The following is a 144179-nucleotide window of genomic DNA, read 5'->3' as shown; positions in this document are numbered from 1 at the left end:
CGAGCCCCCAAAATCGGGGGTATGGGTTAGTGGCATGGCCGGGTTTCTCAGGCTTGAGAAGATTAAGTTCACCCTGAGAGGATCGACATTAGGGTTTGTCCAGAGGTGGCAGCTGTTTATCGACTTCTTTGGAGAAAACTAAGTTGTCAGCAGATATGATAAGGGGAGGGGGGAATAGGGAGGGTGGGGGTGTGGTGGTAGAGGGAGATAGTTGAGACGGAATCAGTGAGTGGAGGAAGGGGACTGGGGAACTGTGTATGTAAGCCATGTTGGCTGGGTTTGGTTGTTGGTGGGGGGGGGGGGGGGGGGGGGAGGTGTTACTTACTGTGTTTTGTTTGCTTTTTGAAATTGCTGTTAAAAATTACAAATGCCTTAATAAAATGTTTTTTTAAAAATATATAAGCCTACTTGTGACAATAAAGATTGTTATAAAAATCAGTTAAATTTAGTTCCTACATGTTCTCTGTACTCTTTATTTTTATTTTTCCAGATGATAGATTTTCCTTTCTCCATTGTTTATGGATGGGCATTATGTGTTTTACTCTTTTCGGGACATCCGGTGGTGGCCATGGAGTGAGTGGTCGCACATTTGGTGGCTCCCACTTGAGGTGGATTTGTTTGGTTCTTCGCCACCCGAATGGGTGTTTGAGGGCAAAAGGTTCATGCATGCCCAGGGAATGTAATTCTTTTCTGCGAGGACCGAGGAGTGTCAGGAGGATGAGAGCACAGTTGGAGCATAAATGTTTTCGTGTTATGGCACAGGTGAAGATGGCAGAGGGCAAAGGGGGCAGTATTGCCCTACCAGTGGTCAACAGAGCAGCTGGTGGAGTTCCTAAATGGCAAATTCCAGCCGTAGAAAAAGAAGCCCCTTTATGCCCCGAATTGGGATGATGTGTAATTTATGAGGTGGTTGTTAGGGAGAATCCCGGTACTGGACACGCATAGGCTGGTTATAGGGGACGACTTCAATAAGGTCCAAGATCCGAGGTTGACCGGTTGAGTCCTCAGTCATCCAGGGTGTCTGCGGTGGCTAGGCAGTTGAGGGGGTCCATGGATCGCATGGGTGGGAGGGTGGGGCGGACCCGTGGAGGTTTACGAGGCCGGGGTGAAGGAGTTCTTGTACTTATCACATGTGCATCGGGTGTGCTCCTGTATCGATTTCTTTTTGATGCGTAAGGCGCTGCTGGTGGGGGTGGGATTACTCGGCGATTGTCGTTTCTGTCGCACCGGGTAGATTTGCGGGTGGTTCTGGGGGAGGCCAAATGGAAGATAGATATGGGCGGATTACGGGCCATGTGAACGGGTGAGGGCTGCCATGCGGGGTTATATGGAGCTGAATGACATGGGGCAGGTCACGGCCTTCACGCTGCTGGTGGTAGTTAAGGTGAATTGACTTAAGGTGGTAGTTAGAGGTGAATTTATTTCGATCTGGGGACATAGGGAGATGGTGGAGTGAGAGGAGAGCCCACGGCGCTGGAGGAGATACCAAGAGTGGATAGGAGGTACACCGTGGCACCTGAGGAGAGTTTGTTGAAGGAGAGACAGAGGCTCCAGATGGAGTTTGGATAAGTGCCCATGTGGGAAGGCAGTAGGGCAGTTGCAGAGGGCCAGAGGGGCAGTGAACGAGTGCGGGGAAAAGGCAAGTAGGATTCTGGCCCACCAGGTGAGGAAGCAGGCAGCGGCAAGGGAGATTAGTAGGGTAAAGCATAAGAGGAGTGAGATGGTGGCGGACCCAGAGGGGGTGAATGGGGTATTTGAGGCCTTCTATAGGAGGCTGTACGAATCGGAGCCCCCACCTCGGGGTGAGGGGATGAGACAGTTCCTGCAAGGGTTGGAGTTCCCCAGAGTGGAGGAGGAGAGGGTGCAACCAGACGGGTTCCCAATAGAGTTTTATAAGAAGTTGGTGTGGAGCTGGAGCCGCTGCTAATGAGGATGTACAAGAAATGAGGGATAGGGGAAGCTCCTCCACATTGTCGCAGGCTTCCATTGCCATGATCTTGAAGAAGGATAAGCACCTGAAGGAGTGTGGGTGGTACTGCCTGATATCGCTGCTTAATGTCGATGCAAAGTTGGTGGCAAAGTGCTGGCATAGCGAATAGAGGACTGTGTGCTGGGGGTGATAGGGAAGGACCAGACAGGATTTGTGAAGGGCCGGCAGTTATCGGCAGGCCGCTTAATGTTATTGTGATGCTATCGGAAGGGCAGGAGGTAGAAGTAGTAGTGGCAATGGATGCAGAGAAGGCCTTTGACCAGGTGGAGTGGGTGTATCTGTTGGAGGTGCAGGGCCTGTGGATTGGGTTCGGCTGTTGTACAGGGTGCCGATGGTGAGTGTTCGGAAGAACAGGACGAGTTTAGGGTACTTAAGACTACATCGGGGGATGGGAAGGAGTGGCCACTCTCCCTGTTGCTCTTCACCTTGGCGACAGAGCCGTTGGAAATGGCACTTAGGGCATCGAAGGGTTGGAAAGGTATTAAGCCCAGGGGTGCTGATACATAGTCTCGCTATATGTGGATGATTGGTTGTTCTATATCTCGGACCCGGTGGGCAGCATTAAAAGGATCATGGAGATTCTGAGAGGATTTGGCCGGCTTTTGGGGTACAAATTGAAAATGGGGAAGAGTGAGGTGTTCCCAAATAATTCTAGAACGTTGCAGAGGAAGTTAGGGGATTGCCCTTCCTTGTGGTGGGGGAGAGTTTTCGGTATCTATAAATCCAGATTGCGTGGAGCTGGGCCCAGCTACACAAATTGAACTTGGCATGGCTGGTGGAGAGAATGAAGGTGGATTTCAAGAGGTGAGATGTGTTGCCGCTGTCCTCATTAGCTGAGTATGTGCAGAGGGTTAAAATGATGGTGCTGTCCAGGTTCTTGTTCGTGTTCCAGAACATCCCCATCTTTGTTCCCAAGTCCTTTTTCAGGAAGGTGAATGGGATAGTTTTGGTGTTTGTGTGGGCTGATGAGGAGGGTCTTCCTGGATATGGGGTTGGGTGGGGTGCTGGCATTGCCGAATTTGATGAGTGGCGAACATCGCAATGGAGAGGAAATGGGCAGCAGAGGAGGAATCGGTGCGGGGGCAGATGGAGGCGATGTCGTGTAGGGAAATGAGTTTGAGGGCACTGTTGTTGCTGCCCCTTCCGTCCTCGCTGGTCAGGTCATCCAGGAGCCCAATGGTGGTTTTGGCATTGTGGCTGTGGTGCTAGTGTAGGCAGCATTTTAGGTTGGAGGGCATGTGGCTATCACAGGTTTGTGCCGGTGGGGTTGTATGCGAGATTCCGGGGGTGGCAGCAGGTGGGGAGAGAGTACTTTAGGGCCTTGTTCATAGGGGGCAAGTTTGCAGGTTTGGAGGATTTGGAGAAAACGTATGAGTTGCCAAATGGGAGTGGCTTTCAGTACCTGCAGGTGGGAGATTTTGTGAGGAGAGGGATGCCGTCCTTCTCAGAGTTGCCGCCTCCAGTGCTGCAGGACAAGCTGTTGGCTGTTGTCTGAGGGTGCTATAGTCGAGGGAAGGGTGCCGGATATCTATGGTGAATTGATGGAGAGGGAGGGCACCCCGGTGGAGGAGATTAAACACAAATGGGAGAAGGCGTTGGGTGGGGAGGTGTGGGCCGGGACGTGGTAAGAAGCCCTGTAGAGGATTAATGAGTCCTCATTGTGTGTGAAGTTAAGCCTCATCCAGTTTAAGGTGGTGCATAGGGCCCACATGACGGTTGCGAGGATGAGCCAGTTCTTTGCAGTGGTGGAGCATAGGTGTGGGCGGGGTGCAGGGGGGCCCGTGAATCACGTCCAGATGCATTGTATGTGTCCAAAGCTGAGGGGGTTTTGGCAGGGGTTCTCGGATGTCATGCCCGAGATTCTGGATGTGTAGGAGGTCCTGCGTCTGGAGGTGGCGATATTCGGTGTCTCAGAAATCCAGGAGTCTAGGTGCGGAGTTAGGCCGATGTATTGGCCTTCACCTCCCTGATAACCCAGAGACATATTTTGTTGTGTTGGAGGGACTCGGAGCTGTTGAAGGTGGGGGAATGGGTCAGTGACCTGGCAGAATTCCTACGGTTGGAGAAGATCAAGTTCGCTTTGTGGGGGTCGGAGCAGGGGTTCACCCAGAGGTGGAAACTGTTCATTGAATTCCTCAAGGTGGATTGAGGGGCCAGCAGTGGTGGGAGGGGGGAGCGGTTTGGGGGCGGGGGGGAGGAATAAGGGGGTAAAATTAGAAAGGCGGGGTGCTGTGCGGTGTTACTATTGGGGGAGGTTGGATATTTGTGATTTCTGTTTATGTTGATGTTCCTGTCTTCTAATATTTTCATGTATATATGTAAAAAGCCTTGAATAAAAATATTTTTTAAAAACACTCTTCTGTTAAAAAAAATTCCGATCTCTCATTTGCTGACGATCTTCATCTTAAGTACTCAGGTTGTTGACACATTGAATAGTGCAAATAAGTTATTCTTAATTTATCTTACCTAAGTTCCTCATAATTTGGAACTCTATTATCAGATCTTTTCTTAAACGTTATTGTTCTTACGAAAAGATTCATTTCTCTAGTCTATCCTCACAACTCAATCTTCTGATCCTTGGTAACATCTTATCGAATCTTTGCTGAATACTTTCCATTTCCTTGACACATTTCCTAAAGTAAAGTGTACAAAAAAGAGCATTGTGTTCTAAATGTCATCTAACTAATAATTTGTGCAGGTTGAGAATTACCTGTTTGGTTTTATACTGTGTGCCTTATTGAAACAGCCTTGAATCCCATATCGTTTTTAAAAGCATCATCAACTTGACATCCCACTTTTAAAAGATTGCACATCTGAACCCTTCATTCTCTGCTTGGCTACTTCTGTATATGCACTGGTTAGATGGTAGAAGACAGAGATAATGGGGTAAATAGACAGACAGTTCTATACGTACAGACAATAAATTATTTTTCATTGCCATAGCAACCAAGGCAGGATGCTAGCCACAATAATTGCAACAATCTCCCCTTAATATCAGTAATCATGTCAGAGACATTCAATTACTGTTCCTGGATGTCTAATCTTTTCCCTACATACATCAACCATCACACTTATATGCACCAATCTTCGTGTCAAATTTGCCACAAGGTGTCGATAGCTCCAGTCGCAAGATCATAAGACATTGTGGAAAGTCATTCTGTCCATCCTAATCCAGTAAACCAGAAAGATCCTACACTGCACACCTCCCAGCATCTGGAGATTTCTTAAAATATCCGTGGGCCTTTCCCCTCATTACTCTAACTCCATTCTAAGTTTTGATCATTCTTTGTGAAAAGGTTAAATTCATGATGCAAGTACTAAATTGTCTTTATACTTGTTTGAACTGTGATGACTTGTCTTATTGCCACAATTTGATTTGTTATATATTAGAGTATTTACAGGACATATTTACAGGACAGACACAAGCCATTTGGCCCATCAGATCTATGCTCCGCATAAGCCTCCCCAAGCCATTCCTTATCGAACATCATCATTATATGTTGGTATTTGTTCCTCCCTCATCAAATCACATCTGTGCTGTGCATCACCGCTATTCATTGAGGTAATGAGTTCCACCGATCGGCAGGCCGACCTCTTGGCTGGGGGCCTCCTTTCTTCCGCACCAGCCCCTGTAGTCCTGCGCCATGTTGCGTGGGGGCCGGCGCGTTGAAGGAAGCCATTGCGCATGCGCGCGTTGTCGCTGGTGCCACTGCGATCCCGCGGCGCCCAGTTGGTGCCGGGATCAGCAGCTGGAGTGGCGTGAACCGCTCCAGTGCCATGTTGGCCCCCTGTAGGGGCCAGAATTGCTGATCCCGAGGCCGTGTTGATGCCTTCGAGAAACGCGAAGGCATTTCCAACGTGTCAACACTTCGCCTCAGGATCACAGGATCCCACCCAAGATTCCTAATCAAATTAAAAGTATGGAGCCTGCAAACTGTCAGTGCAGCTTTTTGTATTTGTCTGTGATCGTGCTCACTTTAACAAAAAAGGAGCCGTTCAATGTACTGACTCCAATTCTCAACCTCTTTGTCCAATGGGTCTAATTCTCCAATGATAGGCATTTCCACTCACGATTTAAGTTATTCCATCTCTTGCTGGAGCTTCTCTACTTTCTCAATGTTCCCCTCTCAATTCATGATGACTGTCCGCCATGATCGAAAGCTTTTTCATCGTTGCTGGTGTGGACATACACTGTAAGCTTCCAGTAGTTAACAGATATGTTGATAGATGAAGGCTAAAGACAGTTAAGTAACATGTGCAGAACACTATACAACAGATCTTAACCCTTTGGTTCCCTGGTCTATACTGTCTGTGGTCTTGTGCCCAGGGCCCCGTGCACATTCCCTGTTGGTCGGGGTTTGCACGCTCCCGTGCGATTCGCCCCTAGCCAATCATGTGGTCTGTGGAGCCTGCCTCCTTAAGGCGACCACGCTACTACATAAGTTAATTAATTTTTTCCTTTATTTCCGTACTGTCTTCCTCTGTAAAAATTAGAGGCACTTTTACAGATAATAGTTAATTCAGACTCTGATTTATGATTTCTGGTCTCCCATGTGGCGGGCCTGTGGTTTCTTGAATGGATTTGATTATTGAAAGTAGAAGTGAGGGTCTTGTAAAGTGAAGGATTTACAGCAGATTGCGAAGTTTCTTATCATTGAATATCCAGGAGGTTGATTCCCAGGTGAACTTTGAAACTAGAACAGGTTAAGTGCTTTGGCGGCTTGATGACTTGGAGTTAGTTACAGAGTCAGTTCTCAAACTGGCTGATGACTGATGGGTCTGCTGGCTTTGCTTGGTCCTGAGTTAATAAGGGTGCCTTCCCTGAATCCAGCTTCAATTACAGACCCACAGGGTTAATACCTCTGAAGCCTATACAGTCTGGCTTGAATGGGACGGCCATTGTGACACAGTTGGAAGTCGATAGTGGCCATTGAGTTTTGATCATCATTTTTGTCCAGTATAAAACATGGAAACAGGGGGCTAGATTCTTCAAAAATGGGGCTATGTCCCCACACCAGCATAAAAACGTTGGTGTTTTACTCCAGACTTTCCTGAAAAAAATATAGAGCAATTCACCTACCTGCAGGGGGGCTAGCAGGGATCCGAGGAGCTTCACGGAACTTTGGCTACAGTTACGGGCCCCCGCACTTCTGGTTCCGAGTCCGCATATGCGCACGGTCGCGCTGTGCACCATGGCGGACTCGGACCGCAGACTATCACCGAGAAAGAAGGTCCACCCGATTGGCCCCGCGCCACCTCATCCAACCCGCCTGATCGCTGCCCCAGCTGCCCATATGCCCCCCCCCCCCCCCCCCCCCCCGAGTGAATGATCCCACCGCCCCACACCAGTGCGGCCACAGACTGAGTCCCGACCGGCCAGAAGTGGTTAGAACAACACCGTCGGGAAATCAGCCGGTCGGGATTGGAGTATCGCTGGGAGGACCTCTGACAATGGCCCCCCAGCCACGTGGCGTGATTCGTGGGCGAACGATTCTCCGGGGACCACCGATTCTCCACCTCCGTGCCAAACGCGATTTTGGCACAGGGCTGCGGAGAATCCAGCCCAGGGAGTCTGGAAACACCAGGTGTTGGCCCATTCTTAAACAATGAGACCCATGAATTCCACAATGGTTGTGAGGTATCATCACAAATGCCAATATTTAATTAGATATTTGCCAGAGACTTGATACTGCCTACCACATCAGGAATACTGTGAACATTTGGTTCCCTTATCTCAGGAAAGATATACTGGCATTGCAGGCAGTCCAGAGGAGATGCACTAGGTTGATCCTGGATAGGGAGGAATCTTCTGATGATGAGAGGTTGGGTAGGTTGGGCCTGTACTCTTTGGAGGTTAGAAGAATGAGAAGCCACCTTATTAGGATACATAGGAATCTCTGGGGGTGTGACAGGGTAGATGATGAGAGGTTGTTTCCCCTTGTGGGAGAGTTTAGGGCCAGCAGGCATAATCTCTGAGTAAGGGGTCTCCCATTTAAGACAGAGATGAAGAAGAATTTCTTCTCCCAGAGAGTAGAGAATCTGGGGAATTCTTTACCATAAAGGGCTACAGAGGCTGGGTCCTAAGTATGTTCCAGGCTCAGATGGACAATTTTTTAATCAGTAAGGGAATCAAGGATTATGGAGACAAGGCGGGAAAGTGGAATTGAGGATTATCAAATCAGACCCGTCATGATCTCACTGAATGGTGGAGCAGAGTCGATGGGCCAAATTGTCTGCTTCTGCTCTGACACCAGATGGTCTTGTGGTCTTATAGTCCAAAAACCGTAAGTCACATAATTTCTGGCAGCCATCTGAGAAACTTATTTGCATCCAATTTTTAAAAATATTGACTGAAAGTTCAATGTGACGTGACTGGGCTTGGCACAGAGCAAGTTAATGCTCAATATTTCTGTCATTTCACTGCCATTACACGTGAGTTTATAATATGTATCTATCAGAGGCACTTTCCCTATCCTGATTTATAGCTTTTCATTTATGTGTCCTTTATACTTTGTTGTCTTATTTTTTTTAGTGTGTGCCATTTCTTCAGTTTAAATGTTGCCCTAATTATATTATTCACCCTTGGTATGCTTTGCTACTTTGTGCATTTTAGGCGGACACATTTCATCTTGATCCCATTAATCTCTGTTTCAAATGTTTCCCATTGTTGTTCTGTTTCTTTGTCAGTAAAATGATCCAGGTTACTTCTCCAGTTCCATTCTTCTTGTCTGAGCAAGGGGATTGCGATGTGTCATTAACCCGCACCTGTTCATTGTGATGCAGACAGCACACAAAGGTCATGCCCCTGCTGATTTAAATGAGAGTACTGTGCCGCCGAGTGCTAAATGTGCTGTTGAGTATCTGCTTTCCAGCAAGAGATTCATAATTGTTTGAGGCTGGCATCACTTGAAACCAGCCCGTGCTGCTTACAATCAGCCTGCACCTCTTTTTAAAGAATCTTTCAGGGGATTTGGACATCACTGACCTTGTCAGAATGTGTTGCCCATTCCTAATTGCCCTTGGACTGTTTGGTTTGCTCGGCCATTTCAGAGGGTTGTTAAGAGTTGTAGTAGCGCGGCCCCATTAAAGGAGCAGGCTCCACAGACCATGTGACCGGTTTGGGCTTGGGAGCGCATGAACACCAGCCAAGACAAGAGTCAACCACATTGCTGTGGATCTGCACTCACATGTAGGCCAGACCAGGTAAGGATGGCAGATTTCCTTCTTTAAAGGACATTAGTGAATCAGATGGATTTTTACAACAATTGACAATGGTTCCGTGGTCTCCATTACTGAAACAAGCTTTTCAATTTCGGATTATTAATTAAATTTAAATTCCACCAGCTAATGTGGTGGGTTTTGAACCCATGTCCCCCAGAACATCAAAATACAGTGGTGCTGGAAATCTAAACTAAAAACGGAAAATGCTGTAAAAGCTCAACAGGTCTGGCATCATTTGTGGAGAGAAAGAAAAAGAGTTAACGTTTCGGGTCCTTGTGACGCGGACATGAAATGTTAACTCTGCTCTTCTCTCTCCACAGATACTACCAGACCTGGTGTGTTTTTGCAGCTTTTTCTGTTCTCATTATCCTCCAGCGGCTTGGATCAGAATTTTGACTAGTGGACAAGGCAAGTATGTGTCTGGAATTTGTAATTTGAGCCTGCAATTGTCAAGCAGGCTTCGGAGCTCAGATTGCTGCTGTGATTGAACAGCAAAACTGAGGAAGGTGCAAATCATGTGAGAACAGTGATACGGCAGAGTGCATAAAGTGAAACTTTGTGAAGATCCACTGTTATCTAATATCCTGCAATTGTAATTATAGTTGTCCTTGGCAGATAAAATAAAAGATGCCACACTATAATTAGTGGGTTAGTTATTTCTTTGGAAATTTAATTTTTTTCACCTTCTGTATGTGATAAAAAAAACTCTTTAATTCAGAATGAAGTGACAAAGGTTAGGGATACAATTTTAACACAGCATATTCACTAAAATCGGAAATGGAAAACACGAAACACAATGGCCTCTTGATTTCAGAGGTGCTAATGTGGCAGGGATGTAGTAAGGATGTGCAGTTAATAAACCAATGAGCGTCTGCAGTATTGCACGTATGCAGGGTACAGGTATGTGCAGCATCCATGTGTTTGTGGGGTGTGCATGTGTATGTGGATGTCCCTGTGCTTACAGTATGTATTTTTGTGATGTGCATTTGCGTATGGTGTGTGCAAGTGTAGAGGGTCCAGTTATATGTGGGTCTGGGTACGTAGGGTGCCAGTATGTTTGTACATGAGCATGAAGAGGACTTATTTGCAGGGCTATGGGGGAAAGAAATGTTCTGGGACTAAACCTTGGACCACTGTGTCTACTGTAAACACAAGATGGTCACCGACATCTATCTGCGCATGTGCACTTGTCCACACTTGCGCAGAAACCTCACTCAGGGTTTCAGCTGAGATGAAACATTACCTATGTATTTCGTATTCTTATTGATATTTTTAAAAATTGGTTCAGGTTTTTGCTGTTCCTAACTTAGGTATATTGAATCATGCAGGTTTTAGAACATCGAGAAAAATCAGATGCAAAGTGTTATGGCCAGGGTTTAGAGAACTCCAAAGTGCATCATGGAGTTCACCTGACCCACAACTTTTAATAGATTGTGGTATGGGGAGCACTCGGCCCATTCTACAGGTGTGGTACAGCAGAAACGGAAAAGTATTTTTAAAATATTTTTTATTTTTTATAAGTGGAGCTTCTAGTCAAGAGGAAGAAGGAAGCTTGCTTAAGGTTGAGGAAGCAAGGATCTGACTCGGCTCTAGAGGGTTACAAGGTAGCCAGGAAGGAACTCGAAAATGGACTGAGGAGAGCTAGAAGGGGGCATTAAAAAGCCCTGGCGGGAAGGATTAGGGAAAACCCCAAGGCGTTCTACACTTATGTGAGAAATGAGAGGATGATCAGAGTGAGAGTAGTGCCGATCAGGGATAGTGGAGGGAACTTGTGCCTAGAGTCTGAAGAGATGGGGGAGGCCCTAAATGAATACTTTGCTTCAGTCGGGCCTCACGGTAGCATGGTGGTTAGCATCAATGCTTCACAGCTCCAGGGTCCCAGGTTCGATTCCCGGCTGGGTCACTGTCTGTGTGGAGTCTGCACGTCCTCCCCGTGTGTGCGTGGGTTTCCTCCGGGTGCTCCGGTTTCCTCCCACAGTCCAAAGATGTGCGGGTTAGGTGGATTGGCCATGCTAAATTGCCCGTAGTGTAAGGTTAATGGGGGGATTGTTGGGTATACGGGTTACGTGGGTTTAAGTGGGGTGATCATTGCTCGGCACAACATCGAGGGCCGAAGGGCCTGTTCTGTGCTGTACTGTTCTATGTTCTATGTATTCACTAGAGAGAGGGACCTTGCTGCCCATGAGAACAGTATGAACCAGGTTAATAGACTCGAACAGGTTGATATTAAGAAGGAGGATGATCTGGAAATTTTGAAAAGCATCAGGATAGATAAGTCCTCTGGGCCTGACGAGATACACCCAAGGTTACTACGGGAAGCGAGGGAGGAGATTGCTGCGCCGTTGGTGATGATCTTTGTGTCCTCACTCTCCACTGGAGTAGTATCTGATGATTGGAGGGAGGCGAATGTTGTTCCACTATTCAAGAAAGGGAGTAGGGAAATCCCTGGGAATTACAGACCCATCAGTCTTACATCTGTGGTGAGCAAAATATTGGAAAGGATTCTGAGAGATAGGATTCATGATTATTTAGAAAAACATAGTTTGATTAAAAATAGTCAGCATGGCTTTGTGAGAGGCAGGTCATGCCTCACAAACTCATTGAATTCTTTGAGGATGTGATGAGACACATTGATGAAGGTCGGGCAGTGGATGTGGTGTATATAGATTTCAGTAAGGCATTTGATAAGGTTTCCCATGGTAGGCTCATTCAAAAGGTTAATGAGCATGGGGTACAGGGAAATTTGGCTGTCTGGATACAGAATTGGCTGGCCAAAAGAAGACAGCTAGTGGAGGTGGATGGAAAGTATTCTGCCTAGAGGTCGGTGACTAGTGGTGTCCCGCAAAGATATGTCCTGGGGCCTCTGCTCTTTGTGGTTTTTATAAATGACTTGGATGAGGAAGTGGAATGGTGGGTTAGTCAGTTTGCCGATGACACGAAGGTTGGTGGCATTGTAGATAGCGTTGAGGGTTGTTGCAGGTTACAACAGGACATTGACAGGATTCAGAGCTGGGCTGAGAAGTGGCAGATAGAGTTCAACCTCGAAAAATCTGAAGTGATTCATTTTGGAAGGTCGAATTTGAATGCTGAATGCAGGGTTAAAGGTAGGATTCTTGGAAATGTGGAGGAACGGAGGGATCTTGTGGTCCACGTACATAGATCCCTCAAAGTTGCCACCCAGGTTGAGAGAGTTGTTAAGAAGGCGTATGGTGTGTTGGCTTTCATGAAAGGGGGATTGAGTTTAAGAGCAGCGAGGTTTTGCTGCAGCTTTATAAATCTCTAGTTAGACCACGCTTGGAATATTGTGTCCAGTTCTGGTCGCTTCATTATGGGAAGGATGTGGATGCTTTGGCGAGGGTACAGAGGAGATTTACCAGGATGCTGCCTGGACTGGAGAACATGTCCTATGAAGAAAGGTTAAGGGAGCCAGGGCTTTTCTCACTGGAGCGAAGAAGGCAGAGAGGTGACTTGATAGAGGTGTACAAGGTGATAAGAGGCATGGATAGAGTGGATAGCCAGAGACTTTTCCCCAGGTTGGAAATGGCTGTCACAAGGGGACATAATTTTAAGGTGATTGGAGGAAGGTATAGGGGAGATGTCAGAGGTAGGTTCTTTACACAGAGAGTGGTGGGTGTGTGGAATGCACTGCCAGCAGAGGTGGTGAAGTCAGAGCCATTAGGGACATTTAAGCAACTCTTAGACAGGCACACGGACAGCAGTACATTGAAGGGCTGTAGGTTAGGTTGATTTTAGATTAGGATAAATGGTCGGCACAACATCATGGGCTGAAGGACCTGTACTGTGCTGTATTGTTCTATGTTGTATGTTCTAAAGCAAAACAATGTTTATTCTATGAACTCAAGTTAACCTTTTTAAAACATACAGTGAACATCTTAGCAACCATTAATTCAAATACAACCCCCAAAGAATACAACCCTAAGTAATGCTTAATAACTTCCCAAACAACATCCAGAAGACAAACACCTTTTAACAGAAGCACATTAGGTTTACACTCAGGGGGCAGCACAGTGGCTCAGTGGGTTAGCCCTGTAGCCTCACGGCACCGAGGTCCCAGGTTCGATCCCGGCTCTGGGTCACTGTCCGTGTGGAGTTTGCACATTCTCCCTGTGTTTGCGTGGGTTTCGCCCCCACAACCCAAAGATGTGCAGGCTAGTTGGATTGGCCATGCTAAATTGCCCCTTAATTGGAAAAAATGAATTGGGTACTCTAAAAAAAATGTTTTAAGGTTTACATTCAGGACTGAGAACATTTATAATTCTGAATTCACCAAATGATCAAGAGATAGTCTTTTGATAGCAGAGAGAACAGCAGTACACCTGCTTGGTCTGGCTTCAGCTCCAACACTGAAAATGAAACTAAAACACACCCTGCAGCAAACAGCCTAAAATGAAAGTAAAAACCTGACAGACAGCCCAGCTCCACCCACACTCTGACATCACTGATAAACACCCATTTCTTAAAGGGACATTTCTTAACACCCATTTCTTAAAGGTACTCTCACATGACACCTGCCCCCAAGAAAATAAAATAAATCATCAACTTCAAGATGGTTTCATTTTTCACCTTTTCACTATTCTTCAAGAAATGCACACAGTAAATATACTTTTTCATTTCAAAAAACAACACCCGCAAACAGGTATAATAATATAGTCCATTTTGTTTTCATTCTTCTTCCTCCAACTGAAATCCGTCTCGATTGACAGTCTCTTTGAATAAGAAGGTCTCTGCACGATCCGTCTATTTCTCTACGCCTTGGCATTTCTCTTTAAAGTCAGATGCTTTAGTTCAATCTGATCACAGAGTCCCTTGTAATTTTCCAACACATGAGCATTGGTTATCACAGCTTTTAGGCCGTCAAATGCCAGTTGAAACTCCGCTGTCCACTGGAACTTGTTACGCTTCTTGAGCAAGGCCGTCAGTGGAGCAATCACGCTAAAAAAAATGTCATCAATGTTCGAACAAATCCAGTCATGCCAAGAAATCGCATTATTTCCCTTTGTCTTGAGGGTATTGAAACCTCCTCAATAACTGTTGGTTTCATATTCCATGTGACCATTCGACCCTGTCCAATTGTATGGCCAAGGAAAGTGACTTGGGCTTTTCCAAATTCACTATTGGCTAGGTTTATCACCAAACCCGCCTCCTGAAGTCGATTGAATAACTCTATCAGATGTTTTAAACGTTCTTTCCATTTCTGGCTGAAAATTACCAAATCGTCAATGTATACCGCACAATTGGGTAATCCTGAAATGATTTTGTTAGTTAACCGTTGAAATGTGGCTGGGGCGTTTTACATACCAAATGACATATCTTTGAATTGCTATATACCATCTGGAGTCACAAAAGCTGATATCTCCTTCGCCCTTTCGGATAAAGGTACCTGCCAGTAACCTTTAAGTAAATCCAGTTTGGAAATAAAAACTGATTGTCCCACTTTCTCAATGCCCTCCTCCAAATGTGAGATAGGATAAGAGTCTGCTCTTGTAACTGCATTAACCTTTCTATAGTCAACATACAACCATTGGGTACCGTCTGGTTTAGGTACCATCACTATGGGTGTGCTCCATTGACTGCAACCCACTTAAATTATGCCATTTTTAAGCATACTCTCAATCTCTTTGCTAACCTGTGCCAATTTTAAAGGGTTAAGTCTGTCTGGATGTTGTCAGATTGGAACAGCATTCCCCACATCTACATCATGTACAGCCATTTCAGTACTTCCCAAATTATCTCTACAAACTTGCCCATGTGATATCAATAACTCTTTCAGGTCAGTTTGTTTTTCCTCTGGAAAGTAACTCAACAATTTATCCCAATTTTTAAGAACATCCTCGTTTTCCAATTTAATTTGAGGTATGTCAAATTCACAGTCATCTGGATTTGGTTCGTCACTTTGAGTTAGAATCATTGAAACCTCCTCCTTTTTCTCTCCTACCCTTTCAAAGTACCTTTTAAGCATATTCACATGACACACTCGGTGAGTTTTCCTTCTATCCGGCATTTTTATCACATAATTCACCTCACTTAATTTCCTTTCAATCTGATAAGGTCCACAAAACCTTGCTTCTAAAGGTTCAATTACCACTGGTAATAACAATAAAACGTTATCTCCACAGGCAAAACTACGAACTTTGGATTTCTTGTCCGCTACCCGTTTCGTCACATTTTGTTCAACATTTAAATGTTGTCTAGCCAATTCGCCTGCTCTATTTAATCATTCCCTAAAATTTGACACGTAATCCAATCATGTAATTTCCGATTTCTCACTCACCAATTTTTCCTTAATCTTACCTCATGACCTAAAATTAGTTCAAATGGACTAAATTTGGTTGACTCATGAGGTGCATCCCTAATTACAAACAGTATGAATGAAATTCCTTTATCCCAATCCTCTGGATAATCTTGACAATAAGCCCTCAACATTGTCTTTAATGTCTGATGCCACCTTTCTAACACTCCCTGCGATTCTGGATGGTACGCAGTTGATTTAAATTGTTTTATTCCGAACCTATCCATAACTTCTTTGAATAGCCTTGAGGTAAAATTTGATCCTTGATCCTGTTGCTCATTTTGGGTGAGTGTGCTTAACACTCCCTTTGGCTCTGTTTCAAATTCTATGCTCTGGAGTCGCCAGGTGCCATATAGACACCGTCACAAGTTCAAGGTGAAGTTCAAGGCAATAAAGTTGTACACCAATTAGTAATGTTGCACGTTTTACTTGAGTGTATTACGTGTTTTATTGGAGTGTATTAACACGCCTCCGTTTAAAGGCCGTGTGCTTAACACTACTACAGCTCTGTGTATGTAATTCTGCTCGGAGTTGCCAGATGCCGTATTTAGACACCTCACAAGTATATCAAGGTCAGGTTCAAAGTAATAAATCTGTACACCGATTAGTAAGTTCAAACGATTGATATTTATTATAACCAATATAATAAATACACATGCATACGCTAAAGAGACTAAGTTACTTCTAAACTAAACGACTAAAATACTTATCTAAAACAGGAACAGGCAAGGTCAGGGAGCGAGGCCTTCGTCCCGTTCTTGGTCTGCAACTCTCAAAGTGTTAAGGTCGTCAGGGTCTAGCAAGTCTGGCTCACGTAGCGATCGTTGTGGTGAAACTTACAGTTCGATGGCTGGTGGCTCAACGGCTGGTGATGGAACTGGAGTCGGGATGCGATGTATCAGCAAGCGATGAAGACAGCAGAGAGCCGGAGCCAAGACAACAGCAAGCCGGAGCAACAACAGACCGGACCATGTGCGGGGTCTACTTTTATAGGTCCCCCCAAAGTCCGTGCCTCTTCGGGGCGGTCTCTACCTGCTGTATACCGATTGGGTCTTCTCCCAATCGATATTTTCCAAACCCCCCAATCTGAGGGTCGCTTCTCGATGGGTGGGGCGGTCTCTATGGTGCTTTGTGATGGATACTTATGGTGCCGTTTCGTCTGGGCGTCCACTCAAAGTATCCATTCAAACCTAAATGTTTCTATTGTGTGGGCCTAGATCTGGATCACCTCATTACTATGCAAATCGTTGTTGCCATTTACACCTTTAGCTGAGATTCTGCACCTGGCCATAAACTGGTTTCTGTACGTGCAGAATGCTAATTAGCCTTCTGCAAACTGCTTGTCCTTGCTAAGACTGTTTTCTCCCTGCAGCCTTAGCAGTTCTCCATTTTGTAGCCCAGTGTCCATCTTAGGTGGCTACATTCCCTCCTTGTGATCCTCACAATAAAATTGTGAAAGATCACCTATGCACGTTGCTTCGAGTGCTTCTGGGTGCCCTCTTTGGGTTCCCTGACCTCAGCAAGTTCCTGGGCGTCTACTCTGTCTTTGACTATGGGAAGAAAATTTTTTTATCTGACATTTCTACTTGGCGCTATGTCAAAGGGGACATGCATTACCAAAACCGGGAACCTCTACCTATCACAACTATTATCCTTATCCTTAAACATTTTATTACAGTCTAAAAACCTTATCCATTCACACCACATTACATATCACTTCCTGACTCGGCAGTCGAGTTCAGGACAATATAATACATGGGTATCCTTTATTAACATAGTGCTTTATTCATTGAGGGGCTGGGGGGATTGGTGGAAACCGAAAATAGGGGATTGAACTCCGTAGATGGTTGAGGGGCAGGAACGGGAGGCTCTCCTTCTCCATTTCCTCAACCTGAGGGTCTGTACAATTACGCAGAGGATTGCAATCACTAGCAGTGATTCAATCACGTGTGACATGGAGTACCATGTCATAACTTTTGTGCACCAGGTCTGAACTTCGCTGATCAGAGCTGAGCACGGGGGAGTTGGTGTGAGGGAAACATTGACGGCGGGGTTTATGGAGGAAACGTGACTCGCTTCCACACATAGAAATACAACATTTAACAGTAATAGGCAGGCTTCCATCTTGGTCTTCTCTTCGTTCTCTTTCTCTTCCTCCTGTATGGCCGATCCTTGCTGTGAACCCTCTTTCGTCCTTCGAAAGCTATGGGATCAAGCACAGTATCTGTCAATACACAGTTTAATATCCATACTTGTTAGTGTATCTGTCCTCTAATTCCAATTGACCCATTAAAATGACTGGCCAAGTCACACCCTGTGACTCCCCTCATTTTTTTTTTTTCAAAAGCGAATTTTAGGAACAGAATACACCGAACAACTTTCCTCCTGCGAGCCGTCTCGCAGGCTTTGCTAATTTACCATCCGAATGTTCCTGGATGTAAATAGCATGTGGGATGGCGGCCTAAGGGCTACCTAACGAAAAATGAAAACAAATTTGAAACAAAAGGTCGAATGGGTTGCGTATGGGCCGCTACGGGTAAGATTTGAATGGAATCCCCGGGTAAGACGTGCTGTGCCGTACCCGAGCTTGGCTGACCAAAGTGGGTTCTCAGACAGGGCGGGTCCTCAGTGCCATTTGTCCACTGCCTGAGTAACCTGGAATAAACGGGCAAGAATGTGTTTACCGTGGGTTTGCAGCCTCTATTCACCAAATAGAGGGGCACCTAAAAAAAAGGGAGGAGCCAAGATGCTCCAACATCTAAAAACAGTGAACTGAAGTTCTCAGAGGTATCTGCAGATAAACTAGTGTGCGTGTAAGGCGGTCACAAGCCTTACAGCTGAAAAAATCTCCAATCAAACCATTGGGTTGGGAACCGAAGTTCTCAAAGGTTTCGGCGGACAAGCTAAAGTGCGTGCAAGGTGGTCACAACCTTTTTGGCTGAAAAGAAGGTGTCCAACCCCCAACTGAACCAATAACGTTAAATACAAACAAACATAAACTCACAAACAAAACATACGTGCAGGTTCCATCAGAAAGGATATCGCTTCCCTCAAGCGGTTCCTATTTTACATCATCTGGACACCTCACTTTTTCTCTGCCTCTGTGAACAGGGTCACAAAGGGGTTGCCGTATCGGGATTCAGACACCGTGTCGTCCTGCTCTCCCGGATCCCACACCCTTGTGTGGATCAGGCATGCAATTTTGTAATTATGTGACCGGGGGTCACTTTCATCGTTGCGGACAAGTCTGTATGAATTGTCCCTGTGCCAAAGTGTTGGGTCTCAACTTGAATGGGCATTGTCGGGGTAGTGGGGGTCGGGTGGTGGGTCTGGATATTTGATATAGGTGACTTCCATGGGGTCACTGGAGTCGGGGTCATAGTCGCTGCAGTGTGGGCTGTAGGGTTGTGTGCTGTGGCTGTCCTCAAAGTCAGTGTCAGTATCGCTGTCTCTGCTGCGGCAACTTGTGGGCGTTTCGGGGCGTGGTCTGTTGTGGTCAGTGGGCGGAGTCGTGGGCGAGTCCGATGATGAACTGGTCTGTGAGGGGGATGGTGGAAACGTGTCTCTAGTGGGCGGGGCGAGGTGTTCTGCTGCGTCTAGCAGGACATGGTGTGCATGGTTAGACTGTGTTCCAGATGCCTTTAGCTGGTTAATATGGAACCACGCGGTCTTTCCATTGGGGTATTTTATCCTGTAAACTGAGGGGCTAATTTTGTCCGAAATTGAATACGGGCCGGAATATTTTGGTGCCAAAAAACTGCTGGGGTTATATACAGATAGCATTACCTGTTGCCCAACCTGGAATTCTGTGGGGTGTACGGTCTTATTAAAGCAGGCTGTGCGTTGTCTGCGCCGTTTCCCTAGTTGAACTGAGGCTGCGATCTGTGCAGACCTCACAGTCTCAACTAGGTCTTTAACAGCTTTCTCATGGGTGAGGGCCGTCACTTCGGGGCTAGTCATGTCCAGTCCTAAAAGGAATTCTGTACCTTTCATAGGGCGTCCGGTCATGAGTGTGTGTGGGGTGAAACCTGTAGATGTGGAAACCGTATTTCGGATAAACATGAGTGCAAATGGGAGTACTGAATCCCATGTAGAATTGTTCTCTTGAACCATTTTCCTAAGGGTCGATTTTAGTGTCCGATTCATGCGCTCTACAATCCCGCTGGACTGTGGGTGATACGCAATATGAAAATTTTGTTTGATGCCGAATATGGTCAGGACGTTCTTCATGACACGTCCTGTGAAGTGAGATCCCTGGTCCGAATCTATACTTCTAGGTAAACCCCATCTCGTGAAGATGTGGTGGGTCAGGATCTTTGCAGCTGTCTTAGCTGTATTTGTTCTTGAGGGGAATGCCTCTACCCATTTGGTAAAGGTATCAATTACCACCAGCACGTATTTATAGCCATTCCTACAAGGGGGCAATGGTCCTATAAAGTCGATCTGGAGGTTTGTCCAGGGGCCATTGACTGGTCGAGTATGCCGAAGCTGTGCCTTTTTGGAATACCTCTCCGGGTTATTCTGGGCGCAAATAAGGCAATTCTCAATGTAATGGGTTACATCGGTCCTTAGGTTAGGCCACCAACAGAGCTGCCTGAGGTGCCTCATGGTCGTGTCGATTCCTTGATGTCCGTGTCCGTCATGGAACAAGGCAATCATTTGGTTTCTGTCCTGCTGCGGGACCACATAAAGCTGGTCCTTGATGATCACACCCTCATGTGTGGTCAGAGCGTGTCTAAACTTATCATACTGAGGCACAAAGTTGCCTTTAAAAATCTCCCTGAGATCCTCATCCTGTTTCTGTGCTTCTGCTAAATCCTTAATGTCAGTCTGTGAGACTTGAACTGCGCTCACAGGGGCGCTAGCTGGTGCGCTAGCTGGGGGTGTCCACAAGTGTCCTCGCCTGGAACCTGCTTTAGCCAGTGCGTCGGCTTTTACATTCCCAGGGGGGATGACCTATGGTGGCTTCTAACTTTTATAATGCCAAAGGTCCTATCCTTCGCTTTGTCTAGAATGTGGCGGAGTAAAGGGGCTGATGGAAGGGGTTTCCCGTCTGCGGAGACAAAACCCTCGTGTCCTCCACAGGGGTAGAAAATCTGTCAGACTGTTGCAGACATATAGACTGTCCGAATATATGTCCGCCGGGCTGGGGAAAGAATCGGGGTGGTCCACTATATAAGCTATGGCCGCGAGCTCTGCTGCCTGCGCGCCTAAGTGACCTGGCAATTTTAAAGCTATTTCTTCAGTGCGCGACCCTGCGCGTCCTCGACATAGATGCCGCATCCAGTGATACGCTCACCATCTAAAACCGTGGATGAACCGTCCACGTATATCCTTAGTGGGCCACACGTGTCTGTGTGTTGGGTGCTTTGTCTTGGGTTCCCTATCTTCCTGGGGGGTGTCTTCGCTATGAAGGGCCCTGTGTTGTGTAGGGGTGCTACAATTTCACATTCATGGGGCTGTCCTGGGTATTGGAGGTTGTCGGCTAATAATGTGTGTGTCCGGGTCCGTTTTACCGTAATGTCGCGTCCTTGTAAAAGTAGTGTCCACCTAGCTGCCCTAATCTGGCTAACTGAACCGTCCTTCAGTCGACCGTCTAGGAGTAACTGTGTGGGGGTGTGCTCGGTCAAAATGGTGATGGGGTTGAGTCCGGTGATGTAGGAGAAGTATTGCACTGCCCAGAAAACTGCTAGGAGGTGCCTCTCGCAGGCTGAAAATCCCTGTTCTACTGGGTCTAAAAGTCGGGAGGCATAAGCCACTGGTCTTAGCTGCTCGCGCCGTTCCTGAAGTAACACGGCCGAGAGGGTGAGATCTGTGCTCGCTACCTCTGTTGCATAGGGGGAAAGTTGGTCTGGGACTTGTAGCGCGGGTGCTGCGCTAAGGGCATTCTTTAACTCCTCCACAGCCTCTGTATGCTGCGGAAGCCATTCCCAGGGGGCTCCTTTCTTAAGGAGGTCTGAGAGTGGGGCTGCCTTTGTCACGAATCCGTCGATGTGGTTCCGGCAATAACCAACCAGTCCTAAGAACGACCGGAGGGCTGAAACATTCTGGGGAAGGGGCAATTTGACAATCGAATCAATTCTTTTGAATACGATCTTGCGTTTGCCGTGCGTGATGACTGTACCCAAATACATCACTTTATTTTCCAAAATCTGGGCCTTTCTTGGGTTAACTTTACATCCAATCTCGGTTAAAAGTTCCAGGAGCTCGGCCAGAAGCGTAATGTGCTCTGCCTTTGTGTCCGTCTGCAGTAGTAGGTCGTCCACATACTGTACCAGACATTCGGGGCGGGAAAAGTTTTCTAAACCATTCGCCAGCTGTCGGTGGAAAATGGAGGGGGAATTGTGGAATCCTTGTGGGAGGCATGTCCACGTATACTGTTGTGCTTTGAAAGTGAAGGCAAATTTGTACTGGCACGCCTTTGCCAATGGCATTGACCAGAAGCCATTGCTAATGTCCAATACCGTGAAGAATTTGGAGTTGAGTCCCTGTTTGAGCATGGTCTCGGGACTTGTTGCTACCGTGGGGGCTACTGCTGGGGTTACTTTGTTGAGCTCCCGATAATCAATGGTCAGACGCCATGATCCGTCGGGCTTTCTCACAGGCCAAATAGGGGCATTATTGGTGGAGGCTACTGTTCTAAGTACCCCTTGCTCCAATAAGCTATCTATTACCTTCTCTATTCCTCCCTCTGCTTCTAGGGGAAATCTGTATTGTTTCTGTGGTCGGGGGTCAGGTCCGGTAACGTGAATTTGTCCAGTCATTCTGCCACAGTCGTGCCGGTGACTGGCAAATGCTGTCCTGTGTTTATTTAATACTGCCTTTACTTGTCTGTCCGTGTTTAGTGCAGTCAGGTCAAATGAATAGTCGCCTACTGTGCTAATCCGATTAGCGTACTCTCCTACTGTGAGAGTAGCGGGTGCTCTGTCTGATCTTGCCATTCGCCAGACACACTGGTTAACGGGTCGAATGACAGGCTATGGGCATTCATAAAATCTATCCCCAGTATGTGTTCTGCTGAACGGGGAAGATTCACTAAAGCAACTGGGTGTCTGGTGGAAATGTTCCCTAGCTGGATTGCTACGGGTGCTGTAATGTGTCCCTGCTGCGAGTGACCTGTAAAACCGCTGAGTGTGATGGTGGAGGTGGTCGGCCACATGTCTGCCTGTGCCGTGGTGGTGGAATTAATCGTGGTGTGGGACCCTCCTGTGTCCCAAAGTAGCTCTATGGGCTTCCCTCTAACCTTAGCTGTGACTACCGGTCTTCCGGATTGATCCCAAAGAGTGTCACAGACCCAAGTGGGGGAGCCCGAACACCATCAGTCCATCCCGTCCACATTGGTCTGTCCTGACTGTATCCCTATGCTATGGATCGGTTTTGCTTTGTGTCTATTCAGAGTGCCTGTCTGCTGGCCTCTCTGTGATCTTTGGGGTGCATTGCATTCCTTAGCCCAATGTCCTAACTGGCCACAGTTGTAGCATTCAAGCGACTTCTGTAGAGGGCTGTTCTTCCCTTCATTTACCCATGCGGGGTTTTGGTGCGCTCTCACTGCCTGAATGTCCGCTGCAGCCTGAGCTTCTTCTGGGGACTTTACTTTGCCTCTGCCCTGAACTGATTGCTCCCAAGCGCGGGACAATCTTTTCAGGACCCATTTCTCATTATGGGCCTCTTCTGAGGGGTCATAACTGTTGCAAGCACTCTGTCCTGCATCTGTTGCATGGGAAATTATGGTGCGCGTCCATTTAACCATGTTTTCACGGTTCAAATGGGCTCTATTTAAATCGCCGAAAACTGCGTTAAAATGGATCCACAGCCTTCCTGCAAATGCTGTGGGGTGCTCGGTTTTCTTTTGTCGGCACTTGTTAAGTCCTTCGACTGGGTCACCTCGGTTATACCCTATGGCATCTAAAATGGAGGTGTGCATTTCCTCTAGGGTGCCTCCGCCAACGTTCTGTGGGTCGGGGAGGGCTGCTACTACCGATTGGTCTAAGCTCAGAACCGTGAGCTTAACCTGCTCTCTCTCGTCCAGGCCATACATGGTTGCCTGCTGTTTCACTTTTGCGAAAAACTGGTGGGGGTCTGCGGTGGGGAGAAACGGAGTGATCTTCTCACACGCGTCCCTGAGTTGGGTTACAGTTAAGGGAGTGGTGTAGGTAATATCGGGTGCGCCTTCTGTGGTCGCTTTCCTTTGGGTGGTGACTGGATTCATTGGTGCGGTAACTATCTGATCTGTGGGGGGTTGGGGTGCTTGTCTTTTCTGCTGCGCTGCTGGCGCACATGTTCCCTGAACATAACGCTGCGCGGTCTCACTTAATTCCTGCCAGTCTGGGGCATTCTCCTCATCTAGCTTTGTTCCAAAGGTACTTTGAAACCCATTCTGCACTGAAAGCAGAGATTGCAGTTCCGCAATCTGCTTTCTACACTTCGCATGATCCACTGTACTCTGTCTTTGTTCTGTGGTGGCAGCATGGAGTGCTCTTAAAGCTGCCTTTAGGTCAGAGCATTGCCCCTGCAAAGCCTCTACCTGCTTCTCTGATTCTTCTCTTATCAGGACGGCACGTTGCACATCCTGATAGGCCTTTTCATACTGGGTCTGGGAACTGCTGAGATGGGCTAGACAAGACTGATGTGCCCTCTTGGCATCATCCACCTCTCTACCTTTCTCTGCCAACTTCCCTCTAAGTTCCATATTCTCTTTCTCGATGTCCCTGACATCCACTTTGCTCATCCGATTTCTCTCTTCTAATTCTGCCCGGATCGTCTGAACGACCTCCTCTGTGCCTCGCAACTGTGCCAAACAGGACACGATTGCCATCGGCTTGCGTGCTTTACTAAGGTTTTTCTTATGAATTTGAGAGAGGTTCTCCCACCAAGTATGTCCTATACTTCCGGGACCTGTCTCCTCATTCATACAGAACTCTTTCCAAAGGGGCCATCCCTTTCCTTGCAGATACTTGCGGAGTTCCAGCTCCCACACGGGACACTGACCTACTCGGCTACTGCTGGTCGCTGCGACCACAAACCGTTCTGGGTTCATGAGGCGTTCCATTGCCTGCATGGCCATTTTCTCTGACTCACTTTAATTTGGAACAGGGGGTGTTGAGGTTATGTCTCACGAAACGGGTAAGGCTTACGCTATGTTCCGTTCACAAAACTCCCGAAAGTTTGTCGCAACAAAAATGCTTTCAGGTTTTCCTTACAACCCTGTTAATCATTCCCTAAAATTTGACACGTAATCCAATCATGTAATTTCCGATTTCTCACTCACCAATTTTTCCTTAATCTTACCTCATGACCTAAAATTAGTTCAAATGGACTAAATTTGGTTGACTCATGAGCTGCATCCCTAATTACAAACAGTATGAATGAAATTCCTTTATCCCAATCCTCTGGATAATCTTGACAATAAGCCCTCAACATTGTCTTTAATGTCTGATGCCACCTTTCTAACACTCCCTGCGATTCTGGATGGTACACAGTTGATTAAATTGTTTTATTCCGAACCTATCCATAACTTCTTTGAATAGCCTTGAGGTAAAATTTGATCCTTGATCCTGTTGCTCATTTTGGGTGAGTGTGCTTAACACTCCCTTTGGCTCTGTTTCAAATTCTATGCTCTGGAGTCGCCAGGTGCCGTATAGACACCGTCACAAGTTCAAGGTGAAGTTCAAGGCAATAAAGTTGTACACCAATTAGTAATGTTGCACGTTTTACTTGAGTGTATTACGCGTTTTATTGGAGTGTATTAACACGCCTCCGTTTAAAGGCCGTGTGCTTAACACTACTACAGATCTGTGTATGTAATTCTGCTCGGAGTCGCCAGGTGCCGTATTTAGACACCTCACAAGTATATCAAGGTCAGGTTCAAAGTAATAAATCTGTACACCGATTAGTAAGTTCAAACGATTGATATTTATTATAACCAATATAATAAATACACATGCATACGCTAAAGAGACTAAGTTACTTCTAAACTAAACGACTAAAATACTTATCTAAACAGGAACAGGCAAGGTCAGAGAACGAGGCCTTCGTCCCGTTCTTGGTCTGCAACTCTCAAAGTGTTAAGGTCGTCAGGGTCTAGCATGTCTGGCTCACGTAGCGATCGTTGTGGTGAAACTTACAGTTCGATGGCTGGTGGCTCAACGGCTGGTGATGGAACTGGAGTCGGGATGCGATGTATCAGCAAGCGATGAAGACAGCAGAGAGCCGGAGCCAAGACAACAGCAAGCCGGAGCAACAACAGACCGGACTATGTGCGGGGTCTACTTTTATAGGTCCCCCCAAAGTCCGTGCCACTTCGGGGCGGACTCTACCTGCTGTATATCGATTGGGTCTTCTCCCAATCGATATTTTCCAAACCCCCCAATCTGAGGGTCGCTTCTCGATGGGTGGGGCGGTCTCTATGGTGCTTTGTGATGGATACTTATGGTGCCGTTTCGTCTGGGCGTCCACTCAAAGTATCCATTCAAACCTAAATGTTTCTATTGTGTGGGCCTAGGTCTGGATCACCTCATTACTATGCAAATCGTTGTTGCCATTTACACCTTCAGCTGAGATTCTGCACCTGGCCATAAACTGGTTTCTGTACGTGCAGAATGCTAATTAGCCTTCTGCAAACTGCTTGTCCTTGCTAAGACTGTTTTCTCCCTGCAGCCTTAGCAGTTCTCCATTTTGTAGTCCAGTGTCCATCTTAGGTGGCTACATTAAGTCCAAAACAATTAGAGTTTATTATAACACAATTATAATAACACTCATGCACACGCTAAACACTAACTTACTTCTACCACTAAACGACTAATACTTATCTAAGAAGGAACTGCAAGGTCAGGGAACAAGGCCTTCGTTCCGTTCTGGGCTGCAGGCTTCGGGTCACTATCGGTCGGCAAGGGTATAAATAATGCCGGGGTCAGGTAGCGATCGTCGTTAGGCACTTACTTATTGGCGGCTTCAGTTCAATCGGCTGATGGAGAAGACAGGGGTCTCGAGGCTGGATTCAGAAGCCGGAATCAGGAGAAAGAATCAGAAGACTGAACCATGCGTGGGACCTCTCTTTCATAGGTCCCAGGGGTCCGCGCCCCTTGGGGCGGGCTTCTTCACCTGCTGGGGATCGATTGGGCCTCTTCCCAATCGATATGGTTTGAACCCCCCAATCCTAGGGCCGTTCCTTGATGGCTGGGGCGGTTCTTAGGACTCATTGTCCTTGGCTTCTCTGGCTCCATCATGTCTGGGCTGCTATTAAAAGTATCAATTGATACTTAATTGTATCCATTGTACCTGGGACTGCCCGGTATCACCTCATTACTATGTTAACGGCTTTCCCATTTACAGCGCTGCCTGATCTCTGCAGCTGCCAGGAAACTGGTTTCTGCAATTGTTTCAATGCATAATTGCTTCTGCAAGCTGTTTGCTCTTTAACATGTCCGTTTACCCTGCACTCTTTGCAGTCTTCCATTTTGTGTCCGTTTGTGGCCATCTTAGGTGGCTACAATCCGATTGTATTTCTGTGGGTAGTCCTTATCTAGTAAAGAATTTAAGTAACTCCTCCACAATCCTTTTAGCTGTAATATTATGTACTGGAATGGCCTCTGGAAACCTTGTAGACACATCCATTATAGTCAAAAGATATTGATTCCCACTTTTCATTTTAGGAAGCGGTCCTACGCAATCAATTAGGACCCTTGTAAAAGGTTCCTCAAATTCTGGAATGGGTATTAAGGGCGCTGTTTTTATCACTGCTTGAGATTTCCCTATCACTTGACATGTGTGACATGATTGACAATATTTAACTACATCTTTATGTAGTCCAGGCCAATAAAAATGTTTCTGGATTTTAGCTTGAGTTTTCCTTGTTCACAAATTACTTCACACTAGTATGTGCAACTCGCAACACCTCCTTTCTATACCCTACCGGCAATACTACTTGATGAACTTCTGCCCACTTTTCATCCTCCTGCATATGTAAAGGTCTCCATTTTCTCATCAAGCCATCACTTTTACGGTAATAACATTCTTGTATACACGCAGATTCCTCTTCATGTATGTTTTCTGATACATCCGTTTTATTTCTACATCTTTCTGTTGTAACTCCGCCTTTTTTCCTGAACTAACAATATCCGCCTCATCCTCCCCCTGTTCTTGTTCTTTTTCAACCAGCTGATCAAAAATCATTTCTGATAATTGCACTTCAACTTTATCTTCACTCTTTGATTTCTCCTCTTGTCTTTACCTGTGACTTTGTGACCTTGTTACTACAGAATCCGGGAAAAATCCAAGGATATTCGTTCTTCAACACTTCAGTTGTCTGATTTTCCACTCGCTTATCCACCACAGTAGCATCACTCCCACCTGCGATCCAGCTATATCATTACCCAAGATAAACTGTATTCCTGGACAAGATAGTTTCTCTATTACTCCGACTACCACTTCACCACTCTTCACTGGACTTTCCAACCTTACCTTATATAATGGAACACTACTCCTCTCACCCTGAATTCCACATATTACTACCTTTTCTGGCAATATTCTTCCCAGTCTACATAACTCCTCATCTCTTACCGTTAAAGATCGACTAGCTCCCATATCTCTTAAAATTGTGACTTCTTTACCTGCTCCTCCTGATACACATGAGTAAACTTTACCCACACAAGTAAATCTGGCACCTTCTTATCAATCACCTCTTGATCAGGCTGTACAATCTTTTGCACCTCCTTCACTTCACTTGGGCTTTCCTTTACCACTTTAACAAACCCCACTGTCTTATCCTGTTTTACCACATCAGCCTTCCCAGTCCTTTTCTTCAACCACCAACACTGTGACTTTACATGGCCTAGTTTATTACAGTGAAAACATTTGAAAACTTTCATTTCTTTTCCACCCTCTTGGATTTATTTTTTAATCTGAGGTACACTCTCCTTATTATCTCCCATCAGATCACCTTTACCTTTACCACTTGAGTATTTCTCATGTCCCCAGTTTCTATCCCTCACAGGCTGAAACTGATGTTGGAAACCAAGCTTTGATTTATGAACTAATTCATAATCATCTGTCATTTTTGTTGGTAATCTCACAGTTTTAACCCTCTGCTCTTCCACATGAGTTCTTACTGCATCAAGAATTGAATTTTGAAACTCCTTCAAAAGTATAATTTCTCTGAGAGCTTCAGACATTTTGTCTATTTTCAAAGCCTTTATCCACCTATCAAAATTACTCTGTTTGATCCTTTCAAACTCCATGTATGTTTGACCAAATTCTTTCCTTAAATTTCTGAACCTTTGTCTGTAGGCTTCATGCACTAGTTTATATGCATCTACGATGGATTTGTTCACCTCCTCATACATCCCAGATACCTCCTCCGGTAGTGATACAAACACTTTACTAGCCCTACCTACCAGCTTTGTTTGAATCAGTAATACCCACATATCCTGTGACCATTGCATTTGTTTAGCCACCTTCTCAAACGAAATAAAAAAGGCTTCCACCTCCTTCTCGTCAAACCTTGTCAATGGTTTCCGGTTCATGAAAGGTGCTCCGGTTTCCTCCCACAGTCCAAAGATGTGCGGGTTAGGTGGATTGGCCATGCTAAATTGCCCGTAGTGTTCTAAAAAGTAAGGTTAAGGGGGGGTTATTGGGTTATGGGTATAGGGTGGTTACGTGGGTTTGAGTAGGGTGATCATGGCTCGGCACAACATCGAGGGCCGAAGGGCCTGTTCTATGCTGTACTGTTCTTTGTTCTATGTTAATGCTTGGACATATTCCCAACAAGCCTTCAACTTTGACGCTCTTTCTCACTATCCTCATCACTATCAACAAACTGTACATTTTCCTTTACGTCTGCCAATTTGAACTGTCTGCAATGTTTCATGGCCATTTTCTGAAGTTCAAACTCTCTTTATCTTTTTCCCTGATCTGTATCTCTCTTTCTCTTTCTGTTTGTACTGCTAGGGCTATTCTTTTTGGTTTCCTTTCTTCTCTCTCTATTTCCTCTCTCTTTCTCTGCTTTTTCCTCTCTCTCTCTCTCTTTCCTATTCAAGCTACTTTAATTCTTTCTCATGTTCCATTTGTTTAATTTGTAACTGAATTTTTGCCATTTCCAATGAGTCAAACTGTTTCTCAGGCAATTCTAAATGCTTAGCCACTTCCATAATTATCTCATCTTTTTACATTTTGTCAGGCAATGTTAACTGCAATATTTTTGCCAAACCTAACAGTCTGCTTTTAGTCTCTGTCCGTAAGGTACTGCGTGTGACCGTCTCCACCCCAAAAACTTTAGAGCCTCTGAAAGAGCCATTGTCCACAACACACTGCCTACTTACACTAAAATACCACACCTGAAAAGTACCCACAATATGCTCACCCCTCAGTGGCTTTAAGTTCACAAAACCATCCAATGGATAGACTTGTATCCCCCTCGAACCTCCAATTTGTTATGGGCCAGGGTTCAGAGAACCCCAAAATATATCATGGAGTTCACCTGACCCACAACTTTTAATAGATTGCGGTATGGGGAGCACACGGCCCAGGTGTGGTGCAGCAGAAATGGAAAAGTATTTTTTAAAGCAAAACAATGTTTATTCTATTACCTCAATGTTAACCTTTTTAAAACACACCATGAACATCTTAGCAACCATTAATTCAAATACAACCCCCAAAGAATACAACACTAGGTAATGCTTAAAAACTTCCCAAACAACATCCAGAAGACAAAGGAAACACTTTTTAACAGAAGCATTCACTACTGAGAACATTTATAAGTCTGAATTCACCAAATGATCAAGAGATATTCTTTTGATGGCAGAGAAAACAGCAGTATACATGCTTGGTCTGGCTTCATCTCCAACACTGAAAACAAAACTAAAACACACCCTGCAAAAACAGCCTAAAATGAAAGTAAAAATCTGACAGACAGCCCAGCTCCATCCACACTCTGACATCACTGATAAACACCCATTTCTTAAAGGTACATTTCTTTTTTTTTCTTTTTTTTCTTTTTTATAAGTTTAGATTACCCAATTATTTTTTCTATTAAGGGGCAATTTAGCGTGGCCAATCCACCTACTCTGCACATTTTTTTTTGGGTTGTGGGGGCGAAACCCACGCAGACATGGGGAGAATGTGCAAACTCCACACGGACAGTGACCAAGAGCCGGGATTGAACCTGGGACCTCAGCGCCGTGAGGCGGTTGTGCTAACCACTAGGCCACCGTGCTGCCCTAAAGGTACATTTCTTAAACACCCATTTCTTAAAGGTGCTCTCACATGACAAAAGGATTATATCCCCGTAAAGAAACCATCCAATTTCCAAACCTATTTTTAATCTTGATGGCTGTGTGCAGGTGTTTCACTGGCTTCAGAAGCAGTAACATCAAAATACGCTCTATTGCATTTTGAAGGGAATTTGAAGTCTCTCGCTCGAAATTAAAGGCAAAGGAAATTATCTATTCAGAAATGAGTATTGCATTTTGTCCTGAATAAAATAACCCACTCTGGTTCCAAAATGCCCCCCAAAAAAGAAGCTAAGTGGAGAGGATAAGAATCACATTGAGGTTGGGGAGTGAACAGAGTTGTGATTTCCATCGCTCGCAGTGATGTCATGGAGTGAAGCAGTACAATTGCATATGCATGTTGGCAGCAAGTGCAGCCAAATTGGACAGCTCTTTCAAAGAGCCAGCGCAGCTGTGACGGACTAAAAGGCCTCCCGCTGTGCTGCAAATTCAACGCTTCAGCATTCATGTTGCGGAAATGTCTTTTCACCAAGAGGGTGGTTGGAGTCTGGAATGCACTGCCTGTGATCGTATTAGAGGTGGGAAACCTGACAACCTCAAAAGGTAAATCAGTCAGCACTTGAATCGTGCTATGGTCCACGTGCTGGAACGTGGGATTAGTGTGGATTTGGTATTGTTTTGTAGATGTAGACTTGATGGGCCGAAGGGACTCCTCTGTAGAATATGACCCTATGTAGTCCTGTCCTGATGATTTCCAAGATGGCGCCGGAGTGTGGCACTTCTCTGCGCGCTCTCCCGAACAAATCCTCTTCCTATGTCTTTTATAGCCATTCTAACCTTTTAAATTTTAATTGTAACACTAATGTAATCACTAACCATGGTATATTATGTTGCGTTTCGTTATTCTCCGGATTCTCCGACTTCCAAGGACTGACCCACATGACCTGGCCCGGTCTGGCAGGGCTCAACCGGTGACCCGACCCCGACCTCAACCTGGAAGCAGAAGAGGCCTGACGGGGAGGCTCGACCTCGCCTGAAACACACCCTAGCATCAGGATCGCCCGACCCAGCTTGCAAAACGCCCAACCCGGCATCTGAAGCGCCTGATTCGGCATCCTGCCAAGAGACCTGGCACACCTGAACGGGGAAAAGAAGATGGACATGGAGGCCCAACAAGGCTATCGAGGCCCGATCTCAGGAGTGCCCGACCATTTCATCATGTGACAATGCCAGACTAAGCTAGATTCACAAACTAACGACACAGATCCTGCGTGAAAAACTGGCGGATGTGTTCGCAGACATCTTTAACCTCTCTCTACTCCGTTCTATGGTTCCCGCCTGTTTCAAGAAGACCACCATCATACCGGTGCCAAATAAGAACCAGGCAATGTGCCTCAACAACTACTGACCGGTGGCCCTGACATCTATTATAAGAAATGCTTCGAGAGGTTAGTCAGGAGACACATCAACTCCAACTTTCCAGATTGCCTTGATCCACTGCAATTCGCCTCCCACCACAACTGGTCCACAGCAGACGATATCTCCCTGGCCCTACATTCATCCCTGGAGCATCTTGACAACAAGGACACCTATGTCAGACACCTATACATTGACTACAGCTTGGTCTTCAACACCATAATCCCAGCCAAGCTCATATCAACACTCCAAAACTAAGGACTTGGTTCCTCACTCGGCAACTGGATCCTCAACTTCCTGACCTACAGACCGTAATCAGTAAGAATGAACAATGACACCTCCTCCACAATGGTCCTCAATCCGGGGCCCCGCAAGGCTGCGTATGTAGCCCCGACTATACTCCTTATACGCACGACTGTGTGGCAATATTCGGCTCCAACTCCATTTACATGTTTGCTGAAGGCACAAATGTAGTTGGTTGGATCTCAAACAACAATGAGTCAGAGTACAGAAGGGAGATAGAGAACTTAGTGGCATGGTGCAATGATACAATCTCTTTCAATGTCAGTAAAACTAAGGAGCTGGCCATTGACTTCAGAAAGTGAAGTGTCGTACACGCCCCTGTCTGTATCAATGGTGCCGAGGTGCAGATGATTGACAGCTTCAAATTCATGGGGGAAACATCATCAGCAATCTGTTCTGGTCCACCCACATCAATGCTTCGACCAAGAAAACACAACAGTGCCTAAATTTCCTCAGAAAATTAAGGAAATTCGGCATGTCCACAATTAATCTTACCAATTTTTATAAATGTACTATAGAAAGCATACGATCTGGCTGCTTCACAGCTTGGTTTGGCAACTGCTTGGCCTAAGTCCATAAGGAACTACCGGGAGTCGTGAACACAGCCCAGTCCATCACGCAAGCCTGTCTCCCATCCATTGACTCTGTCTGCACCTCCCGCTCCCTTGGAAAAGCAGGCAGCATAATCAAAGGCCCACCCACCCGGGTTATTCTCTCTTCCAACCTCTTCCATCAGGCAGAAGATACAGAATTTTGAGGACCCGCACCAAGAGATTCAAAAAAGCCCTCTTCCCCGCCGTTACCAGATTCCTGAATGGCCCTCTTATGGACTCAACTGATCTTTCTACGCATCTTCACTACAGCTGTAGCACTGTATTCCGTAACCTTCACCCAATGTCTATGTTTATGTATTTACATTGTGTATTTCGCCTATGTTCTATGTTTTCATGTACGGAGCGATCTGCCTGAACTGTACACAGAATAATACTTTTCACTGTACCTTAGTACACGTAACAATAAATCTAAATCTGTAACTTAACTAGTTGTGATCCACACCTCATATGCAGGTACACACGGTGCTGCTCCTGGCACTCTATTGCATACTTCCTCATTGGACCAGGATTGAAGTTCAAAGACTTGGGCAACATGCCCACGGTAACTTGGTTCTTGCACCTCCCTTTTAATATTGTACCATTTGGTTTATATCGGCCCTCTTAATTCTTCTTACCAAAACTAATCACTTCATTATTCTGTGCATTAAATTTTAGCTATACTTTTCTGCCCATTCCACCAGTCTATAAAGTTTGTTTTCTTCATCACAATTTACTATATTTCTGAGTTTCGTGTCACTAGCAAAGGTTGAAATTATGCCTTTAGAATCGATTATTCACTACTGCTCACCACGTTCTGACCCTGAGACAATTCAATATTTATATAAGCCTTTAATCCCATGGCTGGCTTTAATTTACTGATAGGTCTACTTTGTCACGTTTATCGAGCACCTTTTCAAAGTCCACATTCGCAACACCAACTGTAATATGCTGATCTATTATCTCCATTATGTCATCAAAGAACTTGAACAATTGATGGTAAATACAATTTACCATCCAAACGTTCAATTGTTTCCACATACTTTTTCAAATATTCATTCTGGATTATTGGCCATAAATGTTTTCCAATTACTGACATTGTGCTGATGTGGAGTTGGACTGGGGTGAGCACAGTAAGAAGTCTTACAACACCAGGTTAAAGTCCAACAGGTTTGTTGCAAACACAAGCTTTCAGAGCACTGCTCCTTCCTCAGGTGAGCAGTGCTCTGAAAGCTCGTGTTTGAAACAAACCTGTTGAGCTTTAACCTGGTGTTGTGACATTGTGCTGACTATTTTGTCGAAACAATTGGTGGGGTTATCGCTCTTACCTATTTATAAAATAGTGCCAGATTATTTCCATTGGCTCAATCCACCAGCAACAGGGAAGTAATCCAGTGCCGAGGATACTGTTCAAAATAATGTAAAGCAGGCATTGTCAAAGTCAGGAGCGCGACCTGCAGGTGGGTCGCAGGCAAGTGTCGGGAGGGTCACGGAGCCACCATCGCGGCGCTCCCGATCGCCCAAATCCATGCGCAACGGCTGCAAGCGGCCTTCAAAATGGCCACAAACATATTAATAAAATGCGGCTGCAATGCACGTGCGTGCCCACTCATCGGGATGAGCGGGTAAGCATGTGTAGTGTGGCCAAATTTTTTAAAATCTGGTTTCTGCCTTTTTGAAGGCCGTTCGCAGCTGGCATTGTTAAAAGCCGGCTGCAAAAACTTTGGGGAGAATGATGTGATTGGTTGCTTTCTAAACTTTGATGCTGATGAAGTGGAAGTCTCCTACTCCAAGAATGGTGATTGTCACCGCAGCTGTCACATCAACCAAGAGATGTCAACTTCTTTCATCTTGATTTTTAAACATTCCCAAAACAAAATGCCTGCAGGTTGTATTTGGAAGCTTTATCAATTAATTGTTTTTTAAATGCCTTTTATTTTTTACATTTTTGATTGTAATGTTTAGGTGAAATGTGGTGAACCTCCAATTTCTAGAGGATGAAAACATTTTCAGTTTCTGCATTTTTTTCCTGTTAAACTGTATCAAATAAATACCTCCCATAAACTTGTAAAATAAAGCCGGTTGCTGCGGCTGTTGTCCGTGTATTTGCACATTCAGAGACGCAGATGATTTTATAAAAAATCTTCCTGCCTGGAGGGAGGCAGAGAGCAGGTCACGCTCCCCGAACATTGACATCATGTGCTTTGGGTGCGATTGCGATTCCTGCATTTTGTCAGCAGCAAAGAAGGTACGAGAAAATGGAGCATCGCGAAGGTCGGCCGCGAAGGTCGGCCAGCGTGGGTCGCGAAGGTCGGTCGGCGTGGGTCGCGACGATCGGCTGGCGTGGGTCGAGAAGATCGGTCGGGTTGGATCCCTAAGTTTGGCCGGTTGGTAAAAATGGGTCCCCGGAAAAAAAGTTTGAAAAACACTGACGTAAAGGATACTCAGACACCTTGCCACTCCCTGAGTTACAACGTTCCGGTGAGGCCATGACAATGCCATCTACCGGTTAACATGCAGGGCCACCTGGTAAAGCAAGGCAGCGAACAAGGACACTTAGAACCTGACTGGTCAAACATCTCTGAATTAACAGCTAATTAATATAATGCCATATGCTGGAAATGCTCAGCATGGCAGGAGAGAGAGGCAGAGGTTTCAGGTTGTAGCCTTTCATCAGAATGTGAAATGTTAACTCTGTTTTTCTTCCTGCTAATCCAGCCTGATTTAGTCAGTGTTCCAAGCACTTTGCACAAAATTTTCAGTATCTGCACTATTTTGTATTTGATTCAACAGAGCAATTGTACGATTCTCAGCCCAACATGCAACATCTGTAGCTGCTGACTTCTTCACCAAAGACAAGTTCCAGATTTCAGGAAATAAATATTGTGCTATTCCCAGTAAATATACAGGTCCGGGAAGGGAGAAATTGGACCTGTATGTTACTTGGAAAGCAGAACAAGGCAGCAACACGGGTTCAATTCCCATACCGGCCTCCCCGAACGGGCGGCAGAATGTGGTGACTAGGGGTTTTTCACAGTAACTTCATTGAAGCTTACTTGTGACAATAAGCGATTATTATTATTATTATGGCGTAGGTGTGAGGGGTTTGGGAGAATGGGTGTGATTTAATGGCCTCATTGTACCTGGGAAGAATCCGTGCAAGCTGGTTTGATCGCTGAAGCAGCCTAAATTGCGAAGTTCATCAAGGAGTTTGCGATCGAACCAACTCGTTCCCATTGGCGGATCCTGGAACTCACCCAGGCACAGCGAGAACCCACTACTCAACACTTAAAGGGCAATCTCCATCTTACTAATGAGATGGTCGCCGTAACCAACAGCCTCCTGGGATCGAACCGGCTCACCAGTGAGAGGTCCCACGACAATCAGTGCTGGTCCACTCAAATGAGGACCAGGTGGAACAGCACTAGGATCTTCTGCCAGACCGTTGGATGCCCTTTGGAGGTCAGGGACAGGGCAGAGTGGCTCTCTGGCTTTCCCTCTGATACCCGGATGTCTTGGCACTGCCTGGACAGCACCAAAGTGCATGGGTGGCAGTACCAGGCTGGCAGGAACACTGCCAAGGTCTCAGAAGCAGTGTATTGGTGCCCTGATGCCAGGGTGGCACAGCCATGGATCAGGGCCTGAGGGGCACAATATCCATGAAAGGCAAGATGAGGGGGGAATGGAGGGTGGGGAGGTGGTGAAGGCTGAGTATGAGGAGGCATCCGGAATTAGGGGGGTGAAGGGTGGGGGTCCTGGACAGGAGGGTTCGAAAGGGGGTGTGGAATGGCATGGCTGATAACGCGAATATGGAGGCCTGAGATTGAGGAGGAGACCGTATACAATTAGACCATGTTGTCACCCATGCTGTCATTAAGCAGTGCATCGGGCTGCTCAAAATGCAGTTCTGCAGCCTGGACCCTCTGGTCGGGCTCTATGATACATCCCCAGAGGGTCTCTTGCTTTGTGGTGGTCTGCTGTACCCTCCACAATTCGGCACAGCAGCGGGGCCACATGCTGGACGAGGAGAAGGAAGAGGAGCAACATGCAGCCTCAACTGAGGATGAGGACCAGTAGGAGCTGGAGGATGGGGGAAAGGTGGCACCAAGGGTCTGACATGCCAGGAAGACCACGGAGGCCCTCATCGTCTCCAGATTCTCATGAAACGAGGCTATGTCCATCAGCACTACACCCAACACCCGCTCTTTGCACATCCCCCACACATCACCGCCCCTTCCCCAACCACCCCCATTCCCCCCTCAACAGAGTGATGTCTACGCAACATCTTTCCTGGGTGACAGGCCTATGTTGGCACTGTCAGCAGGTCACTGTACAAGGCAGGAGAGCGATGACCAATCGCTGTTGAAGTGTGACTCCTATCATTTTACTGGTGTTACGTTCACACCCATCCACATGAGCGTGTCTGCATCGAGGATTTTGATCTTGGACCACAGTGCCCGAGGGTGTGGGGGGTGGGGGGGGGGGGGGGGCACAGTGCCCGGGGTTGGTGGGGGATACTGCGGGCCCTCTGTGAAGATTAAAGTGGCAAAGGCTTCAAATGTATCAGGTGTGAAATGTTTAATGGTGAACATTTTAATGTGACAGATTTCCATTCCCCACAGCTGTGGATCGTGGCCTAACCAGTGCCCACTCAGTGCTCTTCACTCTTCTTAATCATCCATGGCCTACTGCTACGTCGACATCTGCCCCCAGGGTGCATATCAGAGGTGGAGGTAGCCAGATACCTTCTACACCATGTGGCCTTTGATGCTATTGGCGGTTGACCTCTGGAGGGCATGGAGCGTGTTCGCCCTGGTCGACTTATTGGTGTCACAGGCGTCACTGTGCCACCCTGTTCTGCCCACTGCACTTGAGATGCACAGGTGTCAGGAGGGGGGGGGGAAGGCCCCAGGATGGGCAGCAGTGCTTCCATCTCCCTGAGGGTGCCCATAGGGCCCTGTGTGGTTTCCATGGGACAGAAGGACAGCTGGACTGAACTCCAGAAGTGTCTGAGTCACCTGGTGCTGCCAGACCTTGGAGGCTTCCAATTGTCTACCCCATGATGTTGACGCCCTCAGTGATGGTCTTCAGTGACTGGGTCATGCTCGGATTGCCTCAGCAACGTCCACCTGTATCTGGGATATGACCCTCAGTGAATGGGACATGATGTCGAGACTGAGCAAAGCCTTGGACAGTCAAGGTGAGCACGTTGTGCTCTTGCTTTTCCAGTTAAGATGTAATATATTGTGTCCCAACTCATTCCCTCTCGCCTACCTACCTATCTCACTGTGGATACAGTGGGAAACTGAGATGACAAGAGCAAAGAAGGATTCTTTGGATGATGGCAGCCTATCTCCAACTTGTCCTCCCACAACTCATTCCACAGCCTCCAAGTGAAAATGTTTGGTGTCACCTCTGCTATTTTACAGCTGGTCCCTCAACAATGGCTTCCAGTCATGGTGGTTGTGAGCTGTTACAAGAACAGATGCTCAGGGGCCTTACAGCATTGTGACCAGTTCACATCATTTTCTGTGATTGCATTCCCAAGTCGCATCTTAGTGCTTTCAGTTATTTCAACATGTATGTCTTGCCATAAAAGGCACTTCAGTGTCCCAGAAAAATGATCTTCTCTGCAACAGGTTTTAAGAAAATTGGAAATATTTGTTACAATGTTTTTCTCCTGTATATGCCCGATATCACAAAATAGGTTTGATCCGATGTGAACTGTATTTAAAAGCAGGCAAACCTACTGTCCCATTCCACCTGACTTCTTCCTCATTGGTTCCCTTAACGAGCATGCACCGCCTCAACTACCACCTTTGACCTGTCTTCAAAGGGAAGCCTTCTTCCACTTAAAAACATTGTTTTCTGACAGTAACACATGCAAAGTTTTCATTTTAAAAGTGGGAGTTTGCTTCATACTTTTGCTTACAGATCTTTTGCGTTGCTGGCACACATCTCTCGCTACTTTTCCGAGAGCTCGGAACTATTCCACTCCAATAAGCATGACAAAAGCTCCATTCATCTTTCATAGTAAGCAGTGGTCATTTGAAGAGCTGATGTTTGACTGGATTTCCTTCTTATAGCTGGCTGACCTACTGCCCAGTGCCCCGGCACTCATTTTCCATAAACAGAAAGTATATTAAATGGCAGAGAAGCTACTCGCTGTGTAAAAATTGGCAATTTGTCCAATTTACTGCCACCAGTTAATCTGCATTTTCAGTGGACACAGTCCTGTTTTTGTTACCACTGTACAATCAAGGAAATGCTTTGTTCTTTAAAACATTAAACGATAGAGTTGTAGAAAAGTCAACTGCATTTGTGTCCTTCTAAAATCTTTCTTTTTTGTCACATTTCGCTTTTGCAATGCTGATTTGTGCTATAACAGTGCCATGACCATTTTTCAGCATTTGGTAGCCATTCATCAGTGTAAACAATACAACAGACTAGTCAACCACAGATGGGGGCATAAAGACTCATGCTGCCTTTGCCTGATATCTGTGTGCACTTTCCAATAGGAGTCCTTGCACAGAGACCCAGAACAGCTTTTCCCCTCCCTTAGGCTAATTGGTCTGTCCCTATTAAAAAACAGAAAAAGTTGGATAAACTCAGCAGTTCTGACAGCATCTGTAGAGAGAGGAACAGAGTTAATGTTTCAAGTCTGTATGATACTTCTTCAGAGCGAAAGAAGGGTAGAAACGCGGTGGATCATATATTTGGCGTGGGGAAAACAGGAGGTGCAGCATAGTAGAAGGTCAGAGACAGGTCTGAGCAAAGGAGAGATCGACAAAGATGCTTTGGACACAAGACAAAAGGAATGTTAATGGTAGCTTTAACGCCGAATGAAGGTGCTGATAGTGGCATAAAGGTAAGATAGCAGAATGTGCCAGTAGGAGAACAAATATCAGTGCTCAGTGAAATCAAAACTAAAGAACAAGTGACAGGTGGCCCTGGGGGCGAGAGGGGGACAAACAAAGAAAACAAAAAACAAAAAAGGGATCAAGCTGGAGGGGAAAGTTCATAGTCTAAAGTTATTGAACTCAGTGTTGAGTCCTAATGCATCTAACCCAAAAATGAGGTGTTGTGTTGGGTTTCACAAGAACATTTTGGCAGGCCAAGGGCAGACATGTGAGCATGAGAGCAAGATGCTGAGTCAAAATGTTAAGTGACAAGAAGGTTGTGGTCTTGATTGCAGACTGAGCGAAGGTGTTCTGCAAAGCAGTCATCTAATCTGCGTTTAGCCTCCCTAAGGTGCAGGAGACCACATTGGAAGCAGCAAATACAGTATACCAAATCGAAGGAGGTGTAAGTGAAATGTTGCTTCACCTGAAAGGAATATTTGTGCCCTTGGGTAATGAGATGAGAGGAGGTAAAGAGACAGGTGTTGCACCTTGTGCGATTACACGGGACGTGCCGTGAGAACAAAATGAAGAATTGAGGGTAAGGGAGGAGTGGACCAGGGTGTCCCAGAGGGGTGGCCCCTAGGAATGGGATAGGTGGGGTGAGGGGAAGAATTGTTTGATGGTGGTATTTTGCTGGAGTTAGCAGAAATGGCGGAGGATGATCCTTTGAATGTGGAGGCTGGTGGAGTGAAAAGTGAGATCAAGAGGGACTTCACTAGCATGGCTCTGGGAGGGAGGAGGGAAGGGGTGAGGGCAGAGGGCTGTCCCTACCAATGTTCTGCTGGGATTCGCTAACTGGGCACTGACCAAGCTGTCCAGCTTGGACCTGGTGGTCTGTGTGCTCCACACTAGGTGGTGCAATTATCAAGTGAGCTTTGAGGGAGCACGTCTTCTTCCATGTTTACATCTCGACCTGTGGCGTGTGTAAACAATATGGGAAAGAGAAACAATTTGTGAGAAGGAGATTGAAAATCGCAGAAGAAAGAAACGTCACCGTGTAGGCTGAGTGACTGAAAGCGGTTTTCTATTACAACAGGCGACGTTTCAGAGGTGTACATTTATTTTTCCGCGCTCGATTAACCTGTTATTGAAACGACCCCCTCCGGAGAAAGATGACTGAAGACTCCGTCGAATTGGTCTGTTTCAAAAACATTTTCACTTGCCCCCAGGTGGAAATAACTGCACATTCCTGCAGAGAAATAAATGCCAGTTGCTTACTGATATTTTACCAGAGTAGATCATAGTGCATCAGAAAAGATGTGTCGGCTGTGGCCTGGTTGCTGATATTGAAGATGATGCAGGAAATTGTGTTGATAAAGATAATGCTGCAGGTTAGATTGCGTTTCTGGAGTGAAACGGCGATAAACCCCAATCTTTACCACAGGAGCCCAGCCATCGAAAGATAGTTTCTCTGTCAACAGACAAACACGTTTTTATTTTATTGATCTCGGTAACACAGTAACTAATGACTGAACTCACGTAGTTTTCTTTTTAAAGCTGTTTCAGAGCGAGCCTTAACCACCCACCACCACCCCAGACGGTGCACCTTGGAGCCCATCATCAGCAAAGCAGCTGGCTCTTGGCACTGCAAATACATTGGCCACGTTTCCAGCTGGTAAAAAGGACACCGAGCTCGGTCACAATGTTTGGTGCACGGGGCTGGCAGGGAGGCGTTTAATTTCCACTTGTGATTATTTCACCAGTCCCCAGCCCCCAGCCCGGCCGGGTTACTGTCAAAACTCAGCTGCAACGTGCTCCGGCCGAATGTGCAACAGGGCGCTTGCCCATATAAACCTATAGAAAAGTGCAACTCTTGGGAGATGAGGAGATTCGTGAGCAAGCTGGCACAGAAAAGTCAGTCTTGAGTTTTTTTTCGCGGATTATATAAATAGTGTGTGTGTGTGTGTGGGGGGGGGGGGGGGGGGGGCTGGTTAGGGAAAAGGGGGTGGAAGCCAGCCCTTGTCAGCAATGTCAGTCATTTCATATGTGTGGATTGCTGTGTCAATGTGTTCGATTGCTGCCAGGCTGTGTGGGGTGAGATTTGAGGCGGGTTTTTCTTTTGGAGCCGGGAGTCAGACATGATTCTCCTCGGTTGTGTCGAGAAACGTCGCCTTCGCGTCATCGCAGGGGATGGTAAGGGGCTGATCTATTTTAAATGCTGTGATTGCAGAGTCCCTGCCCATCTGCCTGTGTGTGTGTGTGTGTGTGAGAGAGAGAGAGAGAGGAGGTGTGGAGTCAGACTGCCAGAACTAACAGTCTGGGGGTGGGGGCTGAACAGGGAAATGCCAGACGCTGCCCTGGTGGACGGTGGCAGATCGGAAGGAGAGCCAGCTTGACGCCCTCACCCTCACCCCTTACCCCCCTCCAGCCCGTTCCTGAGGAGGAAGGAGAGCGTCCCGGCCGAAGATGACACTGGTGGCCGAGGAAAACATTGACGAGTCGGTGGTGTTGACCGCGCTCTCGCAGGACAACTGCGAGCCCGAGGAGCCGGGGCAGGAATGCTGCGAGAGGGCGTTCATCAACATCTCGGGGCTGAGGTTCGAGACGCAGCTCAGGACCCTGGCTCAGTTCCCCGACACCTTGCTCGGCGATCCGAGGAAGAGGATGCGTTACTTCGACCCCCTCCGGAACGAGTATTTCTTCGACAGGAATCGCCCCAGCTTCGACGCCATCCTCTACTTCTACCAGTCGGGGGGGAGGCTGAGGAGACCTGTCAACGTGCCCGTCGACATTTTCCTGGAAGAGATCAAATTCTACGAGATGGGAGACGAGGCCATCGACAATCTCCGAGAGGAAGAGGGCTTCATTAAGGAAGAGGAGCGGATTCTGCCCCCCAACGAGTACCAGCGTCAAGTTTGGTTGTTGTTCGAGTACCCGGAGAGCTCGGGTGCTGCCAAGGGGATTGCCATAGTCTCTGTCCTTGTCATTCTCATCTCCATCATCATATTCTGCATAGAGACCCTGCCCGAATTCAGAGAAGATACCCGCCCGGACCTGCCGAAATTTCCCGCCAATGGAACCGATACCTTGGGGGCGAACGCTTTCACTGACCCTTTCTTCATCATTGAGACCCTATGCATTGTCTGGTTCTCTTTCGAACTGTTAGTGAGATTTTTCTCCTGCCCCAGCAAACCTGGCTTCTTCAAGAACATCATGAACATCATTGACATTGTGGCCATCATCCCCTATTTCATCACCCTGTTCACCGAGTTAGTGTATCACCAAAGCAACGGGCAACAGACAATGTCCTTGGCCATCCTAAGGGTCATCCGGCTCGTCCGAGTGTTCCGCATCTTCAAGCTTTCCCGCCACTCCAAAGGGCTCCAGATCCTTGGGAAAACCCTGCAGGCCAGCCTGAGGGAGCTGGGCTTGCTCATGTTCTTCCTCTTCATCGGGGTCATCCTCTTCTCCAGCGCCGTCTACTTCGCCGAGACGGACGACCCCGACTCCAGCTTCTCCAGCATCCCCGACGCCTTCTGGTGGGCGGTGGTCACCATGACCACGGTGGGCTACGGCGACATGCACCCCGTCACCATCGGGGGCAAGATCGTGGGCTCGCTGTGCGCCATCGCCGGTGTGCTGACCATCGCCCTGCCCGTGCCCGTCATCGTCTCCAACTTCAACTACTTCTACCACCGGGAGAACGAGCACGAAGACCAGGCCGAGTACCTGCACATCAGCAGCGGGCAGCAGACGGCTTCCCTCGGCAGGCTGGGGGCCAGCAACCAGTCCCTCAACAAGGACGAGTACCTGGAGGCAGAGGACAATGTGGACGCGCTGATCTTGGAGCATAACCGGTACCCCGGCTACACCCCCACCAAACAGAGACCCTCAGACCCCCCAGCGAAGAAAATATTCACTGATGTATGATCACAGGGGGGGCGGGGAGGAAAGATTGGGGAGGGGGCACCAGGCTATGGAGTTAGGAGGAGGTGGAACTCAATACGAACTGCGAAACTCTCCATCCAGTGTTTTCAGTCACATTAAAAAAACATCAACATTGTCCGATAGTCAGTCTCAACCCATGGGAGCTAAATATTTTTGTACAAGTTTATTTGTGTCAGAATCAGATGTGGACAAGGGAGGCGGAAGGTTGTGGGGTAGGGGGGGGGGGGGGGGGGGGCGGTAGAGTCAGATTGCAAAAGGTCTTCCTTCTTAGCTTCGCTGTCAACGTGTTTTAGTTTTTGACATTTTCCTGCCGTTTAATGCGACTTGCCCGCCATTTGTTTTGCTCGGGGGGGCCTTGACACACGTTAACCTTCGAACGTGTGCCAGTTGAATTGAGCCAAAACGAAGAGCATTGTTTTTTTCTTAAATAAGCAGCTTCCATCCCCCCTGTCACCCCCCCCCCTCCCCACTCTAACCCCCTCCACCCACTCCCAAGCTTCATTCCAGTAATTCTGTGCCAAATCATGGGTGATGGTGGGTGTAGGTGTTCTGCTCTCCAGGGAAGCGTGTATCGCCATGGGGAGAGAAGAGGAGTGGGTGGGGTGGGGTATCCAGAACCCCATAACCCTCCCAAGCCCCCTTATCCACCCGGGAATAATGTCTGTTCTGAGGAGAGAAAGAGAGAGACAAAAAAAACCGAGGATTTAAGAATTTTCAAAACAAAGAGAAACGATTGCAAAGAAAGCTGACGGGGGCGGAGGGGAAGAACCAAATCTCAATTAAATAGAGAGAGCGAGAGAAGAGGACCAAAAACCGTTCCAAGATGACAACCCGGTGAACACGCAGCTCTTGCTGCGTTCTGCAACACTAGACGTGAACAGCCAAACTGGGAGCCATTTCCAGCGCTCATCTATCTGACCCTTGGTTTTAATGTTGTGTCTCACACTTTTCATTAGGATAGCTGAATCAATTCGATGTAGTTCTCGACCTGTGCCATTCCCTAAACTGTGGGGAGGAAAGACTGAAGTCAAAGAGCACGTTTGCTTTTCATTATCATCGTCACTCAGCAGTGCATTTTTTTGGAGGGGGGGGGGGGGGTGAGGGGGAGGGTTGAGGAAGGAACTCACGGTGCTGAAGACATGGGGACCGTCACCTTTGGATTCACAGGTGGATTATGTTTACATTCCTGCCGTGGTTGTGTCACGCTTGGACAATTACTGTCCCCCCCCCCCCCCCCCCCCCCGAAAAAGAAGAAACAACATGAACATTATTTTTTTTGAAGTGCCTGTCCCGAACAAAACAGAAACAAACAAAAAAGGAGACAACACATCGGACACGTGCGAGCCCAGGGCCGGGTGCAGCGGCCTTGTGTCGGTGGGCAATGCGCCGAGCAGGTAGCGCCTCCCCGCGGGGACAACTTGGGCAGCGTCGGCGGTTGCCATGCCAACCTTCTCGCCTCTTCTCCAGCCTTGACAGTCGGGGGAGTGGGTGGTGGGAGGATGGGGGGCGGGGAGCAAACATTGCAGCGTCGTGTTCATACAAAAACGAATTTCACAAATGAATCCTACCGCTGCATACATTTTATTTTTTGTTAAGAAAGCAAAGGGAACCTAGGAGGTCCCTGCAGTGTTTAGGGATTGTGTCACAGCGACCGCATACTGTGGACTGTGGGGGGGGGGGGGGGGGGGGGGGGATCTCTCTTCGCCCTGTTACATGGCCCGTTCATTAATCATGTTGGAATTTACCCCCTCGACCACCCCCTTCCCCAATTCCAAAATGGATTGAAGTAGCCAAAACAAACGTCAATGCGGTTTGAAGATGTTTGCGAGCGACCACCAATTTGACAGCTGCAAGATCACCCACGCAAATCACCGTTTTTTTTTGTTTTCCTGGAGGAAAGATTTCTTTCGGCTTCAAATCAAAGATCCCGGAAGTTCCGTGTGTTTATTTTTTAGATGGCCCACTGTCCGCTTCATATGACAATCCAAATAGCCACATTGCCTTGGTTATGGCCAGCAGGTTTTCAGGCAAAACTCAGGGTCATCGGGTTAATAAAGGAGATGGCCAGTGTGCGCTGGGGAGGGGGGGGGGGGGGGGGTCACACTACTACACCACAAATCGCTTCCATGCCCCCGAGTTTCACCGCTCCGTGACAGAAAAAAAAGAGGCAAAGCTACCCATTGGGCAGGAATCCCGTCCCCCCCCCCCAAAAAAAAAGTCCCCCCTTTAAAAAAAAATGATTCTGGAATTAGTGTCTGGAGTCCGGATTGGACAAAATGTAAGCGACCTTCCTCTTCTCCCCCTGTCAGGGCTCCGTTATATTTTTGACGGGGTGTATTTGAGAGGGGGTTGCTGATTGTTCTTGGTGAGACTGACCCCCCCGCCCCCCGCCTCACTGATCAACGCGAGACGGCCGCACACAGGCCAGCTGGAGATTCCTAAGTCGGCTTCGGAAGCCCGCGCTGTGTGAAGAGAGGACTCAGGACAGCTCAAACATCCTCAGCGGCCACATCCCAGCTTTGTGACTGATCGGCAAACCAGGATTCCGAAAGGAAGGGGAGCAACGTTCACGATCTGGCCCAAAATAAAGTAGCGGAATTGGCATTCTGTGGGAGGCACAGTGTGAAAGGTGAGCGGATTCACATTTAGTATTATGCTTATACCCTTGTGTCCGAGTACATTGAGATTTCTCTGTAATAGAGTCAACTTCAGTTTATTAGCAGCTAATTAGGGAGAATTTTCAACACAAGGAACATGTTTAGAATGTTTTTGTGTATTGCACTAGTTAATATGGAGATTGTGGAGGGTTTTTTTTGTATTTATGTACCTTCGCATGCTACTTTTAAAAATCAATTGCAAAGCGCCCCCCCCCCCCCCCGCCGCCCCAGAAACTTTATAAATGTTTCCAAATCAGTGCATTAAGCAGGATGAGGGCGAGTGAAGTTATTGCCTGTCACCGATTTGTGGTCTAATCCAAACCACGAGGCAGCGATTGTAAATTTAAGCGCGGCTCTCTGGAGGGTGAAGGATAACCTTTTTGTCCTATGAGAGGTGGAAATGTCCAACATTCCCCTCGACCGCAAAATGTTCCGCTGACGCTGACGATACCACTAACAATACCCCATGTGTGTGCGAGCGAGCCCGCCACCTCCACGAGCGTGTGCGGAGCCGGCTTCCGGGGGTCACCAGCAGACCGAGCAATCCCAGCCACCAAACGACTGGGCTCACCCCACGCGAGAAGCCTCTGCCTTTCCCGTCCTCTGGTATCTGATAACTTGTGTGTGAAGAGCTCAGGCACGTGGGCTCGGGAATTAGGAGGAACCTGTGGCGCGGAAGAGGCTGAACGTGATGGGAAAGTGAAATCGCACCATTCCTTTCTCTGGCGCCGTCTTCATTCTATCTGATTCATTTATTTTATTCACTGAGGGCTTGGTCCAATGGAACCGAGCCCAAATTAAGCTGGAACAACTCTAACGTCTGAGTTCCCCTGCTTGATAAGGACACTTGTGCACTGATTTAACTGGGGTTGGAAACATCTTATTGACAACAATCCATTGAGAGATCAAAATGCTTACCAACTTCAATGATCTGTAATTTATTAAAGAACACAGGAAGACTTACTGTTTCAGCCAGATCCATAGGTCTGATGCAAACATTTTGCTTCATCTTAAACAGGAACTCGCCCTAACTGCACATTGATGCTACTCCTCTTTTATACTTTTTTGTACTTTCACGGGATGTGGGTATCGCAATTCTCGATTGCCCTTGAGAAGGTGGTTGTGAGCTGCCTTCTTGAACCTGCAGCCCTTTTGATGTAGGTATACCCACATAGCTGTTAGGAATGGAGATTCAGGATTTTGACCCAGTAACAGTGAAGGGATGGTGATATAGTTCCAAGTCAGAGTGGTGCTTAGCAGGAGGTGGTGTCCCATTCATCTGTTGCACTTGGCCTTCTAGGTGGTAGAGGTTAGGGTTTGAAGGGGCCTTGTTGAGTTACTGCCATGCATCTTATAGATGGTACACACTGCTGCTACTGTGCATCAGCGGTGGAGGGAATGAATGTTTAAGATGCTGGATGGGTGCCAATCAAGTGAGCCTGCTTTATCTTGGGTGGTATCAATCTTCTTGAGTGTTGTTAGAGCTACACTCATCCAGATAAGGGACGCTGGTTGACAGATGGGTGTCAGAAAGTGAGTTCTCCCAGACAAACTCTCAGACTGTCACCTGCTCTTGTAGCCATGATATTTATATGGCTGGTCCAGTTCAGTTTCTGGCCAATCATAACCCCCAAGATGTTGATAGTGAGGGATACAGCAATGGTAATGCCATTCAATATCAAAGAGAGATGTTTGGATTCTCTCTTGTGTGATTCATTTTTGAGGTCACTGATCTAAGTGGAACAATGTTCACATGTGGGCGAAAGGTAATTTTCTTGATGATCGCAACAAGTAACATGTCCGCTTGTTAAAAAGGGTTGGTGAAAGGCTTTGTTTGTTTTCAATACCTACAAAGAGCCAACAGGCCAGTGGACCATTTAACAGTAAGAGTTTAACAAACCCTCCAAGGCTGGTGAGCACAATGTGACTGAGAAATTGTCCTTCAGTGTCAACAAAGGAGTAATATTGAACTTGTAGAAGATATTAATTGGGCCACCTTGAATAATTTAGTGCAGTTTTGGGCTGCTCATTATTAGAATGATATAGAAGCAATGCATTGAAAAACTAACTTGTATATTAAGTAAGGTATTATCAGAGCTAAGAAGTTAAGTTATGATGAGATTCTTTAGAAGTTATTGGAACGCAGCAGGTCAGTAGATGACCTCTTTATCATTATCAAGATTGTGATAGATTAACTAATGATAATTTTCACTGGTTAGTGAGATGGAAACAGGGTGACACAAACTTAAGATAATAAGAAAAATAGTAACTGGATCGATTAAAAATATCTCTTTGCATAGATGATAATTAAGTTATGGAAATTTCTGTCATGAAGCACCATGGAACCAAGTGTGTAAATCTTTCAAAAGAAAGACTAAAATGGAAAAGAAAGTGTAAAAACACATATGGAAAAGCAAACAGGAGAGTGGGATTAAATTTGATCAGGCAAGTGGGAAAAAAAACACTAGCAACAGAGCTGATAAAACAAATAACCTGTTTCTGCTCTTCTGATTGGCGAAGTAAGGTGACACCAAATTGCCCTAATGTCATCAACTATGTAATAACCTGTTTGAGTGTTGGGACATTCTGTGATTCAAACAGTTGGAAGGATAGGATTGGCCAAAGTAAAACATTTTAATGAAGTTTTGTGACTTTCCATACAGCATCTGTATGGAAATGAACAACTGGAACACTATTCAGCACTCCGGCCACATTATGGGAGCTAACCTAATGAGCCTTGTGCACAGTTTGTGAAGTTTCTGACAACCAACAGCACTCCTCTTCCCCTTTGTTAAATGCATCGGGATGGAGTGTTCCTCAGCTCTCTGTGTTTAATTTTAGGAGGAGCTGGTGCCTGACGTGGATCAGTGCAATGAGGTTCCCACCAACAAAGGTCATGATCCTGCTGCACTGACAAGTGGCAGAAGACTGTACAAACAGTAGAGTTGCTTAGGGCCCTACAATTTCCAAAAATATTTGCACATATCTGTACTGCATTATATTTAACTTCTTCAAAGCTGAAAAACTTGCAAAAACAGGAAACCTCTTTAAGCCCTTAAGAGTGTCAGCTGAGCTTAGTTAATAGCAGCAACATCCTGAAGTGGGTGGGTTGAAGATCTTATCTCGGTTAACAATTCATTGCATATGCAGGGAAAGCTGCATTGCAACAAGTGCCACTATTCTGGTGAAGTTTTAATTAAGACCCCATCTATCTGCTCAGTTGAATGTAAAATTGCACTATTTGAAGAAAAGGAGGGAGTTCTCCCAATATCCCCGCTCAACCAACTCTGCCAAACAAAACTGTGAGATCTTGCTTCGCACTCAGCATTTACCAATATAACAGATGACTACATTACAAAAGTGAATCATTAGTTGTGATGCATTATGCAATGTCCTGAGGATGTATTTAGGTGATATATAAATACAATTTAATTTGCTCTCTCTTTGCAAATTACCTCTGACAGCTGCAGTATGAAGGCTGCAAAGTTACAGTTGTTCAGATATCTCAGTCCTGATATGTTGTTTATGTTTCTGGTAGTCACATATGAATGTATCATAAAAAATGTAGCTAGCTCAGTGTGTCATAACACAATTAACAGTTAGCCATTGTAGGTAATTGGAACTCATGGGAGCTGTGTCGGACCTATTAGTGCTTAATATATATTGGTTGTTATTCAAAAATTATAAACTGAACAACTGAGCCTAGGTTGGGCTTGTTATTAAAAATTTGGTTTATATATTGACAGTACAAAATTAATTCACCATGTGATAGATTAAGCATTAAAAAATCTTAAGTTCTGCATTCTGGACAGAACCTGCGCCAAAGAGCACCCATTCACCCTGCTATGAGCTCAGGGCCTCAGCAATACAAATGTTGAAAGAAAGTAGTAATTCAAAAAGAATTGCCTTAGTGGCACACAGTGTGCCATTTCATTGATCCACCTGGAGGAGTCAGTATAAGCAAGGCATTTAATGTTGCTCTTATCTTTGAAGGGATTAAAATGGGATCTCTGTGACTAAGTACGTTACAACAATGCCTTTTTGCCTTTGTATTTGTGTTTGAATCTACCTCATACTGAAGGAACATAACTTCTCTCTGTAAGGATTCCAGATAATGTGAGTGTACAGTGGACCCATTGCACAAAACTGAGTAATTAGTTGCGAATCAGTAATCGTCTTCGAGCATCACTCACAGACTTTGCAAGAACTCTGGACAGAAAATGGATACTGATTCAGTTGAGTCTGTTTTTCTGAGCTTGAACATGTATTTGGGGCAGCATTATGGAACTGGACTTGCCATAATAGGCTGAGGGGTTTTGATAATGACTGATGGGGTTACGTATTTCCTAGAATTTAGAAGGTTATAATATAATAATCTTTATTGGCACAAGTAGGCATTCATTAACAGTGCAATTAAGTTACTGCGAAAAGCCCCTCGTCGCCACATTCCAACGCCTGTTCGGGTGCACAGAATGCCCAAATTACCTAACTGCACGTCAGAGCACACTGAGGAAACCCACGCAGACACAGGGAGAATGTGCAGACTCCGCACAGTGACCCAAGTCGGGAATCGGCCCTGGGACCCTGGTACTGTGAAGCAACAGTGCTAACTACTGTGCTACCGTGCCGCCCGATTAAAGGGGGATTTGATGGAAATTTTCAAGATTATAAGGGGAACAGGTAGGTTAGACAGAGGAAAACAGATTGGGAACTGTCTAAAAATCAAAAGGCATAATTAAATACAGTTAGCTATTGAGAGAATGATTTGTCACATTATTTCACCTTGTGCATTGTGCACAGTACCATCATAAATATCTCTTTGAAGTTTCTTCATTCTAAAACAGGGCTTCCCAAACTATAGATCGTGACCCCTTGTGGGGGGGGTTTGCGAGACAGGATTTTGGGGTACTAAGCACTGAGGCAGCAATGCCTGCCATAGAGCACAAACTGATGGCTAACAGTTGCCAGGGCCCTATAAATCCTCATTTTTTTGCGATAGTGATGGGTTGTGCATAACAGACAGATCTTTGAGATCTAATTCACAAGCAAAAAGAAAGCTATTTAAAAACCCTGCAATTGAAATATGTTCCATCACGTTCAACCTCATTCCCCTCACCATACTAGGTAGCTGAAGGCGACTCCACCCTGCTGCTCAACAATCCTTGTACCCCCAAATTTTCACACTGGGGTTATGCAAAGCCTGGACCATTAAAATGGGGTCATAGCGGGAAAAAGTTTGGGACGCACTGTTCTTAGATGTAACCAGATACAGATGTTACTTCTATGCAATAATATTGATATATTTGTGTACTAATTTAGGGATGCTTTAAGTCCTTTTACTGCATGGAGGTAATTCAGTTGTTTATCATAGAATAGTTTACCATACATTTTCTCAGATTTCCACAACTGTCTGCGATATTCCAATGGGAAATAGGGGGAATCCATGCATGGACCATGTGAACTGGCTTCTCATGATTCACTGCTGAAGTTAGGTCAACTGGTCAGGGTTGCGAGCCTCTGAGAAAATTCCAAATAGCAACTTCTTACAGATTATAACACAGAAGGAGACCATTCAGTCCATTGTGCCCATTATGCATAAAGCATTAAGCACAAGACAAAATCACTTTTTGCAAACAAACGGATAAATAATTCAAGAATTCAGGAACAAAGATCTTGACCACGAGGTCCTACTTTTAAGGGAATTCTTATTTCTAGTTTAATTCCTCATTTACTTTCATTAGCTTCTAATTCTCAGCTGAGACCTCATGGTTTGTTCAAATGAATGTCTGTTACTTAGGAAAAGAACTGCATATGTTTTCACAGCTTGGCAAAGACCTTAAAAAATGATTGGTTGATTAGACAGAGGACAATATATTCTCAGTGTTGAATACACTGGAATACAATGGTGAATTCATTATATGAGACACTGACTACGCTACCACAGTCAAGACACTTTTAATATTTATCACTCGTTAGCTACATGCATTCAACCTATATGAATAAAACTATGAATAATACTAGACTTTATCAGCCCACCTTTAGTTCTCCTAAACCTAATAGAATGAATCACAATTAAATTAATGTGAAAAGGAAAATAAATAACAGGGGCCATAAATTAAGGGGCCTCACGGTAGCATGGTGGTTAGCATCAATGCTTCACAGCTCCAGGGTCCCAGGTTCGATTCCTGGCTGGGTCACTGTCTGTGTGGAGTCTGCACGTCCTCCCTGTGTGTGCGTGGGTTTCCTCCGGGTGCTCCGGTTTCCTCCCACAGTCCAAAGATGTGCGGGTTAGGTGGATTGGCCGTTCTAAATTGCCCGTTAATGGGGGGATTGTTGGGATACGGGTTACGTGGGTTTAAGTATGGTGATCATTGCTCGGCACAATATCGAGGGCCGAAGGGCCTGTTCTGTGCTGTACTGTTCTATGAACTCTATGAAGCTAAAAGGAACACATTCACAGTTGCCTTTGATGATCCCGTTGTTTAGGAACAGCCTTCAACACTGGAATGGGCAAGTCCTGAAAGAGTTACAAGTACTTTGGGCGAACAGTAAGAACCGCTTATACCTTATGGAAGTATTTGTTTAAGCAAATACAGAGGCACCAATTTAGGAATTCTTGCCATTCACTTACCGATGCATTTGATCATCAGAAACAAAACATACATAGCAAAAATGACTATAAAGAACATGACCAAGCCTTGCACCACTGAGGCTCCCAAGGACCCCAGCAATCCAGTAGCCCAACCCCAAAGGGTGCTGGACTTGGGTTGCTTGCGTTTTTCAGCTTCCTTCTGGATGGTTTGCCAAATCAGTGATCTCTTCGGGACATTGAAATCTTTGGCATACACCTTGTACATATAAGGAAAGTGTTATCATTTAACGCCTTACTAGCCTTTGTCGGTTGGCCATGGTGTGTTAGACTGAAAAGACAACCAAAAATCAAAATGGTTGCAAGCATTTTACAAAAATTAGCTTCAATTATAATGAACTCTTTTAACATGTGAGGCATGGATCCCGGACTTCTTTCCTTGGACCTTCACAGCCACATGGGTTGTGAGAAGCACCTGATAGAGGCTGTCCCTCAAGGACCCCAACGGCTCCTTCTGCAGTTTCTTCATGTAGACTGTAACTCCTGGCACAAGGTCATGCCCACCTTTGGGAGGGTCATCCCATGCTGCCAACACCTTTAAGGAAGCAGAACTGACACCATTTCTTAGATTTTGACAATATTTGAATGATGCATTACTCATCAAATGACAATCAGCTTGTTGTAAGTCAATAGTCCCTGGCAAGGACATGAGCCTGCCAGTAATTACTTTGAATGGACTCAAGCCCGTGGTTCTGTTTGGTATTGCTCTGATGCTGTACAGGACTAGTTTTAAGGCTTGAGGCCATGGCATTCCTTCTTGTTGATACTTCCATAATATCTCTTGCAGAGTCCGGTTCATATATTCCACTAGTCCTGACGATTGTGGGTGAGAAGAGCTCCCACTTAATATTCAATAGCATACAAACGTCTTTGCAAACAACATCTGTAAAGTGGGTTCCGTTGTCTGAGTCTATGCTGGTTGATGCTCCCCATTTGGAAATATAGTCTTTGCATAGAACCTTAGCTATGTGGCTAGCTGTAGCTCTTCTAGCCGGGGCAGCCCTACCCATCTGGAGAACTTGTCCTGTATTACCAGGACATCAGTATACATTTGACATGGCGGAAGTGTAATGTAATTGACCTGTGTATGCTGAAATGGTCCTACAGGTGCAGGAGCTCTTAACTTAGGCATTGATGTTGTAGGTCCTGATTTGTTCTTCTGACAGGTTACGCAGTGTACTGCCACCACCTGCGCATGTTTCTTGAATCCTCGACTCCACCAGCTTTTCTGGAATCAAGCCAACACCTGTTAGGGGCCAGGTGCCCCCATGAATGGATCTGTTGGGACAAAAAGGGCATCAGTGTCTGTGCTGTGACTCGTCTGTCAGTCTCTGCTTGTCTCTGAATGCCATTGTCACAGAACTTGATACCTGCTTCCATCCATGTCCATTTTTCTTCTCGTGAACACTCACTTTGCATATTACGTAGGTCTTGCACCAGGCTGCACTTTTCCAGTCTGTAGATTTGTTTTGGTCTCTCTGGCGAATTGCATTGTGAGAAAGCTTCTTTCACTGCCTGGTCTGCAAAGGTGTTCCCTTGCGCCTCTGTGGTATCCTGTTTAGTGGGGGCCTTACATTTCAGAATGACCATTCCTTTTGGCAGTGTTCAGGCCTATTGTAGGTCCAGTACCTCTTTCCCATTTCAAGTAGGTGTTCCTGTGGTGGTGAGAAATTCTCTTTTCTTCCATAATTGGCCGAAGTCATGAACTACTCCAAAACCATATCTTGAGTCTGAATAGATGTTAGCTGTCTGGTCTTTTGCCACATGGCATGCTTCTAATAGGGCCCTTAACTCTGCTTATTGGGCTGATGTCCCTTGAGGCAAACATCCCTTTGCCGGAATGGTGTATAGGCTTGCGATTGGCCATCCTGCTTTCTGAATGCCATTTTCAACAATTGAGTACCCATTGAAATAAAACTAAGTCTGGGTTTTGTAATGGATCTGCTTCTATCAGTCGCACCGCCTTCATTTCCTGCGTGGTTTCAACACATTTATGCTCTTCCTGTCTCTGATTTAACTCTTCATTTACTTTTATTGGCTTCGAATTCTCAACTGAGATCTCCTAGTTTGTTCAAAAGAATGTCTGTTACTTCGAAGATGATTTGTTAATCAAACATTGGACATTACTTAAGATTGACCGGTGCCTATCAAAGCTAGCTTACTGTCTGCGTGCGCAGTCTTAGGAAAAGCACTGCACATGTTTTCCCACATTTAGCTATTTTTCACAGCTTGGCTGAGACCTTAAGAGTTGATTAGTTGATTAGACAGAGAACAATACATACTCAGTGCTGAATGCACTGGAATACAATGGTTAATTCATTATATGAGACACTGGCTGTGATCCTCCAATCCTGCGGCCAAGTTATGACGCCTGCGTGAAAAGTGGCGTGAGCCACTCAGTCGTCAACAGGCCGCAACTGGCAGCTATCCACCCCTCCTAGGGGGCTAATACGGTGGTGGAATGGTGTTCGCAGCTCCGGAGCCCGAAAGCTGGCACACCACAGCTGGCGCGAGTTCACACATGCGTGCCACGGCCGGCACGAGTTCGCGCATGTGCGCCACGGCGAGCGCGAGTTCGCCCATGTGCATGGGTTCCCGTCTCCGTGCCGGGACCCGGGAAATATGGCAGAGCCCGACAGGGGCCCGGCGTGGAGGCCCCCACAGAACTAGCTCGCCCGCTGATCGGTAGGCTTCAATCGTGGTCCAGGCCACCGTGGAGGCCCCCCCCCCCCAGGGTCGGATCCCCATGCCCCCCTACCAGGACGGCCCCCACAGACAGAACTCCGAGTGCAGTCGGCCCATCAAGGCCCAGAGAATCGCCGGGGGGGGGCGCTTTCAACGACCCCTGACCGGCGCGATGCGAGCCCGTGGTCACCCGAAAATCGGCGGCAGAGAATTGGCGAGCCGGTGTCGGGGCGGCGTGGCGGGAATTTCGCGCCCTCCCCCCCCCCCCCCCACCCCCAGTGATTCTCCGACCCGGCGCGAGGTCAGAGAATCCCGGCCAATGTGTTCCCACAGTCAAGACACTTAACATTTAGCACACTTTAGCTATATGCAGTAAATTAGCCGCGATATAAATAAAACTAGACTCTATCACTTAGTTGCTGGTTTAGTTCTTTGGGCGGTTACTGCTATGTTTTGCGCAATTTCATTAATTGGTTCAAGTTTCCGTTGTGACTGGTGCAGAAGTACTTTTGTACTGACTTAAGTTTTCTGCCCAAAGCAATTGCTTCCTTGCATGGATGGGCCAACAGGTCTTGCTCTAGGCATTGAGAATGATTGAGAAAATGAGCAGGAGTCACGCAGTGCAGGCCAAAAGAGGGCAGAGAAGAGGAGAGAGAAAGACTATCAGCAAGAAGTCATGTCCAATGAGGAATTTTAGGGAGCAGATTTATTAGAGAACGGATTGTTGGAGGGCTGTGACCACCTTCATGTCATTATGCACACTGGTATCCAGAGCCACAATGATCCCATTGAAGCTAGCTGGGATTGCATGACTGTAAACAAAGCTTCCACTGCAGCATTCTGATATTGGGTAGATGTTGTTTGTGCTATAATGATAGCTGAGACATTGGCAATCGGACACTGCAACATGGATGGTTGTACAGTTGTGCTACTGGAGGTATCAACCTGTTGCATGATCCTTGACATTGAGGCAGGCTTTCTGCCAGGGTTCCCAGTACAACAAGAATTTAAGGGCGGAACGGTAGCACAGTGGTTAGCACTGTTGCTTCACAGCACCAGGGTCCTAGGTTTGTTTCCCAGCGTTGGTCACTGTCTGTGCGGAGTCTGCACGTTCTCCCTGTGTCTGCGTGTGTTTCCTCAGTGTGCTCTAGTTTCCTCCCAAAAGATGTGTTGTTAGGTAATTTCGACATTCTGAATTCTCTCTCAGTGTACCCGAACAGGCGCCGGAGTCTGGCAGCTAAGGGATTTTCACAGTAACTTCATTGCAGTTTAATGTTAGCCTACTTGTGACAATAATGAAGGTTATTATTGTTATTATAAGTGTGTACACTCATGAGTGTACTTTTGTGGCCTGGCCCATACAAGTATCATCAGAGTCGTATGGAGCAGAATTAGCCTTCTGACTAGCTAGCAACTCCATTCTCATTCCTTGGGCCCACGTTTGCAGTGCAGTTGTGTTCTGTGTCTCCATGTGCAGATCCCACATGTTTGTTTTATGCAGTGCCAGTATCTAGTGGTTACAGTGCTGTGAAATCAAATTATGCTGTGTCATTATCTTCACTCTCTTCTTGCTCTCCCTCCATTGTCTGAGCAAATATCACTTTTTGGTGATGTGAAAGAACAAAGGGGCAGGGCAGGCTATGGTGGGAGGAGAAAAGATAGTATGCTTATACCCTCGGCAGCTTCTCTGTGGGAAAAGTCTGTGGGTTGGGGAGAAGTGGGACAGGAAAGGCTGATTAGATATGAGGATACTACCATCTTCAGTAGCTTCAGCCTACTGCTTGCCTTGGCTCCACCAATAGTGCCAGCACGTCTCCTCCATGGGAGTGAGAATATAGAAGTGTTCCACTTCCAGTTATCTCCTGCTGCCTCAGATTATGTACTACCCTCCTTTACAAGAGGGAAGTGATTGTCTTGGTTAAATAGCTGGCAGTGTGTTTTTGGTCTGAGAAGCGGGTCTGCGGTTCGCAGTCATGTTAAATACCTAAGGTACAGTAAAGCATATGAAAATTAGATCTGTGTTCTGATCAACAATGTTGGTAGGTGAGTGGTGGAAGTATGATGAATTTAACAGTGGCAGCAGGTACAATATGACAATTGAAAATGCATTCATGAACTTGACTACCCATATGATGCCATTAAACATCCTCCTTTTTACATCTCTGTCCTTGGAGTGAAATCCTGGGCAGTGCCCTCCTCGACTATCTCACTTTTTGAGGATGTGTCCAAAGGGCCTCCTCCGTTCTCTCATCTGTTCCATCTGTTCCACCAGGCTCTCCAGTGCAACATCCAAAAACATAACAACTTCTGTCTCCTGTGGTCACCTATTGTTGATTGTTGCATAACACAATATTCCCAAAGACCTCAGCATCCTCAGCGACCGTGATGACCCTCCTTTCAGTAGTATTAGCAAGTGATTGCATTGGGCCTGCTGCTGAAATGTAAAACCAATGACCAACAAGTAAGTCCTGGCAAAAAGGAAAACTCATTATAATGAGTAGCATGTTTTCTGCATTGTATTGAACGAATGAAGGTTCCTTGTACTTTGCAATTTCTGCAGATCCTCTGGGCCCTAACCAATTTAACCTCCGTTATGTTCTAATTACATCTATTCTAATGTTCCTTTATATTTTCTAATAATAATTTGAAAGTTGTCCCATCTAGTTACTAATTCACAAGTAGACAGATATATATTTTGTTCTTAATCAACTCAATAATTTTCAGGAGTGTTTTCGTGTTTGAACTGGCAAATAAATCGCAGAGTGAATGAGTCTAGAGCAAAATTGAAGGGAATTGTAAAAGTACAGTCCAATGGAAAATGACCAATTAAATTTAATATAATGTTGCATTATTTGTTTAATGATTAAACAAAAACACTGATACATTCATTTTACTTGTGGAGGCATCTTGTTCATGGATATGCAATAGATAAATAGCTCCATCAAAGCTACAAACTGTAATCAATCACTACTGATCACAGGTCTCACTCTAATACCAAATGTCACCCATCACAAGCCTCATTCTAACATAAAATGTCGCCCATCACAGGCGTCACTCTAATACCAACTGTCACCCATCACATGCCTCACTCTAATACAAACTGTCATCCATAAAAGGCCACACCTAATAAAAAATATCACCCATCACAAGCCAAAGTCCAAGAACAAATTGTCATTACAGTCCTCACTCTAATATAAAATGTCACTCATCATTTTGTTTGCACTGGAGTGCTGAACTTGGTGCATTTGAGTGCTACAGTGAGAGTTTGGTGATTGAGGGAATATAAGGGTCATTTTTATCTAAAGTCTAGTATTTATTTTATTTAGTTAATTAACTTAAACGTTGCTGTTTGGTTTAGAAGAAGGTGAATTTTGAATCAGCTTTAAACAAAGGTTCTACTTGTAGGTACTTGCAGCTGGAGCTTGTTAATTAGTTAATTGGATTAAGCCAGTTTTCAGAGGCTAGATTCACAGTATAAAAAGGATCCAGCTACAAATCTGCACTGGAGTGCTGAACTTGGTGCATTTGAGTGCTACAGTGAGAGTTTGGTGACTGAGGGAGTTAAGTGAGGAGGGAGCAAGGTACTCCTTTCATTTCATTTCCGCAAAGAGCGAGAAGGGAGCCAGGAGTTTACAGAGTGCAGCTGACTGGAAGCAGAGTCGGAGGGTCGAGGTCCAGTTGGTCTACAGGGCAGCTATATTCTGTAAAGTAAGAGGGGATGGCGGCTAAACAGTTGCATGCTCCTCCTGTAGGATGTGGGTGGTGAGGGATACCACCGGTGTCCCCGCTGACTATACCTGCGGGAAGTGCGCCCAACTCCAGCTCCTCAGAGACCATGTTCGGGAACTGGCGCTGGAAAGGGATGAACTTCGGATCATCCGGGAGGCAGAGGGGGTTATCGAGAAGAGTTACAGGGAGGTAGCCACACCCAAGGTACTGGACAAGAGTAGCTGGGTTACAGTCAGGGGAAAGAAAACTAACAGACAGACAGTGCAGGGATCTCTCGTGACCATTCCCCTTCAAAACAAGTATACCATTTTGGATGCTGTTGGGGGGGATGACCTACCGGGGGAATGCCCTAGCGGCCAGGTTTCTGGCACTGAGTCTGGCTCTGGGGCTCAGAAGGGAAGGGGGGAGAATAGAAAAGCAATAGTAATAGGAGATTCAATGGTTAGGGGAATAGATAGGAGATTCTGTGGCCGCGAGTGAGACTCCCGGAAGGTATGTTGCCTCCCGGGTACCAGGGCCAGGGATGTCTCGGATCATGTCTTCAGGATCCTGAAGGGGGAGGGTGAGCAGCCAGAAGTTGTGGTGCACATTGGTACCAACGACGTAGGTAGGAAAAGGGGTGTGGAGGTAATAAACAAGTTTCGGGAGTTAGGCTGGAAGTTAAAGGCCAGGACAGACAGAGTTGGCATCTCTGGTTTGTTGACTGTGCCACGTGATAGCGAGGCTAGGAATAGGGAGAGAGTGCAGTTGAACACATGGCTGCAGGAATGGTGTAGGAGGGAGGGCTTCAGGTATTTGGATAATTGGAGCGCATTCTGGGGAAGGTGGGACCTGTACAAGCAGGATGGGTTGCATCTGAACCAGAGGGGCACCAATATCCTGGGAGGGAGGTTTTCTAGTAGTCTTCGGGAGGGTTTAAACTAATTTGGCAGGGGAATGGGAACCGGATTTGTAGTGCAGCAACTAAAGTAGCCGAAATTCAGGATGCCAAAGCGTGTAGTGATGCAGTGGGGAAGATAAAACTGACAAAGGAGAGTACTTGCAGGCAAGGAGATGGGTTGAAATGTGTATACTTCAACGCAAGAAGATTCAGGAATAAGGTGGGTGAACTTAAGGCATGGATCAGTACTTGGGACTACGATGTGGTGGCCATCAAGGAAACTTGGATAGAAGAGGGGCAGAAATGGTTGTTAGAGGTCCCTGGTTATAGATGTTTCAACAATATTAGGGAGGATGGTAAAAGAGGTGGGCGGGGGGGGGGGGGGGTGGCATTGTTAATTAGAGATAGTATAACAGCTGCAGAAAGGCAGTTCGAGGAGGATCTGCCTACTGAGGTAGTATGGGTTGAAGTCAGAAATAGGAAAGGAGCAGTCACCTTCTATAGGCCCCCCAATAGCAGCAGAGATGTGGAGGAACAAATTGGGAAACAGATTTTGGAAAGGTGCAGAAGTCACAGGGTAGTAGTCATGGGTGACTTGAGTGGAAACTCTTTAGATCAAATAGTTTGGATGGGGCGGTGTTTGTGCAGTGTGTCCAGGAAGATGTTCTAACACAGCATGTAGATTGTCCGATCAGAGGGGAGGCCATATTGGATTTGGTACTTGGCAGGTGATATATTTGTTAGTGGGGGAGCATTTTGGAGGTAGTGACCACAATTCTGTGACTTTCACTTTAGTAATGGAGAGGGATAGGTGCGTGCAACAGGGCAAGGTTTACAATTGGGGGAAGGGTAAATACAATGCTGTTAGACAAGAATTGAAGTGCATAAGTTGGGAACATAGGCTGTCAGGGAAGGACACAAGTGAAATGTGGAACTTGTTCAAGGAACAGGTACTGCGTGTCTTTGATATGTATGTCCCTGTCAGGCAGGGAAGAGATGGTCGAGTGAGGGAACCATGGTTGACAAGAGAGGTTGAAGATCTTGTTAAGAGGAAGAAGGAGACTTATGTAAGGCTGAGGAAACAAGGTTCAGATAGGGCGCTGGAGGGATACAAGATAGCCAGGAGGGAACTGAAGAAAGGGATTAGGAGAGCTAAGAGAGGGCATGAAAAATCTTTGGCGGGTAGCTCAAGGAAAACCCCAAGGCCTTTTACACATATGTGAGAAATATGAGAATGACTAGAGCGAGGGTAGGTCCGATCAAGGACAGTAGCGGGAGATTGTATATTGAGTCTGAAGAGATAGGAGAGATCTTGAACAAGTACTTTTCTTCAGTATTTACAAATGAGAGGGGCCACATTGTTGGAGAGGACAGTGTGAAACAGACTGGTAAGCTCGAGGAGATACTTGTTAGGAAGGAAGATGTGTTGGGCGGTTTGAAAAACTTGAGGATAGACAAGTCCCCCGGGCCTGATGGGATATATCCAAGGATTCTATGGGAAGCAAGAAATGAAATTGCAGAGCCGTTGGCAATGATTTTTTCATCCTCACTGTCAACAGGGGTGTTACCAGGGGATTGGAGAGTGGCGAATGTCGTGCCCCTGTTCAAAAAAGGGAATAGGGATAACCCTGGGAATTACAGGCCAGTTAGTCTTACTTCGGTGGTAGGCAAAGTAATGGAAAGGGTACTGAGGGATAGGATTTCTGAGCAGCTGGAAAGACACTGCTTGATTAGGGATAGTCAGCACGGATTTGTGAGGGGTAGGTCTTGCCTTACAAGTCTTATTGACTTCTTTGAGGAGGTGACCAAGCATGTGGTTGAAGGTAAAGTAGTGGATGTAGTGTACATGGATTTTAGTAAGGCATTTGATAATGTTCCCCATGGTAGGCTTATGCAGAAAGTAAGGAGGCATGGGATAGTGGGAAATTTGGCCAGTTGGGTAACGAACTGGCTAACCGATAGAAGACAGAGAGTGGTGGTGGATGGCAAATATTCAGCCTGGAGCCCAGTTACCAGTGGCGTACTGCAGGGATCAGTTCTGGGTCGTCTGCTGTTTGTGATTTTCATTAATGACTTGGATGAGGGAGTTGAAGGGTGGGTCAGTAAATTTGCAGATGATACGAAGATTGGTGGAGTTGTGGATAGTGAGGAGGGCTGTTGTCGGCTGCAAAGAGACATAGATAGGATGCAGAGCTGGGATGAGAAGTGGCAGATGGAGGTTAACCCTGAAAAGTGTGAGGTTGTCCATTTTGGAAGGACAAATATGAATGCGGAATACAGGGTTAACGGTACGGTTCTTGGCAATGTAGAGGAGCAGAGAGATCTTGGGGTCTATGTTCATAGATCTTTGAAAGTTACCACCCAAGTGGATAGAGCTGTGAAGAAGGCCTATAGTGTGCTAGCGTTCATTAGCAGAGGGATTGAATTTAAGAGCCATGAGGTGATGATGTGGCTCTACAAAACTTTGGTAAGGCCACATTTGGAGTACTGTGTGCAGTTCTGGTCACCTCATTTTAGGAAGGATGTGGAAGCTTTGGAAAAGGTGCAAAGGAGATTTACCAGGATGTTGCCTGGAATGGAGAGTAGGTCTTACGAGGAAAGGTTGAGGGTGCTAGGCCTTTTCTCATTAGAACGGAGAAGGGTAAGGGGCGACTTGATAGAGGTTTATAAGATGATCAGGGGAATAGATAGCGTAGACAGTCAGAGACTTTTTCCCCAGGCAGAACAAACCATTACAACGGGACATAAATTTAAGGTAAATGCTGGAAGATATAGGGGGGATGTCAGAGATAGGTTCTTTACCCAGAGAGTAGTGGGGGCATGGAATGCACTGCCTGTGGAAGTAGTTGAGTCAGAAAGGTTAGGGACCTTCAAGCGGCTATTGGATAGGTACATGGATTATGGTAGAATAATGGAGTGTAGATTAATTTGTTCTTAAGGGCAGCATGGTAGCATTGTGGATAGCACAATTGCTTCACAGCTCCAGGGTCCCAGGTTCGATTTCGGCTTGGGTCACTATCTGTGTAGAGTCTGCACATCCTCCTCGTGTGTGCGTGGGTTTCCTCCGGGTGCTCCGGTTTCCTCCCACAGTCCAAAGTTGTGCAGGTTGGGTGGATTGGCCATGATAAATTGCCCTTAGTGTCCAAAATTCTATGATCTATGATTAACCTAGGACAAAAGTTCAGCACAACATCGTGGGCCGAAGGGCCTGTTCTGTGCTGTATTTCTCTATGTTCTATGTTCTATCACAGGCCTCACTCTAACACCAACTGTCACCCATTACAGGCCTCACTCTAATTCATAATGTCACCCTTCACAGGCCTCATTCTAATACCAACTGTCACTCATCACAGGCCTCACTCTAATATAAAATGTCACCCATCACAGGCCTCACTCTAATATAAAATGTCACCCATCACAGGCCTCACTCTAATATAAAATGTCACCCATCACAGGCCTCATTCTAATATAAAATGTCACCCATCACAGGCCTCACTCTAACACCAATGGTCACCCATTACAGGTCTCACTGTAATTCAAAATGTCACCCATCACAGGCCTCACTCTAATATAAAATGTCACCCATCACAGGCCTCACTCTAATATAAAATGTCACCCATCACAGGCCTCACTCTAATATAAAATGTCACCCATCACAGGCCTCACTGTAATTCAAAATGTCACCCATCACAGGCCTCATTCTAATATAAAATGTCACCCATCACAGGCCTCACTGTAATTCAAAATGTCACCCATCACAGGCCTCATTCTAATATAAAATGTCACCCATCACAGGCCTCACTGTAATTCAAAATGTCACCCATCACAGGCCTCATTCTAATATAAAATGTCACCCATCACAGGCCTCACTGTAATTCAAAATGTCACCCATCACAGGCCTCACTCTAACACCAATGGTCACCCATTACCGGTCTCACTGTAATTCAAAATGTCACCCATCGCAGGCCTCACTCTAATAACCACTGTCACCCATTACAGGCCTCAATCTAATATAAAGTGTCACCAATCTCAGGCTTCACTCTAATACCAACTGCCACCCATTACAGGCATCACTCGAATATAAAATGTCACCCATCAACAGCCTCACTCTAATACCAACTGCAACCCATCACAGTCCTAACACTGATATCAAATGTCACCCATCAACAGTCTCAATCTGTTACCAACTGTCACCCATCAGAGACCTCACTGGAATACGAACTGCCACTCATCACAATCCTCACTCTAATACCAAATGTCACCCATCACAGCCCTCACTCGAATCTCCACTGTCACCCATCACAATCCTCACTCTAAAAGCCACCAACACACAATAAAATTCTCACTCTAATACCCACTAACACCCATCACAGCCCTCACTCTATCACAAAATGTCACCCATCACACTCCTCACTCTAATACAAAATGGTATCCATTACAGGCCTCACTCTAACATCACTTGGCCCCTCTTCTCCACTAACCTTGCAGGAAATTATTACTTTGTTAAAATTTGAAGTGAAAGTCAGTTTCGTATTTTCTACTGTTTACAAATTAATGATTATCCAACAATAATAATTTCCACATATAGAATGTCACTGCTAGCAACATTTTGTGCTTTTAATTTTAATGGCAACCTTGATGGTCTTTAAATTTTTTGATTTGTTATCATAACAGAGAATATCAGTTAATTGGAGAAGAATATCTGTAGTTACAGTGCAGAATTGGGCTTTGTACAGTAGGAAAAGCACTGCATTATGTTAAATACTCTGAACTCAATCTGATTCAATAGTTTATTTAATCTATAATTATATTTACAAATATGTTTTATTTTTACAAATTTTAATTATGTCATGCCTTTATTATGTGTTGATGAGCGAATGAACGTTCTCAATAAATGCACAGGACAGTCATTCTGTGTTAAGAGACCAGCATTGAGCCAAGGGCATGAATCTGGATGGCTCGCAGTGAAGGCACTAGTTTTCTACTCACCAATGGCGTCTTTTCACTGTATTGATTATAATCTAACAGTGGTGTGTACCAATCCCTCATTGCACTGACTGTGCAAACACTCTCAAAACATCTCTAGGTGCTGTTTGAATTGAAAATGCTCAAGCTCTGAGTCAGCGAGGACTGTTTACGGTGCAGACATTTCTTTGCAGATGTCACCTATCACAGGCCTCACTTTAATGATGGGGAAGTGCCTGTAATTGCTTTCATCATTCTCAGGGGCTAGATCAGTTACAGCCACAATGGTGAGGTGCAGCTGTGATGATGTTGGCTGGGGTTGGGGTTTGGGGAGGAGAGAACTGTTTGTTTAGGAGGCAACATTCAGAAGATCGGGTTGTAGTATAAGGATACCTGGCACAGCAAGGGTTGGTGTGGGAGTGAGAAACACTACCGCCCACAGTGTGATGTAAAGACACACATGACCCGAGACTAGGGTCAGTTGTAGACTGGACAGAGACCTGTGTTAGAAGCAAGCATGGATTTAGCTCCTCGCTTTGGCTATACCCTGTATATATGTATAGAGCTTTATGTTACCAGTGAACAGGCCTGTAACATCCTCAGGGTGGCAATCAGCGGTGGATTGCCACTCTGTAGCGACTTACCTGACTTAAGATGGAAAGTGCCTCTCTTGCCAGACCTTCCTGACTCAGACCGGGTGAGACTGAAGAAGCAAAACGTATTCACAGCTTCAGAAGTTAAGTGCAAAAGGAGTGGAATGAAGGAGGACACACACCCTTTTTATGGCACTAGTTCCAGAAGTTAGAAGTGCTTTGCTTCCTTCTAATTCTTTCAAAGCAACTATGAGTGTAAAACTGGCAGAAATGTCCAAGGCTAATGATTTAACTCACTTTGTCGGATGGTCACCATTGTAATTGTCCAGGGAAATTCTGGACAATTGCCGGTTAAACCCTCGCATGCGAATTTGCAAGTGGAATTTCACAGTGCACCTTTGGGGTAGCCCCCAAATCGGACACTGAGGAGCCAGGAAGTTATGTAGGAGGTTGCAAAAGAAAGCAACAGTGTGGCGATGGATTTGTGAACGAGATGAATACTTGGAGCTTGCTCTGTTGGAGGGTGGAGGAGTTGGGGGGTGGCTGGGAGGGTAGCATGGTGGTGCAGAGCATGACAGTGGAGATCAGTGAAGACAAGGCTGATGATGGGTGATCCGTAGGCTGAGATTTTCCACCCCTACACCCTCCCCCTCCCTGTGGCGACTTTTCTCACAGTGGAGTGGGCTCGCCACTGGCTGCCAGTGCATTCTACTGGTACGCCAAAGTCAACGGCCATTTGAATCGCTCACCGGCCGCACCACTAGGGGACCTGCTGCGGCGGAAGGGTGTCACCTTCGGCGGAGCCAGAAGATCCCACTGGTGGGCAATGCTGGAAAATCCTGCCCATAGTGTTGGATAAGTTTTGGGCAGTAAAAATTTTGATGAAGACTTTGGTAATGTCGTATCTTGGGAGACCAATGGAGGAAGGTCATGGGAAGTCAAGGCTGGTGGTAATGAAATTGAGGACTAGAATTGTACTGGTGAGAGGGATGAGATATGGTGGGAATATTTTCCACTAGACTAGTGAATTAGTTGACAAGAATTAATGGATTGATTGATTCCCCAGTAGCAGGACTTGGCATGCAGCATCACCTGTCCTAAGCAGTGCCTATATGAAATGAAATGAAATGAAAATCACTTATTGTCATGAGTAGGCTTCAATGAAGTTACTGTGAAAAGCCCCTAGTCGCCACATTCCGGCACCTGTCCGGGGAGGCTGGTACAGGAATCGAACCGTGCTGCTGGCCTGCTTGGTCTGCTTTAAAAGCCAGCGATTTAGCCCAGTGAGCTAAGCCAGCCCCTATATAGGATAATTAGTCGAAACTTATGGCCGTAGAATTCACAGTAACTACATTGCAGTGTTAATGTAAGCCTACTTGTGACAAGAAAGATTATTATTAATTCTCCATGTCTGATTTTCTTCTATTGTCCAGTTGATCATTTATGCTCAGTCCAATAACAGGAACAATCGCCCTAAAAAAACATAAACCACTACTTTATTGCTGTGATCTTGGGTGGGATTCTCCTAGCCCTGGCCCGGGCTGGAGAAGCCCTGCGACCAGGCCACGCCGTCCTGACGGCGGCACGCTGCAGGGAATCCGCGCATTGGCGTGGCATGGTTGGCGCGGCGTGGGTCATGGGCCGCTCTACGCGGCCGGCCTGCCGATTCCCGGGCCGGGATAGACCAAGCGGCCATCATGGAAATGCTGAGTCCCGCCGCCGCTGTCCACACCTGCTCTCAGCCGGCGGGAACTCAGCGTGGAAGGGTTGGGTGGCAGCCTGCGGGGGTGGGAGGGGAGCTCCGACCCCGGGGGGGGGGGGGGGCTCCGATGCGGCTTGGCCCGCGATCGGGGCCCACCGATCGCGGGCTGGCCTCTCTGGCTGGGAGGCTCATTTCCTACGCGCCGTCCCCTGTAATCCTGCGCCATGTTGCGTCGGGGACGGCGCGTTGAAGGAAGCCAATGCGCATGCCAATCCCGCGACTCCCAGTTCGCGCCAGGATCGGCAGCTGGAGCGGCATGAACTGCTGCAATGCCGTACTGGCCCCCTGTCGGGACCAGAATTAGTCCTGGGAGCGGCCCTTCATGCCATCGTAAAACGCGATGGCGTTTACGACGGCGTGGCCACACTGCCGCGGGGTGAGAGAATCCCGTCCCTTACTTTTTTTGAGGTATTCTTTTTTTTCAAAATGGTAGGTGGTATATAGGAACAACTTTTGGGAGCCTGCTGGGTGGAATCCCCTGTACTGCTGGAGCTATTTAATGGGACAAGATCACTTCAGGGGTTTGCAAAACTTCATTTTCAGAGAGGTGAGACTTTGCATGCTCCAGTAAGATATTTGAGATTGCCATGTTGTCTCAATCATGCTTAGAGTTAATTACTTTAGGTAGAGGGTGGTGAACATATGGGAACTATGGGGCTGCAGCAATGTGATCACCTTGTCCAAGTAGCAAATCGAGAATTTTCACAGACACCCAAACATTGTAATAAAATCACTTCAGTGTTTTCTTTTGTATGCAATAAAATAAAGGGCGAGATTCTCCCGTGCCCGGCGGGGCGGGGTGTCCCGATCATGGGCCAGGCCACCGTGGGTGCACCCCCCGGGGCCAGATCGCCCCACGTGCCCCCAGGACCCCGGAGCCCGTCCTGCTGCCAGGTCCTGCCGGTAATGGACTTAGTCTAATTTACGCTGGCGCGACTGGCAAAAAACCACCAGGACTTCGGCCCATCGCGGGCCGGAAAATCGCCGGGGGTCCGCTGCGAGCGGCCGCCAACGGCGCGGTGCAATTCCCGCCCCCGCCGAATCTCCGGCGCCGGGATTCATGCCCCCCCCTCCCCCCGGCGATTCTCCACCCCGGCGGGGTTTCGGAGAATCCCACCCAAAGATTGGGATATGGGGTGAAAACCTTCAACTGAAAATTGGATAGATATGAGAGAATGAGTAATTGAGCGATATTCGTTCTTGGGGCCAAGCAGATGGACTGTGTCCTCACAGTCAAAGGCTGGGAATCCTACGGCCATTAATTCACCTCCTGACCCCCCCCCCCCCCCCCCCCCCCCCCCCTCCCTAAAAGCCTGTCCACCCCCAATAAGTCACATATCAGGGGTGTAATGGAATACTCTTCACTTGCCTGGATGTGTGTAACTCCAACAACACTCAAAAAGCTTGAAACCACCCCTGTCAAAGCAGCCTGCTTCATTGTTCCCCATTCCACAAACATTCAATCCCTCCACTACTGATCTCCAAGATGCACTGCAGTAATTGTCCAAGGTCCTGAGGCAACACCTTCCAAACCCACAACCACTACTATCTAGAACAGGGGTGGGCAAACTTTTCCGTGCAAGGGCCACATTCAGAAATTCACAATTTTAAAGGGCCGCATAGTATATTAAGTAAAATAATTACTTCACCCGGTTATGATTCTGGGCGCCTCATATAGAACATAGAACAGTACAGCACAGAACAGGCCCTTCGGCCTTCGATGTTGTGCCGAGCAATGATCACCCTACTCAAGTCAACGTATCCACCCTATACCAGTAAGTAACCCAACAGCCCCCCCCCCATTAACCATAAAAAAAATTCAAAAAAAAAATTTTAAAAAAAGTTGGTGGGCCGCATAAAGACCTTTGGTGGGCCGCATGCGGCCCGCGGGCCGTAGTTTGCCCACCCCTGATCTAGAAGGACACGAGCAGCAGATACCTGGGAGCGCCACCACCTGGAGGTTCCCCTCCAAGTCACTCAGCGCCTCAACTTGGAAATGTATCGCCCTGTGGATGTACCTACACTTCAGGGACTATCGCGGCTTAAGAAGGCAACTCACCACCACCTTTTGAAGGGCAACTAGGATTGGGCAATAAATGCTGGCCTAACCAATGATGTCCACATCCCATAAATGAATTTTTAAAAAAAAAGTCATATTTCAAATTACCTAAGAATTTACACCTTAGGGCAGCATGGTGGAGTAGTGGTTAGCACTGTTGCGTCACTGCGCCGAGGACCCAGGTTCGAACCTGGCCCGGGTCACTTGCCCTGTGGAATTTGCAATTCTCCCCGTGTCTGCATGGGTCTCATTCCCACAAAACAAAAAGATGTGCAGGGTAACTGAATTTGCCACTCTAAATTGCCCCTTAATTGGAAAAAAATTGGGTACTCTAAAATTTATTTTAAATAAAGAACTTACACCTTGTTCAATCGTGTCTAACTGTATAAATATAATTAACAAACTTGTCAAACAACAGAAATTATTACTTTATAATGATGAAAAATGACTTTTTAAAAGTTTTTATCAGAATATTTTGTTTTACCTCTGCCCGGTATGTATGTCCCAATCTTCAATTTATTGTATCTATAAAACATTGATTTTATTTCAGTGTTTTTAGCTTGGTATCTGTGAAAATCTTTTAATATGATTGGCTACTTGGAAAGACTGACCACATCACCGCGGCCCTATATTGTGAATGTCCATTGTAGGTCAGCTCAAGCTATCACAGTATTAACGCAAAGTTCTGCAGGTGAAATTCTCACCAGAGAGATTACTAGACCAGCGAGACTTACTTCATAGTCAACTGCAAGCACCTTTGCTTCACTGCTGATGACCAAGTCTGAGCCAATTCTCTTTACGCTTTGCTTAATATATGTATTTCCTAAGCCTCAAAATCCATTCAACACTTTTGGAGCCCAAACCTGTAAACAATGCTTTAACTGAGGTCTCATTGAGGTTTTTCATATTTTCCGATACATACCACAACAGCTTGTTCATAACCTATCAACCTGTGCTGCCTTTAGTGTCCAACAAGCCAGTTCAAGGGATGGGGAATGGCAATATAATAGCACAGTTCCAATGACTAAGATTTTCTGTTTCCATTAGATAGAATTTTTAATCAAGATGGACAGTGAAGTAGTTGATTTGGATGCTGAATCGTAATAAAGGAAACTATGATGTTGTGAGGCGAGAGTTGGCCTTGATAGATTGGGGAGAGCTACTGAAAGGGGGTGACAGTGGAGAGGCAATGGCAAACATTCAAGGAACGCATGGGGGAACTGCAGCAACTGTTCATTCCTGTCTGGCACAAAAGCAAAATGGGTAAGAGGGCCAATCCATGGCTTACAAAGGAAATTAGAAATAGTATCCAATCCAAGGAAGAAGCACACAGATTGGCCAAGAAAAATAATAGGTCTGAGGATTGGGAACAGTTTAGAATTCAACAAAGAAGGATGAAGGGATTGATTAAGAAGGGGAAAATACAGAATGAAAGTAAGCTTGCAGGGAGCATAAAGTCTGACACTAAGAGTCGATGTGGTATATTTGGACTTTCAGAAGGTGATTGACAAAGTTCCACATAAGAGATTATTGTGCAAAATTAAAGCGCATGGGATTGGGGGAAATGTATTGAGGTGGATAGAAAACTGGTTGGCAGAGAGGAAACAAAGAGTAGGAATTAATGAGTCCTTTTCAAATTGGCAGGCAGTAACTAGTGGGGTGCCACAGGGATTGGTGCTGGGACCTCAGCTATTCACAATATATATTAATGTTTTGGTTGTGGGAACAAAATGTAACATATCAAAGTTTGCAGGTGATACCAAGTTGGGTGGGAGGGTGAACTGCGACGAGAATACAGGGATCCTACAGCATGATCTGGACAGGTTGGACGAGTGGGTAAATCAATGGCAGATGCAGTACATTTGGATAAGTGTGAGGTTATTCACTTTGGTAGCAAAAACAGGAAGGCAGGTTACTACTTGAATGGTTGTAAATTGGTAGAGCAGAATGTGCAGCGAGACCTGGGTGTACTTGTGCACCAGTCGCTGAAGGTAAGCATGCAGGTGCAGCAGGCAGTTGCGGTAGTCATCACTGTTGTATATATCACATACGAGATGTAATACGGTAAGTCTCCTGTACTACAGGTATGGGTATGGGGGTAGATCCCTGCCTGCTGGCTCCGCCCAGTAGGTGGAGTATAAATGTGTGCGCTCACTGAGCTGCAGCTATTTCGGCAGCAGCTGCAGGAGGCTACACATCTCTGCTAAATAAAGCCTCGATTACGCTCTACTCTCGTCTCGTCGTAATTGATAGTGCATCAATTTATTAAGCAGAGATTTTACTAACGGTGGACCTCCGCATCAAGCCTGATCGCCTGCATCTGCACCCTCAAGCAGGCAACGTCAAGTTGGCCTTCGCCCATTGGCTAGCTTGCTTTGAAGCCTCCATCGGATCTGTGACAGAACCACCCACAGAGGCACAGAAACTCCAGATCCTGTATACACGGCTGAGCTCTGATATCTTTCCCTTCATCCGGGACGCACCTACCTACGCTGAGGCCATGGCACTGCTGAAAGAGGACTACACCCAGCAGACCAACAAACTCTACGCCAGGCACCTCCTGTCCACGCGGCATCAACTCCCTGGTGAGTCTGGAAGATTTCTGGCGTGCCCTGCACGCCCTGGTGAGGAACTGCGATTGCCAGGCAGAGTGAAAACTGCACTTCTACCGGCCAGACCGCACGCATCTAGTGAAGGCCTCCTGCCCCTTTGAACGCCTCAGCGTGGATTTCAATGGGTCCCTCCCCTCCACCGAGCGAAACACGTACTTCCTTAAAGTGGTTGACGAATACTCCAGATTCCCCTTTGCCGTCCCATGCCCCGATGTGACGTCTGCCACCATGTGTCATCAAAGCACTCAACACCATCTTTGCCCTGTTCGGTTTCCCCGCCTACATCCACAGCGACCGGGGATCCTCATTTCTGAGCGATGAGCTGTGTCAGTACCTGCTCAGCAAGGGCATCGCCTCGAGCAGGACGACCAACTACAACCCCCGGGGAAACGGGCAGGTGGAGTGGGAGAATGGGACGGTCTGGAAGGCCGTCCAGCTGGCCCTATGCTTCAAAAATCTCCTGTTCTCCTGCTGGCAGGAGGTCCTCCCCGACGTCCTTCACTCCATACGATCGCGACTTTGCAGTGCGACTAATGCAACCCACCATGAATGTCTCCTTGCCTTCCCCAGGAAGTCCACCTCTGGGGTTTTGGTCCCAACGTGGCTGGCAACTCCAGGACCCGTTCTCCTCCATAAGGAGGACCCGTTGGTCAAGAGGGTACAGCTAGTCCATGCAAACCCACAGTACGTGGTGTACCCCAATGGCCGCCAAGACACAGTCTCCCTCAGGGACCTGGCACCAGCTGGGTCCCCAACCCCCCCTCTTCCCCGGCGCCACCCTTCCTACCCCACCCCACCTCACCACAGCCCCCGCTCCAGGACGATCCGTCCTCCCCTTGGTCCCACCCAGGGATGAAGATGAGGTCTACACGCTCCCGGAGTCACCGGCGACCGAGCCGATGCCTGCATCACCACCGGGACTGCGGCGCTCACAACGGAGGATCAAGGCACCCGATCAACTGAATTTGTGAACTTTCCCCAAAATGTTTACCTTAAAATGCATGTAAATAGTTTTCCACCACCCCCGCTGGACCCTTTTTTAACAGGGGGTGAATGTGGTAGTCACCATTGTTTGTATATATCACATACGAGATGTAATACGTTAAAGCTCCTATGCTACAGGTACGGGGGCAGATCCCTGCCTTCTGGCTCCGCCCAGTAGGCGGTGTATAAATGTGTGTGCTCACCAAGCTGCAGCCATTTCGGCAACAGCTGCAGGAGACTACACATCTATGCTTAATAGAGCCTGGATTACACTCTACTCTCGTCTCGTCGTAATTGATAGTGCATCAGTGGTAAAGAAGGCTAATGATATGTTGGCCTTCACAGCGAGAGGTTTTGTGTACAGAAGCAGGGATGTGTTGCTGCAGTTACACAGGGCCTTGGTGAGGCCTCACCTAGAATATTGTGTGCAGTTTAGGTCTCCTTTTCTGAGGAAGGATGTTCTTGCTCTCGAGGGAGTGCAGCGAAGGTTTACCAGACTGATTCCAGGGATGGCGGGACTGTCATATGAGGAGAGATTGACTAGGTTAGGATTGTTCTCGCTGGAGTTCAGAAGAATGAGGGGGGATCTCATAGAGATTTATAAAATTCTAACAGATCTAGACATGGTAGATGCAGGGAAAATGTTCCCAATAGTGGGTGTGTCCTTAACCAGGGGTCACAGTGTGAGGATTCAGGGTAAACCATTTCAGACAGAGATAAGGAGATATGTCTTCACCAAAGAGTGGTGAGCCTGTGGAATTCATTACCACAGGAAGTAGTTGATGCTAAAACATTGAATATATTCAAGAGGCGGCTAGATGTAGCACTTAGGGAGAATGGGATCAAAGGCTATGGGGAGAAAGCAAGATGAGGCTACTAAGTTGGATGATCAGCCATGATCATGATAAATGGCAGAGCTGGCTTTTCTGCTCCTATCTTCAATGTATCTATGTATCTATTAGTATTGGGCAGGTTCGGTGATGGGAGTGGAAAATATCACAAGAAGGCTAAAGGCGTGTTTTACCTCGCTGTGAGAGCTTGCCAAGATAGTTGTGGGACCATTCAACATCGGAAACTTAATAATTATATATTTGCATCTCATTATGAGGCCCATACTCCAGAATCATAACCTACCCCTCCTCCCGCCCTGTCAAATATGCTATCCACAGTGACATGATGTCAGAATGGCGAGATCACAAGTGACTTCAAAAGGCATGCACTAGGACAGCAGCGTGGCTCCGTGGTCAGCATTGCTGCCTCACAGCGCCGAGGTCCCAGGTTCAATCCCGGCTCTGGGTCACTGTCCGTGTGAAGTTTGCACATTCTCCCCTTGGGTTTCGCCCCAACAACCCAAAGATGTGCTGGTTAGGTGGATTGGCCACACAAAATTGCTCCTTAATTGGAAAAACAATTAATTGGGTACTCTAAATTTATTTTTAAAAAGGCATGTACCTGGCAAGCACCGCTCGGAGGGAAGCTCAGAGCTGAGCGCAGTGATCACGGAGCAGCTCCATCTATTAAGAAGCCTTTGGCTGGGAGGGTGACTAGGCTCTGAGAGGCAGTAACCCATCTTTGACTTGCGGGAGACCAGAATCTTACTGGGGATAACCAACCTTTGACTGGAAATCCCTTCCAGAGTTTCCCTGAATTTGCCTTTGGAACTCCAGGAATGAAGGCACGACAGTCCAAAGACTCCTCATCTGAGAGGGTTGCAGCCAATTCCTGGCCTCCAGCAATCCTCCGAGTGCTGGCATCCGACAATGTCCCTGCCCCCACTTGCTGTGGATCACAAAATGTGATATTCTCACCAGATTGTGATCCTGAGGCTGTTCTAAAACTAAGCTCCACCGAAGTGTTCAACCCTGTGCTGGTGGAGATTGTGTGTGAGTCCTGTGATGTGTCTTTCATGGCTGGATCTGTGAAATCCTCTTCTGCATTGTTCTCAGGGCTGGAGTCAAGGAGCAGGCTGGTGGATTCCCTGGGCTGCTTCCCAGATGTGCCTGCGACAGAAAGTAGAGGCCATCATTGCATGTCAGAGGCCTTTAGATACAGGAGGCATGACTCACAGCATTGTTGTCTGAGGGTTGATGTAGTGCTGGATTCTCATTTAGTTTATAGCCGACAGCCTCACCATCACCACAAGAGTAGCCAATGCCCTCCCTGGCCAGTTGGATGGTTCTGTCCTCAAAGTCTATGGGGACTTCCAGCTCTGGCTTCCCCCCATTCATCTCGGATACCTATTGAAAACAGATTGAGAGAGTGTCAGCAGGATGTGCGCCAGGGCAGATGATAAGGATGCCTGGCATGTATGGATGGTGAGGAGGAGCAGCGAAGTGACGGAGAAATGACCCGGAGCGAAGGTGAAGATGTGTGTGGGAGAGCAAGTTGTGATGTCTGTTGAGCTGGCAGTGAGTGAGATCTCTGTGGGTGTGTGATGGTTCTGTGAGTGCGTGAACTGAGATTGATAAGAAGAGAGACGTACCCTGGCGTAATGGAGATCATTCATCCTCTTCCTGCACTGGGTGGCTGTCTTCTTCCGCAGGGCATTGGCACTGATTACCATTGCCAACACCTCCCATGCTAGGTTGGTGACGTTGCTGGCTGGTGCACTTTTTGTGCGAAGGTAGAGGACATCACATTGGGCCTTTACTGCATTCAGGACTCTCTCCAGGGAAGCATCCAAAAACTTGGGGGCAGATTTCTTGGCAGCTATCTCTTCCCAGCGACCTGTGAAGTGTGGCTGTTGTGTATTGGGGTGGCCTTTAAATGTGGCTCCCCAATGATTGCAGCACTGAGGTGATGGTGGGTCAGGCAAATAAGAGGCTGCCCCGCCAATAATGTGGAACCTGTGGATGAAAATATTTGGCACTAAGTCCCTCCCGACAAGTCAGGAAAAGCCGCCATTGCCATTCGGCAGGCTCAATTCTGCTTTTCCCACCCGTCATTGGCCTTTCTGAGCAAATTTCGCCCAAAGAGTTTGCAGGGACTGAAGAAATCTGGTGGGTACATGGACAACGATCTCTGAAATTGGCAGAACACATTGGGAAAGCAGTGAACAAAGCCGATCAGATCTTGAGCTTCATAGATAGCGACATTGAATACAAAAGCAGGGAAGTTATATTGAAGCTCTATAAAACTCTGGTTAGGCCACAATTAAAGAGTTGCATCCAGCTCTGGTAGCCACACTTCAGGAGGATGTGAAAATCATTGAGAGGCAATTTACCACAATGGTTCCAGGGATGAGAGACTTAATCTGTGAGGTTATGTTTGAGAAACTGGTGCTGTTCCCCTTGGAGCCAAGGAGTTTGAGGGGAGATCTGATAGACTTGTACAAAATAATGACACATTTAATTAAAGAAGGCAAAGAAAAGCAGCTTCAATTCGTTGAAGTAACAAATTTAAGGATTTGGACAAGAGATATGGGGGAGGGGGGGGGGGGGAGGGGGTTGTGGTGATGCTCACAAGTTGAGTCACTAAACTTCCAAATGAATTTGAATTAGCACTTGAGGGAGATAACATTTTTGGCACAACAGGGATAGAGTGAGGGAATGAGACTGACCAGATAGCTCTCAGAGAGCTGGCATGAGTTTGATAGACCGTGCGGCCTCTTTAGTTCTAAGTATGTCACTAGCATAAGAACATAAGAAATAGGAACAGAAGTAGACTACACAACCCATCAAGCCTGCTCTGCCATTCAATACGATCATGGCTGATCTTGAGTTTCAAATCATTTTCCCTCCTGCTCCCGATATCTCTTAATTCCCCCAAGAAACCAAAAATCTGCTTCTCCCAGGCTTAAAAGTTTTCAATGAGGGAGTATCCACAACCCTCTGGGAGGGAGAATTCCAAAGATTCACAACATTTTGAGTGAAGAAATTGCCCCTCAGCTCAGTCATAATTGATTGGCTCCTTATCCTGAGGTTGTTTTCCATTCCCCAACCAGCAAAAATAATCTCTCAGTGTCCAAACTATCAAAGCCCCATCAGAATTTTCTATCTTTCAATCGCCTAAACTCCAGAGAATATACGCCCAATCTACTCAAACTCTAATCATAGGACAAACCCCTTATCCTAGGGACCAATCCAGTGAACCTTTGCGGCACTGTCACCAATGCAAGTATATCCTTCCTTAAATGTGGAGATTAAAACTGCACACAGTACTCTAGATGCAGTCTCACCAAAACCCTGTAGCAATACTTCTTTATTTTTATACTCCAGTTTACTTGCAATGCAGGCCAACATGCATTTGCCTTCCAAATTACTTGCTGCCCCGCATGCTAAATTTCCACATTACTTGTACCAGCACACCAAAGTCGCTGAACATCAATACTTACAGGTTTCTCACGTTTAAAAAAATATTCTTTTTTCATTCTTACAACCAGAGTGAGTAACGTCACATTCCCTGTTGTATTCCATCTGCCATCTTGTTGCTCACTCATCTAAACTGCTAACATCACTTTACATCCTCTCTATGACTTTCCCACAGCTTATCTTTCCACCTAGTTTGTTATCATCAGCTATCTTAGATAGATTACTCACTGTCTCTGCATCTAAATCATTAAATTAGAACATAGATGGCAATTAGTTAGACCCCAGCACCGATCCTTTCAGCACTCCATTATTCACTACATGCCACCGTCAAATAACTCAATTTATGGCCACCCTCTGTTTTCTTTCCATTATTCAATCCTCTATCTATGCTAATATATTACTCCTCGCTCCACAACGCTTATTTTGTCTATTAACCTTTTATGCGGCACATTATCGAATGCCTTTTGGAAATCGAGGTGTATTATAACTATGGGTTCCTTTTTATCTATTGTATTGGTTACAACCTCAAAAACTAATTAATTTGACTTCCTTAATAATAGATTCCAGCATTTTTCCAAAAATTGATGTTTGACTGAATGGCCTGTAACTCACTGCTTTCTCTCTCCCTCCTTTCTCGAAAAAGGTGTAACATTTGCCAACTTCCAATCTAGCGGGACCATTCCTGAATCGAAAATGAATTTGGAAAGTCTTGGTCGTACATCCACTATCTTTGGACCTCTTTTAATAATAGCAGAAGTGCAGGCCATCAGGTTCCAGTGGTTTGTCAGATTATAGTCCCTCAAATTTCATCAATATTTTATCTCTACTTATGTTAATTTCCCTGATTTCCACATTCTATTTAACTCATAGGTCACGGTCTATATCTGGTATGGAACTTGTGTCTTCTACTGTGAAGATAGGCACAAAATATTTATGCAGTGCCTCCATCTCTTCTCCGTTGCCCATAATAATTTCTCCTGTCTCAGTTTCTAAGGGACCAAAGTTTACTTTAGCTACTTTCTTTGAGTCTATATACTGATAAAAACTCTTACAGTCTGTTTTTCTATTTCTGGATGGTTTGCTCTTATATTAATTTTTTTCCCCTTTTTGTCAATATTTTAGTGACCCTTTGGTGGTTTCTAAAATACTGCCAATCCTCCGACTTGCTACTGTTTCTTCAACATTGCAAGGCTCTTTTTTAAATCAAACATTATCCTTAACTTTGTTCTCACACTCTGGGCTAGTGCACGGTCAATTCCAGCCCCACGTGCCCTGGAATCACAACACAAGTGAATTAACCAATAATCCTTTTAAAAATAAGTTTTTGGTCCTTGGCTGCCCAAAATTACAGAGGCCAGATTTGTAAGTTTAAACACAATTACTATTTATTTATAACAAGAATTATCATGGAAAAATGCAGTAAATACAACTGGTCAATGATCATCTTAGCCCTGACTCCCACTTTATCTGCCCATCCTTTACTCACATACAAAAGACAGACAAACATAGAGGGTTGGAAAGGAGCAAGAAAAGTAATAAGGATGAAGTTCAAAAGATTATGGGCGTGATTCTCCACTCCCCACGCGGCGTGGGAGAATCACGGGAGGGCCCCCCGACAAAATTCACGCCCCCCTCGCACCCCCCACGATTACCCCCCCCTCCCCCGCTCGGAAGAATCGCCGCTTGCCGTTTTTCATGGTGAACGGCGATTCGCCGACCCGGATGGGCCGAGCGGCCTGCCGTTCGCGGCCGTTTCACGATGGCGGCAAACACACCTGGTTGCTGCCATCGTGAAACGCGAGTGAGAAGCCCGTTTGAGGCTTGTAGGTGGCCTAGAAAGGAAAGAGCACCACGACTGTGCTCGGGAGGGGACAGGCCCGCGATCGGTGCCCACCGATCGTCGGGCCGGCGTCCAAATCGGACGCACTATTTCCCCTCCGCCGCCCCGCAAGATCAAGCCGCCACGTCTTGCGGGGCGGCTGAGGGGAAAGACGGCCACCGCGCATGCGCGGGTTCATGCCGTCAGCGTCATGACGTCAGCTGCGCATGCGCAGGTTGGAGACGGCCAACCTGCGCATGCGCGGCTGACGTCATTAGGCGCACTGGCCACGTCATTTATGGAGCGCCGCTTCTAGCCCCGCCGGGAGGGGAGAATAGGGGGCGAGGAGCGGCCTCCGAGGCCATCGTGAAACTTGGCCGAATTCATGACGGCCCTACCGATTTTTCCCGGGAGCGGAGAATTCTGCCCAAAAAGTCTATACTTCAAATGGTGGTTCTTTAGCACACTTTATTCACAGCAAGCTTGCAGATTAATGTCTCTGGTTTACAGCTGATTCAGTATTCTTTATTCACAAGTAACAGTATTCTTTATAAAGTCATTCATTTAGGGTCCTTCCCTGTAGCTTAGAAAATGCAGTACTCACAGGCAGCAGGCTTTCTGAAGCAACATTTTATTTCCCATCAAACTGAGCCTTCTGCTTGAGGTTCGCATTCAGGCCCCTATCTTTCTAGTCAGAGAGTTAGTTGGTGCTGCTTTTGCCTTTTAGGAGAGATAGTCAGTCGGTTCTGGACTCTGCAGGTACATAGATTCATCCCAGCTCTCTGCCAGTTCAGAAACACAGCCTTTCTGGAGAAAACCAGAGAGATGAGGATAGCAGGTCCTTCCCTGGGCTGCTAAGACCAAAACGTTACAGAGGGATCAGATCCAATCACCACCTGTTACTGGGCAGAACGTGGTGTTTTGGATCAATTCATTGGCTACCAGCCAAACCAATCAAACCGAGTCCCAGCCAATCTCTGTCATTGGTGCCGGTCAGTCTACAACTCCTTTTTGAACCAGCACAGTGATCTCCCCTGCTGCTGTAATCCTCAACTTGAATTAAAGGCTCAGGCCACTTGCCTATTAATCATCCATGAAACAAAAATGCAACAGCAAAATAAAAGAAAGGGGGAAATAAGGGAATAAACAGGAAGGACCATTACTGAGTAAGCCGTGGATGTGTACTTCTTACTGAGTTATTGTTCTTTGGTAGAATGTGGGGGCGATTCTCCGATATGGAGCCCAAGTGTTCGCGCCGTTGTGAATGCTGTTGTGTTACACGACGGCGGGAACCGGTCCTGGTACAACCGATTCTGGCCCCCATAGGGGGCCAGCACGGCGCTGGAGTGGTTTTCGCCGCTCCAGCCTCCTTTCGCAGTGCCAAATGGGCGCCGCGCCAACTCGCGCATGCGCAGTTGGACAGCGCCAACCTGCGCATGTGTGGGGGACTTCTTTAGTGCACCGGCCCCGACTCAACATGGCGTCAGTGTTCAGGGACCGGCGCACCAGAAAGTAGGCTCGGTGGGGTGGAGGAGAGGCCGGCCCGCCAATCGGTGGGCCTCGATCGCGGGCCAGACCCCATTGGAGGCCCCCCCACCCGGTGAAGGAGCCCTCCTCCCCCCCCCACAGGCTGCCCTCCCAACCGTTCCCGCAGAGTTCCTGCCGGCAGCGACCGGGGGTGAACGGCGCTGGCGGGACTCTGTCGTATCGGTGCGGCCGCTCGGCCCATCCGAGCCGGAGAATCGGCGACCCCGCCGATTCCAGCGGTCCGCGACCGGCGCCGTGCCAAATGCGCCGGTGCAAATGGCACCGATGCTCCACACCTCAGAGAATCGCGAGCCGGCATCGTGGCGCGGTTGCGCCGATTCTCCGGCCCGGGACGGGGCTTGGAGAATCTCCCCCTGTATTCTTGTTGAACAGTTTGATTTTTTTATTTAAATGCTTCCCATCTGCCTATTTAACCAATTAACCTTAGCCAGTTCTCACGCCATTTCTTTGTAATTGGCTTTGTTTAAGTTTGATTTTTATTTGCAATTCGAATCTGTCACTTTCAAACTCAACATGGAAGTCCATGGGATTACGATCACTATTTCCCTGTGGACCTTTTACGACGATACTACGAATTAACCCTGCTTCATTAAACAATATTATACTTAAGATAGCTTTATCTATTGTTGGTTCCATTTTATACTGCTCCAAGAAACTGTCAAGAAAACATTCCACAAACTCATCTTCTGAAAAACCCTTGCCAATTTGATTGTCCCAGCCTGTGTAAAGATTGAAGTCCACCATAATTTCTTTTGTCATAGGCGCCAATTATTTCTTGTTTAATGCTAGGGGAGTCTATAAACAATCCAACCATGTTTTCTGGCTCTTGCTGTTTTAATTTCTATCCATACTTCAGAGGTCAGATCCTTTCTCACTAATGTCCTTATGTCATCCTTTACTATAAGGGCAACTCCACCTCCTTCGCCATTTTGTCTGTTTTTCCAAAATATTGTGTGTACGCTGGAATATTTATTACCCAACCTTGATCACCAAGCTAACTGTCATGCAGTATATAATTATTATTTTTTTGTAGCTAAACAGATCACATCACTGTTACTGCTAATGCACTACACTGTACTTTGTCAAATGCGTACCACATTCACTGCATTTCCCCAGCATTTATTTATTCAAAGAATTTGATGAATTTAATTCCTTTTGAAATCTATTCCAGCCAATCTTAACTAATTTCTTTTTATCTAGGTTTATGCTAATTAGCAAGATGACTGGTGTGAAGCTAACTAATCTATAATCCTCTGTGTTGGTTTTGAATTAAATTTTCCAAATTGAGTAGGACTTACACTCATGAATTCTAAAAATCAAGATATCAATGCCCCATTTAAATGTCATATAAATGCAGAACAAAGCACATGCACACGTGTGAGAGGAGGCTATGCTGGCTGTAAAAGTCTGTGAGTGCACTTTTAGTGTGGATAACCAGCACATTATTGAGGAAGGATTTTCAAAACCCTTTTCATCAGATATAAGCCAATGGAAGTATTATTTTGCAGCAACATTGGTAGACGGTGGATAGCTTAAGTTCTGGGTACTTGTGAAACACTCGGGTGTGATTCCGCAACTGATTTTGCACAGAATTCCTTAGTCTTAGACAAAGGCTAGATTCAAATGCCGGTTCCTGTTATCATTCTAATTCACTGAATATTTATCATTGATTAATATGGCCAGGCCAGCCATTGACTGGTCTGACAATTGTTGAGGGAAAAATAGCATTATTGAATTTAACAAAAAAAAAACAGAGAATGCTGGGGGGGGGGGGGGGGGAAACAATAGGTCCAGCAGCATCTGGAGGGAGAGAGAACAGAGCCAATGTTTTGAATCCATTTGACTCTTCTTCAGAATTAAAGAAAGGGAACATGTTTTGGATAATTTACTATATAAAAGAGGTGGTACAATTGAAGCAGTGATTAGTGGGTGCTGGGAGAGATTGCAACAAAGATGCAGCAAAAGTTAAGAACAAATAACAGATGGCTCATGGGGGAGGGACGGATCTTTCAGGGGAGCAGAAAATGTGTAGGATACAAAATAAAGGGGGTTAAGGTGGAGGAGAATGATCACAGTTTAAGGTTATTGAACGCAATGTTGAGCACTGGGAGCTGTAACATGCCCAATCAGAAGCTGAGGTGTTGTTCCTTCAGCTTGCGTTGGGCTTCGCTGGAACATTGCAGCAGGCCAAGGACGGACATGTGGACATGAGAGCAATGTGCTGAGGTGTATTATTGAATTATTTTTGTTAGTTAGTTGGATCTGAGCGACGACCAATTTATGTATTTATGAATTTCACCTAAAGCTACGGCTCGTTCTTAAATTATAAACTTCTTCTTATACTGTTAATCATGTGACAACTGTCATAATATACATCCATGTATATAATGGAGTGCAGACAGGCAGTGATTGACACACAGGATGACCAGTAAGCACACAGAACAAGCAGCCAATCACCAGACAGGACACGACCACTATAAAGCCAGAGGGCACCAGTTTTCCCGCTCTCTCGGGACCAAGCCTCTGAGACAGTCAGAGCTCGTGAGCTAGCCAGTGCAAACACCATGTGGTAGCTAGTAAGTCTGGTCAGGCTAGTGTCAGGTCTCCATTCAAGTCAGCATAGTGTCAACCCACAGTTGAACATGTATAATAGTTTAGATGTTAAATAAAATCGTGTTGCATCGCATCAAGTGTTGGAAGTCTGTCTCTCGCCACACTGCATCAAGTCCACATCGACCCAGCCAGCCCAAAACATCAACAACAGTCAGGGTTTAGTGGAATGAAAAGGGATCAATTATCATGGAGATTTCCTGACATGCGCTCCTCATGGATGATACTTCACAAAGTAAATTGCTCTGTACAATATATACAGTGATGTGGAGATGCTGGCATTGGACTGGGGTGGGCACAGTCAGAAGCCTTACAACACCAGGTTCAGGTCCAACAGGTTTGTTTGGAATCATTAGCTTTCGGATCACAGCTCCTTCATCAGGTGACTCACCTGATGAAGGAGCTGCGCTCTGAAAGCTAGTGATTCCAAACAAACCTGTTGGACTTTAACCAGGTGTTGTAAGACTTCTTAATATATACAGTATTTGGTGACATAGATAATCTTTCACACACATACACACACAGACCTGGAGTTCCTGCTTAGGCTCAAACTGGAGGATAGACCTGAAAACTAATGTTGCACCCATTCTGTCATCTTCAAGTTATCCCTTCATGTGCTCTTAATCTCAGTGGAATACATCTGAACCTGAAATTGCCTGAAAAGGGTATAGAACAGCATCAACAATTGAGAGGCCCAAGGAAATGCTGAACTCAAATATTTTTTGTGTCTTAAAATCCAAGTTCCACCCACTTAACTATCATTCATGCAAATAGGAACATAGAAAATAGGAGCAAGAATAGGGTGAGCCTGTTCCACCATTCAGTATGATCATGACTGATCCGTTATCCCAGTGTTTTCCAAACGTTTTGAACCACGGAACCTTGCTGACCTCCCAAAAGCATTGGAGAACCCCCAAAATTCTCACAATGTTCACACCCTTTTTCTGCCGCAAAATAGGTGTCAACACAGAAATCAAATTTAACAAGTTTTTTCTAGATAAATTGATGCATCTGTTAATGTGGTAATAATTAATAAGTTCTCTGATTAAAAATATATTTAAGTTTTACCCTTTGTCATTTTTAATGGGAGGAATTATGCTGGAAAGCTATCTCAATGCCATATTCTGAATCAGGCACTGTATATTTAAGAATGTGCATGCAGAAAAGCTTTTCAATTTTAAATATTACTTATACGTTGCCATAAAACATATTAAAAGAAATAGAAAATACAGATCAGGTCTCAGTGCCAATTTAAATAAGATTTCTAAAAATTGGTCATTAAAAGACCAGAAGAATGACTGAAATTCACCTAAAAATCTAGTTACAAAATTGCACGAGTGCAGTTGGAAGATACTCATATTTGTCGGGCAGCGCGGTGGCTCAGTGGGTTAGCCCTGCTGCCTCACAGTGCCGAGGTCCCAGGTTCAATCCCAGCTCTGGGTCACTGTCCGTGTGGAGTTTACACATTCTCCCCCTGTTTGCGTGGGTTTCGCTCTGACCACCCAAAGATGTGCAGGCTAGGTGGATTGGCCACACTAAATTGCCCCTTAATTGGAAAAAATGAATTGGGTACTCTAAATTTATTTAAGAATTAAAAAAAGAAATTTGAGAATCGGAGTGAGGCCAATTTTTTGGGCAGAGATTCATCCTATTGGAGATTAATGGACAGCAATTAAAGGTCAATGGACATGGGTGTATTATAGTTGTACACATAATTCACTCATGCCCAAAACACCATAGACTTTCAAGCCAAGTAATTTGGTTGAGCCCAGGTACCTGTGAACAAATGTGGAAGAAACTCATGCCTTAAGTGTAAAAAATAATACTGACTTCCATCTCTTGTGATTAAATAGCGACCAAGAATTATTCAGTCATGATACAGAGATAAAATAAGAGGACGTATCATAAGGTTATGCCCTTATTCCTGTTCCCTGGATAATTTGGGAGCCAAAATTATTTGACTCCACTTGTTGTTTCAACTGCAGATCAATTCACCATCTTGTATATGCTCACTTTCTGTCCTCAGCCTGTTACGATGTTCTGGTGAAGCCCTATGCAAACTGGAGGGGCAAAATCCTATCTTCTGACCAGCACTTTATCGCCTTCCAGACTCAACATTGAGTTCAACAACTCTAGACCATGAACTGTGTCCCCCATTTTGATTTTTCTTCCCCCCCCCCCCCCCCCCCCCCCGCCCACCCACCCCCCGCCCCCCCAAGTGGCAGTCTATAATTTGTTCTCATGTTTTAACTTTCAGAAAATGCTGACCTTTATGCTGCTATAAACTGCTGCTAGGTCATAGAAGGCAGAGAGTAGCATTGAAAGGGTGCTTTTCTGATTGGAGGGCTGTCACTAGTGGTGTCCCGCAGGGATCAGTGCTGGGACATTTGTTGTCCGTAGTATATATAAATGATTTGGAGGAAAATGTAACTCATCTGATTCGTAAGTTTGCAGACGACACAAAGGTTGGTGGAATTGCAGATAGTGATGAGGACTGTCAGAGGATACAGCAGGATTTAGATTGTTTGGAGATTTGGGTGGAGAGATGGCCGATGGAGTTTAATCCAGACAAATGTGAGGTAATTAATTTTGGAAGGTCTAATGCAGGTAGGGAATATACAGTGAATGGTAGAACCCTCAAGAGTATTGATAGTCAGGGAGATCTAGGTGTACAGGTCCACAGGCCACTGAAAGGGGCAACACAGGTGGAGAAGGTAGTCAAGAAGGCATATGGCATGCTTGCCTTCATTGGCCGGGACATTGAGTATAAAAATTGGCAAGTCATGTTGCAGCTGTATAGAACCTTAGTTAGACCACACTTGGAGGATAGTGTTCAATTCTGGTCGCCACACTACCAGAAGGATGTAGAGGCTTTAGAGAGGGTGCAGAAGAGATTTATCAGGATGTTGCCTGGTATGGAGGGCATTAGCTATGAGGAGAGGTTGAATAAACTCGGTTTGTTCTCACTGGAACGATGGAGGTTGAGGAGCGACCAAATAGAGGTCTACAAAATTATGAGGGGCATAGACAGAGTGGATAGTCAGAGGCTTTTTCCCAGGGTAGAAGGGTCAATCACTAGGGGGCATAAGTTTAAGGTGAGAGGGGCAAGGTTTAGAGGAGATGTATGAAGTAGGTTTATTACACAGAGGGTAGTGGATGCCTGGAACTCACTACTGGAGGAGGTGGTGGAAGCCGGGACGATAGTGACGTTTAAGGGACATCTTGACAAATACATGAATAGGATCGGAATAGAGGGATACGGTTCCCGGAAGTGCAGAAGGTTTTAGTTTAGACAGGCAGCATGGTCGGCACAGGCTTGGAGGAACGAAGGGCCTATTCCTGTGCTGTACTTTTCTTTGTTCTTTGTTCTTTGTAACACATTCTGCTATTTTGCTTTCAGGCAGAGCTGACCTTTATTCTGTTTCTCACACCGATCCTGGATTATTGCTTTGTCTTCTTTAATACTATTATTACCACTCTTTTTGCTTTTGTTCCTTGATTTATTTTCCATTTAATCTCCCCCTGTTCTCTAACCTATCCCTGACCTTTTTCTTGCTCCACCTGCCCCTACCCTGACCTACCCCTGCTCCTAATTTGTATGTTTGCCTGTACATATGTACTCCCTTTTTCAGCAGCATTAACCCAACACATTGATACCTCACTTTAGGTCCAAAGAAGACTAACATTAGACTTGAAAAGTTAACTCTGTTTCTCTCTCTGACAAATAATTATCTTCTGACAATACTTTTCAAATCCTCTCTGGCCACAGGAGGGGTGCCAGAGGTCTGGAGGACAGTTCATGTTGTATCTTTATTCAAGAAGGGAAGTAGGGAAAAAACAGGAAATTTCAGGCCAGTGATTCTAATTTTAGTGGTAGGGAAACAATTGGAAAAAAATTTGAGGGACAGAATGATTCTCCACTTGAAGAAGCACTGATTAATCAAGCATTACTTTTGTCCAAAGGAGATCATGGGCAAAATTCTCCAGCAGGGTCGGAGAATCACCCGGGGCCGCCGAAAATCCCGCCCCCGCCATGTCCAGAATTCTCCCACCCGCAAAAAGTCGGCGTGTCGCCAATCCCGCTGCCCGCCTCGGAGAATGGCGGGGGCCGGCGGGAGGCTACGGGTTTCTGTGCTGCCTTTATTCTCCGGCCCAGATGGGCCGAAGTCCCGCCACTGAGAGGCCTCTCCCGCCGCCGTGGTTTGAACCACCTCCGTGCCGGCGGGATCGGCGGCGCGAGCGGGCCCCCGGGGTCGTGGGGGGGGGGGGGGCACGGGGCGATCGGACCCCGGGGGGTGCCCCCATGGTGGCCAGGCCCGCGATCAGGGCCCACAGATCGGCCGGCGGGCCAGTGCCGTGGGGGCACTCATTTTCTTCCGCCACCGCCCAGGCAATGGGCCACTCATTTTCTTCCGCCACCGTCCACCATGGCGGAGGGGGAAAAGAATCACCCAGCGCGCATGCACCGGTGGTGATGTCAGCGACAGCTGACGCACCAGCGCATGCGCAAACCAGCGAAGGCCTTTCGGCCAGCCCCGGCGCAGGGCGGCGGGCGTCAAAGGCCGTTGCTGCCGGTCTTGGCGCCAGTCGGTGTGGTGCCAACCGCTCCGGCGCGGGCCTAGCCCCTCAATGTGAGGGCTTGGCCCCTAAAGCTGCGGAGAATTCCGCCCCTTTGGGGAGGCCCGACGGCGGAGTGGTTGGCGCCACTCCGCTACGCCGGGACCCCCCGCCCCGCCGGGTAGAGGTGAATTTTGCCCCATGTCTTACAAATTTGATTGAATTTCTCAAGGAAGTGACGAGGTGTGTAGATGAGGATAGTGCAGTTGATGTAGTCTACATGGCCTTCAGTAAAGCTTTTGACAAGTTCCCTCTTGGGAGATGGATCAAAAAGGTAACAGCCGCAAATTGGAACCAAATTGGCTGAGTGGAAGGAGGCAGAGGGTGATGGTGGAAGGTTGTTTTTGTGACTGGAAGTTTGTGTCCAGTAGTGTTCCACAGAGATTGGTGCTTGGTCCCTTGTTGTTTGTAGTGTACATTAATGACCTGGACATGAATGTAGGCGGTATAATCTGTAAGTTCACAGATGACACAAAAATTGGTGCTGTGGTAAATAGTGAGGAGGAAACCCTTCGATTACAGGATGATATAGGTGGGCTGCTTAGGTGGGAAGAACAGTGGCAAATGGAATTTAACCCTGAAATAGGAAGGAAGTGACTGCACTAAAAAGGGCACAGAGGAGAATTGCCAGGATGTTGCCTGGGCTGGAGCGTTTCAGCAATCAAGAGAGACTGGATAGGCTGGGGTTGTTTTCCTTGGAGCAGAGAAGGCTGAGGGGTGGTTGATGTGTATAACATTATGAGGGACATAGGTAGGGTTGATAGGAAGGAACTTTTCACCTTAGTGGAAAAGTCAATAACCAGAGGTCATAGATTTAAGGTAAGGAGCAGGATGCTTTAAGGGTATTTTTCACCCAAAGAGTGGTTGGAATCTGGAACTCACTGCCTGAAAGGGTGGTCGAGTCATGAACATCATTTGTCAATCATGGTGCCCAATCCTCCAGGCCTTCTAAATCTGCTGATAGTAGTTCAGCATTCTCTACACTGTTAACCTGTGCACTTTTATTGGCATTATCTGTAGACTTGCTGATCATTCCCTTTGTGTCTATTACCACATCCAGTGGGTGCTCTGATTCATTTCTCTTGAGAGGTTTCCAGATTCCAGTCAATTTTGTATTCCGCCAGTCTTAGAAACATAGAAAATAGGAACAGGAGTAAGCCATTGAGCCGATAGAGCCTGCTTCACCAAGTTATATGATCATCGCCTCTACACCGATCCTCTATCTCAACACCGTGCTCGTGCTCTCTCCCCACACCACTGGATGCCTCTAATGTCTAGAAATGTATCTATTTCTTTCTTAAATACATTCAGTTATTTTACTTCCCCATACTTACGTGGTAGACAATTCCACAGGTTTACCACACTCTCCTCACCTCAGTCCATAGAATCCCTGCAGTCCCATTAGTCCCACAGACTAGTCAAACAACAGCCTGACAAAGTCATACTCATGAAATCATACCGACAAGCAATGTCCCAGACACCACCATTACCAATCCTGGGTACATCCTGTTCCACCAACAGGACAGACTCAGCAGAGGTGGCGGAACAGTGGTATTCAGTTAGGAGGGAGTTGTTTTCAGAGTCCTCGACTCTGGACCCCATGAAGTCTCATGGCATCAGGTCAAACATGAGAGAGGAAACCTCCTGCTAATTACAACCTACTGTGCACCACCCTCAATCTAGGAATTAGTGCTCCTCTATCTTGAACACCAGTTGGAACAAATTATTTATTAAGATGGCAAACTCCTAAGTACTTAATATGTGGGAAATAATAAGTTGCATGAAAAAGTGGAGTAACATTAATGGTCAAGTGCTTTATTTCTGATTGCACCTGTCAGATCAGGCAAAACATTCAAAATTTCCCATACCGGCAGCCCATCTTATAGCATTTCAGATTTTTCAAGGTGAAACTGGAATTGATTCATTGCGCTTTTCCACACTTGCGCAGTCTACCCAATCATTAACAATCCTCCATTTCATCCCATGGCTCATATGGTATCATGTGTTCCAGCTGCTAATTTAAATTCTTCATGTGTTGACAATGCCACTAACTCAAAACAAGCGGAAGAAATCTTCCTCACAAGTGTTCAATGTAAAGAATAAAATAACAGGCAAAGTTTTGTGGTTTTTAATTCACTCTCACTTGAAATCCACTGAAAAAAATCACTAAAGACGAAAAATTGGCTGCAGCAGACACTGGCTTGATTCCAGAACCTTGCACTTCCAGTGGGGAATGAAGTTTTTTGACCCGTGTTTCCAGTGAGAATGGTTTCTGGCTGGGAGCCTGGGATCATGGAATCAGCGTCTATTTTGTCATTTATCAATGGAAGAGCAATTAGCCGGGCCATTTATTTCTAAAGGTGGTACTGCACAATCTTTTTCAAAAGTTGAGAATTCTCCCAGGTCAGTACAATTCAGAGATAAACCTAGCTATGTAAAATGAATGAAATTGTACATAATTGTTTTTATCTTTAAATGTCACACTTATCTCCCTAACTTTAATGAAGGAGATATTATTTGGAGATAAAATAATATTTTAGTATTCCAAACACTCAAAAGAAATCACGAAGAACAAGTGGTTGATGCAACTGAAACTTGTTGCTCAGAGGAAACCTGTGTTAATTGGACACAATAACAATAAAGCTGTTCATATTGATTTTCAATCTGGAGTTGAATATAATGAAGACTCTCTCCAGGAATGAAGTGAAGTATGAGAAAGGTTAAAGTCAGGCAAAATTATATCAAGTCAAACAAATCATTTACACAGAAAGGCAGTGAAGTGTTTAGTGCCATGTTAAGCTTGGCGTTTGCTTTGGAATGGAAAGGGAATTCTAATTCCCATATATTCGTTTCATGTGCAAATCTTAAAAAGATTTTTCTCCTATGTGTAAGCTGTGAATAAAAATGGAACACAAGCATTAACAATTATATTTTATGGTGAAGGGTCGACCTGAAATGTTAACTCTTGTGTTCCTTTCACAGATGTTGCCTGAGCTGCTGAGTTTTTCCAGCATTTTCTGTTTTTATTTCAGATTTCTAGCATCCACAATACTTTGCTCACATTATATTGTAAATACTCTTTCCTTAATCGCCTCCGGTCAAAATGGACACACGAAGGGTGATTTTCAACTTATGTTAGCCATCAGCAAGAACGTTGGCGAGAATAGGGAAAGGCACTTCTCGCTGTTGAGATTGCGTTTCCGATGTTCCAGGCTCCTCGCTGGTGGCGTAATGAGAATTCCGTCACAGAAGATTGAGAACCTCATTTAAATAAATTGGCATCTTATTAGCGAGCTCTCCTGCTGGGACTTCCCCCCTCATCGTGTCTCGCTGGCACTATTTACCACATTTCCCAGTCAGTCGCGCACAAATGCATGCCTGAGGTCACAGATGCGCTATTTGCAAGGGCCCAATCAATTTGGACCAGGACAAGATGAGCTTGGATGCCGGGGCCCTGTGCTTTGCCTGCATAGCAGACATGTCCCAGATGCAGGTTATCATAGACTGCATCCATGTGGCTCTGCACTTCCCATGGTGCCATAGGGTGCCATTTATGAACTGTAAGGGGTACCATTCCCTCAATGTTCAGCTCGTCTGTGATCACATGATGTGCATCATGTGTTCCCGTTTCCCAGGGAGCATCCATGATAGTTACTTCTTGGGCAGATCCCAGTCTTTTTTGATGAGAACAGCAGCTAGATGGATGGCTCCTCGGGGGAAAAAAGGGTAACGATGCACGAGGTGGCTGATGATGCCAGTGCGGAGGCCACAAACACCTGTGGATACTCACCACAACGCATGCGACGGTCGAGCAGGCAATTTGACTTCTTAAGATGTGGTTCCGGTGCCTGTATAAGTCAGGGGAAGCCCTTCAATACAACCCCCCAGGGGTCTCACATCCTAGTGATCTGCTGCGCTCTCCACAACCTGGCACTGCAACGGAGCGAGCAGCCAGAGCAGGAGGAGATGGAGAAACACCACATCCTTAGATGAGGAGGATGCCAAGGAGGATAGTGAGGGATAGCCTGTGGAGGAGGAGGATGAAGGACCTTGAGCGATGTCCAGGGCCCGCAAAGGGCCCAGGGCTAGTGATGCCCTCATTGACTCTTAGTTTGGTGATGACATGGAATAGGATGTGGAAACATCGCTCACCATGGGGCCTGACATCTGCTCATTACCGTGGTGCCTGCAGGTCATTGCGATGGTGGCTAAATTCATGGGTAGGGCCGTGAAGCGATTGGCTGGAAACTGCAGGAGAATAATTATGACTGGAAATGAGGACAAAGCAATGCTTCTCTTCTCCTTTGCGATATATCTGACTGCTGCCTGACAGTGAGCTGAATGCGACCTGCCAATGAACAGGCATATCTTCAAGCCCAGAGAGGCTGAATAACAGATCTCAGCTGCTATTGCTTTGTCCAAGGTCAGGGCTTCCAGTGTTTTTCTCCACCTACTGATGAGATGGACACACGTTCTATATGTTTTTAGCCCATAGCATCCACATAATTAGAGAATACTGACAGACATGAGAGTGTTGATGTAGGGGGGTGAACATCCATGGATGGGGGTTGGGGGGTGACTGAGGGGGATGGTACCAGCAGTGGCGTGGCTTCACTGCATCATCAGTGTGGGAGGTGGGAGAGACATGGCGCTGCCATTCCCACACTGCACAAGTTTGCGCTGGGGTTTGCGGAGCGTGATGACATGACAACACTAAGGATTTTTATTGGTGAAGAAAGAGATTTTTAATACAAGTACATTATTACAATGGTAACTTATACCTACTAGTGTCTATGTTCACCCATGCCCACTAGGTGTCTCTCGTTTATTACTCTTCCTCAACCTCCCTCTATGTCTAGGTGTATCCCCAGGATCCACAGCTGAGGTTGAGGTACCTTCCAAGTCCTGTTTCCTGGATTACCTTGGAGGGCTTACCATGGGGGCCCTGGACCTGGAGGGTCTGGACCTACTCCCCGGTTTGCGGTCCTGGAGGTGGATCGCTCTCAGGGAGTGGGGTGTCAGTTGGGCTGGATGCACCCAGGGTCTCCTGGGTGGAAGGCCCTGGCTGCATTCCTGCCTATCCTCATCCTTCAGGTGCCCGGGGGCCTTTGGGCTCTTGCATGGGTGGAGTGAGATCCAGAAGCCCTGCCGTCCTCTGGCGCTGTCACTCATGGATTTCCACTGGTGCCTGCAACATCCACTTGGATCCATGCACCATGGAGCTCATGTCCTTAGACTTGGAGGTCATGAGCTGAATAATGGAGTGGATATCCCCTGCCATGGAGTGCACATCCTGCGCCAAGATCTCCATTGTGGATGCCACCTTCACTGTATTGGCCTTGTTGTATAGGAGTGACAACACCCTCTCTTCAAACCGAAGATAATGGGACTCCTCCAGTTGGCCTTGGTGTCGAAGAGGAGATGCTGTCATCCCTTCCTGATGCTTGTGACTCTGCCTTTGCTGTTACAGCGGCTCTGGCAATGAGACACATCATCATTGACCAGGGGCTCAGCAGAGTCCTGGGCTCCAGCATCCCTCCAGTTGCTGGTTCTCAGGAACGTTCCTGTCATAATATCCACTCATGTATATAATGAGATGCAGAGAGGCAGCGATTGACACAGGATGACCAGTGAACACACAACACAGAACAACCAATCACCAGACAGGACACCACCACTATAAAGCCCACAGGGCATTAAGACTCCCGCTCTCTCGGGACCCAGATACTGAGACAGTCAGAGTGCACAAGTTAGTGGGCACTATTGCCATGTGGTAGCTAGTAAGTCTGGTCGAGCTAGTAAGAGGTCATCAGTAGGATTAGTAGAGTGTCAACCCACAACTGAACATGTACAGCCTTCCATAGTTAAATAAAACAGTGTTGGATCATCTCCGGTGTCAGACGTTTGTTTCTAGCTTTCCTGCATCCAGTTGCAGTCGACGTCGAACCAACCTGCCTAACACATCAGTTCCTTCTTCTGTCTCTTGTGGATTTTCAGCTGTGAGATGCTCACCAGTCAATGACCCGGATGCCTGCCTACTAGGTAATCCCACCGAGGTGTGAGTACCTGCGCTGGTGGAGGGTGCGGTTGACAGCTGTATGCCTCCTAGATGCTGGTATCTGAGATGTCTCCCTTGGAGGTGCTCGGGTCTGTGGTCTCCAGAGGACACGAGGTGATTCGATTGGTCAACTGATTGGCCTGCAAGGGAAGTGAGATGGAATTAATGCATCACAGGGGCAGATTAATGGGAGAAAGTTAATTGACATGAGGCTTACACCATGGCTGCATGTATTATCACTTTTTTTGGTGCCCCCACCTCGCCCTCTGCACAGGTGCGGTCCTGTTCCTCGCCAGCCAGCAAAAGGGCTCTCTCCTCAAAGGGTGTTGATGATAGCCATGATGTGGAGATGTCGGTGTTGAACTAAGGTGGGCACAGTAAGCAGTCTTACAACACCAGGTTAAAGTCCAACAGGTTTATTTTGAATCACTAGCTTTCAGAGCGCAGCTCCTTCATCAGGTGAGTAAAGAGATGTGCAGTCGGGGAACACTTCAGCAGTCAAGGTCATTCAGCCTCTGATCTTCGGTTAAGCGTTCTCCAAGGTAGTCTTCAGGATGCTCGACAACGCAGAGTTGCCAAGCAAAACTGATAGCCAAGTTCCGCACGCATGAGTATGGCCTCAACCGGGACCTTGGATTCATGTCGCATTATATTCACCCCCCACCATCCGGCGTGGGCTTGCAAAATCCTACCAACTGTCCTGGCTTGAGACATTTCACACCACTTTAACCTGTAATTATCCCTCTCTCCAGCCACTCTATCTGGACCTATAAAGACTTAATTACTTGCAAAGACTCGCATTCGAAGTATCATCTTGCATCATTGACTTTGTCTTTCTATGTGGCTGTTGAATCCACCTCTTCACTCACCGGATGAAGGAGCTGCGCTCCGAAAGCTAGTGATTCGAAACAAACCTGTTGGACTTTAACCTGGTGTTGTAAGATTTCATACTGTCCTCAAAGGGTGTCAGACTTCTCAGCTCCGACATGACTCTGGCAGGTTATGTCCACTCACGTCAGTTGTGCTCGGGTTTGTCCTGCAATGAGAAAGATGGGGAAAATTTAGGTGAGAGTCCTGCCAGATCAGGTGGTGATGAAGTCTGACATTTATGGAAGGTGAGTGGAAACAGGGATGTGAGGTGCAGATTATTTAGTGGGGGGAACATGGGGAGTTGGATAGGGCGGGGGTGTGGAGGGCACCATGACAATTGTTGGTAACCTGCGAGGTTGCTGGGAGGAGATCACTGTGGAGGTGTGATGGGTGTGTGAACGGATGCAGCAGGCTGGATTTACCCTGGCTGCACGAAGAAGGTCATTTATCTTCTCTTGGCACTGCAGCTCGTCCTCTTATGGAACGAGCTGCCATTTACTACCACAGCCTCCCAGGCGGGGTTGGTAACGTTGCTTACTGTTGGTACAGGCCAATTGTGGGTACAGGATGTCACACCTAGTTCGACATCATCCAGAAGTTTGGTAAGGGCTCCCTCCGTGAAACATGGTGCTGTCTTCCTGGCAGCCACCCTCCCCGACTGGACTTGGAACAAGTCCTGGGGAGGTGTTTAAAAGAAGCCCCCCACTGATTGCAGAGATTAAGTTTTCCCAGTGTGAGCGAAGCAGATGAGCAGCTACGAGTACGGCTTGAATCACAATAAAACAAAATTGTTGAAGAGGCTTAATGTATTGTGAGTTTTCCCATTGCTAACACTTGCTGGATTCTCCCCGGTTTTCTCGCCGGGACTGACACTTCAAAAAATGTGATAACATTTTGCTCACTCTTTACCTCAAGTTGGCTGGGCATTTTTTGCTTGAATGGTGCCTTGTTCAATATTCAGATTAAAGTCCCTATTTATTCCTGGGGCAGATTCCAAGTGATACATGTAACCCTGTGTCCTCAGGGAGTGGTGTGGTACCTTAGCGGCGGCACCGTACCATGGAATCACCTTCCACTTTGCAGCTGGCCAAAATGAAAAAAACTTGACCACTTAATATTTTAGTGAATTTATCAGGGGTGGGCTTGTAGGAAATAAGGTGAAATAAGTTTTCCATGCCCAAAAACCGACTAATTTGCAGTTCAGTGACAGTAAGATCGCAGGAGGAGGAATTTAATTGGGGAAGTGACCATTTGGTATCTTTTGGGGAAGTTGAGCCTTTCATTTTTAAAAGTTTAACATTTGTGAAGTATAAAAATGGTAGAATTCACCGAAATATGCCATTTTAGTGCATATCATTTATTTTTTGTGGGAAAATGTACATAATTACCTCCAAGAAATATATAATCATTTGGCATGTGTGGCTTGTCAGCATTTGGAAGAAGTGTCATACATTTTTAACTTTGAATGGAGTGCATATAGTTTTAAATTTGGAAGCCTTGTGTGCCATTTTAACTTTGGAAGCAACCTGTGCAGATTTAACCTTGGAAGGAATGAGTTCTGGAAGAAATATGTACTGTATAGTTTAAACTTTGGAGATAATTCCTTCGACCCTGCATTCAGTCGGGAGCCATGTTCAAGGTGATCGCAGTTCAGAGATTGTGCCACAATGATGTAGCAGTGATTTCTCACCCGTAATCTTTTAGTGCTGCTTTCCACTGGGATGGTGGGATTAGTGAATTTATCCCATAAGGAAAAGTAAGTAATTTCCATGTGAGCGTCAAAAGTGAGCGCCTGTGGATGCAATTAACCAAAGTTGTTTCGTTATCAGCTGAATGAAAAGTAATGGATTACCCATGTTCAGTTCCAGTGCAGATTCAAGTATTTTGCAAAACACACAATGTACAAACATACAAAATGTAAATTTTGGAATGCAATTTTACACCCACCCCCACCCCCACTTCTCCACCCTCTAAGAACAGGCTTGCAGATTGACGGGGGCATAAAATTGGGTGGCATGACAGGGAAGACTGTGCCTGTCACCCACCCCACTCGGTTGGTATTTTATCAGTGACAGGGGAGTAAGGGTGACATGCTCACCTTTCAGCGAATTGACGTCCTTGTGATCACTTCAAAGTCATTTAAGGGACTACTCCTGTCATAGCTGGTACTTTACCTACAGTGGGAGATTTGCCCATACCAGGTGGCGAGGTTGTCAGGGGATCTGCCTTTGTTGCAGGCTTTTGAGGGAGGGAGTCCCTCCTATTTGTGCACATTGTTCCCAACAGAAGTCCCCCTCATCTTACTCCCCATCCTGGCAAAATGCTACCACTTATCTAGTTATCTGGCTCCAGCGACACTCTTCATTGGGTACTGGCTGAGCTCCAACAACGACCACGGCTCCTGGTGACACTGCTTGGATTGGAGAACTGCCAGCCATTGGATTGGGGCAGAAGTCACTACCCAGACCAATTGATTAGCCAACAGACGATATATCAGCTCAGGGTTTCCTGTCTATGCGGTGGTGGACTCACCTCCGTGTAAACTTCCAGCATAAGTGTGTGTGTGTTTGTATGTGTATTTATCTGTGTGTGTGTTTGTTTGTCTGTGCATGTTTTTGTGTGTGTGTTTGTGTTGTGTTTGTGTGGTGGTATGAATGGGAGCACTGCCATTGGTGCAGATCATTGGTTTCCCATTGGCTCTGGCTGGTCATGTGCCTCTCGTCTGATTGGCTGGGACTAGTCATGTGACTGCTCACTAATTGGTCGAGAGGCAAGTAGACCCTGCCTCCGAGGCGGTATATCCTCCACTCATGCGTGGGCACGGCGGTATACTCAATGATTGAGGACGAAATTGATTATGACGTGGCCATGGATATCCTGAGAGGACACTTTCTCCGGCCGGTCAACGGAGTATATGCACGGCATCTCCTGACTACTAGACAACAGTTCCCTGGTGAGTCACTCGACGAGTTTTACCAGGCCCTCACGGCTCTAGGGAGAATGTGCGCCTGTCCCCAAGTTTCTGTGACAGAGCACATGGAACTTTTAATTAGAGACGCTTACGTTGCCGGCATGCAATCCTCCTCTATCCGCCAACGCCCGCGCATACACCCCCAGCCCCGTGGCAACCCCTTGGACTTCATGGCACGCGCCACCTCCGTCCTCCGCTGATCCCGACCCCCGCCCCAGGCCTGCGCTGCGGGACGCTCCGACAAGCTAACGGGGCCCCGCTGCTATTTTTGTGGCCTCTCCAAACACCACCACCCGCGCTGCCTGGCCCGCTCCACTCTGTGTAAGAGCTGCGGGAAGAAGGGCCATTACGCTGTGGTCTGCCAGACCAAGTCGGTCGCTGCTGTTCCGCGCAGCGACTGCGGATCGCTTTCCCCGGGCCCTCCCAGGGCCCAGCGCCATGCACCGACCTCTCTGGCCTGCTTCCCGGCCCCCGCAACTGGCCCACGGTCCTCCCTACCCCCGCTCCTGGCTGCCCTGACCGGCCCGCAGACGCCGCTGACACTGCCCCCAGCCGCCACGAGGTTCACATTGGCACCGCCATCTTGGGTCCCAGACGCCACATGTGGGTCATGGGCACCGCCATCTTGGGGCCCCGGCCCCACGTGCGGGTCCTGGGCGCCGCCATCTTGGGGCCCCGATTCCACGTGCGGGCCCTGGGCGCCGCCATCTTGGGCCAACACGGAAGTCCCTGCCAGCGATTACTCTGCCACCGAGGATGATCTGGAACTCTCGCCACGACTTGCTGCCATCACACTCAACCAGTCGCGACAACGCACGCGCGCCAAGACTACGACAACGATCCAGCTCAACGGGCATGAGACAAAATGCCTACTGGTCTCCGGGAGCACGGAAAGTTTTGTCCACCCCAACACGGTAAGACGCTGCGCGCCCCCCATCCACCCAGTCAAGCATAAGATCGATTTGGCCTCGGGTTCGCACTCCGTCCAGATCACCGGGTGCTGCATCACGGTCCAGGGGAGGGTTTTCAAAAACTACAAACTCCTCATTCTCCCCCGTCTATGCGCTCCGGCATTCTTGGGCCTGGATTTCCAGTGCAACCTGCAGAGCTTAACCTTCCAATTCGGCGGCCGTATCCCCTCCCCTTACTGTCTGCAGCCTCGCGCCCCTCAAAGTGGACCCCCCTTCCTTGTTTGCTAATCTCACCCCAGATTGTAAACCTGTCGCCACTAGGAGCAGAGGATACAGTGCCCAGGACCGGACCTTCATCGGGTCCGAGGTCCAGAGGCTCATTAAGGAAGGATTCATCGAGGCCAGCAACAGTCCCTGACGAGCCCAAGTGCTGGTAGTTCGGACTGGGGAGAAAAACCGGATGGTCATTGATTACAGTCAGACCAACAACAGGTTTACGCAGCTGGACACGTACCCTCTCCCCTGTATTTCCGACCTGGTTAACAGGATCGCGAAGTACAAAGTTTTTTCCACGGTGGATCTTAAGTCTGCCTACCACCAGCTCCCCATCCACGCGAGTGACCGCAGGTACACCACGTTTGAGGCAGATGGGCGCCTCTACCACTTCCTCAGGGTTCCATTCGGTGTCACAAATGGGGTCTCGGTCTTCCAACGGGAGATGGACCGAATGGTCGACAAGCACGGTTTATGGGCGACCTTCCCGTATCTCAATAACGTCACTATCTGTGGCCACGACCAGCAGGACCATGACATCAACCTTCAAAAATTCCTCCGAACCGCGAAACTCCTTAATTTAACCTACAATAAGGATAAGTGCGTGTTTAGCACCGACCGCCTAGCCATCCTTGGCTACGTAGTGCGTAACGGAGTGATAGGCCCCGATCCCGAACGCATGCGCCCCCTGATGGAACTCCCTTTCCCCAACTCCCTCAAATCCCTCAAACGCTGCCTGGGCTTCTTCTATTACGCCCAGTGGGTCCCCAACTACGCCGACAAAGCCCACCCCCTCATCCAGTCCACCTCCTTTCCCCTGTCGATGGAGGCCCACCAGGCCTTTAGCCACATCAAAGCGGATATCGCGAAGGCCACGCTGCATGCTATCGACGAGTCCCTCCCATTCCAGGTCGAGAGCGACGCGTCTGACGTAGCTCTGGCGGCCACCCTGAACCAAGCGGGCAGAACTGTGGCCTTCTTCTCCTGGACCCTCCACGCTTCCGAAATCCGCCACTCCTCGGATGGCCCTGCTGAGCAGGAATTGACGCAGTTCATCACTCATAAAGGAGGACCCCCGGTCGCTGTGGATGTACGCGGGGTAACCGAACAGGGAGAAGATGGTTTGGAGGCCCTTTATGACAGTTGTTGTGGTCATGTCGGGACAGGGAATGGCGAAAGGGAAGCGGGAGTACTCATCAATAACACTCAAGAAACATGTGTTGCGGTTGTTGGAGGGGAGGGGACCCTTAAAGTCTATACTGAGACGTTCGAAGGGGCGGGACGCCTTGATCAGATGCGCTCGTTTGGGGCGGTAGAAGTGCGGTTTGCATTCGGCGCAGATGTGGCAGTCCCTGGTGACGGTCCAGACTTCCTCAACGGAGTAGGGCAGGTTGCGGGTTTTGATAAAGTGGTAAAAACGGGTGACCCCTGGATGGCAGAGGTCCGTGTGGAGGGAGCCCATAGGTGAAGCTGTGCGATATTGGAGGCACTACCTGGCCGGCAGGAAGTTTACCCTCCTCACAGACTAACGGTCAGTAGCTTTCATGTTCGATAATGCGCAGAGGGGCAAGATCAAGAACGACAAGATCTTGCGGTGGCGGATCGAGTTGTCCACGTACAACTACGATATCTTGTATCATCCTGGGAAGCTCAATGAGCCTCCCGATGCCCTATCACGCGGTACCTGCACCAGCGCGCAGATTGACCGCCTCCGCTCCCTCCACACGGACCTCTGCCATCCAGGGGTCACCCGTTTTTACCACTTTATCAAAACCCGCAACCTGCCCTACTCCATTGAGGAAGTCTGGACCGTCACCAGGGACTGCCACATCTGCGCCGAATGCAAACCGCACTTCTACCGCCCCGAACGAGCGCATCTGATCAAGGCGTCCCGCCCCTTCGAACGTCTCAGTATAGACTTTAAGGGTCCCCTCCCCTCCAACAACCGCAACACATGTTTCTTGAGTGTTATTGATGAGTACTCCCGCTTCCCTTTTGCCATTCCCTGTCCCGACATGACCACAACAACCGTCATAAAGGGCCTCCCATCCATCTTCTCCCTGTTCGGTTACCCCGCGTACATCCACAGCGACCGGGGGTCCTCCTTTATGAGTGATGAACTGCATCAATTCCTGCTCAGCAGGGGCATAGCCTCTAGCAGGACGACCAGTTATAACCCCAGGGGCAACGGTCAGGTCGAGCGGGAGAATGGCACCATCTGGAAGACCATCCTGCTGGCCCTACGGTCCATAGATCTCCTTATCCCCCGTTGGCAAGAGGTCATCCCCGACGCCCTCCATTCAATCCGGTCTCTCCTCTGTGCTACCACTAATCAAACACCTCATGAACGTCTTCTTGTTTTCCCTAGGAAGTCATCCTCAGGATCCCCTCTCCCGACCTAGCTGGCCACCCCCGGGCCCATCTTGCTCCGGAAGCATGTGCGGGTGCACAAGTCCGACCCGTTGGTTGAGCGAGTCCAGTTACTCCACGCCAACCCGCAGTATGCGTACATGAAGTATCTCGACGGTCGGCAGGATACGGTCTCGCTTCGGGACCTGGCACCCCCCGGCGTGAGGCCTTCTCCCCTTACATCAACACCTCCCCCCCAACCCCAATTCCCCCCTGCGCCCCCTGTGCCCCCACGACCCAGCGCACAGACCCCCTCTTCCCTGATTACAATGTCTCCACCACCGGCCCAGGGTACGGAGACACATCTACGACCGACGCTCCCGGAGGCAAGGACGACCATTGGCCCGACGTCACCGGCTCCACAGCGACGGTCCACCAGAACACCACGGGCACCCGACAGGCTGATCGTGTCCATCTGATGCAACCGTGGGACTTTATTGGACTCTATTGTAATTTTTTTTGCATCCTACTGTATTTAGTTTTGTTCATTTTGCCACGAGCCAGTGGGCAGCCCCCATCTTCTCAATTGTCTCTACTCATACCACCAGTCCTTGGCCCCCCCACCCCCACCCCCCCCTCCCTCCCTCTCTCTCTCTCTTCCCCTTACAACACCCCCCCCCCCCCCACGCCGAGCCTTCTTTCTCCACAAGGGGTGAATGTGGTGGTATGAATGGGAGCACTGCCATTGGTGCAGAGCATTGGTTTCCCATTGGCTCTGGCTGGTCATGTGCCTCTCGTCTGATTGGCTGGGACTAGTCATGTGACTGCTCACCAATTTGTCGAGATGCAAGTAGACCCCGCCTCTGAGGCGGGGTATAAGTACCCAGAGTTCCCGGCGGTCAGCCTTTCTCTGTAGTCGACCACAGGGCTAACAACTAGCTGATTAAAGCCTAAGTTTGGACCTTCATCGTGCCTCGCGTCCAATTGATGGTACATCAGTTTGTATTGTGTGTGTTTGCCTGTGTGTTGATGTGTGTGTTTGTCTGTTTGTGTTTTTGTTTGTGTGTGTGTTGCATTGCGTGTCTGTTTTTGTGCAAGTGTGTGTCTGCAGCAGGGAAGAGCAGGGTAAGGTGCGCCATTGATCATATTTGGTAAGAATTCAGTCAGATATAGGATGGAAATATGTATCAGCTGCCAATGGAGTGTACTGACCTTCACAACTTAATACATTAAATTCTGCACTAGGACCCAAATCTGACTGAATTCTTGCCAACTATGGCCAACCACAAGTGTGACTCTGCAGTTAGGCACTGAGTAAGAAAGCCGTACTCGTCGGTTGTACATTTCAGATCTGGGGTTTAATGATTGTAGCAGTGGCTTCCTTATGAACATCACAGAGTCACTTACCCCATGACCTGTATCATATGAATCATGATCACACCTCCTGTTCATATCACACATTAAGCCAGCAATGAATATAATTAATTGATTATTTACATCCATTTAATTTCTTATATTAAAGGCAAAGCACTTTGATGTGCAGACAACAAGGTAACCCAGTGATCTAGCTTTGAGCTGTCCCTCTTGCTGAAAAAGTCACAATGGCACTACTGCCATGAAACACTATAAAAATAAAATGCCAGTTAAGATGTCACGTGATGTGGCACAAATCAAAATAAAACATTCTATAAATGACTGGCAGTGTGGTTTCAATGTTGTTCCATATTTATAGTCCCTTCCTGTGCACATTTGTTTTGCTAAGGAAAAACTGTTTGCCAAGAGAAAAAAAAAATCTTGTTTATATTCGGGACAGTTGCTAATGTGTCCCAGGACTATGGTACACAATGTTACTGAGCTTCACTTTAAGTGGAGAAACTAAAAGCACAGTGTATCTGGCAGTATGTGAATGCTTAATGGTTCTGTCCCACATTTCTGAGTTGGCTATTTTTACACGGGTGTGTTAACTTATTTATATAATTAGGCCTAAAGCTGAAAACAGCCCACAGCTTTATTATCATATATCGGCACAGGGAGATGATTTTATGATTAAGAATGACATAACTTGCCAATGCTTTTCACGGGGAATGCGCTGGGTGTTAATTTTTCCACTGTAAGAGGGGCCTTGGAGGCAGCTGCCTATTCTGGGTGACAGGAAGTCAGCATTTAAAGGGAAAACAAAAGCAAAATACTGTGAATGCTGGAAAACAAAGATAGAAATTGCTGGAAAATGTTCAGCCAGCCTGGCGCCATCTGGAGAGAGAGAGAGAAACAGAGGTAACTTGACAGAAATTGTAGGGTGGGGGGTGCGTTGGTGGTGTGGGGGTGGATCTGCATCTTTTGAATCATCCGAATCAAGGGGCCTTCATTTCACTTTGGCATTTTCTCCATGTTACCCGGAGAATAAAGTCAACCAGATCTGCGATTTTGCTGGAAATTTGCTCTGAAATGTTACTCCCAAAACTTTATTTTAGTTGCCTGATTCATTTTTGAGGTTTTGCATCAATAGGCTTGTTTAAGATATTATTTGTTGCATTGTCTATAATTTGCTACTGTGCATCCAATGGGAATCCCATTATTTGTATGAATTTTGAGATCACTGAAAGTACCCTGACACTTACTGTAGATCCATGTCAACACAGAATCGCACCTCCTTGGCATATCAGAGGAAGTATGTCTTCAGATATTGTGCTCGACACGATTATAAAAAGGAAACATGCATCCACCAGGATCATAATCACACTATAAACAATGTAAGGCAATGTCTAGACAGATAGGGCACCATACAAGTCAGCTCCATTGGAATAGTCAGGTTTATCGTAGCCTGCTGGCAGCTGCACAACTTAGACACACAAAAGATGATAGCATGGGAAGGTAGAAGGGAAGGGCAGTAGCTCACAGCCCACTGCGGAGCAAAATGGAGTTAAGGAATTGGAGATGATTTCTATGGAAGCACCTTTGCAGGAAGCAAAAGCTAGCTGTCAGTTTCCCATAGACTAGAGTTTGAGGTGACCAAAGAGGCACGTTGTGAATGATCATGATCATAGTCATAGAGATTGCAATTGATTATTTTAACCAGAGCGATCTTAGGGCAGGTTTGTATGGCCATGTTGCGGTGGAGGCAGGACGGCGAGTGTTGTGAAGCGTGGTGTACCAAATTCATTCATCTATTACCCTTGTGCTTCCTGACCAACATTGGTTCCCAATCAATCAATGTCTTGATTAAAATCCTCATCCTTGTTTTTAAATTCGTTCATCGCTTTGCCAGTCCGTTTCTCCACAAGTTCCTCCAGTCCCTCAAGTCTCTGAGATATCTTCACTGAATTAAGAATCGGCAATTTTAATTGTTCCACCACTGGGTCTGTGCTTTAAGTTTCCTCGGCCCTAAACTCTGGAATTCTCTCCCTGCACCTCTTCACCTCTCCGCCTTACTTTCCTCCTTGAGGACACTCTTTAAAACCTATTTCTTGGCTCAAGCTTTAGGTCATTTGGCCTAATATCGCTTTATGTGTCTTGGTAACGTATTTTGTTTTATATTTCTCCTGTGCAGTACCTTAAGGCATTTTATTATGTCAAAGTCGCTATGTAAATATACGTTGTTGTTGCTGTGAAACAGATTTGAGGTAGGGGTTTGTAGAAAACGCAGGCGTGAAGCTTGATGGGGCAACATTTGTGAGGGCCTGTTAGAGGACAGAGTGATTAGAATCACAGGGGCAGATTTCATGTTCCAGCTCCTGAGGCCAGAAAATACAAGGAAATCAGGTGGGAATGCGCTTATGCTTTTCAGGGAGCCTGCCCGATCCTGTATCCATTAAATTGCTCCTGCATTAATTGGTCTTCTGGCTCATCATGCTTGTTTCTTCTCTCTGCTCCAGTTGGTCTCATTTCACTGCCCTTTCCATTTTCCTTTTTCAAATATTTATCCACTTCCCTTTTAAAAGGTATTGATTCTGCTTCCATTATTGTTTTTTTACAGGGCATATCATGCCAATAATTCTCTGAAAGTAAAAAAAAACAACTAATCCTTCCCTTTATGCTTTTACTGATGTTCTTAAACTCACGTCTTATAGTTCCTACCTAGCCAACCAGTGGAAATAATTGTTCCTGATTTGCTTCGCCGAAGCCTCTCATCGTTTTAACACATCTGTATTGGGTGTTTTCTTAACTTGCCTTGTTCTAAAAGTAAAGAGCCCCACTTATTCCAGTTTATTCTCACAACCAAATGCTGTCATCCTTGGTATCATTTAGTGAACTTCACTGCCTCCTGTTTGTAGATTTTGCATTCTTCTTAAAGTAAGCACTGAAAGCCAGACATAATTAGAACTGCAGCCTAACTGATGGTTGATGTCAGTTTAGAATTACTTCTTCGCTTTTGTTCTCCTCACCCTTATAAAGTCTGGAAATGTATTTTTTGCATAGTTCATCATCTTGTTCTTCTAAAGATTTATGTCTCCAAATCTCTACAGCGCTCTGCTCCTCCAGCCTTTTCAACGTTTTACCATTTGGTGATTACTTCCTCCCTTTGTTTTTCCCCTCACAACGTTCACCTCAAATTTCTTTGCATTAAATTTCATCCGACATCCATCTGTCCAAATTAGTCACTTGTCTGTCCAACCGAGGGGGAAAACGGTTTTCTCCACAGTTCATAGTGCCGCTTATTTTTGTGCCATTGGGAAAATGATGCATTGTATCACATGACCACAATTTAGAATGTTGGTGAGCACTGGGACAAGGCAAGGTCTATTCCAGCTCGTTTAGTATGGCAGCATAGGTTGCCACCGGACTCCTCAGCAATGTTGTCAAAGTATAGCTGTCGTTGCCCCAAAGCCACCTGTGGTGGGGGGGGGGGGGGGGGGGGGGGGGGGGGGGGTTATATCGAAGGAATAGGAGGTGATCAGTTGGAGTTGAGAAGGCTCAGACAGCATTGCCAGTGGCTGTGAAGGTGACCCCCATGAACATTATTAATGCACTAACCCCTTCCAGGCTGAAGCAGGCAATATTTGCAACATCTGCTGGTTTGCCATTCATTGTTGCAGAAGGGCTGCACTGAGACTCTGTACTTAAAGAGAGCTGAATATATTCTGTTCTCTCTTGCTGGGAACAATTAGTTGAAGTGAGATTAAGGAAGATTGCAGGAAGGGCACCACGGTGGCACAGTGGTTAACAGTGCTGCCTCACAGCACCAGGGACATGGGTTCGATTCCAACTTCGGGTGACTGTGTGAAGTTTGCACAATGTTCCGTGTCTGCGTGGGTTTCCTCCAGGTGCTCCGGTTTCCTCGCACAGTCCAAAGATGTGCAGGTTAGGTGGATTGGACATGCTAAATTGCCCCTTAGTGTTCAAAGGTTAGTGGGGTAACGGGGATAGGGTGGGGAGTTGGGCCTAGGTAGGGTGTTCTTTCAGAGGGCTGTGCACACTTAATGGGCCGAATGGCCTCCTTCTGCACTGTAGGGATTCTATGGTTCTCTGTGGTGCAGTGTACACGTGGATTTGCAGGCACTGCAAGCCAGTCCAGGATGTAATGCAACTGAAAGGCCTTCATTCCCTTAACAGCTCTTAGCCACCAGATTTAAGGCGAGTAGCTGAGGAGCAGGAGGTGGAGGAGGAAGAGTTGGAAGAAGAATAATGGAGGAGGTAGCCATGCATCCTATTCCTGGCCGGGCTACTGTGATTGATTCATCCATCCCTGATACCAGTAAACTCAACCCCAATTCCATATTTACCAACACTCCCTCACTTTACCTTCCTTCTGATACTGATCATTACAGTGGCTGATTACCCACAATGGTAAAATAAAAACTAACATAAAATAAATATTCCAAATCAAATCACATCTCAACTAATCACCCTTGTGCTTTTCTTTCATGCCTCGCCTCCTATATGCCCCTGCCTGTCCCACTGCTTATGTGCACTGCTCTACCCCAGAGTCTGCACCATGGGTGTTGAGTTTAAAGGGGGAAATTGCAGTTAGCAGTGCAGGGTGACACCTTGGACAGCTTTGGGTCTAAAAGGCCTGGCTTCAGGCTGTGTCACCTTGGCTTGGGTGGTAGCAGACTGGGATGACTGGCTAATATGTGGCAGCAAGGGCACTGCAGAGAGGCATTTGTGAGAGGAAAAATGCTGTCATCCTGAGAGAAGACAGCGAATTCATACTCCAAGAGCTACTGTTACTCCTTCAGGCCATGGCTTCAACAATTCTTATAATCTGTTGAACAGATTAACAATCTCTGAGTGCTTTTGAATGCTGGTATTTCCAGCCATGGTGTCAGCTATTTGAGCTGGAATGGCACCAAGCTGAGGTTGCATTATAGAATTTGGAACTTCCTTTGTATCACCTAGATGTCGGATGTCTTCTGCTTAATGTTGCAATGGAAGCTGAGGCATTGTTCATCAGACACAGTATCATGGCTGGATCCTGAAGCATGCTAATGGTGTGGGGCAACACTTAGACACTGGAATGGCTGGGCTCCAAAGCTGTGCAAACTCTGTATCGAGTTGGTGTTGGACTCCTGCATGTCCCTTGACATTGCGAGCTTTTTTTTGTCGGCCTGCCTATGCAACAAGCATTTCATTGTGCATGCCCATCAGTCTTCTTCTAATAATCTATATTGTCACAAGTAGGCTTACATTAATACTGCAATCAAGTGACTGTGAAAAGTTCTGTGAAGTTCTGAGGCCAACCTAATTGAAGCACTCATCAAATTCCTTTGCATTAGCGTTTATATGCCTTCTGTCTCTGGTGAGCTGAAAACTACATTACCCTTGTGATGAGTGCAGGCGACTCTTGCTCAGCGAGTGCAGATTCAGCCTCTAAGGTGCCCCCTAAATTGAATGTAATGTCAGCATCTGAGTTAGTGGTTGTGAGTGCGAGAGCGAGTGGCAGTATTTCTACATCATCATTTTCTTCCTGCTTCTCCGCCTTTTGCACTTCCATCGCTGCCTGACCAGCTTGTATTTTTTAGGGCAAAGACACAAGGATACGTTTGTGTTGTAGAGGGGGAAGCAATGTTTGCACAACCTGCAGCTAATAAGTTAATACAGTATGTGGAATGATATGATCATACCCATCATTATCTTTGCTTTCAGACTGCTACTGGCAATGGCTGCTCTGTGAAGGCGAGCAGGTTCTCTTTCATGGGAGAAGCACCTGGAATGTGCCTGTCTCCTGCCTATCAGCTCTTTCAAACTCTGTGCATCACCTTGTTCTCCAAGCGACGGTGGGATTTTCTGGTCCTGTCCATTGGTGAGATCGCCTGGGCCCTCCAAAAGCCAATGGCTGGACCGCCGAGTCTCCCACGCAAGGACCCGCCACGACAGAGCCAGATAATCCTGGCCAGAGAGAGACGTGTGTGAACATGATGCAATCTGTTGTGTTGTGTGACTATCGCGGTTGAATAGTGTGTGGGTGTGAGGTTTGCAGCAATGTGGAACATGTGAGTGAAGATATAAATTTACATAATTTTGGCTTTTCTTCCCATTGTAATACTGTTATCTCTGGAGATTCCCAAGGATCAATCCTTGGCCCCCTTCTATTCACTACTCTCCATCACCAGGAAGATCATGACCTGAATCCTTGATAGCCACCTTCTCCCCTCACAGCCACCCCTCAGCAACTTGCAGCAAAAACATAACATTCAATTCCACATGTATGCCAATGCCACTCAGCCCTATGTCACCACCATCTTTCTGGACCTATTCACTTCTCTGATTTATTTATGCTCTTGTCCGACATCTGATATTGGATAATTAGAAATTTCCTACAACTCAATAGTGGTAAGACTTAAGTCATTGGCTGAATTTTATGTGCCCCTGCCAGGTGTGATTCTGGTGAAGGGGCACTTGCCCACCTCACTGCCTTCCCTGTCTAGACTTCAAACCGATGTGGACTAAGGACAAAACCCTCAAGAGACAGAGAAAAAGTCAGCCTTCAATGGAGAGAATACTCCAAAGCATTCCTAAACTGTGATACAATCATAGATGAGGATGTGTTTGAGGAAATCACCCAATTCCCCATTAAAGATGATCTTCGACTCCCACCAAGTGTGGATGAAGTTGAAGCTACCATTCAACACATGAAGAATGGAAAAGCCGTAGGACTGAAAGGGATTCCAGTGGAGATTTTCAAACTTGGAAGTGAAGGGATCACCCGTCATCTCCATCAGCTGTTCTGCAAGCAACGGTGGGATTTTCTGGTCCCGTCCATCAGTGAGATTGTCCAGTCCCTCCAAAAGCCATCAGCTGTTGCTGAAAATATGGGACAGAGAAGAAATTCCTGCCAACCTTAGGGATGCCGTCAATGGAAAGGAGACAAAGCAGTCTGTGGGAACTACCGAGGAAATTCACTGCTCCCCATCACCAGGAAAATCATGGCCCGAATCCTCGATAGCCACCTTCTCCCAGTCTCTGAAGCAATCCTTCCGGAAAGCCATTCTGGCTTCCGACCAAACCATGGAAAAGCGAACATGATTTTCATGGCTTGGCAACTTCAAGATAAATGCCAGGAGCAACACCAACTACCCTACATGGCCTTCACTGATCTGACCAAGACTTTTGAATCAGTCAATTGGGAAGTGCGATGAAAGAGCTTATCAAAGGCCAGCTAACCAGAGAAATTAATCAACATCAATCGGCTCCTCCACAACAAGATGTCAGCAACAGCCCTCACTGACAGAAATCTTCGATGTCAAGACTGACATCAAGCAAGGATGTGTCGTTGCCCCCACCCTTTTCCCATTCTCATCCCCCCCATCCTTCACCTTTTCAAGAACAAGCTTCCCAGTGTAGTGGACATCGTTTACAGGATGGATGGAAAACGTTCCGACCTCAACCTGTTGAAATGCAAGAGGAAAATGGAACTTCAGCACGTGGATGACATTGCCATCGCACTCTCTCAGAAGAGAATTTCCAAGCCATGCTTGACATCAGCGCGGAAGTGTACCGAAGAATTGGTCTCAGCCTCAACCTCAAGAACACTCAAGTCCTTTATCAACTCGCGGCAGGTAAGATCCCATCACTCCTTCCATCAAGATCAATGGAGAAACCTTCCAAAACGTGGAACATTTCCCCTGCCTGGGAAGCCACCTGTCATCTAATGCTGACATTGATGCAGAAATCCAACATCGTATCCAATCTTTGAGCTCCTCTTTCGGACGTCTAATGACAAGAGTCTTTGATGACTGTGACATTCGTACTGACACCAAGATCCTCATGTACAAGGCAGTCTTCCTTCCAACTCTTCTATATAGCTCAGAACTTTGATTATGTACAGATGCCACCTCAAGGCTCTGGAGTAGTACTATCGATACTGTCTGAGATGGATTCTTCACATCAGCTGGGAGGACCAGTGCACTGACATTAGCGTCCTTGAACAAGCCAAGAGCACTAGCATCAAGGCCATGATTACCCAAGACTAACTCCGCTGAGCCGGCTATGTGCTTAGGATGTCAGCGTTCGACTGCCGAAGCAAATCTTCTTCACCCAGCTCAAGGAAGACTCCTGAACAAGAGGACAAGGTTAGAACTTCAAAGACACCTGAATGCTTACCTCAAGAAATGCAACATAGATGTCAATGCTTGGGGGAACCTTGCTCAGAAGAGACCATGTGCACGGTGGCAGAGTGGGTAGCACTACTGCCTCAGAGTGCCAAGGAGTCAGGTTTGATTCTGACCTTGGGTTACAGTCTGTGTGGAGTCTGCATATTCTCCCAGTGTCTGCATGGGTTTCCTCCAGGAGCTCCGGATTCATCCCACAGTCCAAAGATGTGCAGGTTAGGTGGATTGGCCATGCTAAATTGGCCCTTAGTGTCCAAAAGGTTAGGTGGGGTTACGAGGATTGGGCAGGGGGGTGGGCCCGGATTGAGTGCCCTTTTGGAGGGTCGGTGCAGACTCAATGGGCCGAATGGCCTCCTTCTGCACTGTAGGTATTCTATGATACTTGGAGGAACCTCCTGATTGAAGGGACACAATACTTCGAGGAAACCCGATGGCAAGGGGAGGCCCAGAAAAGGATCCTGAGAAAGGAATACCAGCAATCTAGAGTCGAAGGACCAATCCCACCTCCCGGAAACACCTGCCAAGTGTGCGGTCGAAGATGCGGCTCTGCCAACCAACAGCGTGCGCCACGCCTGCAGATTTTGTTTTGCACGGCGTGCCACACAATGTGGTGAGAAAGGTCAGCTGAACAGCTGGTGAGCTGCATGTCAGTTTTCTCACCTCAGCCAGCATTCTGCAGAGAAAGGAAAATCCTGCCCATAATATGTTATATTTTATTATTGTCATTAACAAGGATGGTTGAGAGGTAAGAGTGTGGTGCAATGAGCGGTGTGGGAAGTTTCATGTTGAGATGGTAGAATCAGCGCCGGCCCTAGGGTTGCTGGCGCCCCGGGCAAGCTGAACTTCGGCGCCCTTGGGGGGGGGGGGGGGGGGGGGCCGAGAGGGGGGGCGGGGCCGAGGGAGGGGGCGGGGCCGAGGCCGAGGGGGGGGCGAGGCCGAGGGGGGGGGTGCCGAGAGGGGGGGCGGACCCGGGGCGGGGACCCGAGGGGAGGGCGGGGGGAGCGGACCCGAGGGGAGGTGGGGCGGGGGGGGCGGACCCGAGGGGGGGCGGGGCGGGCGGACCCGAGGCGGGGGGGGGGGGGCGGACCCGAGGCGGGGGGGGGGGAGCGGACCGAGCGAGGGGGGCGGACCGAGGGGACGGACCGGGGGGAGTGCGGCCACACTGGGGGAGTGCGGCCACCGCGCATGCGCTGGTTGGCGCCGGCCCAACTGCGCATGCGCGGGACCCGAGTCTGGCGCCCTCTAGCACATGGCGCCCCGGGCGACTGCCCGAGTTGCCGGTGCCTTGAGCCGGCCCTGGGTAGAATATGGCTTCTGAGGATACCTTCGCTGACCTTGACCACACATAGTGAGGAGTTTTCCACTCCCGTTTGCAGCAGGCATGTTTGGTAGTGTGAGCAAAACATATGGCGAGAAGGCCAAAATTCAGCTTTATATCATTGTGAATCCATTTTGCGATCGCCCACTCCACCTGTTAATGGAGGGCTGCCTTTCCTGTTGCCGCACATCGCGAAGTTAATTTCAGTACATCAGAATCTCATTATAACTCACTGGAATCATCCCCACACGCTGTATCATGAACATAGGTCGATGTTTCTCACGTAAGTGACATGCACCTGCCGACCTGCACTTCACTCAGCACTTCAAGGTTAACTTGCCTACCTTGCTTCAGGCAGTCCTTATAGTCACTAGTGCCAGGCTTCGCAGGCAGCACCACATCGCTTTTAGCGGGGCTCACAAGCAGGCCTCTACCTACCGGACGAGCAGTAAGGTGGAGTGGCTCTTCACTGGCTACGGGGGTAGGGCTTGCTTGGGAAAGGTAATTATCCCAGGGTTTGTGTGGGGGCTCCCATTTATCTGTGCAAGTGGCCTCCAACTGGTGTGGGCTGGGGAGGCAGCCTCCAGAGGAGATGGGGCCGGAAGGGGATGTGAGGGTACGTGTGAGAGAGTGAGTGGTGATGTGCCTTGAGCTGGCAGTGGGTGAGCTGCCAGTGAATGTGTGATGGGCCTATGATGTGCGGGTTTAGAGTAAAAAGATGGTTGACTTCCCCTGGCAGCATGGATGAGATCATTCATCCTCCTTTTGCACTGAACGGCTGACCTTTTCTGGACAGTGTTGGCGCTGACCATCACTACCATAACCTCCCAAGTTGGAGTGCGAGATTGCTGGACCTCCTGCAGCCTGAGCAGTGGTAGAGGACATCACAGCAGGCCTCCAAAAGGAATTCCAGTGGCTGGTCACTGAACCCGTCTTGGCTTTTGGCCCATGCCTTGAATGGAGCAGCCCTCGGCTGTAAGCATTGAGAACTGTGTGTACAGCAGCAGTTGCCACCCGGAGTGAGGGATCGGTGATGTAAATGCATGGTGGGTGATTAGAGACCACCCTCCAGCGACAGACCTTATTTCCTGTAGTTGCATAGTTTATGAAAAAATGAAATGAAAATCGCTTATTGTCATGAGTAGGCTTCAAATGAAGTTACTGTGAAAAGCCCCTAGTTGCCACATTCCGGCGCCTGTTCGGGGAGGCTGGTACGGGAATTGAACCGTGCTGCTGGCCTGCCTTGGTCGGCTTTAAAAGCCAGCAATTTAGCCCAGTGAGCTAAACAGTCCCTAATTTTGTTTTTAGGGAACAGCTGTTCCCCTTAGTTGAAGGGTCGGTTATGAGGGGACGCAAGTCCACCCCTATGAGGTGGGAAGCAGATGATGCAGCACAGAAACCAACACACGCAGCCAGTGGGGAAAACATCTTGTTCACGCAAGCTACGTGGGCTGATTCCACCCATAGAATCACAGATAATTGAATCAGAATCACAGAATCGTTACAGCGCAGAAGGAAGTTATTTGGCCCATCGTGTCTGCAGCGGCTCTCCGAATGAGCATTGTTACTTCGCCTTTTTTAATTCATTTATGGGATGTGGGCATCGCTGGCTTGGCCAGCATTTATTGCCCATCCCTAATTTCACTTGAGTGCGTGATGGTGAGCTGCCTTTTTGAACTGCTGCAGTCCCTGTGGTGTAGGTATAACCACACTGCTGTTAGAGAGGGAGTTCCAGGGTTTTGACCCAGTGAAGGAACGGCGATATATTTCCACATCAAGATGGTGAGTGACTTGGAGGGTAACATCCAGGTGGTGGTGTTCCCATGTGTCAGCTGCCCTTGTCCTTCCAGATGGTATCAGTTGTGGGTTTGGAAGGTGCTGCCTCAGGAACCTTGGTGAGTTCCTGCAGAGCGTTTTGTAGATGGCACACACTGCCACTAATGTTCATTGGTGATAGAGGGAGTGAATGTTTGTAGAAGGGATACCATTCCCCTGCCTTTTCCTATATGTTTCCATATGTTTCCATTAAAATAATCATCTACTGCCCTCTTGAATGCCTCAGCTGAACCTGCCTCCACCGCACTTCCAAGCAGTGCATTCCAAACCCAAGCCGCTTGCTGTGTGAAAATGTGTTTCTTCACACTGCATTTGCTTCTTTTGCAAATCACTTTAAATCTGTGCCCTCTTTTTCTCGATTTTTACCAAGCGAAAAGAGTTTCTCCCTATCTGCTCTGTCCAGCCTCCTCATGATTTTGGACACCTTTATCAAATCTCCTCTTAGCCTTCTTCTCTCCAAGGAGAACAGTCACAACATCTCCAATCTATCCTCAGAACTCAAATTTTTCATCCCTGGAACTAATCTTGTCAACTTCTTCTGCACTCCCTCTCACATCATTCCTATAATGTGGCACCCAGAACTGTACACAATATTACAGCTGAGCTCCAACTGATGTGTTGCAAAAGTTATTAAACATTTTTGGCACTGCTTCCAAACTTTTGGGCTTAGACTGCTGGCATTGACTAAAATGGCTATCTACTCCTACTGCCTTCACAAAGTTAATTTTCTGGAGGGCCTCCAGGTCCCCTGTGTATGGAACATATCTCTCCTGCTCTCCAGCTTTAGGCCTTTTCAGACGCTAATTATCAATGATTTGATATCGATCCACATTGGTGACAGTGGGGTGGATGTTCTGCCGTTGTTTTCCGGGCAGGTGTGATGGTCAGAGAGGGCTGAGAATTCAATAGGAGTCCCACATGGCATTTACGCCAGTGAGTATTATCCCCCAGGGGACAGTGCCAGGGACACTACTGTGAAGGACTTCCATTGGGGAAATCCGTGGAGAGTGGCTCATTCAGTGTCTGCCCCGCCAGCCTGACCCAGTAGTGGGTCCTGCCCCTTAATTATTTTTCTAAGTGTTTGAAAATACGGTGGGAAAACCCAGCAAGGTTGCTGGAGACAACATAGCACCCAGTGATTCAATTCTATTGAGTGAAAGTCGCCATAGTCCCTGCATTCCAAAGGCTGCTCCCCACTTTGAGAGCTGACTGGCAGTGATTTACTCTGAAGGTCACCACACCTCAGGCAAGGGGCAAGGTTGAGAAGGTAAAACTTTCTTGAATAATCTTGGCCAGTACAAGAATTGAACCCACGCTGATGGAGTTGTTCTGCATCACAAACCAGATATCCAGCCAGTTGAGCTAACCAGTTCTGGCATTATAAAAAGGCATGTTTTCACACTGGATACATATGAAGTCCTTGATAAATAATGACCTTTGTGAAGCACACAGTACCCCAGTCTTTATCAGAGCTAAAGATCCCGGCGTCGGGCCTCCCCAAAGGTGGCACCGGCCAGCGTGAGTCCGCGCATGCGCCGGAGCATCAGCGGTCTCTTCCGCCTCCGCCATGGTGGAGGCAGTGGTGGCGGCGCAAGAAAACGAGTGCCCCCACGGCACAGGCCCGCCTGCTGATCGGTGGGCCCCGATCGCGGGCCAGACCACCATGGGGGCACCCCCCAGGGTCCGATCGCCCCGCCCCCCTCCAGGACCCAGGGGGCCCGCTCGCGCCGCCAAACCCGCCGGCACAGAGGTAAACCACATTGGCGGGATTGGCCTGTCAGCGGCGGGACTTTGGCCCATCGCGGACCGGAGAATCGCCGCGGGGGGCACGCCGACCGGCGGGGCACGATTCCCGCTCCCGCCGATTCCCGGGTGGCGGAGAATTCTGGCTACGGCGGGGGCGGGATTTACTCCGGCCCCAGGCGATTCCCTGACCCTGTGGGTGTTCGGAGAATTCTGCCCCCTCTCTTTCTTTCCAGACATTCCAATGAGGTTCTGTATGACCTTGGCTCCCATGTATAGCTTGTGCTCCTCCATCCCATGCCATTGCTACTGACTAATACCCAATTATTCTGAGCAACTCAGTTTCAGATTTAAATATACGAACTGTCTTCCTGTCTCCTAATTTGTCTATAATGTGTTACTCAGGTATCTTACAACCTCCTCCTCAAAGCATGCAGTGCAATGTCAGAGAGGGCTGGACCACACTGTTGTGCAATAATTCACTCGTCCACCTGCGCAGACTTTTTTTCACTGTTCAGACACCTGCTCCAGCCCGAATACACCTCCCTTTTAAGTGGTGGCAGCTGGCTTTAAGTGGCACTAACTATGCGCAAACATGGGCCTTCCGATGAAGTGTGGAACTGCTCAGCAGTGCATGCCGCTAGCTTTACACAGTAATCATGCAGATTAGCAATTAGCACAACATTGGCATACTCCCTGTATCCAAAGCCATGGACCCACTTAATAACACATCATGATACCCATGCCAATTTTTGGGGCCTATCAAATTTTCTCCCCACTGTTTCTGTTGCTGCTGTGTTTTTAGCAACTGGATTGTCCTTTGCAGCTGTCTGTTCTTTGTAGTTTTGTCAACCTTTTGTCTCATTGCCTTGATCCAAGTTGGCTTACGTTACAGCAACTTTCCTCTCCATGTGTACTGCTTGCCTTGATGCTTTCTTTGGGCTATTTTGACAAGTCACATGATGGATTGGTGCACTTGGGTGCACAGTACTCAGGTTTGTGCTGTTGCAATGTATCGTTACCATTCAGTCCATTTATTCTCCTTTGGTTTACAGGAAACTGGAACACAAGACTTCGCTACGTGCTTACTTACTCTGCACCAGCTGATCGAATTAACGCCTGCTGCTTGATCCAAATGAAATAAATAATACTGAATCATTGTGTGCCAACTTGACCAGAAAAGCCAGAAGTCCAACAATAGAATTGGAAGGGAAAAAAACAGGTACATAAACACACTGGAAAAAGAGGATTCCACGCACACTATATCTGCTGCTGTCTAGTGACCCGAATCCCAAACATATTCAGTAAATAGCATTCGAAAATGTATGCAATCAGGTTTTTATTACATTTTATTTTTCTTTCTCATTTTTTACAGATTGTTTCTTACATTTTCATTTAATTTCCCACAAAATGTAGAGGACTTATACATTACAAAGAAATACATTCAGATTTTTATGGAGGCCCTTACTGTACCAACTACATGTTGCGCTTATTACCTATCATTTGACTCGTTGGAAATACTAATTTTTTCGGGGGGACATACTATTGCAACAATTAAAGTTTAACATATGGAGGTCTATTTATCAATTTTAGACAGTAAATACTGTTCTGATACTTTGGGTTTAATCTTGTGGGTGAATTGTTCAAATATCTATTTTTGTACATATTATATATGTTTTATATCAAATAATTGAGTTACAAGTGATATATTAATTTTTAAAATTGAAGCATTTTATTTTGCCTGTTCTCATGTTTTAATTTCTTTTGGAAATCTGTTCAGGGTGCTGATGGTAAATGTTCTAGCAAGAAATTTAGTTGCTTTTTTTTAACATGTTATGATTTGTTGGTGAAGGTCTTATTGTTGCATTTATCAATGCACTTCTGTCAAATCATTGTATCACTGTAATTAAAAGCATCTACCTCAGTTCAATGTATTCACTCATCTTTCTTTTATTTAAGTATCAATACATTTTTGACATAATTATTATATGTTATCGTATGGGTAAGGGATTTTGGGAACCGGTAAAAATGACGTTAATATCTATATATACGTACTACAAAATGGTCAACAGGATTGTTGATATAAAGACAAATCAAAGACTTTCTTTTTCAATTTAGAGTACCCAATTCATTTTTTTCCAGTTAAGGGGCAATTTAGTGTGGCCAATCCACCTACCCTGCGCATCATTTTGGGTTGTGGGGGTGAAACCCACACAAACACAGGGAGAATGTGCAAACCCCACACAGACGGTGACCCAGAGCCGGGATTGAACCTGGCACCTTGGTGCTGTAAGGCAGCAATGCTATCCACTGCGCCACCGTGCCGCCCTGCACAAATCAAAGACAAGAGGTCATGATCTCAAGATAAGCACTGGATACCTAAAATAGGGAGATTAAAATACTTTTTTACGCAACATTATCAGAATGTTGAGTGTATTGCTGCAAGTTAAGATCGATGCTAATTTGATTACAGCATTCAAATAGTTGAAGGATAATTGCTTGAAGAAGAATTAAGAGATAACAAAGGAAAGGCAGAAAAATGAGATTGTGTAAAATTATCCTCCAAGAAGGACCTAAATTCAGCGCAGGAAAGCAAAGCCTCTTCTTGACCGTTCTGTCACTATATTACTGTATGATAACATGTAATAACACATTTCTTTTTTCCCACCACATTTTCACTTTGTTTTGCCTTAGATGGTCTTGAAATTGATACATTTGCAATACAGCCATTTTGAATGCTCTTTCATATGATATTTATTCTATTTAGTACACAACTATACATTCATACACCTGCAATAGTGAAATCAACAAATCACTTTTACCTTTGGGGTTCAAAGTTGCCACCCATTTTGTACTCAGATAAATGTTTTTTGAGCGAACTGTTTAAAAATTGCTCCAAGGCAAATCACACAATGGGGAGTAGATACTTTACGACTGCCTGACAGGAGGCCCAGTCCATTCTGAGGGTGAGGACTCATTAGCATCAAGCTGCCTAGTTGCAGGAGGAGATGATGTCCCCTAGGATTGCCTTCTAGCTCTGTGCTGCCTCATTATTGGCCGCTCCACCTGGAGGAAGGTAGGTTGGAGGTGGAGGGTTAGTGGTGTGGGATTGAGAGGTGGGGAGGGGGAACCTGAGTGGCAGTAGCTCAGATTGGCTTTGCTAAACTTGGGGTTGTGGGAGGAAGGTGGCGGGGTGGGGGGGGGGGGGGGGGGGGTTGTGCAGTGAGAGGAAGAAATTTGGCTCCACTTGACACCACAAAAACTGCTTCCCTTTTGCTTCCTCTTTGGCTGAATCACCAGTTTATTTTGATTTGATTTATTATTGTCACATGTACAGTGAAAAGTATTGTTTTTTGCATGCTATACAGACAACGCATATCGTACATAGGGAAGGAAGGAGAGACTACAGAATGTAATGTTAGGGTATATGGGGTGGAGCGAGCATGCCACACACTCCTTTCACGATTCAGTGGCCTCATTGCGCCTGACTTGGTATCGGGGAAAAGCTGTTTGACCTCGTGAGATTTGCGATGCTCGAAATGTCTCACAAGAGTCTCAATAGAATCTTGCACGATGTCGCAAACGGGATCTCACCCTCACTCACCTTGCCCCAGATCTGCATATTTTTACAGCTCATTTAAATATGTTTGCCAGGTTCACCTGGCATTCAGGACTCAACAGCCGTGCCTGGGAGACCTTGCCAGGTTGCAGTTTAGTATGTCCTGTACTAAACATGGACTAGGCGTTACGGCATCTGGGAAGGTCTCCCAGGCCATTGGAGATCCCCGGTGGTCGGGGGCAGGGCAGGGTGCCACCCTGGCTCTTGCACTGGCACGCGGACACTCACAACCCCAGGCATTGTCAGCCTGGCAACCTAGCAGTTCCACCTGGGCACCCTGGTAGCACTGCCAGGGTACCTGATGGCACTGCATGGGTCCAGACTGGCAGTACCAAGGTGCATGGGTGCCAGAGGGAAAGCCAGGGTGCCACCCTGTCATGTCCCCGACCACCCAGGAGTCTCTAATGGCCTGGGCGACATCCCCAGGTGCCATTATGCCTGGTCCACGTTTGCGTGGACCAGTACTAAATGTCACTTTGGCGAGGTCTCCTAAGCACGGCCGTTGAGTCCTGGGTACCCGGTGAATCTGGTGAATGTATATTTAAATGAGCCATATCACTCACTTAAATACGTGGGTTTCAGATCCCAAAGTGTTTCTCAGTTACTGAATCTCGCGAGAAGTTTCGAGCGTCACAAATCTTCTCCCGAGATTCAATGGTCTCGTTTCTACACCAAGTCAGTCACGATCCAGCAGCCTCATCGCACCCGCTATCTTGACGTTTGAGCAACATCAATAAAATCCCAATTATCAGCATCTAGGTTAGCTGCGTGCCGTCTACAGGCAGCACTGAGCTGCCTATTTGCGGGATCCTGTCATAATAGAGACGGCCAGGATACCAGCATGAGAGTGGTGGTAAGTTCTTCCAATCCACTTTCATGGTGCTATTACCCTGTTTTCCGTAAGCAACACGCCTCAAAGTTCAACTCCAGATGATTTTTTTAAAGAAAAGAATGCAATTTAATTTGTTCTACCTGCTCTGCGTCAGTGATACAGAGATAATAATTGCTGACATTATTGAGTATTTGATAAATTTTGATTAGCAACCCTTAAAATTCCAACCGTGATCCCATGCCTATATCACTTTGGATTTGACAGAGAGGGTGAAAATCTGTTCAAGATGAGATCATTCACTCTTCTTAGTTATCCAATATCAAAAATCTGTACAAATGTGATCAGAGTATCAATGAGGTGATTTCTTTTTGGATCTAATCATATTAATGTTGTTTAAAAATGCTACCTGGCTCATCAATGTTTTGATTTTCCCGTCTCAATATTCTCCTCTTTCTCATACCCTTTCCTGAAGGCTCTAATTCCTCCTGGCATGCACTACCACAGGTGTGGACTCACACTGGGGAGAGTTGCACAGTGTTGACCCTCATTTCAGCGACAGTTCCACAACCATTAATTCTTCCTGGAATAATGGTTCCAAGTGAACTGAATCCACTGGATACATTTGCCATGCATGCCATTGACGTATGCTGGCTACAGTTAGTCAAATACTAACTCTCACCGGGTTACAGTTCCACACGGTGCTGACATGACCCATATTTGAGTATAGTTCCATAGGCTTTGACTTTCACTGGGGCACAGTTTCGGAGACTTACCAAGACGAAGTTTCCCAGGCAACTATGCTGGGGGAAAAGTGGAACAGACACTAATTTATGACATTGCCTAGTTCCACAGTTTCTGACTCATGCTGGGGTACAGTTTCACATGTACTAACTCATTCCTTTGTGGAGTTATTGTGGGTTTCAGATCCCAATGAGTTCCTCAGTTGCTCTCATCTATACAAGTCGTTCTTCAAATAAGAGCCAAACAAAGAGTGATGGCATCATCAAGTTCAATCCAGATCCCTATAGATGTCCACACATACTTTACAATAGGGCAATACTGGACAAAGATGAGGAGAGGAACTGCCTGTTGTCTCCTATACCAAGCCCAGTGAGTATGAAGAGAACTGAAGCATCCCCGATCACCAAGCCATGATGGGGTCTCCAAAATCAGCACCAACCAGGGATTAACTTTAAACATTGAAAGAATCAGAAGCAGCATCCAAAGAGAAAAGAAAAGTTGAAGTGTTGGGTTAGAATTTAATTTTTCAGAGATTAATGTTTATGGTCTTTATGACTCAGTCCTACCTTCAATTCGCTAAGCAGTGGAAAGAATTCAAGGTTATTCATTTGGTTCTTGTTCTTTATCTACCCCTTAGCCCTGTGAGCATTAAACATGTCACTTGACCTTTCATGAAACAGGTACTGACAATTTAAACACTGAAACAGAGCCGGGAATAGGAGAAAATATCTAATGACATTTTAAAACATTGAAACAAAATTACTAAACATTATTAATTGCACAACTAAATTTATTCCATCAGAAGTCTTCTTGTCACTCTACCTTTTGAAACTTAGAATCGTAATCCACTCCAGCTTCCCTATAATTGTGAAACTTAAATGTGAGTGCATTATTAATAAACAAAATATGAACTAGTAACATATTATTGGAAAAGAAAATGAAAAGCTGAATCACCATTTGTATGCGTATATCTATCGCAAGGTAAATTGTGTAAATTCATTATTAGCTTGATTGGAAATTATTCCAAGAATAATATTCAAATAATCAATATTCATTTTATTAATCCACAAATTCGACAGAACAAATGCAAGTTATATAACAAAACTTCCAGTCAGACCCTTGTTTGTTTGTTACGGGGACCAGTATCATGCACTCAGCTTTCGCTGCCTCGAAGCATTGAACATCTTTATGGTCTCATCAGTGCAGCAGAGGGAGCAGATGAGCAAGATAAATCGAGTCTCCCATCTGAATTTCCCCTGCCCTTGGGGAAGTATCTCACTTCCCTTCTCACATTCCACTGACTTCGACAGTTCATTGTGCACAAACCAGAGTTCCTTTCAAACTTTTCGCTGCTTTTCCTTTTTGCTGTTTTTGATATTTCTGATTTGAAGACTTTAGAAAAGAACAAATGGAATTAATTAAGCATGTTAAACATTATTGGGACGTGACACAGAAATTGAGAATAAATGGTCTTGACTTCAAAACTCGTAGCCAATTAAGGAAGAGACATTTTTACTTTTCAAACGTAGAGGTGGCCTGGCAAAGGGTCATTGCAATGCTCATGAGGGTAACAGTGCTCAGTAACAGTTGAAATATTGATGCAGCTCAGTATTTCATTTGTCACCTGTGGTATCAATGTCATACCATGTTGTCTATTTTGAAGTATTCTATCCTTATTTTGGTCCTCCTCACATTATGCCGCAGTCTTCAGCACACAGTTCAAATGATTGAGGTGATGCTACCATTTCTGTGAGAGTACAAACTGGATATTAACAAGATGGCAGCCTGTTTTACATCTCTCCCAGTTTTTATTTCCATTGGCTTCAAATCAAAAGAGGTATAATATAGGCTGCAACTCACACTCAGCCACTTTACATTATCGCACAAAGTCGACATAAGCATCATGGGCGGGATTCTCCGACCCCCCCGCCTGGTCGGAGAATCGCCGGGGGTCGGCGTCAATCCCGTCCCCGCCATGTTGGCGGGGCCGGGAATCGCGCCGGCCGGAGGGCTCCCCCCGGCGATTCTCTGGCCTGCGATGGGCCAAAGTCCCACTGCTGTCATGCTGGTCCCGCCGGCGTGGATCAAACCTACCTTACCAGCGGGACCAGGCGGCGCGAGCGGACTCCGGGGTCATGGGGGGGGCGCGGGGCAATCTGGCCCCGGGGGGTGCCCCCTCGGTGGCCTGGCCCGCGATCGGGTCCCACCGATCGGCGAGCGGGCCTGTGCCGTGGGGGCACTCTTTTCCTTCCGCCTTTGCCATGGTCTTCACGATGGCGGAGGCAGAAGTGACCCCCTCCCCTGCGCATGCGCGGGGATGACGTCAGCAGCCGCTAATGCTCCGGCGCAAGCGTGGACTTCCGCCGGCCGGCGAACTCCCTTCAGCCCCGGCTGGCGTGGCACCAAAGGTTGTTCCTGCCAGCCGGCGGAGCGCCAACCACTCTGGCGCGGGCCTAGCCCCTCAATGTTAGGGCTTGGCCCCTAAAGATGCAGAGAATTCCGCACCTTTGGGGCGGCCCGACGCCGGAGTGGTTCATGCCACTCCGACACGCCGGGACCCCCCCCGCCCCGCCGGGTAGGGTAGAACCCTGGCCATTATGTGCACAACATCAGCCTGATTTCATTCTCATTTTGCCTGCTGACCACTCCACCAAGATTGGAACTCTCACCTTTTGATGTAGTACAAACAACTCAAGTTTTTTTTAATTATTGGATGTGGATGTCGTTGGTTGGGCCAACGCTTATTGGCCGGCTGAATTGCTTGCTGCACATTTAGGAGTCAACCATATTGCTTTGGGTCTGGAGTCCCATGTGGGCCAGACCTGGTAAGGAGGGCAGAATTCCTTCCATAAAGGGCAAATGGGTTTTGTTTTCATGACAATCAACAATGTTTTCATGGTCATCATTAGATGCAGATTTTAATTAAATTCAAATTTCACTATCTACTGTGACAAAATTCAAACCCAGATTCTCAGAGCATTGCTCTGGGTCTCTGGAGGACAAGCCCAGCTGTAATATCAGTATCCCCCAGCCTCCATGTGAAGTCTTAAACCTTTTTGATCGTCACCACAGACCATGGACCAATGAGATTATAACATGTTTCTCTCCTTTCTTGAACATGTGTATTCTGTTGATCATCCTCCAATCTCCAGGTGCCATTTCTTATTTCTTTTTTTATAATAAACTTAGAGTACCCAATTCATTTTTTACAATTAAGGGGCAAATTAAACAAAAAAAAACACAATCCTTTGGGTTGTGTGGGTGAAACCCTCGCAAAGACAGGCAGAATGTGCAAACTCCACACGGACAGTGACCCAAAGCCAAGATCGAACCTGGGACCTCGATGCCATGAGGCAGCAGTGCTAACCACTACGCCACCGTGCTGCCCCACAATTTGCTTATTTCAAGACTATTGTAAATCTGTAATCAGTGGCATAAATAGCTTGTCGCTGACTTCTTGAAACAGCATCGGCCAGTTCATAAGATATAGAACAGAATTAGGCCATTTGGCCCATCGTGTATGCTATGCATTCGATCACGGCTGATCTCATCCGGGCGTGAACTTGACTGTTCTCCATAACCCTTCAACCCATTACCAATTAAAAATTTGTCTAACTCCTCTTTAAATTTAGTAAGAAGTCTTACAACACCAGGTTAAAGTCCAACAGGTTTGTTTCAAACACGAGCTTTCGGAGCACGGCTCCTTCTTCAGGTGAATGGAAAGGCTTGTTCCAGAAATGTTTATATAGACACAGTCAGAGATGCCCCGGAATGCGAGCACCTGCAGGCAATCAAATCATCAAAGATGCAGAGAGAGAGGTAACTCCAGGTTAAAGAGGTGTGAATTGTCCCAAGCCAGTTCAGTCGGTAGGCCTCTGCAAGTCCAGGCTTGTTGGTGGGGGCCGAATGTAATGCGACATGAATCCCAGATCCCGGTTGAGTCCGCATTCATGCGTGCGGAACTTAGCTATAAGTTTTTGCTCAGCAATTTTGCGTTGTCGCGTCTCCTGAAGGCCTCCTTGTAGAATGCTGACCCGGAGATCAGAGGCTGAATGTCCTTGACTGCTGAAGTGTTCCCCAACTGGAAGGGAACAGTCCTGCCTGTTGATAGTCGCACGATGCCCGTTTATTCGTTGTCGCAGTGTCTGCATGGTCTCGCCAATGTACCACGCTTCGGGACATCCTTTCCTGCAGCGTATGAGGTAGACTACATTGGTCGAGTCGCACGAGTATGCGCCGCGTACCTGGTGGGTGGTGTTTCCACGTGTAATGGTGGTGTCCATGTCGATGATCTGGCATGTCTTGCAGAGATTACCCTGGCAGGGTTTTGTGGTGTTGTGGTTGCTGTTCTGAAGGCTGGGTAATTTGCTGCAAACAATGGTTTGTTTGAGGTTGCGCGGTTGTTTGAAGGCCAGTAGTGGGGGTGTGGGGATGACCTTGGCACACCCACACCCACACCCCCACTGCTGGCCTTCAAACAACCGCGCAACCTCAAACAAACCATTGTTTGCAGCAAATTACCCAGCCTTCAGAACAGCAACCACAACACCACAAAACCCTGCCAGGGTAATCTCTGCAAGACATGCCAGATCATCGACATGGACACCACCATTACACGTGGAAACACCACCCACCAGGTACGCGGCGCATACTCGTGCGACTCGACCAATGTAGTCTACCTCATACGCTGCAGGAAAGGATGTCCCGAAGCGTGGTACATTGGCGAGACCATGCAGACACTGCGACAACGAATAAACGGGCATCGTGCGACTATCAACAGGCAGGACTGTTCCCTTCCAGTTGGGGAACACTTCAGCAGTCAAGGACATTCAGCCTCTGATCTCCGGGTCAGCATTCTACAAGGAGGCCTTCAGGAGACGCGACAACGCAAAATTGCTGAGCAAAAACTTATAGCTAAGTTCCGCACGCATGAATGCGGACTCAACCGGGATCTGGGATTCATGTCGCATTACATTCGGCCCCCACCAACAAGCCTGGACTTGCAGAGGCCTACCGACTGAACTGGCTTGGGACAATTCACACCTCTTTAACCTGGAGTTACCTCTCTCTCTGCATCTTTGATGATTTGATTGCCTGCAGGTGCTCGCATTCCGGGGCATCTCTGACTGTGTCTATATAAACATTTCTGGAACAAGCCTTTCCATTCACCTGAAGAAGGAGCCGTGCTCCGAAAGCTCGTGTTTGAAACAAACCTGTTGGACTTTAACCTGGTGTTGTAAGACTTCTTACTGTGCTCACCCCAGTCCAACGCCGGCATCTCCACATCATCTTTAAATTTACTCATTGTCCCAGCATCCGCCGTACTCTGGAGTAACAAATTCCACAGATTCACAACCCTTTGGGAGAAGTAGTTTCTCCTCAACTTGTGACCCCTTATCCTGAGACTATGACCTCTCATTCTAGAATGCCCCACAAGAGGAAGCATCCACTCCAGATCTGCTTTATCCAGACCTTTTATCATCTAGTGTACTTTTCTCATCTTGTTAATCGTTCTTCATTTGTTGATAAACTACTAAGTCAATAATGCAGGATAAAATTGCTAAATACTTGAAAAATCATGAATTAATCAGCGCACCTGAAAGTTGGGTCTTGCTTAGCCAGCCATGTGGAATTCGTTGAAGGACTGATAGTTGTGATAAATAAAATAAATGCAGTGTAGGGGCTAGAAATTGTCTCAAATTAACCTGTCTAGTATTGGGATGCCATGAGACTGGTGAAAAAAAAGCGAATTGCAATTCTGGGCACCGGCATTGCCTCAGTAGTCCTCAGGTTGGTTGTTATAGGTGTTACCATTCCAATTGGTGTTATAACTGGACGGGTAGATCCCAGAATGGAACCCTGGTTCAAGCGACCATAACCTCAATGTTTTGTTATAAAATGTGGAGGAACACAGTCACAGGACCACTCATTAGTTTTAACAGCAAGAGAAAAAAAATGATTAAACATGAAAAAATTGAACGAGGATACAGTACTTCTTTACTTCCCCCTCACAGATTCCAAAGTACATATTAAACTACAATGACCTCATTAACACAGAAAGTCCCTTTGAACACACAAGATAAATGTGGTGATACATACTCTCTCTGAACTCAAGTGAATGTCTGTGGATTCCTCCTCAAAGTTCCCTCGGATAATTCTTATACCATGGGCCACCTTGTTTCACTGAACTTTGGCTTCCCCATGAGTGATTTCAAATTCCACTTTCAAAAGTCACACTTTCAAATCTTCTTTTAAATTTATGCTTTCCCTCCATTGCTTCCATCAAGGTTTCACTTTAAAGTTTTACATATTTATTTCAGGTTTCCTTTCTCTTTTACGGTTTTTACACAAAATCACAGGTCCAGCCCCCGATTTCCACAATGATTTTAAATGTCTCCCAAACTAGTAACTTCTCACAATACTTAACACTACTGCAGATATCTTTCTTGCCTCTCAACAATCCAATCTCTTTTCAATTCTCTGTGACTTTACTGAACAGTAACCTGTTCTAGTTCCCAATTTACTCTGTTCAATTAACTTGTGACTTCTTGGAAACTTCTCTTAATTTCTCTAGTTTCCTTCACTCGATGGACTTTAGGTTTCCGGCATCTGTTTTCTTAACCATTAGTCCATTGTATGGCTATTCTTCTAGCAAGGCTGAGAGAGATGTTCCCTCTTTACCCATCTAAAACTGCTTCGAGAAGAGCTGTGAGAGCTTCTCTCTCACTATCTGTGTCCAACTATAATCAAATTAGTTAAACTAAAATTTAAAAGCTTCTCTACCTTAAAAGGCCCCAGTTGCTAAACAACCACTGGTGGCTTATTTACACTTCATGCCGTAGCCCTCTCTAACCACAATAGAATTACACCTTTGTCCAGCATGAATATAATTATAGGTTTTACCCTTCCAGGCACATAAACATTAATTAAACACAATGAAGACTATTTCTTATTTCATTTTTAAAAAATATTTCTATTCAAACCAGAGCATACATTAACACATAATCATTCAACAAATATAACACAAACCCCACAACGTTTCCACATTTTCTCCCCTAACACCACCCTCCCACACATGTTATTTCTAATACAAATATGAATGCCTTAAAACTACTTTTTTTTCCTAACAAAGGTAAATGGAGGGGGAAACTTGGAAAAGAGATGTTGTTGAACTTATACAAAATATTACTTCAGCCATTGTTGGAGCATGGCATAGAATTTTGGTGACTTCGCTATAGAAGGGATTTAAAAAATTCAAGAGAAAATAGATTCACTTGAATATTACCAAACAGGAGGTGCTACAGTTGTGAAGAGATGGCATAGTTGTATATTTTTACACAACCGCTAGGAACATTTAAGGTTGATTTGATAGGCGTTCAAAATTAATAATTGTTGTGATAGAGTAAAAGGGCGATAGATTATATCCACAGCTCAGGCAACAGCAACAGGAGAATGTACATTAAACTTAATTACAATAGAAATTTAAGGGGACGTAATTAAAAAATCTTCAACAAGGACATGATTTGAATGGGGAATTCTCTGCCAGTTGAATCCAGACTCCAAATGTATTTCAGAAAGGAATGTGATTATTGCTTGAAAAAGAGGAATATTAATGGCTTGGGGACTTACCAAAAGTATTGGGATTAGTTGGCTCATGTGGATAAAAACATAACTTAATGGCCTGGGTTCTCCTTCGATTGTCCAGTTGAGCTGACCTTTAGTTCCACCCACCCAATGACCCTCATCCCGCCTAGTGTTGGAAATTTTCCGGCTCTGCTATGGCTGGCTGGATGATCACGAAGGCAGATGGGGCCAGAAAATCCCACCCAGCATTTATTTGGTTGGACATCGATGACGCTGACTCCTTGACCTGCCTTTGAATGGGGATGGATCTCATTCCAGCTGCCCCTCTATCCCATGGAGGAGGCCAGGAGCCCTGGGTACCTGAAGGAAAGAGGATCAGCAGATGCGCAACCTGAGATCTTCCACCCAGAAAACCCTGATGGGTGTCAGGTCCATCGAGCACCCCTCTCCATGTGAGCAAAACACCTCCAGCCCCACACACCAAAGAGGGTAACATGACAACACCTGTGCTGCTCAAAATCAGGCTGTGACCCTCAGGTTCCAGGCCTCCCAGGGTACACCTACCAAGGTCATCTCAGATAACAGGATGTGGAAGCCAACAGGCTACCTCAAGCTCAGATGTGGATCTGGGGATATACCGAGACGTAGCGGGAAAGTGAGGAAGAATGAGAAATGATAGGCACCTAGTGGGCATTAGTGAACCAAGGCACTATTATAGAAAAGTCACCATTGCAATTACGAGCTAACATTAAAAATAACTTTGAACATACATAAAGAGCATCTACGCTGTCATATCATGGTGCAATGCTCCGCAAACCCTCATGCAGATTCAGTGATTCCTCCCTTTGCAGTGTGAGAATGACAGCACAATGTCTGTCCCACCCTGATGACACAGTAATGCTGCATTGCTCCTGGCACAGGACCCCAGCCCCACCCTCCCAACCCCACATCTATGGAGAGTCAAAGAGGGGGTCCCTAGCCCTGGTTCCACCTAGGCCCCAGACAATGCATGAAGTCCGCTCTCCTCCTCCTTTGCGGGTTGCCTCCTTGACACCCTCCACATCCTAGGATGTGGCATGCTTCCATCTCCTCCTGGCCAGCTGCCCTCCCTGGTGCAGTGCTAGATTGTGCAGAGTGCAGCAATATTATGATCCAGGACACCTTCTGGGGCTAAATTGGAGGGCTCCTCCCGACTGGTCCAGGCACCAGAATCGCATCTTGAGCCATCCAATCGCCTATTCGACCATCACATGTGTTGAAACATGAGCCTCCTTATAGCGAGTCTCAGCGGGTGTTTGGGGCCTCCGCACTGGCATTATCAGCCACCTCCTGAATGGGTACCCTTTGTCTCTGAGGAGACATCCCTCCAGCCACTGCTCTTATCAAAAACGACTCTGTGAGTGCCCCAAGGTGTAACTATCATAGACGCTCGCTGGGAAATGGGCACACACCTGCATGATGCACATCATGTGTTCACAGCTGAGCTGGATATTGAGAGAGTGGAGTCCCTTGTGGTTCAAAAATGGTGCCCCATGCCACCATGGAGACCACAGAGCCACGTGGGTGCAGTTTCTGACACCTTGCACCTGGGGTATGCCTGCTCAGTGGGTAATGCCCGTGGCCCTGGCATCCTGGCTCACTGATCCAGGTCCGAGTTGATGTACATAGTGCCCACACAAACAGTCCCAATCTGTCACCTCCTTTATGCATTTGTGTGTTGTTGACTGGGAGATGCTGCACAGGTGATCCATGCAACCCTGAAATGAGCCACTGGCATAGAAGTTCAGAGTGATAGTAACCCAATTCATGTGATGCCAACTCTTGCATCACCTGGCACAGGTAGTCAACCGTCCCGCTGGGACAGATGCAGCCTTCACCAGCACTGGAGCTCTGACATCTAGAGGTAGGAAGTTCTCCGTTGGAACACCCATGGCCTGTACTGTCTCCTCTAAGGCTCTGCCATCTATGGCCCTGCTCCAGGAAGATCAAGGGGCTCTGCTACCCCCTCCTCTACAGGGTGCAGATCATGGCTGTGTGCAACAGCATGTTGATATCGCTGCTGCTGGTCAATCACACCAAGATAATTGCCAGATCACCTGGCTCCACAATGCACCATAATCAAAAACTGAAAGGAAGTGAACATCAAAGTGAAGGATGAGGACTCCTGACAATGCCCTTACCCCCAGCCTGGTCAGGATCTGGGACGCCAACCCATGTGCATCCCCCTATGTGAACACCTTTCCACTGACCCTCACTCTCTCCCCTGTCACACAATAGCCACTTTCCCCTAGTTGCCCCTCTCAACTTCACCTAAATGAAGTGCTTCAACTCTAAGGAGCCTCAGTTGGCTGCGTGCCCCCACCCCATGGGTGGAGTGGGGACAGTTTGTTGTTGCAAACTCACCACTATTCTTAGAAGTCCCTCTATACCAAAAAGGGCCGACATTCTAAATGGTGAACTGGAATTTTCACTCCCCGACTCCTATGCAGACTTTGATAGGTGCTATTCCCCCGGTATAACCCACAGCTTCATAGAATATTTAATCTACTTACCACTTAGTAGCATCAATCCTGGGTCTCGCATTGCTAAGTAAAGTAGACTGAGGGATAACCACTGTTTCAGGTTAAATTAAGTTATTTTATTATTATATTTTTTCTTTTAAAAGCTGCAATCACTTTCTTTACAGAAAAGTAAAACGATCTTGCTTCTGGATCCTTCTGGTTGGTTTAAGGGACCTTCAGGCCCACCTTGACAATCAATCTTCTTTAAAGTCAGGTCTTTTTTAGATGTATTCGCTGGTTAGCTCAGTTGCTATGTCCATCTTTCCCATGTACCGAGCTGTGAGAGCTGACTCTACTGGCTATCTCTGAGCTGACTCTGCCTACTCTTTAAATTCTGGTCTTCTTTAGATGTATTAGCTGTTTTAGCTCAGCTACTTGGCTCTGTCCCTTTCCCATGACTGAGCTGACTGTAAGCTGACTCTGCTTGCTTCTCTTGTTCCTTCTCTGCCTCTCTCTCTCTCTCCCTCTGGTCTAGTAGTTCCTGCTCTGGTCTCTGGGTTTATATTCTCTTTCTAACAGTTATTAAGTTTTTGTGATTTTATTGTAAAGTAACTTTTATTTCACTTTGATTGTAAAACGTATCTTTGATCTAAACATTCAAATACAACTAAGTATTCATTTTGACATAACCTCACCTCTCAGGTCTCTGGTTACATTGTTTTCTTTGTGATGTACAAAGTTCCTTTGTGATATTCAAAAATGCTTTGGTTTCAATAGGGGTGTGAATTTTGGTTTGGTTCCTGTCATTTCTATCGTTTTATTTTCCAATTGTGTCCCCAGCTCATAATTTTGACTTTGATTTTAGCTTTAAATTATGTTTCTCGTAGACCGAGTCTCCAAAGTTCTTTAATTTACCTGATATCGGCAGAACTTCACACCTAGAATTGTCACCAAATTCAACTGAACTTCATCCTTTCCTTTCTAGCTGCTTACTAAGATAGTTAATTTCAATGAAGGTGTGAAACATTGCTTTGCGCTGTATGCTAAAATCCACTTGGTTATAACTTGAAAGGTTTACATTTATCACCTAGCTCAACTGAAACTCTCATCCATGCTTTTCCAGATGCTTACTGAGATAGTTACTTTCAATGAAGGTGTGAACCATTGTTTTTAGCTTCATACGAAAATCCTGTGTGTTTGCTAAGACTGCTTGGGAGAAATAATCTGCAATTTATAATCCTGCTCTTTGCAGCTGCTATTAACCCTTTGTGGGATCTTGCACTATATTCTCTCATATTTCTCAAATCAGATCAGATATGGGCCTCACGGTAGCATGGTGGTTAGCATCAATGCTTCACAGCTCCAGGGTCCCAGGTTCGATTCCCGGCTGGGTCACTGTCTGTGTGGAGTCTGCACGTCCTCCCCGTGTGTGCGTGGGTTTCCTCCGGGTGCTCCGGTTTCCTCCCACAGTCCAAAGATGTGCGGGTTAGGTGGATTGGCCATGCTAAATTGCCCGTAGTGTAAGGTTAATGGGGGGATTGTTGGGTTACGGGTATACGGGTTACGTGGGTTTAGGTAGGGTGATCATTGCTCGGCACAACATCGAGGGCCGGAGGGCCTGTTCTGTGCTGTACTGTTCTATGTCTATATTGCCAGACTTCCACGTTTCAAATGACACATTTTTCCATATTTTCAATTACAAGTTGAGTGAATTCAATGGACCTGCATTCTAAATCACCGAGTGCCTTTAAGACAGAGATAGGTAGGTTCTTGATTAATAGGGGGATCAGGGATTATGGGGAGAAGGCAGGAGAATGGGGTTGAGAAACATATCAGTCACAATTGAATGGTGGAGCAGACTCGATGGGCCAAATGGCCTAATTCTGTTCTTATGTCTTATGGTCTAACCTCACAGGGGAACAAGTCGCGGTACCCTGTCATCCCTTGAATGAGTGACTGCTGAGAGAATTCACCACAATGCCTTGTACTGGGGGGGGTCACATCTGCGTCACCTCTCTGTTATAGAACAAAGAACAATACAGCCCAGGAACAGGCCCTTAGTCCCTCCAAGCCTGCATCGATCATGTGTCCTATCTCTAATAATAATAACATTTATTGTCACAAGTATGAAGTTACTGTGAAAAGCCTCTCATCGCCACATTCAGGTGCCTGTTCGGGTCAGCTGGTACGGAAATTGAACCCATGCTGCTGGCCTTGTTCTGCATCACAAACCAGCTGTACAGCCCACTGAGCTAAACCATCCCCAGACCAATCACCTGTATCCTTCTATACCCCGTATGTTCATGTGCCTATCCAGATAAGACTTAAAGGTCGCTAACGTATCTGCCTCAACCACCTCACTTGGCAGTGCTCCAGGCCACCACCACACTCCTTAAACAAACGTCCCCCGCACATCTCCACTGAACCTTTCCCCCCTCACCTTGAACTTGTGCTCCCTTGTAATTGCCATTTCCACCCTGAGAAAAAGCCTCCAACTGCAGTAAGACAACAGGAATTTCCAGATATTTTCCATTAATAGAGACATAAATAGTTGATCCCTGAGTGAATTATAAATGACAGCGAATGAAAAGACAAAATGACAACACCATGAATCCTAATATAAATGAGTTTCAATGCAAATTCAAAGAAAAACTAAAGGGAATTAAATCTAACTGATTGAGTGCATTTTTCTGAGACATAATTCTACCATTTGCATTGCAAACTTCGATCATACATACCTTTGGAAATTGATTAAGGGTAGCCACTGGGGGAGATGAGAGTCTTAATTGATTCAAGTGGTGTCTCTTAATAATTAAGCAGTGAAGTGAAATGTGCCCGGTTTTGGATTAAAGCTAAAACAGGCGGAGATATTTCTATGTACATATTGAAATGTGGTGACTAAATTGGTAAACAGAAGGAAAAAGGACTATGTGGTGTATGCCATAATTGTATTAACAGATGTGGCCTAGGTTAAGGAAGGACTGGTAGCTGAACATTCCTGGTTCCAAGCAAAAATGTTTGTACATTTTTGTAGACGGAGCTGTTGAAATGTCTCAGAATGGATCTAATAAATGTAAAGGGCTAAAGGCTGGGAATATGTGGGAGAGCCAGCTAACTATTTCTAAGACACAGGCATGTCAAGTCATCAGTTCTCATTGCCTGGAATTATTAGCCATGGGAGAACCCATGATTAGTGGAGGAAATTCGATTTTAGAAGCTCCTTGATAGTAACCTCTGAAAGGGGAAGACAGACTGGTAAAAATTGGAAAATTGAAGGATGGTGCTCTTGGTCTTTGTTTGTTACATAAAAGGAACAATGTTGAGGCTGCAACAGCCAAAACCTTTCCAGCGATTGCAGAGATCTATCCAAATATGTTGGGTCTCCAAAAGGAACTTTAGATCTGGAAATTATTTCAGGATAGAAAGATGAGAGAACTAAAGAAAGAAAGAAATAGAAACACTCACATTCATATGATGTGTTCCGTGATATTGGGGTATACAAGACACTGGTATACAAGACACTGATACTTCAGCTGGAGTATTGTGTGAAGTTCTGGGCACCACACATTAGGAACGCATAGAAGATAGTACAGGAGAGGTTTACAAGAAGTGTTCCAGGGATGCAAATCTTCAGTTTTGAAAATAGATTGGAGAGGTTAGGACTGTTCTCCTTGGAGAGAAGAAGGCCGAGTGGAGATTTAATAGAGATGTTCAAAATCATGATGGGGCCGGACAGAGTAGGTAAGGAGAAACTGTTTCCACCTCTAAAAAAGAACGAGAACAAAGAAAATTACGATGTGGAGATGCCGGCGTTGGACTGGGGTGAGCACAGTAAGAAGTCTTACAACACCAGGTTAAAGTCCAACAGGTTTGTTTCAAACACGAGCTTTCGGAGCACGGCTCCATTCACCTGAAGAAGGAGCCGTGCTCCGAAAGCTCGTGTTTGAAACAAACCTGTTGGACTTTAACCTGGTGTTGTAAGACTTCTTACAAAGAAAATTACAGCACAGGAACAGGCCCTTCGGCCCTCCCAGCCTGCGCCGATCCAGATCCTTTATCTAAACCTGTCTCCTATTTTCCAAGGTCTACTTCCCTCTGTTCCCGCCCATTCATATACCTGTCTAGATGCTTCTTAAATGATGCTATGGTGCCTGCCTCTACTACCTCCACTGGTAAAGCATTCCAGGCACCCACCACCCTCTGCGTAAAAAACTTTCCACGCACATCTCCCTTAAACTTTCCCCCTCTCACCTTGAAATCGTGACCCCTTGTACCTGACACCCCCACTCTTGGGAAAAGCTTGTTGCTATCCACCCTGTCCATACCTCTCATAATTTTGTAGACCTCAATCAGGTCCCCCCTCAACCTCCGTCTTTCCAACGAAAACAATCCTAACCTACTCAACCTTTCTTCATAGCTAGCACCCTCCATACCAGGCAACATCCTGGTGAACCTCCTCTGCACCCTCTCCAAGGCATCCACATCCTTCTGGTAATGTGGCGACCAGAACTGCACGCAGTATTCCAAATGTGGCTGAACCAAAGTCCTATACAACTGTACAGATTTAAAGTGAGTTGCAAAAGAAGCAAATGTGATGTGAGAAAAAATGTTGCCACACAACAAATGGTTTGTGTCTGGAATGCACTGCCTGGAAGTGTGGTGGAGGCACGTTCAATCAAAGCATTCAAGAGGGCAGTAGATGATGACCTGAATAGAAACAATGTGCAGGGATACAGGGAAAAGACAGGAAATAGCATTAAGTCATGATGCTTGTTTGGAGAGCTGGTACAGACATGATGGGTCAAATGGCCTCCTTCTGTGCCATAACAATTCTAGGATTCTGTAAATTAGGTGAACACAATTTGAAGCAGATTGTCTGCTGTAATAGAGGAAACAGAGATAACGACCAGATAATCTTTCTCAAGTATTATTTGAGGGATAATTGTCGACCAGGATTTCTCTGCCCCCCCCCCCCCCCCCCTTTGAAATCGTGTCATGGGATCTTCTACATCCACCAGAGAGGGAAGATGGGTTTTCAGTTTAACAACTCCCCGAAAAAGAGTTTTTGAATAATAGTGAGATCTTAAATTGGTTCCAAAAATAGCTTTGTCACCAAAAGAGAGCAGTGAAGTCTGTTTATATAAGGTATAGAGACATCAAATAGAACCAAACTAACCCAAAGAGGCTAATCCAAAATCCACAAGCCTGCCTTTGGAAATCGTAATAGCAAAGACTCTTGTCCCTGAAGAGCAGCAGCTCCACAGTAGGGAGAAGGTAGCCCCATAGAGCAGTGTAACTGTAGCTTGGGTCAGTATTGGTCTTTGATGCATGGATGTTGCAATGTACAGTAACAGATTGTGAAATAAAGGAACTGACTTGTATATTAAATAGACGGCAAAAATATTCCAAAAATACCACACAATAACAAAATGTGATATACAGTAGCTGACTGCAATCTAAGCAATACATCAAGTGTACAACAACATGTTGCAATATACAGTAACATATTGAAGTTTTCCATAACGGGAAATAGTATACGACTGGCCTTGATGTACAGTAATCGATAATGATATACAGTGAGAAGCTGCTATTCAATAACAGCTGTGGTAATGTAGTAAAGACAGATATGCAGTTACAGACACTGAAATAGAATTCAAAAAACATTTATCTTGTGGGAATAAACTGCAGTCCATAGTGAAAGATGTTTTGTAACAGACGCATATACAGTAATAGGTTATGATTTAGAACAAGAGACTGTGCTACACAGAAACACGTGTTGATATGCAATAACATACGGTTATAGACACAATAAGAGCCTGTGATACACCATAATTGACTTTGATATATAGTAACGGCTGCTATGTTGTGAAAGGTATGTTTCTTTAAATACGGGAATGGAGGTGAGGAATAATAATTATAATTTCCCAGTCAAAACCCACTGCTACATGAAAGCGTTTCCACAGAAAACTATTTTTTATTTTATTGTGAATGTAAATGTGTCATTACACATATTTCAGTGCAATCTGTATCAGATCAGTGTTTGGCTGGACACATACAATGGACCCAAGTGAATCTTCACCTTTCATTTATACATAAATCCTGATAAGTGTCCTGTTGGGAAATTCTTGTTTGTAAATTGTGTGTTAATTTGTAAGCTGTTCTGTGCTATACTTAAATATGCAAATATTCTATATTACAACATATGTAATAAATGGATTAATATCAGTACCATGGCAACTATATTAGTGTACAACCTTTTCAAACTCTAACATATTATGCAAAGTCAATGATAATTACAACAAATGACAAAGGTTTTGAGATCTTTCAAAAACATTCAAAGATAAATTCTGACACAATGACGATGTATAAAGTTGGTGTCTTGCAAACTAGCAGTAGAATGTGTAAGCTCATCTCTGTATGTGCCGTACTGTAAGTTGGTTTCCTGATACTGCCAATAAACTCTTGTACACTAATAGAAAATATATTATTTCAGAGTCATATTCCACACGATTAGCTAATAAAAAAAATCAACTGAAAGCGTCCAATGTACTTTAGCTTTTCTTTGTTTGGATATAAATATGCCCTGGAATTTGGCATCATGATCAAACCAGGCAGCAAAACAAATGCACATTTTGGTCGTTGGATCACTGGATAGCCACAAGAAGGGTTGATAGCCATGTTCTCCATAGAACTTGAAAGAACTACTTTTCATGAAGAGATTCTCCCTGGATCCACGTCATGTAAAGAAAGGTTTGTAACGAAAGGCACCAACAATGGAACCAAAAGATTTTAACAAAGGATTGATTGACAACTTCCAAACCAAAAAAAAGTACAACTCTTTAAGAGACCCTACTGAGCCAAAGCTTTACGGATCAAACTAGCCCTGTGGATAGAATCAAACCTGAGGTTGTGGAAATCAGTATGAGACTTAGAAAAGCTACTGGGCAGTGACCCTGTCAATCATACTGGGATCATACCTGAAAGGAATCATTGCTATTGCTGAAACAGGTAAATTATGCAAGGTTGGGGAAGTTCCATAGCTGAGCTTCTATATCACTGGGGTGTGGAGTGCAACTAGCTTGCTCACCATATAAAACAAGCAACAAAGTCTAGCAAAAATGCACAGGATGAGGGGATGTCAAAGATCCTTTCTGCAAACAATTTACAACTACTCCATGTGCTCACCCACCTTACGATAGACATTTTAAAAAGCATTTAGCGTCACTAATTTTAAAGGTCTGGGTTTTAGTGCCAGCTTGGACTCCATTTGGACTACACTCTGTCAGAAATCAAGGTGGTTAATTTGGTCTGACCACACATATCGCTACTTATGATATACTAGGTCCTTGTGAAGGTCCGGATGTGGGTACACCTGCTCTCTTCGCTGTCTCTTCAGCTGACAATTATGTTTGGGGTGAGAAGTTCCGCATCAAAATTCCACAGTGGATCAATGACTCAGATGGGGATTCCATCAAAATTGGGTGCTAGTTTAGTTTCCAGCCATTCTGTCAGACTCCCACTGAGGTGACAGTGAAGCTGCTCTGAAATGACTGGATGTTTGGGACCAGCTCTTTCAAAGGGAAGACAAACATGATTATGTTTATTTCAAATTGAATGGTCCCCACCTGATCATAAACTGATAGCTAATGCTGTTACTACTAGATCAACAGCTACCAAAGTTAATTTGATTACTGTAGTGTTAGGATACCAGACCTGACCCCAACTTTTGTCAGGATACCAGACGAGAACCCCAAACAATTTTTTGTTAATTTGTAAAACTGTTATTTTTAAACAACTTTTAATTTAAACACAGAATTAACCACATTAACATCAAAGAAATAGCTTCACAATTAGCAGTTAAGCAGTTCGTAAACAAAATGTAAAACATGGGGCTGGGTTCTCCGAGCCTCCACGCCGAAATCGCGAAACGCAATTGGCCGGAGAATAGGATTTGACACCGAAATCGGCTGCGACGCCGGTTCAGCGCCAATTTTAGATTCTCCGCACCCTCAAAAATGGCGTGATCACGGCGGGCACCGCACGGCCCGCAGAATCGCGGGAGGTGCCCCGACGACCGAGTCTGCGCCCTGGATGTGCCAAAGTCCTGACGGTATGGTTCTAACTATGTTTGAAAAATCGTCAACCAGTCATGCTGGCTACCTCTGGAGGAGGTAGGGGTCGGCACGGGGGTATCACGGGCTCTTGAAACGGACACGGCCGCGGTTGCTGCGGGGGTTGGGAGGCCTTCCAGGGTCGGGGGAGTGTCGGGGAAGAATGGGGGGGGGGAGACAGCCTGGGCGGCCGGGAACCACCCACCATGACAGGGCGGTGCCAACACAACGGACGTGATGGGCAACCACCCCGGGCGCTGGCTCAGCGCAGGCCTCTCGGCCGTTTGGGTGGGTGCCGGACCCCTCATGGGTACCCCATCTTCACCCTGGGAAAACCCAGGGCCACACCCACAGCAGTTTCCAGTGAGGGCTGCGCCATTAAACGGTAGCCCTGGCAGGAACCAAGGCACAGAGGGGGCGGGGATGGGGGGCATGCATGGCTGGGGCACGTGCTGCCAACTGAGGCGACCATGTTGCCCATGGCACCAGTTTGTGGAGGGGTGAATGCGCCATGTTAAAATTTTGTGTTCCCTCACCCCCTGAAGATCATAATGTTTGGGCACCAGCCAGTGATGTTGGCCACCCCGAGGGCCTCTGCCCTGCATGAACCCCTAGGGGAGCTGGAGCGGGAGCTTCTCAGAGAGAAGGTGGAGGCTGCAGCAGAGGAGCGGGCATTCAGAGGGGCAGGTGTCAGCTGCTCAGGCTGGAAGGCCACCCGCCTGACAGGCAGATGAGGAGGAGGACCAAGACGAGGGGGAGCGTAGGATGAGGATGCCGGTGAGGAGGAGGAGGAGGAGGGGGAGAGGGAGGAGAAGGTGGTGCCACGGAGGCACCTGATGAGGCCTCGTGTGTACAGGCGGCGTGTGTCCTTTCAGGAACTCCCGGGCATGCAGGAGGAGACTGCGGATGAGCCGGGAAACCATCGCCATATCTGCCACATGATGGCACACCTGGCACCGCGTGGGACAGGGGGAGGACACCCTCTCCCGGTAGCCATCAAGGTGATGGTCGTCCTAAACGTCTCTGCCACGGGATCGTTCCAGTTACCACATCTCGCAGGCATCGGTGCACAGGTGCATCCATGCCGTGACGGACACCCTGTATGACCTTGTGGACGTTACATTCTGTTCCCTGTGGACCACGCCCACCAGGATGCCCGGGCAGCGGTCTTTGCTCTGGCGCCAGGATACCCATGGTTCAGGGGATAATTGATGGGGTGAATGTCACCCTGCGGCCTCTAGCGGATAACAGGCCGATGTTCATGAACAGAAAGGGGACCTACTCCATGAACGTTCAGGTGGTCTGTGACCACCAGGTGAAGATCCTGCACGTCTGCACCCCTAACCTGGGCAGTGTGCATGACTCATTCATTCCGGCATAATCATTCATCTCCGGCATGTTCGAGGGACGCCCCCCCCCCCCCCCCCCCCCCCCCCCGCCCCCGGCTACGGGGCTGGTTACCAGGCGACAGAGGTTACCCGTTGCGGTTGTGGCTGATGATGCCTCTATGGAGACCACAGACCGAAGCAGAGACCCGCTACATTGAGGCCCATTGTGTGACCAGGTGGTGTGGTCGAGAGGTGCGTTGGGGTCCTAAAAATGGGCTTCAGGTGCCTGAAACGCTCTGGAGGGGCCCGCCAATACGAGTCAAGGAGGGTCGGCCGCATCGTTGTGGTCTGCTGCATCATCCACAATATAGCCTAGCAGAGGGGCAATATGCTGGAGAAGGAGGAGGAGGATCACGAGGAAGGGCATGCCTCTCCAGGTGAGGAGGAGGAGGGGAGAGGGACAATGTATGGGACATGGGGGCTGAATATGGACGGGAGGCTGCACTACCCCATTAGCAAGGCTAGCAAGCACGGAACGATTTAATCGCTGCATGTTTCACCAACCAGGGGGGATTTGGGAGCTTGCTGAGCAGGGGCATGGACACCACAGTACCACACCACCTAACTACCGACCACCCTCACCTTCCACTACACCAATGAGACTCACCTCCCCCACCACCGACCAACCTTACCTCCCACACCACTGCATCACTCGCATGCACACTACCCCTCCATTACACATCCACCTACGGCACAACGAGCTGGGGTCACAGGGTTGCCAGTGAAAGCGGGTCTGGTCCATCACATGGAGGATGATGACTGCCCGCTCTGCGATGAGCTCTGAGCTCCACATCATTAGACATTGTCTGAGCATGGCCACAGTAACACCCTCCACCTGGTGGTTCCTGTATGTGGGCTGGACACTCCATTACATGCCCTGTCATTTCTCTGGGGGCGGGGTGGTGTGGATGTCCGGGTTAGGGGGGGGGGGGGGGGGGGTGGCTGTGCATGTCACACCCACCGGGACTCAACGGTCCATCGTCCCTCACCCACAGTGGCACTCACTTCCCGTCCCACCCCCGCTCACATCAGACAGATCACAGAAGCAGCTTCCATCGCTGGTAAAATGTGTTTAATTACATAAGTTATATGTGCCTAGCATCTATAACTGAACTGTGCCCTGCACCTGTGCCAACTTACTAAGTGTCTATCGTTCTGACCATACGGGCCCTAACACTGCGCCTAGGTGGCTCCCCAGACAGTTCAGCAGGAGTGGAGGTGGACTGCTGTGATCCCTGCCTGCAACGAGGGCCCCTGTTGCCGCACGTTTCCTGGGGCGGCCTGGCCTGAATGGGCCAGGCTGCTCCTCAGGTTCCCGGCTGGTGTGGTGCCGATCTGTTCTGCCCACTTCCCACCAGATGCACCAGGAACGGTAGGGGGGGAATCCGAGGTGCTGCGGTGTTCCAGTGTCTCCCCGGCAGGAGTCACCGGCACGGGCTCCAGCACCTCCTCCTCCCTCGGGGTGCCCAATGGCCCCCGGGCTTCTCCATGGGATGGGGGTGCGAGTGGAGACATCCCCCGAGTCACCCCCGACACATGGCGCTGCTAGTCCTGGACGCCCGCCTTGGTATTGATCAGGGTCTGAATGTTAGCAGCCATGGAGCACAGGGAGTGGGCCATCACTGTCTGGGTCTGCGCCATTTCACTCTAGGTCTGTGCGACGCCGGCCGGCAGCAGGGCAATGGCGTGGATGGTCTCAGCGATGGCCTGCTGAGACTGGGCCACACTGAGGAGCGCTGCTGCAATCTGCAGGTGGCTCTGGCTCATGGCTGCCTGTGACTTGGCAGCCCTGTCCTGAGCCGTCTGCACAGATAGCCCCAGGCCTTGCATAAGCTGAGCCATGTCCGACACCTTCACCCTCATAGCCTCCACCGCGGACGCCACCTGTGCGGTTTTGGTCTGGGTGGCAAGCATGACCGGCATCATTCCCTGCTCCTGCACGCGGATGAACTCCTCCACCTGCGTCTGCAGGCGCTAGAAGCCGGCCATCATCCCCTTCTGAGGCACTCTCAATTACGACACGAAAGTTAGGTCAGTAATCAAAGGCTTTAATAAGCAGTGAACAATGGCAGCCTCCATGAGAAGTGTGCTCGCAAAATGGAGTCTCCTCTTAAGTACTGTTTCCCCAGGGGGCGTAGCCAGAGGCGGAGTCCCCCAGGGTTCCAAGCCTCTTAAAGGGGCAATGTATTCCGATCATCACACCTTCTCTCATCCCTGGGTCTGTGACTGCATCGGATCTATGGGTGGGAGTGGAAATTCCAGGAACCCGGGACCCATCTGGGCGGCAGCTGGTTGCTGGGGCCGGCTGCCCTCCGACCGTCCGGCCCCTCGGCTGCTCCTACCTCCACCTGCTGACCGAGATGGCTGTGTGGTGCTCACCAGTAAGTGTCCCAGAAGCCTCATCACTGAAGAGCCCAACCGAGGTGACAGTCTCTGCGGTGGTGGAGGGTGTAGGAGACAGCAGTGACGGAAAGTCTATGTCCTCATCGGATCTGAAGTCCGTGGTCTCCTGTGTAGTGTTGTGCTGTGTGTTTGATTCCTGTGTCCCCGTCCCCTGTGTTTCTGTCCACTGTTTTTTTGTCTCTGTGATTCTGTCCCCTGTGTGTCGGTCCCCTGTGATTCTGTCCCCTGTGTGTCGGTCCCCTGTGATTCTGTGCCCTGTGATTCTGTCCCCTGTGATTCTGTCCCCTGTGTGTCAGTCCCCTGTGATTCTGTCCCCTGTGTGTCGGTCCCCTGTGATTCTGTGCCCTGTGATTCTGTCCCCTGTGTTTCTGTCCCCTATGTGTCAGTCCTCTGTGATTCTGTCCCCTGTGTGTCGGTCCCCTGTGATTTTGTCCCCTGTGATTCTGTCCCCTGTGTGTCAGTCCCCTGTGATTCTGTCCCCTGTGTGTCAGTCCCCTGTGTTTCTGTCCCCTGTGTGTCGGTCCCCTGTGATTCTGTCCCCTGTGTGTCGGTCCCCTGTGATTCTGTCCTCTGTGTGTCGGTCCCCTGTGATTCTGTCCCCTGTGTGTCGGTCCCCTGTGATTCTGTCCCCTGTGTGTCGGTCCCCTGTGTTTCTGTCCGCTGTGTGTCGGTCCCCTGTTTCTGTCCCCTATGTGTCAGTCCCCTGTGATTCTGTCCCCTGTGATTCTGTCCCCTATGTTTCTGTGTCCTGGCTCGTGTCGGGCGCAGGGCTGTTGAGATGGCTGGCCTCCCGTCGGAGC

The 144179-nt window shown here is 46.9% G+C and overlaps 1 protein-coding gene and 1 long non-coding RNA gene across 2 annotated transcripts; both read left to right on the top strand.

Moving 5' to 3' along the window:
- The first annotated feature begins 41996 nt into the window (after window positions 1-41996).
- LOC119973332 (potassium voltage-gated channel subfamily A member 3-like) lies at window positions 41997-43826 on the top strand. The gene has a single exon (XM_038811206.1). It carries the CDS (start codon window positions 42363-42365, stop codon window positions 43824-43826), a length of 1464 nt encoding a protein of 487 aa, XP_038667134.1. The 5' UTR covers window positions 41997-42362.
- Window positions 43827-46209: 2383 nt separating this feature from the next.
- LOC119973333 lies at window positions 46210-118124 on the top strand. Its single transcript, XR_005462278.1, has 2 exons — window positions 46210-46473; window positions 117256-118124. It is a non-coding gene; the product is annotated as an uncharacterized LOC119973333 (long non-coding RNA).
- Window positions 118125-144179: the final 26055 nt, after the last annotated feature.

Source organism: Scyliorhinus canicula, chromosome 11 (assembly GCF_902713615.1).
Source record: "Scyliorhinus canicula chromosome 11, sScyCan1.1, whole genome shotgun sequence".
Lineage (NCBI taxonomy): Eukaryota > Metazoa > Chordata > Chondrichthyes > Carcharhiniformes > Scyliorhinidae > Scyliorhinus > Scyliorhinus canicula.
Note: the sequence above shows the minus strand (reverse complement) of the source record. Positions and strands in the feature narration are given on the sequence as shown.

Coding starts and splice junctions, on each gene's coding strand:
- LOC119973332 (XM_038811206.1), top strand. CDS start 42,363: ATGACACTGGTGGCCGAGGAAAACATTGACGAGTCGGTGGTGTTGACC.